General features: G+C 41.0%; 1 protein-coding gene across 2 annotated transcripts; it reads right to left on the bottom strand.

Annotated features, from left to right (window-relative positions):
- Positions 1–44,530: 44,530 nt before the first annotated feature.
- On the bottom strand, positions 44,531–141,335 carry IBTK (inhibitor of Bruton tyrosine kinase). 2 transcript variants are annotated; one of them, XM_034766143.1, is made up of 29 exons: positions 141,154–141,334; positions 132,312–132,986; positions 130,178–130,274; positions 128,670–128,794; positions 128,019–128,129; positions 126,203–126,373; positions 124,385–124,502; positions 121,235–121,415; positions 118,132–118,255; positions 111,666–111,843; positions 109,499–109,673; positions 107,658–108,263; positions 106,165–106,251; positions 101,806–101,888; positions 101,668–101,705; positions 99,850–99,946; positions 99,087–99,188; positions 97,982–98,099; positions 96,333–96,393; positions 94,589–94,716; positions 85,844–85,956; positions 84,994–85,142; positions 83,997–84,160; positions 78,555–78,647; positions 74,478–74,636; positions 69,241–69,393; positions 47,387–47,443; positions 47,137–47,269; positions 44,531–45,904 (listed from the first exon to the last, which is right to left on the bottom strand). In XM_034766143.1, the coding sequence occupies exons 2-29, from the start codon at positions 132,633–132,635 to the stop codon at positions 45,779–45,781; spliced, it is 4,071 nt and encodes a 1,356-aa protein (XP_034622034.1). In that variant the 5' UTR covers positions 132,636–132,986; positions 141,154–141,334; the 3' UTR covers positions 44,531–45,778. The 2 variants fall into 2 exon arrangements, with proteins under 2 accessions (XP_034622034.1, XP_034622035.1); XM_034766144.1 differs by lacking the exon at positions 126,203–126,373 and having other exon boundaries at positions 141,154–141,335.
- Between the last annotated feature and the right edge of the window lie 2,844 nt (positions 141,336–144,179).

Raw genomic sequence — 144,179 nt, 5'->3', positions numbered from 1 at the left:
CAGCCTCCTCCAGAACTGACAATTAGTTTAGTTTTGTTTCTAGTGTTGAGTGTTCGAAAATTGCTGCTTTTCATTGAGATCTACTATGCTTGGTAATAAGTTGTTATATGTATGTTATGTGTTTTTATGTTTTTGCTTTAACTTGTCTTTTGTCCTCTTCCCCCACCCACCGATCTGAAGCCCTCTCCTTTCTATTCCCTGGAAGTCTGGCAAGTGGCAAGTATCTGGCAAGTTAATCCAAAATCTGTGAAATAAGTGTCTGAAGCATTTCCTCCATAGATTTCTCTCCTTCTGTGTAAGATGGGATGTAATAGAGCAAATGACACAGACATTCCACCCCCTCTGTTTGTAAGACTTCACATACAAAAATAAATTTTAACACAGCCAAATGGTCCTGATTCTTATATTTATTTCCTGTAATGTAAAGGATCTCAACACTCCAATTAAAAGAAAAAAGGGAACAATATGGCAAATTATGTACATCACCTAAGGATATTAATAAAGAGTTCTATAAAAATCTTTACAGATTGGACACAAACCCATTCATGAATGCTTTGGATCAATTTTTCAAAAAATATGACATTACTGCAAATTACTACAGCCCAGCTTCGAAACCTTGACATGCCCCTAACTGAGGTGGAGTTAACTGAGGCAATTAAGAATATGAAAGTGGGGAAAGATGCCAGGCCAGATGGCTTCCCTGCTGAATTCTATAGACACTTCTTTGAACTCCGGTCTGACAAGAGGCTTAAAATGTTTAACGAGTCACTCCTAGAGGGCATCCTTCCACTACGCTGAGAGAAGCCCGAATATCAATTCTTCCTAAGCCAGGACGGGATGCCATGCTATGTTCCAATTACAGGCCAATTTCACTTATTAATAGTGATGTCAAAATATTGGCAAAAGTTCTGGCCATGAGACTGGAGAAGGTTTTGGGTTCTATCATACACCCAAATCAAGTTGGGTTTGTCAGAGGCCATCATGGATCTGAAAACCTTGACAACTTATTGACTCCAAATGACAAGGCCTGAGGTGCAGAAAATGTTTTTGATAGAGTGGGCTGTAGGTATATGTTTTATACCCTATAAAAATGTGGGTTTGGACCTCTAATTAGTTCCTGGATCCAACTGCTATATTATCACCGTGACATTCCCTAGGGTACAATCTGGACTGCTGGACAGTTGTGTCCCCTCAATTCTCCAACCTGAGGTGCTTTTACACTGCTTCACTGTGAGAGCTACCACTCCTGGTCTGCTTACCCACAGCCTCAAGCATGTAAATCACTCCTAGGTATACTGCATGAGTGCTATAGCCAGCCACTCATGAATTACATTATAGGGCGACACTAGCAACTTCCCAGTCCCAGGCCTTCCCCCGAAATGTATGTCTTGTACTGCCCGGCCCCTCCTGGACAATACAAGCTTATATAGAATCCATTATTTCATTAATAGAAAATGATATGCACAAATCTTGTTATCCCAAATACTTCAATCCAAACACACAGTTACATAAAACACTAAGACAAGCTTATTAACTACAGAAAGATAAACTTATCCACAGTAGGCACCTTGAGGGCAGACAACCATGTGACGGATTAAACAAGTCTTTCATTAATGGTAGATGTGGTATATCATGAAATTTCATCACAAGCTTTGCTTCGCTTTCTTCTCTGTGAACACTGGGTGGAACAATATTACAGAGAACAGATAACCCTGGTAGAGGAGTAGATTTAAGTGTGCCTAAAATAATACACATGCTGGAATTAAGTTGTACATCAATCATCCTTGTGTGAGGCAAGCAAGCCCATACTGGAGTGCAGTATTCCACAGCTGAGTAACAAAGTGCCAAGGTTGAAGTGTGTAATGTTTGGGCGTTGGCACCCCATGTCGTTCCACCCAGTTTTCCGAGCAGGTTGTTGAACGTTTTGATCTTAGTCGCTATCTTTGTAAGATGGTCATGATATGTGAGAGTTCTATCCAACGTGATGCCTAGATAGACTGGATATGAATCATGCTTTATTCGCTGACCATTGAGAAGTATGTTCAGCTCTCTGCCTGTTTCTGCAGGATGTAAGTGGAAGACACACAACACAGTCTTACTTCCACTTGGTGTCAGGTGCCATCGATGACAATAATTGGCTATAGCCGCCATAAATGCATTAAAAACACTCTCAGGTATGTCAAAGGACTACAAGTAATGAGGCATAAAAGTCAGAATTGGTTACAAAGAAATATCAGGTAAGAACGCAATACCTAACTTAACAAGCGAAACCAAAAGGTCTCTCTGACCACATGTTCTAATAGTCTTACTAGCTAAATCTTTCAACCAGGATCCCTCTCCAGTCCAATGATGCTTCCTTTGTCTTTCAAGTGTTGTTGATGCTGTGAGTAGAGAGGAAGGGAGTGAGAAATTAGGGCATTTGTTCCCCATTCTTTATACTTTTTCCTCTTCTTTGAAAATCATCTCCAGCTGGGATTCAGCAGGTAGAAGGGCTGCGGGGAGAGGACTCTGCAGCTGTTTCTTTGCCCAAACATAAATTTCTCACTTACACCCTCTTTCCTACCAAAGGGTGGCCACTTAATCAGGTGATGGTCCATTTGATTTCGTTGACACCTGGCTGAGGTGTCAGTTTGCCTTTTGTGTCTGAGGAACTGGTTTCTGGCTGTTTTTGCAGACTTGAAGTATGTCTCAGTTATGTCATACAGTAGAATCTTATAATTTTACTGTCCTCTTCCCCCACCCACCAATCTGAAGCCCTCTCCTTTCTATTCCCTGGAAGTTTGGCAAGTGGCAAGCGTCTGGGAAGCTAATCCAAAATCTGTGAAATAAGTGTCTGAAGCATTTCCTCCATAGATTTCCCTCCTTCTGTGTAAGATGGGATGTAATAGAGCAAATGACACAGACATTCCACCCCCTCTGTTTGTAAGACTACGTATACAAAAATAAATTTTAAACACAGCCAAATGGTCCTGATTCTTTATTGTGAACCAGGCATTCATATATTTTGGGTAACTCATTCATGTATTTAACAAATGAGATCATTTCAGCTACAGCTGGGATTAAAACTCAACTCTCTACTATAACAGAGCAATCTCCTATTGACTTTGTCACCCAGCCTTTCAGGAGGACCATGTCAAATTAGGTACTTGTATAACCCCCCCTTAATGCAATGTGGCTGTGTGTCACCCTTTAGCTATACAGAGACTTTCACCTGTAGGTCACCAGTTTGAATCCTGCTGAGTTCACTAAGCATCAAAAGTTATTGCCATCAAAAGGATGTTTGGTGGTTCATATAGGAGACAAGTTTGACAGTTCCAGCTCCCCTATCACAAATTTACCCTCAGGCTTTGCACTAGAATGTAAAGTTTTTAGGTGAGAGATTGTCTCCTACTTTGTTTTTTAACTGCACCTCGCACAATGGGGCCCCGACCTCAGTTGAGACCTGAGGCATTATCTCCTGCTGCAGAGCCAAGACTGCCTTACTTGCTATTGTGACAAAGTTCCTCCTCTATCTTGGTTGGTCCTGCGCTTATTGGCGGATTTTCCTGCCTCAGAGATTCACCATGTGGGTTGGAGAACAGCCCAAAGACCTTTCCCTCTGGAAGAGCCCACAGTCCAGATCAATTGGGAGGTTTGGGGGGAACCCGGGCCCACTCTCTACTCCGGGTTCCAGCCCAGGGCCCTGTGAACTGCAGCTGTCTATAGTGCCTCCTGTAACTGCTGCATGACAGCTACAACTCCCTGGCCTACTTCCCCATGGCCTCCTCCAAACACCTTCCTTATTCTCACCACAGGACCTTCCTCCTGGTGTCTGATAACGCTTGTGCTCCTCAGTCCTCCAGCAACACACCCTCTCAGCTCCTTGCGTCTCTTGCTCCCAGCTCCTCACACTCGCACCACAAACTGAAGTGAGCTCCTTTTAAAACCCAGGTGCCCTGATTAGCCTGCCTTAATTGATTCTAGCAGCTTCTTCTTAATTGGCTCCAGGTGTCCTAATTAGCCTGCCTGCCTTAACTGGTTCTAGCAGATTCCTGATTACTCTAGTGCAGCCCCTGCTCTGGTCACTCAGGGAACAGAAAACCACTCATCCAGTGACCAGTATATTTGCCCTCTACCAGACTCCTGTATCCCACTGGTCTGGGTCTGTCACATATCCCTCCCCGCTGCTCAACGCCAAGGGGTTGGGCAGCTTGGGACGCCAGGCATACGTGACAAGCCATCGGCGTTGCCATGATGGCCCCCTGCTCTGTGTTGCACACGGAACTGGAAAGGTTGGGGGGAGAAGAACCATCTGGTCACCCTTGTGTTCTTCTCTTTGTTCCGCTGCATCCATTGAAGAGGGGCATGGTCGGTCACGAGGACAAATCTGCGCCCGAGCAGGTAGTAGCGCAATGTTTCCATGGCCCATTTTACAGCGAGGCATTCTCTCTCCACCACTGCATATTTTTGTTCCCTTGGAAGGAGTTTCCGACTGAGGTATAGAATTGGGTGTTCCTCTCCCCCGACCATCTGTGATAGAACGGCCCCCAACCCTACTTCCGATGGATCTGTCTGCAGGATAAACTCCTTGGTGAAATCAGGGGCTATCAGTACGGGGTTACTGCAGAGGGCAGTCGGTAGGTCTGTGAATGCTTCCTCTGCTGCGTCAGACCATCTCACCAGATCAGGTCCATGGGCTTTCACTAGGTCTGTCAGGGGGCTTGCCCTTGTGGCAAAGTGAGGGATAAATCGTCGGTAATACCCCACCACACCTTGGAACACCCGGACTTGTTTCTTGTGACTTGGTCGGGGCCAATTTTGGATGGCCTCTAACTTGTTCACTTGGGGTTTTACCAAACCTTTTCCCACAATGTAGCCAAGATATTTGGTCTCTGTAAACCCTACAGCACACTTGGCAGGGTTTGCTGTAAGGCCAGCTCGCCTGAAGGTATCGAGGACTGCCTCCACCTTCTCCAGGTGGGTTTCGCAGTCTGGAGTATGAATGACCACATCGTCCAAGTAGGCAGCAGCATAACTGTTATGCAGGCATAATAACTTGTCCATGAGGCGCTGGAAGGTAGCTGGGGCCCCATGTAGTTCAAAAGGGAGGACAGTATATTGAAAAAGACCCTCTGGTGTAGAGAACGCAGTCTTTTCCTTTGAGTCTTCTGCAAGGGGAATCTGCCAGTACCCCTTTGTCAAGTCTAGGGTAGTCAAGTACCGGACATTACACAGACGGTCCACTAGCTCATCTATGTGAGGTATGGGATAAGCGTTGAACTGGGATACTTCGTTTAGTTGCCAGAAGTCATTGCAAAAATCTTGTGGTGCCATCAGGTTTGGGCACCAGCACAATTGGGCTGGACCACTGACTGTGGGATTCTTCGATGATCCCCAACTCCAGCATTTTTTTTTACTTCTGCTTTTATTTCCACCCTTTTTGCCTCTGGTACCCGATAGGGCCTCATTGTTACTCTGGCCCCAGGGGTCGTGACGATGTGGTGATATGTCTCGGTTGTTCGACCCGGTTTTGTCGAGAACACATCTTGGTTCCGGAAGATCATCTCAGATACCTCATTCTTCTGGTCTGGTGTTAAATTGGGAGACACCCTCACCTGTTTGGAAGGCTTGTTTTCCTGGGTTAGGTCTTTTTGGACCATTGTGCATGCTCCTTGTGCATGCCAGGGTTTTAGAAGGTTAACATGATAAATCTGTTCTTGTTTTGTGTGTCCTGGCTGCCGCACCTGGTAGGTTACTTCCCCCACAGGTTCAACCACTTCATAGGGCCCCTGCCATTGGGCCAGAAGCTTGCTTTCTGTTGTGGGTACCAACACCATAACCCGATTCCCTGGTTGGAATTGTCTCACTTTTGCCTGGCGATTGTAATGGGTTCGCTGGGCCTCCTGTGCCTTCTCCAAATGTTCCCGTACAATAGGGGGCACCCGGGCTATCCGGTCTCACACCTGCATTACATGCTCTATTATATTTCTCCCCTCATTGGGTTCCTCTTCCCAGATCTCTTTGGCGATATCTAGTATGCCACGGGGGTGACGCCTGTATAATAACTCGAAGGGGGAAAACCCAGTTGAGGCCTGAGGTACCTCCCGGATAGCAAACATAAGGTAGGGTAGTAGGGTGTCCCAATCCTTCCCGTCCCGACTTACCACCTTCCTTATCATAGCCTTGAGGGTTCGGTTAAACCTTTCTACCAACTCATCAGTCTGCGGATGGTAGACCGAAGTTCTCAAGGTATGTATATGGAGCAGCATACAGAGGTCCTTCATTAGCTTCGACATAAATGGGGTTCCTTGGTCGGTTAATATCTCCTTCAGTAGCCCCATTCGGGCAAAGATCCCCACCAGCTCTTTGGCTATAGTTTTAGAGGCCGTGTTCCGCAGGGGGACGGCTTCTGGGTAGCGAGTAGCATAGTCCAAAACAACAAGTATATATTGGTGGCCCCGAGCCGTCTTCTCCAGGGGTCCCACTAGGTCCATGGCTATTTGCTCGAAAGGGACCTCTATGATGGGAAGGGGTACTAAAAGTGCCCTCAAGTGGGGACGGGGACTGTGCAGCTGACACTCCGGGCAGGAGGCACAGTACCTCCGCACTTCTTCATGTACTCCGGGCCAGAAGAACCGTCGTAGGACTCATGCCAGGGTCTTCTATACCCCCAAATGCCCCCCAAAAAGATGACTATGAGCAAGACTTAATAGAGCGTTCTGGTGTTTTTGAGGTACTAGGGAATTAGAATAATGAATTCTAGTCAGTTCCCTCAGTTTAATGGACTCTTAAGCAATACAATGTTCATAAACACACGACGTTTTGATTAAAAACCTAGAAAGATAAAATCAGCATAACACACATTAAATGGCTTATAAAATCTTGTTGGCAGATCTCAAAATTGTAAACGGGGAATCAATATTGAATGGATGTGTTTCCAGTGGGGTCCACAAGTGATCAGTTTTTGACTCTACACTTTTTAATATTTTTATTACTGACATGGAAGAAAACATAAAATCATCACTGATAAAGATTGCAGATGACACAAAAATTTGGAGAGTGCTAAATAATTAAGAGGACAGGTCATTGATTCAGAGTTATCGGGATCAGTTGGTTCAGTGAGCACCAGCAAACAATATGTGTTTTAATACGGCTAAATGTAAATGTATGCATGTAGAAACAAAAAATGTAGGCCATACTTACAGAATGGGGGACTCTATCCTGGGAAGCAGCCTGGCTTAAAAAAGATTTGAGGAGTCATGGTGGATAATCAGTTGAACATGAGTTTTCACGGTGTCCAAAAATGCTAATGCAGTCCCTGGATGCATAAACTAGGGAATCTCACATAGCAGAGAAATTATTTTACCTCTGTATTTGGCACTGCTATGACACTGCTGGAATATTGTGTCCAGTTCTGATGACCACAATTCAAGAAGGACGTTGATAAATTGGAGAGGGTTCAGAGAAGAGCCACAAGAATGATTAAAGGATTAGAAAACCTGCCTTAAAGTGATAGACTCAAAGAGCTCAATCTATTTTGCTTAACAAGGAGAAGGTTAAAGGGTGACTTGATCACAGTCTGTAAGAACCTACACTGGGAACAAAATATTTAATAATGGGGTCCTTCAGTCTAGCAGAGAAAGGTATAACATGATCCTATGGCTGGAAGTTGAAATTAGACAAATTCAGACTGGAAAATAGGTGTAATTTTTTAACAGTAGCGTAATTAACCCTTAGAATAACTTGCCATGGGTTGTGGTGAATTCTCCATCATTGGCAATTTTTAAATCAAGATGATGGTTTTCTAAAAGCTATTCTCTAGGAATTATTTTGGGGAAGTTCTATGGCCTGTGCTGTACAGATTGGACTAGGTGATCCCAATGGTCTTGTCTGGCCTTGGAATCTATGAATCAATGAACTAAGCGACACTGTAGATTGAGAAGCATTATCATCCAGATTCTGCACAAAAAGTTTCAGTAATTTACCCAAGATCACACAAAACATCTATGATAGAGGCAGAAACTGAACTGGTGCCTTAACCACAGGGCCATGCTAGACGTCTCAGCTATATGGCAGGATGTATGTTTCGAAAAATGAGGGACATTGGAAAAAGATTCATAAAGCCTATTTCTGGGCACTGTGACCCTAATTCAGAAAAGTACTTAAGCGAGTTTGAGCATTTTAGTAGTTCTACTAATTTCACAGGCTCAACATTAGAAACCTGCATAAGTATATTGCTGTACTGGGGCCTAGATAGCCACACCCAAGAGTGTTATAATTAGAATAGCAGGAATAAATGTATTTTACTGCCTATCACCAATATTGTCTCACTGTTTCCTTGTACTCCCCCCTTCTGTCTGTATCCATCTGTTGTCTCTTGTTTTATACTTGCATTATAAACTCTTTGAGGCAGGTATTGTCTTTTTATTCTGTTTGTGCAGTGCCTAGGTTCTGGTCCATGACTACGGGTCCTAGAAGCTACAGTAATACAAATAATAAATAATCAAATAAGAATTTTCTGATTCAGCTTTTACCTGGGGGCAACCCAGCAGCAAGAGGGAATTGTAGAGAATTTCAGGAAAGAATCACAACAGTGCGGGAGCAGCATTCAAAAAGACTATATTTTAGAAGAGCAGACTAACTTTGTTACTTCAGCTACTCAAGAAAAAAATCCATTCCAATGTAGTGCTGTAAACATCTCTCTGATTATCCAAGTGAACTGTTCTGAAAGGCAAGGAAATTTATTAATCAGACAATAGGTAGCCAATCTTGGGGCCACATGCTGCCACTGATTTTTAAGGAGAACACTCTCTCAGTGGTTTCAATGGGAGCTCTGTGCATAGAACCATGACAGAATACGGTCCATTGGGATTAACACCATGTTACAAGATTGATATTAAACTCTGCGAGACGGAAAGGGAATCACATCTCCAGAGGAAGAAACAAAGCTGAAGAGATGCTGCTCTTGCAACTACAGTACTCGCCTTTTCTGCCATTTGTCATCATACAAAAGCTGATTGAATGCTCTATGTTTCACTTCATTGCATTGGAAAGAATAATTAGGTCTGTCATTAGAAACACAAAAGGATTTTATTTTGCCTTTACCATCTGTTTAATCTATTTGAAGGTATCCATCCCCCTACACAAAGAAGTCATAAACTTTTACACCATAAAAATGCATGATACTTTTTCTGAAAAGAACTTCTAAAGGAAATTCAAAAGAAATCTGTCTGCTTCCTCAAATGGTATGGTTTTACTGGGTTCGGCTTGGCACATGATAATAGACAAATTTACAAATGCAAGAGCATTTTGAGAGATTTAAAGTGACCCAGTTCCCCAACACAACAAAACACTGTTTATCAAGTGTAATGGATAATGAGTAGTTCCCTTTGCCTGTCCAGCTGTGTTATGTGTCCTTGCCCAAGCGGTGGGCTAGAAGTCTCAAGTGATCAGTTTGTTCCAACTCATCATTCTATAAAGTTCCAGGAATCCCCTCTTCAGAAACAGACCAGTTCGACAGAAAATAAAGGATCATTAGGAATTTCCTTTGCCAACACAATTACAAAGTCTCTTTATTCTGTCGCTATCTTAGCCTGCTTTCCTATTGGCTGTGTGGAAGGAGGGTGAGAAAACATGGAGGATTACAGATAAGCTTTAGTTTTCCCTTTGATAAAACAATACTTAACATTCTTTTTTTATCTGAAGCCAAACAAATTGGAGCTGGGATCTACTGAACCGATGTTGGTGGAGCTCATTCATTTACTCCCATTATCTCTTTCAAAAATAAGGCACTGGTGGCATAAATTAATGGCATCATTGACATTCTCAGAAATGAACTGGAAACTAACTCCAATTTCCCCCTTATTAAGTGGACAATATTCAGTTCTGCCCTCTTTAATATTGCTAAGGATTAATCATTTCTCTGTATTTTTCCCTGTTGCATTTCTCTGTATTTTTCCCTGTTGTATTTTTCCCTGTTGCAAGGTATAATTTAGACCTACATAGCTCATTATTATTAATGCTTTATTGGGATGCTAAGACTGTCCTCTGCTCCTTCCCACAAACAAGATGCAGGTAAATATCATCCTGTGTTGAGACCAGCTCAGTAACAGGAAAGATGCCTTCTCTGAATGCTCCATTAGTCTAGCCCTACGTATAGATCAAGCAGATACTTCTAACTAGATGATAATTGTGGTTGTGGCAGGATCTATTCTACTAGATGACTGGGCATCGGCAGTGCTCAGAGAAGGAAGAAATAAGTGAGGGGATCTGCTGTAAAGCTGCAGTGTAGACGTGGGTCGGGGACCCTCAGCACGTGAGTAAGCACTATAGAGCATGTCCAATAAGATCTTGTTAACGATTCACTTCTCTCAAGTTTTATTTCCTTTTAACATACTGGCTTTGTTCACATGACAAAACTGCACTGATTTGACTATCTGTTTCATGTACTTATATGGCCCCCAGGGCCGGCTCCAGGGTTTTTGCCGCCCCAAGCAGCTACTCCCCCCCCCCCCCCCCCGCCAAAACAAAAAACAATCAAACAAACAAAAAAGCTGCGATCGTGATCTGCGGCACTTCGGCAGGAGGTCCTTCGCTCCGAGCGGGAGTGAGGGACCCACTGCCAGCCGAATTGCCACCGAAGAGCCAGATGTGCCGCCCCTCTCTGGTGTGGCCACCCCAAGCACCTGCTTGGTAAGCTGGTGCCTGGAGCCGGCCCTGATGGCCCCTGTTACCATAGTACCTGACCACCTCACAGTCAGGCTAGCAGGAGAAAGAGGAACAACTAATGTTAGCAAATGAATGAAATAAGAACCTTGAACAATACAGATTTGAACAATACGGCTTAATGGCCACTTACTTACAAAAGGCCCAATCCTGAAGTCCTTATCCAGGAAAAATCCTATTTGAATTTAGGATCAGCTGCATATCGTTTTGTCCTAATCTGTGCTCCAGGCACTAATTAAATACCCAAGAGCAATCTAGCTGTATAGTGCTGATATTGATTCTAAAAACATGCACAATTATTATTAGCAAATCGCCGCTGTATACTAGTTCCTTTACAGTTAAGCATGAAGACAGGGTCCCTACTCTGGACAATTTATAGACCTTAATGCATCAGGTTTAAAGCATAAACCACATCCTTCAGTTTATGTTCACTGAAACCATTTTTTCCCATGTGCTATAAATTAATTCTAAATTGTATTCCCAGAAGATTACAGCAGATGCAAACACGCACACAACAGACTACTATGTAAATAATATTTTGTTTTGTTTCAGCATTTTCCAACAGGAAATTAACAATTATTCCACAATCAAACTTAGTTATTAACCTTAGAAAAAACAATCCTCAAGCTGGAGCAGCAACAACCATCTTAATTAAGGTTGCAAAACAGTTACCATTCTAAACTCTTATTTTCAGACACTCAGAACTTTCTAAAACTTCCACCTTCCAGGCGAAAATTGCCCAGGCTTTGGTCTCTGCCTTGGTCTCTTGCCTTTGGTCTCTTGCCTTTTTTCAAGATGGATATGGTCTGAGGGAAGATTTGTACAGGGCTGGCCCAGACTTGGCCCTAGATGTATTTATTAGTAAAGTTTTTCACCAAACTCATCGTATCCCTAAATATTTCAGTAATAAGAATTCTGCTTCTAAACTATTTTATAGTTCTTTTTACAGAGAAAATACAGAACTGTTGGCAGCACAAACTGTCTGTACTTGAATAACACATATAAAGTCCATGCAATAATAACTACAGGGTGTACCAACAGTGATAAACACAATAAGACAGCTGGATCCCATCCAGATGCCCTCAGTTAGGTGTTGATCCTGCAAGAGACTGAATGATCTCAACTCCCACCTGTCTTCAATGGGAATTGAGGGTATTCAGCACCTCAACAGTGCTAAAGCCAGCATCTTCCAGGATCAAACCATTGTATTGCTTATTCAGCCTCCGCTCCATGGATATTTTCCTCTTATTTTAGTCTGTAGTTTTCTAAACAGGCACTGAGCAATAACACATATCATTTCAAGTCTGATCTCAGTGCAACACTCAAACATGTCATAACATGGTATATCATCAATATAATTCAGCCGGAACTACCTAATAGCTGCTAATAGCAACAGCTGGCAGCCAAGAGACACAGATCATTCAAGCAATCCACACATAAACAAAAGCAATTTTTTTCCAGTTAGCTGTTTTCCCCAGAGATGCAATTGGGTTTCACAACACATTTTAGACCCTTTATGAAAAGCATTGTTTTTCCAAATGGGAATTACTCAGAATGCAATAAAACATGTTTTTCTAATAGAATTGAGGCCAAATCCTGCTCACATTATGTGAATTTTCCCATTGAGGTCAATAGGGCTGGTCACGTGAGCAAGAGGAATAGTGTTCAGACCTTTGCTTAAATCATGTGACATGAGTAAATAAATGCCCTGAAAACAAATCTTGTCTTTACTTACCCCTGGATTTACGGATGGCTCAGAAGTCGAATCCTTGGTGACCTTTGTTTTCCACATTGAGAAGTCTGGGTGCAGGTGTTTAAAGACTGTCCCCTCTCAGCTAGCTGTCTTTAGCTGTCAGCCTTTCCCTTCACTACCCAGCTGGCAGTCTCTTTCCCATCTTCACCAATGCTTGCATAGTATCACCTGTATTTGGTACAGTTTTTTAAGCGGCTTGCAAAGAATTTTGGGATTTGTATTTTTTGTTTTTTTTTAAAAAAGGGGTAGCTGTCACCTTTTCCACTTTTCTTTATGATGTATAAAAGTAGCCCTGAAAAGTTTGTTTACTTACTTCTTTGCTTTTAAAGCAGGGTGGGGGTGGGGGGGAATGGTTGCTTGTTTTTTACCTTAGGGCTCATCTACACTGATATAGTTAAAGTGGTACAACCCTCAGCTGTGGATGCAGTTATACTGGTATGCTTATTCCCATAAGTGACCTAAGCACGTTTATACTAGTATATCTGTGTCCGTGCTATGGGGCTGCATTACTTTAATAGTTTCTAAACCCATATAGAGGTACAAACACTGTGTAGACCAGCCTTCAGTAATATCCCAAATGTCAGTTTTGGAACATCTTCTCCTGGGTATCTTAGAGATCTTTTGTGTATTTTCACATCTTACTTGAAAAAGCCAGGCTGTTGAATCTTCAACAAAGCCATCCTCTCTTCAAAGAGTTAATTAGTCCTTGGCATTAAATAGGTGCTGTTAACAAAATCAAATAGCACCCAAAAAGTTTTAAACAATCCTATTGCATACCCTCACCGCTTTCAATTGCTCAGGCCTGCTCTGCACTGCAGAGTTAGGTCGACACAAGACAGCTTACATTGACCTAACTCTGTAAGTTTCTATACTAAAATGTCGCTCCCACCGACGTAATTCACCCGCTATGCCACCTTAATAACTCCACCTCCACAGGAGGCGTAGAGTTTAGGTCGACATAGTTAGGTCAACACAGTGTCAGTGTAGACACTGCGTTACTTACATCGACTTTAATGGCCTCCAGGAGGTGTCCCACAAAGCCGCACCTTGACCCTTCACAAGTTCTTTTCCCTTTATTTATTAAGTTTTATTCAGTTATAAATGTGTCTGTTTGCCCCCCTGAACGTTCCTCAGGCAGCACGCCCCTCTTTTTCAGTGAAATGGATCATTTGTCCCATTTGCTCTTGCCAAAGACCATGTGGCAATAAGAAGGATTTGGCGAGGCTTTGGTCCACACTGCCCTTTATACCCTCAGTTCAGAGCACAAGGAGAACAACTGTGTATGTGTGGACCAACACACACAGTTCACTAAAAATCTCCAGACTCAGGTGCATGGTGCGCATGCGTACCCATGTGTGGAATACATACAGGGGCCATCACTTGAAGAATGTTTTGATTCCTAGCCTATGCACTATTTGACTGGCATCTTTTAAAAACATATCTTGTGTAACGGACTCAGACCAGAAGGCTATAAGAGAGTAGTGGAAGGCAGGTAGATCAGCCTCAGAATGAGCAGGTCCCTGTTCCCTGGGTAGCCAAACAAAGGCTACTCCAGGCCAATCAAGACACCTGATGCCAATTTAACCAGTTACAGTCGTTAGACTAATGCCGGCACCTGACCTCAATTAACTGGCAAAGGCCGTTAGGCTAATGGAGACAGCTGGAACCAATTAAGGTCCCACTCATACTGCTTAAAAGCTCTCCTTTCCAGTCCTCTCGGGAGGAGCCCAGGTGAAAGGAGCTGTGGAGAGGAAGCATTGCTGAATCCTGAGATAAGGGTGAAGCTGGGAAAAGGGGACCACGGGGAAGTGGCCCAGAGAATCAAAGCAGCATCAGTGGTGTAGGGAAAGCCGCCAACAGCTACTACCATTAGGGTCCCTGGGCCGGAACCCAGAGTAGAGGGTGGGCCTGGTTTCCCCCCCTTTCCCCCATGCTTTACAGAGATCCCCTTGAGAGGGGAAGCAGACTTTGGTCCAGGCAGGAGGCCAAACTATGCCTACTGAGCTCTAAGGAGCAACAAAGACTGTGGGTATTCCACCTTCCATACTGGCCTGTGATGAAAGTAGCTCAATAAGCTGTGACCTTTGCCGCTGTACTGAGAAAGGAAGGTCATAACGAGGGCCTTAGCGAGCTTCTGAGGCCACTGAATCCGCCTGGAAGTGCGGGACCCACCTATATAGGCTCGGAGCTTTGTCACACTTGCTGCCCACACATTGATGCAGCACCAGTAACAAGAATTTCTACCTTCTTCTAAGTATGGTAAACTCCTCTGATATGATAAACTTTTGAGCACCCAGAAAACCCTGGTTTTCTGAAATATACATCTTTATAAAGTTTATATGTGTATGAACCATAGATCACTTATGATTTACTGTCTACTGAGCTCTTGTTATCCCATTTTTCCATTTACTATTGTCTACAATTTAACTATTAACATAGGCCCCAATCCAGCAAAATCTATGGCAAAAAGTCACTATGTAGGCACAGCTGTAGACCCATGTTCAGTGAGCTACATTATTGGAGCCCAAGTGAATGATCAGTGAGCAAATTGGCTCTGAATGTGATTGCACACAACATGGCTAATAGTCAGTTAATAATCATGACAGCTAACAGTGTTCTACTCCGCCAGGAGCCAAGGTATGATTGTCTTCCTGTTTATTTGCAAAGTAGACACGACACTCCCTCCCCCACAACTCTGCCTGCATAAGCAAGCTTGGCTGGTCCTCCTTCCTCTCTACTCTCTGTGAATTAAACAGACTGGTTACTTACCCTACAGTAACTGAAAAGGGATGGGTAAGGAAGTGGGCAAGGGGTGGGAAGGGACTGGAACGTGTCATCTAATCCCTCACTAGCCTCTATAATTTCTCTGCACAAAACCTGACATGGAGATAAGATGACTCTTGGACCACATAACACTAGGCCTGACACAGGTGTTTAAAGTAACCCAAGAGCCATGTGTAGTGTAGAGAAATTATAGAAGCAGATAACACAATGATGATTATCCTAAAATGCTCTTATTTGGATGGGCATTTAACTGAGATAATATTTATATATTCGTGTTCTGATCCATGATGCTAAAGCAAGGTTGGGATCACAAATTAGAAAGTTTTGAGCTCACATAATACAGGTGCATAATAAAATCCACATATCATTAAGCCCTCTTTATGGCTTTTCTCTTTAAGGAGCCCAAACCCTCTGCTAGCTCCATATAGAGTGTTTGATAGTTTGGTATTGTGTGCTGTAACTGCAATGAGATTAATATAACCTCAAATAGAAAATTGTACCGGGGACACAGAGTATTGCTTGTTAGTTTGCCTGAACATCAGCCTGTAAATCTACATTGTGTCAAAAATAGTATTGATAAAACATTCAAAATAAACTTCAGTGATTAAGACCAACTAAAACGCCGCATATGAATGTTACCTTCATAAGTGGATATGACTCATTGTTTTGATGTTTTCAGAAGTGTAGAGCTGCATTAAAGCCCACACAGATGACTGGTAGCATAACATCTTGCTAGTGTAACTAGCAGAGCTGGATTAGCAACTCAAGCACTGAAAATCAGAGGTAAGTCTGAGTCAAAACCTTGGTTCTGATCACTCCAGTCCCTGGGGAGATTGGATCCAGATCTGAACTTCAGTAGCTCTGTTCTGTGGGATGTATCCTGAGATCTATACTCTGTTAAATTCCCGTTGGCTTCAGTTGGATTTGGTCCGCTGAACTTTGCTGCTCCTTCCCAAGTCTAGTAAGCTGATGCACTCATCCTGTAGGACATGACTGTCACACTAAATACAAACCCAGCCCTTCTTAAAAACCTTCCCTTTTTATTCAGTGTATCTGAGGCAATGTTCATGTCGGCTTTGGAGAAGAAGCTGTTTGCCATCATTTCTCAGCTGCAGAAGAACTGACGCAAAGATAAACAAAAAATGTTATTGAGCCAAATAAAAACTAAAATGGGAAAGCTCATCACCCAGAAATTCTGACTCTCCCTCTGCATGATTGTATAGTAAGCCAAGCAGTTCCAACTTCTAACCAATCAACCAGACAGAAAATGGGTGAGACAAAAGGTGGTTCCACAATGCAACGTAAACCTAAGCTGCCAGCATATTCTGCATCCAGACTTGCAAGTCCTGTTGGACAGATTTCCACCAATCACATATTTTGTAAAATAAAACCTTTTTACAACCATTTGAGGTGGCTTGCAGAAGACAAAGCACATTTTCCCACAACTACTACCACTAAATCCCTACCCATGCAATAAAAATTGCTAGAATCCCAGGCATTCCAATCGCCTGCTCCAGCCTTACTAAAGATGCTTTTGTTTTGCCAAATAAGCTCGAGAGTTGTAAATGTGCTTGCACAGAGACCGGGGCTAGGGGGAGGCAGTAAAGATGAGCAGCAGAGAGAAATAAGAAGAGACATTTGAAACCAATAGTGTGTTCACTGAAAAGCAAATGTTTTTCAAAGTTGCACGCTGTTTTTTATGTCTCCAGATAAGTATTTAAAGCATTTTATGAAAGACAAAACAGGGAGGGAAGGCAGTTTGGTCTGAAAGCTGAGATAAGAAATGAGGATTAGGATAAAGACATAGAACAGGAAAGAGATGGGAAGAAGAGAGGTAAAGGAGACAGGAGAATAGGGCAGAGCAGGAGCCCAGCTTGCAAGAGATTATGAAGTGTTTATATTTCTGGGGTTATATTCATGTTCAGGGGAAAATGAAAAGACAGACTCAGGATATTTATTTGTTGTCTGTTTCTCATTCACAACAACCAAATCTACATTAGCTTGTTTTCTGGCTGTCGCTAACTCCAATGGCCCTTCACCAAGGGTAACAGCATTTAGAGCGTTAGTGTATATATGGCACCATGCCGTATTGTGTGTTAATCACTCTGTTGTCTAGATCAGCCATGAGCAAGGTTAGAAAACATCGATATGAAACTGCCAGTGAACATCTACACCATGTCTGCACTAGTACTCCCACCATTGCACTGATGTTAACAAAGGTAGGAAATAGTAGGGAGAAATGGCCAGCGTAAAACACAGTGAGCCAAATCCCGAAGCCCTTATTCAGGGCCAGACTGAGGCTGAATGACCCTCTATTTCAGTTGTTGCCAAACTGTGGACCACTGATGCTCCACAGAGTTCTTGCTCATAGACTGAAGGTAGCCAGCTGATCACAGAATGCTGGCTCTCTCCTTCTTTCCAGCTGCTAAATTGTGTGAAAAGAAACGACCAACACATTTAGGATAGGACTTTCCACGCCAGTAACTGATGCAGTTGCTACAGGAATATTGTGTGATCATGAATGGTAGAGATAGCCTGCACCACTGTGAATCAGAGGGCCAGAGGTCACGAAGGATCCTTAATTAAGGTTCTGATTCACCTTATGAAGCTGTTTGAGAATTTCTGCTTTATTTTATCCCTCCAAGTCAGCACGCAGGCCAACTGAGAAGGAATTGTGGGGAAAGTTGCACTCCCACTGCCTATACTGCATCCTTTCCTTAGAGAAATCGAGGGCTTCAGTTTCCAGGGCTGCAGCACACTTCTCACAAAAGAAGAAAAGAGCAGCACCAAGGGCGCCAAAGCAAGTCTCCTTGAGTCCTTTTCAATGGGAAGGGTGGTGGCTTTGATTAAACTAAAGGTGGGGAAGGTGACTAAAGTGAAAAAAATGGCAGAGTATCGTAAGTGCTTCTCAGGAAGATGGCTGATGTCCTACCCCTCAGAAAGAGAGAGCATTTTGTATGATTGGTTCTATCTCTAAATCTAATCTGATTTATTTTTCAGGTACTATTTAGCCAACGTTGTAATTCGAGTCAAAACTTGTATTCTCCCATGTTATTTCACAAAAAGAACAGGAGTACTTGTGGCACCTTAGAGACTAACAAATTTATTAGAGCATAAGCTTTCGTGGAATACAGCCCACTTCATATCATGCATCCAAAGAAGTGGGCTGTATTCCACGAAAGCTTATGCTCTAATAAATTTGTTAGTCTCTAAGGTGCCACAAGTACTCCTGTTCTTTTTGCGGATACAGACTAACACGGCTGCTACTCTGAAACATGTTATTTCAGTATTTTCTCTTAACCTCTCTCTTTTTTGCTCTTGAAATTCACCTGTATCAGCTTCATGCAATATTGCTAAATGTCCTTTTCTTATTGTGCAGGAATTATTCCCTCCCCCTTCTAGCTTTCCTCTTTGAAATTAAGTACTAACTGGTCAAATCATTTTGGATTAAAACATATATTGTACAGTGTAACAGCCGATCCCATGCCACTAACTGCAAGTGCTGCTGGTTGGTTCTGTACTGAAATAGCGTCTTAGCATTGTTCTCACTTTTCTCATCACATGGAAATGTAATCCTTTACTTAGGATCCATTCGTAATGTCTGGAATGACATCCAAAAGAAGATCACACTACTACAGGTCTGTTTGTACTAACCGTAAATGCTAACAGTTAAAGTTAGAAAAAGCTTCGGGTAACCATCACCACAAGCACTATGGTTAAACTAAAAATATCACAATACAATTGGATGGGTGTTGATCACTGTGGTTTAGACAAGGTTTTTTCCTTTCTTGCTGGGTTTTATGCAAAGGTCACTACAAAGTCAGCTATTATTATGCCAAGTGAAGTCTAAACTCTACAAGACCTCATGCTTTCGTACAAAAAATAAGATCTAATTACCTTCGTTCTAATTACCTGGGGAAAGTTTATTCAATCCCAAGTCAAATAATTTACTAATGGTTTTTATTATTAACTATTATGACAACATATTATAAGGTTATTTATTAATTAATATTCTTAAAACATTAGGGCACTACAGGCCATATTTCGTGCCATAGTCTTAATATGTCTCCGGAATATTATTCAGCACAAGCCCAAGTGTCTTAGTTAAGAAGGTATCTGTTAACTGAGCAATAACAGATGAAATGTGGACGAATTGGCTGGCAGTTTCCGAGCATCTGGAGGAGTTCAGGGATAGCGAGCTCATGTAGCTATTATAATCCACGTGAAACAGAGAAAGCATATATAAAGTAATTGTTTCATCCTGTGTTTCTTCTTCCTGCGTGTGTTGCATCTGGGTGACACTGCTGTGTATTTTCATTAATAAGGACCAACTTTTTGTTAGAATCTAAAATTTTGAAACTTGAATGCCTGAAAATGAGCACCTACAATCCATATTTATGCTGCAGATGTGCCAACCACCTGCTTCTGCTAAACTTGAGGCACCAAAGTTTCAGAATCTTGGTCATTGCTTTTAAGAACTCAATGTTTTTAAAATGTATATATTTTACATATACATGTGCACGCACACAGAGTATAGAATCTGTGTCTTAGTGTCACTCAAACAATTCAAGGCTCTTGATGCTTTAAAGAGCATTTAGAGTAGAGATGCATATGAAAAACCACTTGTTGATAAAATAAAAAAATCAAAATCATTTCTGGTCATGCTTTAAACAAAGGTAACTTTAGAGCAGTGAAAATTGATAGTCTTTTCAAATCTTACTAGTCAACCATGATGCACTAGATTTATGTTTTGGTGTCTATTAGTTCTTTAATTATTTTCACTTCAAGAATTGATGTGTGGAGATTTGATAGCTCTCTTGGGTTTTATAAATCACTCTAAAAGAATTTCTCCTCACAAATTTGTCAGTGTTCTTAATAAGTCGCAAGCCTGGGTGCTTAACTACATGATTCATGAATATTAACTGTTATTAAGAACTTACCACAACAAATATTAAAAGTTCAGTGCAGTAATCACAGCCTTTTATGCAGAAGCTTTGTTCATAACTGCCTTTGAAAAGGTCCCTGCTTCAGGTTAATGTCAGTGTTGGCAGTGGGTGTTTCATTGGAGGCTGCTGATAATAACTTCTGACTAACCTCTGAGTAGAGGGTATCTGTTTGAGGCACACAATGGTTAAGGTTACAAGAATTGTCAAATCCACCATCTTTTACTGAAACACATTTAAGTCCAGGGAGAAGTTGTTAGAATTTTTAAAAGAACTTAAGTGATCTAGGACCACAAATATCATCTGGGTGCAAGCAAACAATATGTATTTTGATATGGCCAAATATAAGGTCACATATCTAGGAACAAAGAATGTAGATAATATGTACAGGATGGGAAGCAGGATGATCAACTGAACATGAGCTCCCAGTGACATGCTATGGCCAAAAGGGCTAATGCAATATTTGGATACATAAACAGGAGAGTATAGAATAGCAATAGGGAGGTTATATTACCTTTGTATTTGGTAGTGTTGCAACTGCTGCTGAAATACTGTCTCCAGTTCTGGTCTCCACAATTCAAGAAGGAGAGGGATCAGAGAAGATCCATGGGAATGATTAAAGGATTATAAAACATGCTTTATAGTGATAGATTGAGCTCTTTGAGTCTATTTAGCTTATTAATGAGAAGAATAAAGGGCAATTAGATCACAGCCCAAAAGAATTTACATGGGGAACAGTAATGTCATATTGGAGGCCTCTTCAATCTAGCAGACAAAGGTGTAACTACATCCAATGGCTGGAAGTTGAAGCTAAACAAATTCAGACTAGAAATAAGGCGCAAATTTTTAACGCGGATAATTAGCCATTGGAACAATTTACCAAGGCTTGTGGTGGACTCTCCATCACTGGAAATTTTTTTTTAAAAGATGGGATTTTTTCTAAAGGATATGCTCTAGTGAAAGCACAGCTATTGTAGGACCTCAAATTAAATGATCATCCTGGCCTTAAAATCTAAGAATCTATTCAAAAGTTTGAGTGGGAGGGTGATCAGGTGAGGAAAAAGTCATGCGGCCTCCCTGGTTCAGAAACTTCAAGATGCTTATCTGAAGCAATGCTGAACTGCTTTGGGTTAGGAGTAATCCACTATTCACTGCTCTGTTATTCTTCTTCAAGAATGTTTTTGATGGAGCATTTTGCTGAGTTGGGGGAGGGAAGGAAGGAAGGGAAAAGGGGGAAGGAAAAGTCTGAAGTTGTACCCTGCACTGAAAGTACCATTAATGTTTTCACAATAAGGAGCTCTACTGAATTCTTGCTTACCACAAGTGATGAGGGGGGAAATAAATGTCTGAGATGCTTGCTGTCCATCTTAATTGTAATTATGTCTCAGCAGCAGAAAGAGGGGCACAACCAGGGACGGGAAAGGCAGATCACAGAGTAAGAGTTGACCCCAGCCTTTATACAAAGCATGAAGAGAGCTCAAACAGGAGTTTTTCTGAAATGGAAACAAGTTTGGTTGATGCTTGTTTACTCTTTGTGTTCTGGGACCACTATGCTTCTTGCTTCCTTCGGGGGCCAAGAGTGCTGAAATACCACAAAAAATGCTGCATTTCTCAACCAATCAGAGAGCAGAAGAATCACAGTAATCTTGTGAGGAAGTCTCTTCTACAGCACAGTCTCACAGGCCCAAAAGGAAAAGACAGTTCAAATAAGAACTGAAGAATTTAGTGGAGTCTCCGCTGCTCCGGTCATTTCTAACGCCCACTACTGTTCCTCCACTATAGCAAGAGACTATTCTGAGATGGGAGGAAATCCGGGCTACCATTGCTTCAGTGTTGTTGCTTCTTTTCTCCGTGTGCTACTTCCAGGTGGCCCCTTAAAAACTTAGATTCCCTCTGCACTAGTTTTGTTATCTCCTGCAGGGGGAATCAGTGAGGTAGTGGGAAATAACAGGAGATGCAAATGCCAGGGACCAGGGCTCAGATTCTATGCTGATACTCTACTTTTGGAAGGAGATGAAACATTGTTTTATGTTCCATATCCGATAGTTCTAGTTCATTTATCTATCTTTGCTCTTACTGAGCACTCCTTGGTTTCTCTTAATTAAATAGCTATAAAGTTACATTAAGATATTTCCTAAACAGACAAACACCCCTGAAAAATTAAAAGCACCGGCACAAACTGCTGGAAACTTATTTGTGATATAGAACAAAAGTACTTTAGGAAAGGGAGCTACCAGTGGGGTTTTTTTTTTGGGCAGCTTTGCACACACCAATGTGCAGGGCAACATAATTAGCAAAGATCGCAGTGATTTAAAATTGTTTCCAGAGGACTGTCTAAATGCAGTTTTACACTAAGGAATTTGAAACAGTAGATATATACTGAGCTTGAAGTGTTTGCTCCGGTTTCTAAATTAGTCTCTAAAGAATTAGAGATGGGTTAAGCAAGAGATGTTTTTATCTAGGTCTAATAAAACTAGGGCCCGGGATTCTGGTTTCAGGCGGAGCCATTGCTATGATTCAGATCTGGATTCAATGGCCCTGAAATGAGACATGAAATCAGAAACAAAGAATGTAGCTAAATAATAAAAAAAAAAAAATCCCCATAAAGAGAAAACAATAATCCTGGTGGCATAGCAGATTTCTGTCCCTGAGCAGATGGCTATGAAAGGGAATGTGTTTAGCAAATGGACATTCTTTAGCTCATTGTCGGAAAAATATGACATTGCAATAGGACTGGATAAAAAGGAAAATAAATAAGGGAAGCCCCATTATTGAGTGTAGTGTGCAAAAGTTGCTACACGCTCCTACAACAGCTGGATATGTTACCAGCAATGTTCCCTCTAATTGTTTACATCCAGGTGCAGAATGAATTTTGTTATGTGCACCAATATGGAGGTGATGTGTGGCGGGGTGAGGCCAAGTGGTTCAGCATGTGGTAGGGGGCTCAGGCTGGGGCAGAGGGTTGGAGTGTGAGGCAGTGAGGGCTCCAGTTGGGGGGGTGGGCTCCAGGGTGGGGCTGGGGATGAGGGATTTGGGGTGCTGGAGGGGGCTTAGGGCTAGGTGTGGGGGGAGAAGACTCTGGCTGGGGGTATAGGCTCTGGGGTGGGGCCAGGGATGAGGGATTTGGGGTGCAGGCTGCTCCGAGGCTGCAACAGGGAGAGAGGACTCCCCCGAGCTCTCTCTTTCACCGCTGCAGTCTGGGGCTGGGGGACGCTCTGCCGCAGCAGCTCCAGGGCTGGGGCTGGGAGAGAGGTGCCTCTCCCCAGCCACGGCAGCTCCAGGGCTGGGGCCGGGCTAGGGCTGAGGGAGAGGCGCCTCTCCGCGCCTGCATGGCCCTTGATAGCCTGCTGCATGGCCACACAGTTTAGAGGGAACTTGTTACCAGCAGACTCAGAAGACCCATGTAAAATCCTGGAAGCACTACAAACACATTTCCAACCCACAAAATATGTTCTATACAAAAGTTACCTTTTGAGCAAGTGTAATCAAGAAAATGCTGCTAATGTACAAAATGTCTGACCCATGACTATCAAATCTTAAAAGATTAACTAATGTATGATAGATTAGTAATAAAGAAAAAAGATGGAGGAATTCAAATCAGAATGCTCAGAGAAACCATACTCTACCAAGACCTATAGAGGCGCAAATCTGGTGAGCAAGCTCACATCCAAATGCAGAGCGTAAGTGGGGCAGAGATACTTCATTAAATAGCACAGGCAAAGTATGAAAATACAAGGAAAAAACCACACCAATATCTATACAAAAGCAAAGGCATGAACACAAAGCAGAGGAAAATGCAAAAGGAAGACCTGTGGAGTGGAAAACATTCTGCATACAGGGCCTCATGCAATGATTATGGCAAGAAAAGTTATTATGCTGAACTTTCTAGACAAGAAAAGGAAGAAAAAAATAGCACCATACTGAGGAAGCAAGCAATAACTCAGTGGATGAGGTTCTGCACAGATATGACAATGCACAACAAAACAACAAATAAATTGTTTGCAAAGCTCAGATTAGCACCAGATGCAAAGAGAAGGCCATAGCACACAAGCACAAAGGAGAAATTGAATGCCTAATAGAGAGTGTGATGGGGCAGAGCGGCCCCGAACTAGTACCGCAGGTGTTAACCCTTCCTTCCTAGCAGAGGAAGCCACACCCCGGAAGCTCTGCTGGGCATGCTCCAACTGGAGAACAGGTATAAAAGGCTGCAGATTAGCTCAGTTGGGGCTGACCACTGGAGGAGAAGGACGCCCGCTGCTAGGTCCTGAAGAGGGAGAGCCTGCGCGCCAGGATCCAGGAGTCAGCCAAACCAAGGCACTACCGGAGACCCCAACGGAGGACGTCACAGGGGAGGGACAGATCAGAGGACCTCCGGCCGCAGATGAACTGGTATTCACGGTAGGAAGTGACCAAGGGGAACTTTAGAGACAAACAGCGTTAGAGCTGTATTGCCGCTCGGCGTGTTGCGGGTGGATCCCTGCCGAGCGTGTGGCAAGAAGAGCTTGCCACTACCAGGGCCCTGGGTCAGGGCTCGGTGGAGAGGGCGGGCCTGAGTCCCCCTACCCCCTCATGCCCGAACCGTGAGGGATCCTAGACACTCTGGCTGCCAGGCCGCGCTACCCTGCTTGTAAGAGGGGTTGTATAGACTCCGGCCGCTAGGCCGTGCTAACCCGCTCGTTGGGGGGGGTCGTATGGACTCAGGCCGCTAGGCTGCGCTATCCCGCCCAACAGAGGCGATAGTGGGGAAGAAGGCCGAGATGCCGTAACCGACCGCCTGCAGAGAGGCGGACGCAAGGACTGGAGAGTGGTGAGGTGCCGACACCCCATCCCACCCCTGCCACAAAGGGGTGCTGCGGTGCTAGGCCCGCCTCAGAGAGGAAGTATCAGTGAACATGCTGGGCTCCAAAGATTCCTTCAGCATTATGCAAGAGAAGAAAGTAAAATTGCAACCCAACAAGCCAAATTAAAATTATATGATGGCTGGATTATACCACCACTAGGACACTGTAAAATGATAAGCAAAATACCCCTCAAAAGTATACAGTTTGAAATTTCAGGTAGTGCAAACAACAGTGAAGCCACTGCTTTCTGCTTAACAAGTGAATGGATGAGAACCTACTGATATTAAACCTGGGGAAAAAAGATTCATACAAGAGATGCACAAGCAAAACAAAAAGACATCTCAAGAACAGACAATGTATTATGGCATCCCTACACCAAAGCTTCTAAAAGGTTACCAAGATGTTTTTGAAGGGCTGGGATGTCTCCCAGGCATGTTACAACTGGAAATAGATAAAAGGATGCAGCCAAACCAGCGTACCCATTGCATTAAAAGAAAAAATAATGGGAACAATAAAGCATATGGTCAAATAAAGCATCATTGCTAAAGCCACAGAAGCCCATGAGTGGGATAAGTACAGGGTGGATATTGAGAAGCCAGGCAAGCTGCATATTTGTATAGATCCAAGTAATTTAAACAACACACTAACAGTAGCTCACTACCAAGTGCCCACGATGGAAGAAAAATTACCTGACTTGGCAAAAGCAAAAATATTCGGAGTCAGTACTTGATGCCAAAGATGGATATTGACAAGTGCTACTGGCTAAGGAAAGCAGCCACCTCACCACATTTTGGACATCAGCACGTAGATACAGATGGGTGAGGATGCTGTCGAGGATCAAACCCGCAAAAGAGTATCAACGCTGTCAGCACGAGGTACTAATGGATTCCTGAGGAGCAGCATCACACCTGATAATATTCTGGTATACAGATAAGGAGACAGCATGGTAAAAAGCTGCGATACATCACAACCACAACCTCATCTGTTTTCCAGAAAGACCTAGAGAGAAAATCTAAAGTTAAATAAAAACAAGATGAAATTGTGATTGACTGCAGTCCCTTACATGGGACAGTTGCTAACCTCTCAAAGGCTGTGCCCTGAACGGGAAAAAGTAAAAGCAACGCAGCAGATGTCCACACCTAAAGATATTATATTAGTTAAGATACTATTGGGATCTGTCAAAATTTCTTCCAAGCCTTTCAGCTGCATGCGAACCCTGAGGTGACTACTGGACAAAGATGCAGCATGGACAGAATATCCACATGAACTTTCATGTGCACTATATCACTCACATTGATGTTCAGCTGTCACTGGTACCATGATTGTCTTGCTCAGTGGCACAACTGTGTACCACTCAAGTATGACAAGGATGGTTCGGTCTGACACTGGTATCTTACCAGCAGATTCCAAAATAGAGTGGAAGTTCATTTTGGTGGAGAATGGGAAGGTCACACGTTGGGAAGAATGTAACAACAGAACCTTAATGACGGAACAGGAAGATAGAATGGCCCATCATGATGGGGATATCATTGAACAGGCTCTCAGTGTAAGCTACTGACGTAGCAAAGAAAATGCTGAGACTAAGCACGGGGGCCTCTAAACGAGGTTTTTAAGGCCCAGCTTGACAAAGCCCTGGCTGGGATGATTTAGTTGGAGTTGGTCCTGCTTTAGCAGGGGGTTGGACTAGATGACCTCCTGAGTCTCTTCCAACCCTGATATTCTATGATTCTGTGACAGGGTTACCTCAACACAATACACCCATCACATGGAACAAGGAGCAGGTGACCAACTATTCCTTTCTGAATTACTACAATGAGAATGAAGATAGGGATTGAGGCACTATACCTACAAAAGGGACAGCTGATTGGGAGTATGACATGAAAGCTATCATCAATGGAAAAGAGATGTGCCTAAATTGAAAAAAAAAATGTCTTGTACTAGTGTTTGCATGTGAAACATTTTACCAGTATGTTCAAAGATGAGCAACCATTGGAGTAGAAAGTGAGCATAAACTACTAGAGAGCATTTTTAAAAAACCCTTGCTTGCAGCTCCAAAACACTTCCAATGCATGCTACTGACTGCAATGCTACAACTTAAATGTTTGCTACATGAAACGGACTGAGATGTGCACAGCTGACTTCTTATCCAGAGCAACCTTGGAGCATGAAAATCTGGCAATTGAACACAAATGAATTCCTTAACCTAAGAGAAGGCAACAACCAAGCCAGTACTGGGCAGTTTCAAGGCAGGGGCTAGAAAGAATCCAAAAACAAACTATACAAGACAAAGATTTACAAGTGCCCCGGTTGGTCTGTCAGAATGTCCAGATGCCAGGAGAGAGGCCCCATCTGCCACTCAAGAATACTGGAATTATTGATGTGAGCTGAATGTACAAGATTGCCTTTATATCTGATGTAATCAAATAATAATACCCAGATCACTGAGAAGAGAAACTCTCTCAAGAATACGTCAGAACCACTGTGAAACCAGAATGACAGAGATGCCGAAACCTAGCAAAAATTACCAAAGATATCAGAGACCTGGTGAGCAGTTGTGATACATGTGGAGAAATGCAGGCCAAGCAGCAAAAAGAGACCGTGAAAATACACAGCATTACCAATACACCTCGGAGTAAAGTAGGAATGGACTTTTTACTGCAAACCACACAAACTACCTCACTTACTGCAGATTACTATTCAGCCTTGTGGGAACTAAACTAACTGTCAGATGCTAGCTCAGAACCATTATGGACAAAGCAGTATAGTATTTCAGCAGACGTATCATCCCACACTGTGATTTCAGACAATGGACCTAAGTTCACTTGCAAGTTGCAATAAGTTGTGCAATTTATCTGGAAATGGGAATTCAGTTATATCACCTGATCACCCTATCACAGCCAGTCAAATGGGAAAGCCAAATTGGCAGTTAAAATTGCTAAGATCCTATTAAATAAAGCTACCAAAAGTAAATACAATATATGTCAAGCCATTCTTGAATGGAGAAACACTCCCACAAAAGGCCTGGTAAGATGCTTGATGTTAAGATGCATATGAACCTTGGTGCCTGTAGCTCCAGCATTTCTATAGTCGGCGGTGGTTGAAACAGCAACAGACAAAAGGAAGGAGACACACATCACTTAATATGATTAATAAAGCTGTGGATTCATTTGTAATCTCTGCTTTGTGTTTCAAATACTTTCAGAAGACCAGACTCACCAGGGCAAGTGGCAGTCCCTATAGCAGTCCCTATAGCTTTCCGTTGGCCAGCATGGCTAAAAGGAATTTGACATCCAAAGAATGAAACTAATTCCTGGCTGGCAGCATCAGCACTAGACTCTGAAAAGGGTTTTAATAAATATGCTAGAAATATTTAGACTGGTGTGAAAACCAACAGCTAATTCCTTAGTCCTTTGGGGATCAAAGTATTATTTGCAAACTCAAAATAAGCATTAATTAAAAAACACTTCACAGTATATTTGTGAAGTGATTTTATTAAATACCTCTCAGCATCAGACCCTCCTTCTCCCAGTCTAGAAAGTAATTACCTGCCAACATTTAGAAGATAATCAGCTTTGCTTACATGATAAGCCTGTCAGTGATAGAAGCGTATGCTGCGTTATTTGTCTGCTATGCCATGCACCACCCCCGTGCTCGCTGCTTTGAATGATAGTTAATGTCTGTGGCAGAAAACACAGCAAACACTTCTTGCATCTTCCCAAAATGTCATAAGCGTCAACTATGAAATATAGTGACACTGAAAAAGCTTTGATCCTATTTGGTTTTATTTTCCTAATTGAAGGGAGCTAAAGAGACAGCAGCTGGTGTGAAGGGGAATACTCCTATTGGGGTACATCTATAATGGAATAAAGGACCCAGCATAGCCATGGCTGGCCCGAGTTGGGCTGTAGGGCTAAAAATTGCAGTGTAAACATTCCGGCTCAGGCTGGAGTTGGAACTCTGGGACCCTCCCCCCTCATGGGGTCACAGAGCCTGGGCTCCAGCCTGAGCCCAAATGGCTACACCACAATGTTACAGCCCCACAGGCCCAAGTCAGCTGCAGGTGTTTAACGGAGGTGTTGACATACCCTTGAAGTCCAAAAAGAGTTTTCCATTTGGCTTCTTTAGGAACTAGCCCTGCATTAGCAAAGGTAGCCTAGAATGAAAACTTTAGTGTGTAATTCCTATGGTCAGAAGCAACTGGGGGAGGATTAAGGTGGAGGAGGCAAGCTCTGCTCCCTCTACTGGTGAAAAAGGACATGCGGGAAAGGTACCATCACAGAGCACTTCATTTGCATAGACTACCTACCCACAACTTGTCCAGTGACACCTAGGGTTGCCAATTTTGGTTGGACATTCCTGGAGGTTTCATCACATGACATAATCTTTAATGAAAAATTAATCTTTAATTCCTGGAGACTCCAGGGCAATCCTGGAGGGTTGGAAACCTTAGTGACACCTGAAGAGTCCCCATAACTACAAATGAAGGGAGGAAGTGTGGATGGGTGAAGTGGTGCGGCCAAGGGATTGTAGGACATTCTCACAGCTGGGTGGGTGGGAAGGGAGTTAGACAACTGTCAAAGTTACTAAAAGGGGGAGGAAGGTATTTTACTCTCTCTTTGCATAGATAGTCTCTTTTGCTCCCCCACCCCAAGTTTATGACTGTTCCTTTCCCCCTAATATTCTTTATTTTGTACAGTTTTGGAATGATTGCAAGTGGGAATTTCTGCCTATTAAGGGCACTTAGGGCAGGTGTCTTTCGTTTCCCCAGGTTTCTAAGTGAGGGCTTGAGTCCATTGAATTATTTGGCATGAATGACCCTAGATCTTGTGAACCTGGGCCCTGTTGCTGCCACCACCTCTGGACAAAAGGGTCACAGGTGAAAGCCTTATAACTTCCACACATGGATCTCAAGCAGAAAACAGGAGCAGGATGTTTGAATTTCTGCTTACAGGAGAGAAGCACTCTCTCATCAGCCAGTATTGCCTGGGATAATGGAAAGAGAGGCCTACATCAGTGCTCAGTGCACCTAAGGAGATAGGTGGTGGACTAGATGGCTTTTCAATAGCATTCTACCTTCCTGTAGAAGAAGTGAGATAGAGGTATGTGTTAGGATTGCCAAATTTCTGATTGCAGAAAACTAAACACTCTTGCCCCGCCCACTACCCTACCCCAAGTCACCACCCCCTGCTCGCTCCATCCTCTCTCCCTTCGTCACTCGCTCTCCCCCACCTGCTCATTTTCACGAGGTTGGGGCAGGGGATTGGGAGGGGGTGAGGGTTCCAATTCGGGGTGCAGGCTCTGGTGTGGGGCAGGGGATGAGGGGTTCCTGGCCAATGGGAGCTGCTGAGCTGGTGCTGCAGGCAGGGAAAGTGCATGGAGCCTACAGGCCACAGGGACATACCACCAGCTTCCAGGAGCTGAGTGGAGCCAGGGCAGTGAGGGAGCCTGCCGTAGGCCCACTGCACCACTGACTGGACTTTTAACAGCCTGGTCAACACCGCCAGGGTCTCTTTTCGACCAGGCATTCCGGTCGAAAACTGGATGCCTGGCAACTTTAGTAGGTGTATGTCACAAACTAAGCCTTTTGGTCTCACCAGTGCATTTCCTGATCAGCTTCTTTCACTGAATCATAGGATTGGAAGGGACCTCGAGAGGTCATCTAGTCCAGTCCTCTGCACTCATGGCAGGACTAAGTATTATTTGACCATCCCTGACAGGTGTTTGTCCAACTTGCTCTTAAAAATCTCCAATGATGGAGACTCCACAACCTCCCTTTCTTCTGTCCCAGTAAGAATTTAGTTGCACTTTGGTAACCAATCTATTGTTTTTAAGATATAAACATCCTGGTTTTTAGAAACAGGAAAAATATTCAGAGCTTGACTAAACTAATTTGAAACATCCAGTAGACCAGACCTTTTGTCAAGACAGCAGTGCTGCAGCTGGAAAAGCACAGTTGAGAGCTGGTACATAACAATGCCACTAGTCTTCGGGCACTATGTTTGCTACTTTGATTTTGCAAAGGCTTTTCAGAATGTGTAAATCTCACCTAGTACATCTACCACAAGACACTTTTTCAGTCAAATTTTCTTAAAGAACAGTGAACGTAAATTTTGGAATATTTTCATAACTAAGTCGCTTACATAGTGAATGAAAGAAAGCCTGACTCAAGTATGAAATCCAACTTCAGAGCTATGTGAATTCAGACCTTATTTGCTTCAGTTTATAGAAGCGTTCACTTGAAAATCTCTCGGTCCTGAAGACTATTAAAAGAACACAAAGCTTACTGACCAATGGCAGTGCTGGAGGACTCTCCTGCAGCATTAAGCTACAGCCTCTGCATATAAGTACTAGGAAAGACTGGTCTTTAGGGCTGTGTCTACATCAGAGATCCCTTACCCCACCACTAGTGGCAGAAATGGAGAGGCTTAGTGTAGACAGTGTTCCTGCAGCCACCAGCATTTTTAACATGTCTTCTAGAACTGTTCAGAGCAGGTCTAAATTACACAGCATTAAACATGCTACTAGGTTCCAACATTTTATCTACACTAACCCTCTTCTTATTGTTACCACCAGTGGAGCTGCAATGGTGGGAAATTCTTGCAAAAAGCCAAGTGGTGGTGGTAGTGCAGGGAGGAGGGAAAATGTAAAGCTTAGAGGTTAGTTATTTCACTCTGGGGACAGTAGCAGGTTGGCAGCCGTAGAATTTACTGCTAAGCATGAATTTTAGATGCCAAGAACAAAATACAGCTGGTAGTTGACTAATGTAGCACCTCTTTTAGAAGTCCAGAAAAACAGCTCTGAGTTCAAAATGTCATCCAGACTGTTACTCTCTAGGACTACCATTTCTCCCAAACTGTCTGCATGCATCTTTGACCCTCTCCAATGGGGCACTGTGCAGGCCGATGTGTCAAATGACTAGACAGGGGCCGCATCATTTGTTTTAGAGGTGATCTGACTACAACTTTTTTTTTAAACACACAAATTGTGCTTGTGTCCTCTTTTGGTTATCATAGTCGAAGTATGCCTGAAATAGTTGTTTATTAATGCTTGGTTTTTTATCTTGGAAAATATCAGGCATCTCAAGTTAGGCCTTCCTTTCTTTTACTGGCGGTCACAGTGCTATTGTTTGCTGTCACCACTTAATTAAAGGAGCAAGGATGCTGAATCTTTAAACAAAAGCTTCCTTTCTTCCAACTGTTTATTAGCCATTGGTAGTAACAACGCCTACACCCCCCCCCCCCCACCAAAGCCCTAAACAAAACAAAACCAAGCATTAATCAGTGATTAAAAACCCCTTCCCCTCTCAGTTACTCTGCTTTTAATCTCTTCTTTCTTGTAGTCCTATTTTCACTGGTAGTTCTATCAGAAGAGGCGGCTTGAATTTCTAATGCAGAAAAGCAGCAGAAAAGGAAAAGGATTAAATCACAAAAGCAAAAAGGGGCACAAACTCAATTTTCCTTTCTTTGCAGTTCACCTTTAAGGGTCTCACTCAAAATCACCCCACCATCACATTTTCCCAAGCAGGTAGTATATATTACTTAAGGACGCCTTGTCTTGCAATTAACAGGACTGCATTTAGGTAAAGTTCTCCAGGAGATGGCTGATGTAAGAGATAATATTGCAATTTAATATATATGTCAATTTTTTGAGGATTCGTAGATTCCAAGGCCAGAAGGGACTACTGTGATCATCTAGTCTGACCTCCTGTATAAAATACAGGTCATAGAATTTCCCCAGCATAATTCCTAGATCATATATTTTAGAAAAACATCCAATCTTGATTTAAAAATGGTCAGTGACAGAGAATCCATCTTAATTATTCCAATGGTTAATTACTCACATTGTCAAAAATTTATACCTTATTTCTAGTCTGAATTTATCTAGCTACAACTTCCAGCCATTAGATTGTTACACTTTTTTTTCTGCTAGATTTGAAGTGCCTATAATTTAATATTTGTTCCCCAAATAGGTATAGACTGTAATCAAGTCACTCCTTAACTTTCTTTTTGTGAAGCTTTGTTAAGACCATGTAAACTGACTCAGGGTTGCACATAGAGCTCCAAGCACTTTTAGAACAACCCTAAAAACTTTTGGGACTACCACTTGCTGGTGCATAGAGAATACAGGGTAAGATCAAGACAAGATTAATTGCTTTATGCTTCTTCCCAAGAATATGAGGAAAGCTTGGCATCTAAAGCTTGGCAACTGATTGAATAGCATTCTGGTAGCAAATTTAGGGCTTGTCTACACTGGCAGGTTTCTGCGCAGTAAAGCAACTTTTTGCTCTCAAACTGCAGACGTGTACACACCACCAAGCAACTTAGTATGCAGAAACTCCTCAGTTGCAGCACTGCAAAAAAACCACCTCAACGAGAGTTGTAAGGCTATTTGCGCAGAGGCTCCAGCGCTCTAGTGCCGGTGTAGACACTTGATTGCCTCCGGCGCTGTCCCAAAATGCCTCACGTGATCTCTCTGCTCATTGTTTTGAACGTGTGTGTGTGTGTGTGTGAGATTGTGCAGAGAGCCCAGGGAGGGAGGCAGAGGCTGATGTTGGAGTTTCCCCCTCCCCCACCTCAGAACTGGTTGCTTCCTGCAGCTGTCTAAACTTACAAGACAGCCTGCACACACAGTCTGTCCCCCAAAACACACACTCTTTCTCCCTTTCCTCCAAACACACACACTCCCCAACCCCACTTCAGTTGTAAAGCAGCTGGCAATGTAGTAGGATGCCCATGGAACAATGGGATGGGAAACCTGCATCATGTGATGCTGTGCCTGCCCCATGAGGCATTGCAAACCCTTCCCAAAGCACCCTGCGGGCAGTTGCACAGTAGGATGGCTACCACATGCACGGCTCTCTTTGCCGTTGCAAGTGCTGCTAATGGGGATGTGCTCCAGTGTCACAAAGAGCACAGTGTGGACACACAACAGCGGTTTAAATCCAGCGTTTTATTAAAAGTGGTATAACTTGTGATGCAGAAACTTGGCAGTGTAGACATATTCTATTACTGTAACAAGTAAATTAGGGTAATTGAAATTAAAAAATAAATTCTTATCAGCCCAAAGATTAGGTTTTAGGGCAGCTTATCTTTCAAACAGCTGCAGTGCTACATGTGGTTAGAGCAGAAGGTAAGACTTTGGCCTCTCTTTCTGGATCTGCCACAAATTTACTGTCTGATCTTGGGTAAGTCAGCTACCATCTCTGAGCCTCTATTTCCCCATCTGTGAAGCTAGGCTAATTGTGCATTACTACTGTGCCTCACACTACTTTATTAATGTTTGCACAAGATGATGAAAGGCATTTTTTGTTGAAAAGCGTTATTGAAAATATATGTATGAAAAAACCTTCGTTTTATTTCCTTTATTTTCCAGCAAACAGAAATGTACCATGTAAACAGAGGAAGCTAAAGAGAAACAAATATAAATATTTTGCAAACAGTACTGCACTTTTTTTAAACTATATGAACACACACACACACAGTAGTTAGTAAAGTTACATATAAAACTGAGGGTTACCAATGTTGTGATCAGCACCCTTTGTTGTTTTTATAGTCTTATAGCTCAATTTCACCTCCTCTGCACGTGCACAAGTGGGCGAGCATGTCTGGAAAACATCTTAAAATACAGACAACAGGAAAAGGAGAAGGATTTATTTATTCTTTTTCCTTGGAATAAAGGTTTATACAAAATACAGTGTAGGATCAAAGCTGTGTGTGCGAAACAAACTCTTGTCTAATTTAATTTTTTTTTAAAGTGCCATTTTCTCCATTTATTGTTTCAACCACTCTCATTGGGTGAGGCAAGCATAGCTCTCTTAGGAAGAGTTGGGTTGCGATCAAGGACATTTAGCAGATGGAGCACGGTGCTTTCCAGATCAAAGCTACTGGTATGCAATTAGACAAAAAATAGCCCTAAAAATGAGTCATAATGCAAGATAGTACAGCTGATGATTCGTCACGACTGCAGGAAAAGAGAGGAGCAAATAGCTTGGGTTCCCACTAGAATGTAGGTGATCCCAACACAAATCAAAGTGCTCTAACACTGGTAGATAGTGACCTGTGAATCAGATGTAGCTGCGATGAGGCAGGAAAACTATGTTTAAGGCTAAAGGCATATGACACTAGATTAGGGGTTTTCTCAACACTGAGTTTCTTATGGAAAATGCAGTAGTTTTCTTTCAGCCCTATCACTGACCGAAGGATGCACTGGACACATTCCTCTAGAAGTAAGATGGAAAAGAGATTTTAACTAAAGGAAGGCAGGCCCATTTGTATCATACAACTTACACTTAACTGAGTCTATGGATTAGGTCTTCAGCTGTTATAAAACAGGTGTAGCTCCACTGAAGTCAATTGATTTACACCAGTTGGAGTCAGCCTCAAATGTTTTACCTTTATGGTTCAATAATCCCCCTCCCTCCTCTTTGATACTCTCAAAGAAATGAGAAAAAGATGGGAGCAAATCATAGGACTGAACACCAGAAATAAACTTTTAGGTTCATTTCCCTTACTTTCTCATTTCTTTGAGAACTTTTCAAGGCAGAGAGAAACTATTGTTTCCTGCTGAGTAAGAGGAGAGGCGGTTGCTAATTGGTTTACTCCCAGACATGTATTCTCCATTTCAGAGCAGTTGCAATAGAGTCAGTCAGTTCTTAAATAAACTGAGTATTCCAACAGATTACGTTCAACATGTGTAAGGTATCTTACGCAAACAAAATAAAGAGTGTGTGCTTGGAAATATCCATATTCCATGTTACTGGAAAAGGAGTTTTTTACGTTGTACAGTAACAGGAATTCTTCAAGATGTTTCCCCCTAAGGGTGCTCTACTTGAGGAACACAAGCTCCATGCACCTTTGACTGGAGATTTTTTGGCAGCAGTGCTCATTTAGTCCTCACATGCGCCCTAGCCATCCTTATGGCCCATACTGAGGATATATAGAGCTACAAGAGATGGACTGCCCTCCGTTCCTGCCAGGGCCGGCTCCAGGCACCACCTAAGGAAGCAGGTGCTTGGGGCGGCCAATACAAAGGGGCGACACTCCGTCCGGTATCGGGGCGGCACGTTTGGGTCTTCATTGGCGGGTCCCTCATTCTCTTCCTCTTTGAGCTGCCGCTGAAGAGGAGGAGAGGGAGTGAAGGACTCGCCACCAAACTGCTGCCAAAGAATTGGTGCGATTGAGCTGCTGCTGAAGTAACGCCACTCTTCCCCCCTCGCCCCCGCACTTGGGGCGGCAGAAAAGCTGGAGCCGGCCCTGGTTCCTGCTCCACCACAAAACCCCAAAGAGACAATGCGCTGAAACAGAGGGGAAGGAGGGTGGGTACTGGAGCATGGTTGAGGACAGACATCTCGGAGAATTCCAGTTATGGTACAATGTAAAGAACTTCTCCTTCCTTCTTTGAGTTGTGTCTCTACGGCTGCTCCACCTGAGTTGACTCCCAAGCAGCATCCGGCTGCAGGATTTGGGAGAACTTGCTCCCCCAGGCCAATTTATATAGTACATACTGCCCCTGTAGTCTATTATTATATGGATGGCTTGATCTTGTATCCCAGGGTGGAGGTGCTGGCAGGCGATTTTACTGCTCTGATTTCGAGAATGTCTGATGTGTAAGGTCCCACCTGTCCTGGATAGTATAGTCCTGCACATGAGCTCCCCCATCCAAGGATGGACATGTCAGAAACAATTCCAACAGTGGGAGGAAGTAGTTGACAAATCCCTGAACACACCTTGTCAAGATTCTTCCTCCAGTCAAAGGAGACTAGTGTGTGACAGGGAAGAGAGAGCAACTTGTTTAGTCAGTCTCTGGTGAGGGATAAACTGTCTTGAATAAGGCTTGGAAGCAACACAGGTGTAGGTGAACATGTAGCATGATCCAAGTGCATGCTGCCATGAGTCTGAGGAATTGCATGCACAATCTGGCAGTGACCTGAGCTCTCAGTTGAATTTGTGCACTTCAGTGTCACAGAGTGAGGAATCTGTCCTCTAATAGATAAGCTCTGGATGTGGTGCCATCCAAAGAGGCCTTTATGAACTCTATTCTTTCTACAGATAAGAGGAAGAATTTTCACAGTATTGACCATGGTTAAATAAAACCATGAGCATGTTTACAGCAATTCTGACTTCAGTATAGGAGTGTCCCTGGAGAAGCCAATCATCAAAGTAAGCAACTACCATCATAACTTTTGTGAACACCTTGGGGGTGGTAGACAATCTAAAGGGAAAGACTCAATATGGGTAAGGATCCTGACCTACAACAAACTGTAGGAACCTGTTGTGAGAAGACTGTATCATGACATGAAAGTATGTGTCCTGAAGGTCCAGGGTCATGAAGTAGTCCTCTGGACACAGGGATGGAATGATAGTTGTGTCACCATCTTAAATTTCTAAGCCTTGACAAAGGTATTCATCATCCTTAAATCTATAATCAGTCTTCATCTGCCTTTCTTTTTGGGAACCAAGAAGTACTTGGAATAAAACTGTCTCCCCTGCAGTGAGTAGGTACTGGTACCATGGCTTCTACCTAAAGGGATAAAAACCTTGTTTCAGAAGAGGTTAATGAGATGAGTCCCTGAAAAGGGACAGGGAAGGGATGTGTGAAAGAGGTATGGAGTGGAAGAGGATGGAGTACCTCAAAATTATAACCTCCAAAACTCATCTGTCAGAGGTAATCTGCTCCCACGAGTTGTGTAAATGGAAGAGCAATCCCCAAAATGTGGGAGAATAGAAGGAGCAGGATGGTGTAACAGGAGATCTGGATCATAAGAGTGTTCCTGGCCCTCATCCATGGCATCAAAACAACCGTTTAGTAGATTACAACTTCTGCATCAAAGTAGCAGTAACAGTTAAGAACCTTCCATTCTGCATTCTGTGTTTTTTCTTACATAGCTCTGCTGTCCTGCAGGAGGTGGGATGGTCACGATCTCTGTGCTGTCTGAGATCCACCACATCTCTTTTCATTCTTTGGAAATATGTATGTGTGTGAATAAAAAGTCACTCTGGAGTCATAAGAACATCAGAACAACCATACTGGGTCAGAACAAAGGTCCATCTAGCCCAGTATTCTCTCTTCTGACAGTGGCCAATGCCAGGTGCCCCAGAGGGAATGAACAGGTAATCATCAAGTGATCCATTCCTTGTTGCTCATTCCCAGCTTCTGGCAAACAGAGACTAGAGACACCATCCCTTCCCATCTTGGCTAATAGCCATTGATGGACCTATCCTCTATAAATTTCAAAGAATTTGTCTTTCAAAGAACGAAGGGAGTCATCCATAGAGTCACTAAACAATTTCAAACCATCAAAGATAAGGTCCTCTACTGTGCTTTGGACTTTCTGTGAAAATTCCAAGGACTGGAGCAAGGAGGATTTACACATAACTATGGCAGTGGAGATGAAGCTAGCTGCCATACCAACTGTGTTAAGAGAAGCCTGCAAGATGGCTCTCATCAAAATCTGCCCCTCCACAAAACTATCCTGAAATTGCTCCCTGTGGTAAATGCTCAATGAAAGAGCTAAACTTTGTGTAATTGACATGGTTATAATTTGCCAGAATTGCCCGATAATTAGCAATCTTGAATTACAGGGTTGCAGACAAAATACTTTTACAACCAAAAAAGTCTAAGTGCTTCTGGTCCTTACTATGGGGGGTTACCGTTGAATGGTGTTACCTATTATGCTAATTCACTGCCTCCACAATCAATCACAGAATGAGGAGGAGGAGGAGAAAATAAAAATTCTAATGCCCTAGCCAGGGCATAATATTTTTAATCTGCCCTTTTAGCTGTCAGGTAAGAGAGTAGCAGGAGTCTGCCCAATCATTTTGGCAGGTTTTAATAGCACCTTAGAAAATGTACACCAAGCAATTTATGCTGGGTATCTTGGACTTCTTCTAATGGAATTTGTAGAGTGACTGCCACTCTTTTCATCAAGTCCTGAAATATGGGAATGGAGGGGGCTGCCAGGACTGGTCATACCAGAGAGGGCACTTGGCAAATCATGGTGGTAAAAGCCTGGAAGTATCCTTTGATTATGCAGGTTCTTGGTAATCAAAGGTGGTCAGCCAGCAGAGCCCTGTACTGAAATCAGAGTCTGAAGATATATTCCAATAGAGGAACAGACAAAGGAAGAGGAATTGTCCATCTGTCAGTGCATATTGATACACCAGGGAGGTAGTACTAGCGAAAAGTGAGATCCAGTGGTAAGTCAGGCTGCAGTACTGGGAGTCTTGAGCTCAACGAAGGAGACTCTAGTTCCTCAGAAACAAATAGATCTCTGGAGCATATGAACTCCTGTGATGTCAGGTGAATTTGTGCAGATATTTGATGAGTCCCGGATATTAAAGCTTGTAGTACCGAAGAGCATTTGGGATTTTCTGACTCTTGCTGTATGTACACTTTCAGTTCTGAGGAGGTAACAGCAGATGAAGGCAGTATCAACTTCTTCAGTGCTGAGTGTTTAGAGTCAGAAGCACTTGATGAAATTCTGTGACCTGTGTTATGCAGGAAGTAAAACTGGATGATCATAACGATCTCTACTGGCCTTAAAATCTAATACTACTTTGCTGAAACTATTGGTAACATTTTTTTAAAAATGGAATCCACTGTAGTCATTGGAGTCAGAAATAACATCATTTGATATTTGTTGAAATATCAGCGGCAACATCCAAATGCAATGTGAAGACATTGCACCACATTTACCTTGTGGCTGCCCCCAAGACATTCAAGAACTATGGAATAGCTTAAGTGGTCAAGCATAGTTTTAATCAAGTCCCAGTTCAGTATTATTGGATTGCTTAACATACAAGACTCATTGCCATATAGGGAAATTTTAATACATCTATAAACTAAGGTTTTTAATTGGAAAAAGATGCTATATCAAACAGTGGTTGTGGTAACAAACTTATCTAGGTAAGTGAAATTCCTTCCATCAATTTTCCTACAGCAATTCAATGAACAACATAAAAAATATTTAGGAAAAAGTAAACTATTCATTAAGCACTGGGGAAAAAAAAAAAAAGACAGACAGTGCCCCACTTTTGTCTCTTGAGAGCTATTTCTCAACCTCACCACTACCTCCACTTTACAGTCTAAGGAACTACTAACAACTATGCTTATGTTATTCAATATTCATTGTTACTGAGGCCTCCACCTCCAGAAAAGGAAAAGACTGACAATAGATTTTCTCAATCTGTTAGCACATCTCAGGAGACAAAATAAGATTTATTGGTGAAATCCAGGCCATACTGAAATCAGTTGGAGTTTTACCATTGACTTTATCCCTTGCGTTTTGAACTTGCCATAAGGCTTAGTCATCACATGGTTTTTGTAATGGTGCTATTTTGGTTAGGGGTGTGATTCTTCACTGAAATAGTTATACTGGTACAAACCCTAATGTGGATGCAGTTATACCAGTGTATATGTTTATCCCCATATATCTTATTGCCCTTCCCCTATGGGAATGAACTATACCAGTATAAGCACTTTATCCCAGTATAAGTGCATCTACAGTGAAGGGGTTATACTGCTTTAACTACAGATGTATAGTTAAAGTAGTACAACAGGGGTTAGTGCCATCAAGAGGTTCCTACAACAAGTTAAATGAGCATATGAGGTCAGTAGCCTCCCTCCTGTAAAATTAAAGCAACGGTATGTATAAGATCTTCTCCTGCATGTTCCACATGGAGTCTGCTTATGAACAACCAAGGTTACTTGTAGACTAAAGCAATTACAGGTATACTAACTGACTGAAATCACTCGTTTGGTCTCCTCTCTCTTTAACTAATCTATCCTGTGTTGCAAAGTAACAGATTAGCCATATTCCTGAAAGGCCTTAGAGCAGGTGACTTACAGTACAATGCTGTATGGTATCAAGTGCCGGAAACTTCAATAGCCTGGAGTTACTGCAACAGTATAAAAAGGGACAAATTAAAATTGTTTAAACATAATATGGTCTCCATGAGAAGTGAAAGTATTGCTTTCAAATCAGCCCCTCTCCCCCTCCCTTTTTTGGAAGGGGGGGGGAAGTGACTTTGAAGTTTGAGATAATGAAGGAGAAGACAAAACAATAAAATACTTCAGCTAATCCTTCTCAAAACACTCATCCCACCCAGCAACTAAATATTGGTGTATATTGGATAAAAAGCCTTTTGTTAACTTCCCAGTTCTTATGCCAACAAGCCATAATGTGAGGCGTTTTGAAATTACGCACCAAAATGCCATATGTTCATTGCACTGTAAACAGTGAGGCGACTTTTGTAGATACCAATTTACATTAAGGCCTGGAAATTTAACCCTTGAACTTGACAAATTTTTGATAAATACCCATTATGTTTTGGTAAAATAGTTAAAAAAGATAATTACAAAGTTCCTGGCTGTACTAAGTCAGGTTATGATGAAAAGTTACTAGAACTGATCATAAGAATTAGATTTTGCATTTCATTTCTTCATAAAGTTAGGATTTTTATGCTTATCTTTACAGGAAACACACCACAAATTCAAACAAGACATAATTGGTTTTGAACAGGTGCAGTGGCTTCCTTAACAGTTCAGAGTGTAGGCATTTTTTGCAGAGTGTTGTGGCACTGCAAATGGCAGAACTGCTGCAGCTTTGCTTGGAACAGTTCAATCTAAATCAGCAGTTCTCAAACTGTGGGTCGGGATCCCAAAGTGGGTTGTGACTCCGTTTTAATGGGGGTCACTAGGGCTGGAGTCTGGGGCTGAGGCTTAAGCCCAAGGGCTTCAAGCCCTGGGTGCAGGGCTCAGGTTACAGCCTCCTTCCCCCCCCCAGCCTGGGGCTGAAGTCTTTGGGCTTTACCCCCTCTCCCAAACCCAGGGCAGTGGGGCTCGGACTTCGATCCCCACTCCTGGAGTCCTGTAGTAATTTTTGTTGTCAGAAGAGGGTCGCAGTGCAGTGAAGTTTGAGAACCCCTGATCTAAATCTATTCCTTCCTGCTATAGCTAGATAAAAATTGGAATTAAGTGCTAGTATACTGTAAAGACAATACATATAGAGGATTTGTATTTACATAACAAGGTTTTGGGAATTAATTTTTAAGTTATTAAAATTAGCTACATGGGAATCTGACACAGAGTGCTAAAATTAAAACTCTTGCCTTGAAATTTTTGATCGTTTTGAATAGATGCCATGAATTCAAAGAATGCTCTAGTTGGGGGTTTTGTTGTTTAATTGTGTTTTTAAATAATTTTCAGAACGGAGCATGGTCATAACTAGGAATCAATAAGTCTGAGTTCTACACCCAACTCGATTTTTGATCTTCTGCATGTCACAACTTCTCTTGCAATATGAGGCATCTGAAAGTTAGGAAATGCCAGAGTTACAGTTGCTTGTGCAACCATCATTTAGCCCCGTTGTGCCTGTGCATTATGATCTTTAATTACACGATCACAAGCTATTTTTTCCAGAAGACTCTGGCCTCATTAAATTCAGAGGTTGGATGCACAAAGGGGCCAAATTCAGGTTACACAGGCAATTGTAATTCTGACATTTTCTAACTTTCAAGTGCTTAACTTTGCAACCTAAATAATGTCCTTTTCATGAAGGTTTTTGTATGTAATATGTTAATTATATTCTCAAATTGTGTTCTCCCATCTTAGAGTAACTCCAATTTTAATAGCAACTGGTAATTACTATCAGTTTTGGTAACTATCAGTTAGCAAGTTCATAACATCCAGATAAACTACCTCATGGGGAAACTAATTGTTTCCTAATTATTTCTGGAAGAATGAAAATATGTATATATATTTAGTTAACATAATATGGCTTGGGATTTGTCATTCTAAATAAGTTTTATACAAGTATGCTACCAATTTATTTGTCATTAATATAACTATTTCTTAGTACTTCTTTGGGCAGTAATATATTATTCATTACAACCAAAGAAAGTATTGTTAAAGAGAAGGTGCTAATTTTTAAGATTATTTAGGTAAAATTCCCTCAAGAGAAAACTAGTGCATGCATTTCCTAGGAGATGCTTTTTAAAAAGCATTGAATTGATAATCTCAAATTTATTTCACTGGGTTGATACTGATGTATTGTTTAGTTCAAGAAATTAAAACATTCATATATAAAATTGTTTGATAAAATAGGACTGGCCTTTTAAAATACCTTTCTTAAATATTTAAATACAAACTTTTGGTGACATGAACCTCAATCAGGAAAACAGAATAAAGTCCTATATTAGCACATGAGAATTAATATATTGCAGACTAATGGCATTATACTTGTATCAGGACAATTTGGCATTTTAGCTTTTGTCACTTGTCTATCCTATCAGTCACAACTCTTTAATCACATATCTATAAATAAAGGATTTCACATGTTTTTGAAGAATTTCTGTCTTCAGTTTATGCTTTTAAAATTTCATTTAAAATTTCATAGAGAGTGTAAGTACAGTAAATTGCCTCCAGAATGTATCAAATATGAATGACTTGATCTTACCCACTATACTTTGAAATGCTGACATTAATGACATTTCAAAATGTTTCAAGCCATCTGCTAACTTTTAATTTTATTTATTGTACTTTTAAATCTAAGACACACATATTGTCCAAGTAGACACTCATTCAAAGCTTTTTACCTCAGATTTTGGCTGTAAAATTTGAACTACGTTAATGCAATTGTTCCAAAGATGTGTTTTCAATTTCACGAAAGCGTATACACCTACCACGAGTGCAAAATTAAGTATTATCACTAACACATTGCATAAGAACTTTGAGTGTAAAAGAAATCAGAAGTTCCCCAGAGATTTGATATCATCCATCTCTCAAGATATACAAATTAGACTTTCACACTGTCTGGAATGGCTCATGACTTTGAGTGCCAAACTCAGGGCAGACTGTCAAAAGCAAGGCAGACACCCCAAACAAACAGGTGGTATGTTCTATAATTAGACTGATTTCCAGCTATGCATGTGTAAGTGTTCAGTGAGGCCTGGGCCTTGTCATGAGCTGGCACCTAGTCTGCCAGCATCAAATAGATCTCAAAGTCAGTCAGGGTTGGAATAATTTTAACTGTTTGTTAAAAAGGAATTATGAAACATTTTTTTCCAAAATGCAGCAAAACAGTGAATATTAAAAAAAAAAAAACCCTATCATTTTACATTTGAGAATGGAATAAGATAATGGCTAGAAAAAGCCTAACAGCTGTTGAATCAATTTCTTACTGTACATAGTAATTGTTTTTTTAAAAAAATTATACAGTTGTTTTACAAAACTTTAAACAGCAAGAGGAATTGAAGCAATAGAAAATCTTCAACTATTCAGCATTAGTATTTAAATACATTGATATCTTCCACAGCAATCCCCTTCCCCCTTATAGGCGTTTACTTGAAATTTTATCTTGTATTAAGCACACTGTTCATGCTCCATATGAAATGAAAATACTTTTAGAAATACTCTAATTGCCACAAAAGTCAATTTTTATACAATGGCATACAAAAATTAAGTACACACATTTGTCTGAATCAAGATTTTAATGTTTATTGCATTTGTTTACATGTGGTTTTTTTTTTTTTTATGTAGCTCACCTGAAGCCATTAGATGCAGCTACATTTTTTCCAAGACTCAAATAATTTATCACACAGTGATTGCTTTGTACATCCATCTGGGTATACCTTCTCTAAGTTTGATCCTCTCCAGTTTGCCCAGGATCTGTAAACGCTGAGATTACTGAAACTGTAAGTCCACATTTAACTACCCAAACACAAACCAACAAGACAGCATATTGTACATAAGGCTATTAAACAATTTTTTATAAATCTGTTCAGAGAAACCAGGCACAAAGAACTTTTTGAACACACAATACTGAAAAGCCAGCCATGAAATCTTTGCAAGTTGGGTATTCTCAAAATCCACAGTTAAGCATTCATCCTTGTAGCTCTAATATTTAACATACAGGTTTTGCATTTCCTCAGCACTTTAAATATATTGTACTTTAACACGGTGGTTTAAAGTTGTACCAATTTACCAGAATACACGATGGATAATCCAACTAGTGATATCACATCCCACTGAACTGTGTTTGTTTTAAGCCATAACAGAGCTTGGGCTGCTCAAAAGGCCAACCTAACAACAGTGTAAAAACACACACAACTGAACTGGAAGCAGGTAGTAGCAGAGCACATTAAGTCCAGCACAGAGGCTCACCATAAAGAGTAACAGTCAAAAGTATTAGTCACAAGAGCTGAGAGAACCAGTACTCATACATACATATCGGAGGTTAGGAAAAACTGCATTGCCAAATTGTATTTTTAGATGAAATTTAAGATAAGATACATTTGGGATATTTCTAATCTGTCATGTCAATCCTGACTAAATGCTCACATTTAAAAGATGCATAATTTTAAATGATCAGTTTTACAATAATCACAAAATTAGCGTCTACTTTTTTCCACCACCTGTGAATTTAACAAAAACTGTATTGTACTAATATGGACTAAACCTTAATATAAGCAAATGTATTTTCAATCTACAATTTTATATAGAATGTTATTAACACAGAGTATGGTAAAAAGTTTGTTGTCAAAACATACATACATTTTATGGTGTGAATAATGCACACTAACGAATTATAGTCTGCATTCTCTCTCTAATATAATCAGATGCATGCAGATTATGTGCAGCATTTTAACACTGATACTAAATTTACAAGACTGATCCCCCCACTCCAATGCTACCTGTAATAAAAATCAAAAACTCTGAAGTAGACATATCTTCATGAAATTCATGATGGATTAACTTCAGTGCTTGTTCCACAAAGGTGTTGCAATAGGTCCCTGTGGAGCCCTTTCAATGACAACAAATTCATCAGGGTTGTCAAAAGCTTCGTAGTGGATTAGCAAATCCTGAATAGCACGTTCCTCAATCTGAAGGATGAAAAGGGGGGGGGGGGAGGAAGACGGGAAAGGGGAAGTCAGCATTTTATAATCAGGTCTAGAAGAAATCATCTCATGGGGGATGGAAACTGTTCACCGTATAACAATGTTACTTTTTAAAACAAATTACCGTTATCAATAAGGTTTAATAGCCCTGAATAATTATACATCCTGCATGTCAGAAATCAGTGAATATTCTTCATTTCTTTCAAATACAGATATGTTTTTACATGATAGGTCTTTTAAAAAACCTGCTAGCTGGGCAGGCCTTAAATAGGACATATAGCCCCAGGACCTGCCTAACAGATTCTAAAATGCTCATGGACTGGCTGGATGTCATCCGCTAGCAGAATGGGAGAAGGCAAAACACTCCAAACAATGAGGGCAAGCAAAGAAAATTGGGGAACATGGAACCTAGCCCCAGAAGCTAAGGGCCCCAAATATTGCCAGGCTAGCCCAGGAGTGGGCAAACAATGGCCCGCGGGCCAGATCCGTCCCACCAGCCATTTTAATCCAGCCCTCAAGCTCCCGCTGGGAAGCAGGGTCTGGGGCTTGCCTTGCTCTGGCACTCCAGCCAGGGAGCATGGTCAGGGGCCACTCTACGCAGCTCCCAGAAGCAGCGGCATGTCCTCCCTCCAGCTCCGACACGTAGGAGCAGCCAAGGGGCTCCGCTCCGCACGCTGCTCCCACCCTAAGCGCCGCCCACGGAGCTCCCATTGGCTGGGAACCGCACCTGCGGATGGGGCAGCACGCAGCAGAGCCACCTGGCCACGCCGCTGCGTAGGAGCCGGAGGAGGGACATGCCGCTGCTTCCGGGAGCTGCTTGAGGTAAGCGCTGCCCGGAGCCTGAACCCTGAGCCACTTCCCCACACCCCAACACCCTGCCCCAGCCCTCATCCCCCTCCTCCCTTCGGTCCCAGCCCAGAGCACCGTCCTATACTGCAACCCCCTCATCTCCAGCCCCATCCCAGAGCCCACAGCCCCAGCCGGAGCTCGCACCCCAATCCTAATTTCATGAGCATTCATGGCCCGCCATACAATTTCCATACCCGGATGTGGTCCTCAGGCCAAAAAGTTTGCCCACCCCTGGGCTAGCCATACCCTCCCCCAAATGAGCCTGAAGTTATGCTTTAACAGCTGGTAGACACTACGCAGCATATGAATAACTGATTCTAAAATGTCATCTCTAAAAAAGGTAGTGAAAAAAATACAGCGTCTTTTACCTGGATCAAAGCCAAAGGTTTCTCTCTGCTCCTGATAAGAGCAGCTTCTTGCTGGAGCTCTTCCTCTACAATAGCTGCAAATGTGATAGGTGCTATCGCAGTAGAGCTAGTTAAGGATGTCACTAACCACGGACTGCAAGGTAATACATTACAGAGTGAAGTATACCACTGACATTCTGAAACAAAAGCAGTATAAAGAACTAACAGAAAACATGCTCCAAAATCTTTCAATGTCAGAAATCAAACTTACTTCTGACTCTCCAGTTGTAGTAAATCAGAAACATGATCATCTTCTTTGATTGTGCATCTGGGAGGAAAAAAAACATGAAACTTGCTGATTCAATATCTCTTGGAATGTAACAGGATTATTGGCAACCCTCAGACTTATTCTACTGCACTAAACATGTGCACTACTGTGGGGAGAGGAACAACTTGGAGAGGGGAATCTCAAGCCATTGGAAAAAAAAAAATCAGTGAAATAAGCGTCCTTCGCAAATTGCAGTGCGACAGCCCACAGTGAGCACAGTTACTAAAATGTATTCCTATATTGTTCCTATTCAAATAAACTACTTCAATAAGAAGCACATGGGTGCCCCAGCAGAAAATGAATTCAGACAAAAGTTCTCTTTGCACATTCACTGTATTGTAATATAGTCGCAAATCCAATATTAAATCCAAGACTTCTAGGCAGAAGATTTTTGAGTGTGATATAGTGGTAGAGTACAGGCTCCCAAGTTAGCTTCTTGATTACTAGAACTGTAATGGACTTACAGCACAGGCAACCTTAATTATGGCATTTCCTAATTTCTGAGTGCCTGACTTTGCAACCTAAATAATATGTTCATGTAATGTTTTGTATTTAAAGATTTGAGCACTGTAACTACAATATAAGCACTGTATATAACCCTGTTCACAATAAATCTGGGAATGATATTATCTCCAATCCTAAAATTGTTGTCTTGAAAGAGGTGGCTGTAGCATTAAGTCAACTGCAATAGCACTAGTGTATTATTTCTCTCTGAGTATAGTATTGATTATTCAATGCCAGAGATGGTGAACCTTCAGCACACATACATCTTCCCTCACAAATATATGATCTGGATTCTGAGGAATATACATAAAAAGGGTGTAAAAATAGGATTCATGGAATGAAACTAAACAGGAAAAAAAACATGCTTAATATCAAGAAAAAATAAATTCTGACAGTAAGATGTGTTACCCTGTATAATCTGTCAAGAGAACTCACCATGTGGCACATTTAAGTCTACACCAGACAGAAACGCACTAATATGTGCTGACCAGAATAATTCTCAACTAACAGGGGAATGGAAGAGTCCTAAAATGGGAAATCTAAGCCCTCTCTAAATTATATGAACCTCTGACAACATGCAGTTTAAAAGCATGGGAGAAGTATTATAGCAAGATTTTTTTTTTAAATAAAGTTCAACATTTATTTTTCAGTTATTCTACAGCACCCCTATGTGCTTTAATGTGTTGCTATAGTCAACTCTCAATTGTTTTCAGTTCTACATAACATACTGTAATTAAATAGCCACAAATTGTCAGAGGAAATTCATAGAAAAATTCCTAATAGGAGAACTCCAGTGACTGGTGAGTTCTAAGTTCTCTGTCTGAGATTTCTTCCACAGAACACAATTTCATGGTCAACACGCAGCATAACTCCTATTTCTGGGAGGAGAAGGGAATTTTTTTTTGAGAAGTATAAATAAGCAGATAAATAAATATCATCAAAGGCTACATCCAAATTAACTATGCCCTGCTTTTTGACATAAGATATTGTTTCAAAATTGCTCACTAAGATCTGAATCATTTCCCCCAAAGAAAAGAAATACATTATAAGATAAACAAATTGCCTAGTGATCCAAAAAACTGTAGATCTTTCCCACTCAGACACCAGAATTTATTGATCATGAAATCTCAACTGCAACATTCATCTGAACTTAGGTGAATCACTGAGTAAGGTGAAGAAGCAACAAAAATGGGCCAACTTAAACCACAGTTAGGCTCATGAGCTGAAGGAGTGCACATTTTATAGTCAGTTAAAACCCTACAGTCTCACAATGGACGCCAAGTTAAAGCTTGTGGTGACACCATTGGGGATGATTCCTTCAACTCAACATTCATAAAAACCTTGCTATTTCTGATTCAGTGGCTCAGCTGTAGCATTCTACATTCCTGTGTGTCAGACTTGTTTGCTCTCACTTTGGGTCTCTCTCACTCTGATCAGTCAGGAGCTGGAAGTAGGAATAGAAGATACATGCTCTAGCTGTCGGATGGAAAAGGAGAGCCTTGTGTTGCTCAACAATGCCTTCATTCTACTAAAGTAGAACACTGATGGTCTCCACAGGAAATCTTGTCCAATCTTCTGAACTGAAACAATGGTGTCTTCGATTCAGGTACTTGAGAACTGTAAAATCATTAGCGTTTTTGAGAGCCACACAAGATCATGTGGTAACTTCCTTTAAGTAAAAATTCCTGACTGACAATGCAGAAGTAGGCTTTTTGTCAGCATCATCTTTGCCAAGCTAGGGAGATGTTCAAGTATTTCCAATTCTCAGAGGCTCATTTTTTAAAATTATCTTCTATACACCTACGTAAACAGAAATCCCCTAGCCCTCTCAGAAGACAAAACCTTCTGTCAAACATGTAGCAGGTTTACACTTTGAATGAAAGTCAGATGCATGCACCCTCCTACCCCTGCCCAAAGTATTCACAGCACCACTATAAAGTAGTAAAGCAAAATCAACTTGGTCATAGCAAGTATGACTCAGTCTAGATAACACAGTTCTTTCCGAGCAAGACTATTTTATCACAATTAGCAGTTGTAATGTCACAGTACACTCTAGTGATTAAAAGATAAGAAGAGGATAATTACACAGGTATTTAATGCACAACGATCATCTATTCCACTGCTACGGTGATCCTTATAAGTAATTAATGAGGTGGTCAGAGATTTCACATTTTAAGCATTTTGGATCTAGGTTGTTTTAAGGATAAGAAATCTGAAATTAAATAAGTGCATACAATAGATTAACTGTACATATAATGGTTTAACATGTTAATACTGCATCTTAAGTAGAATCAAATAACAAGGGGTTAGAAGCAGTGGTTCTCAACCTGTGGCCCAATCTACACCCAGCTGCGGCCCATGTGACATCCTCAGGGCTATACAGGTAGAATTGGATGCAGCCCACAATGGTAAATAGGTTGAGAACCAACAGGTTAGAGGATAGTGAAAAAGGGGTGTATGGAAGTGTCAAATCTACATGTTTTAGAAGGATTTTTGTGTGGGAAGGTTTCTAGATAAGTTCCAGGCCAACTGTTGTCTGAAATGTGTTTTAGGATTTTTAGAAGATGCTGATTTATAGTCCTCAAGATGGATCGTCTCAGTGCATTCAAAGAAGGGGACCAGTTGTAGTAGCAGCAATGCAAACTTCCTTACGCTGTCCCATCAGTGTGACTGACCTTGAAAGACAAGAGGATAGCTCATTCTTCAAATCCATTCAATACCTCCTTTTAAAAAAAAGGGATCTCTGCTGAATCAGGTAACAGAAGTGCTAGGTGTGGTTCTGGTGATGTGACTACCTGTCCCTTAAAACTGGATAAGACTATGATCAACTCATTTAATAAGGACAACTCAAAAGGCATCAGACCAGACCATAATGACTTCTGTTCAAAACTAACCTAGACAGGATATAGGACTAGGAACTGTAACTGAAAGGATACCTTCCTCTGAATCAAATAGTTCCCATTCATGGATCATTTTACCGTTGTTAGTATTTAATATATGGTTTAAAATAGCAACTTTCAACAATATTAAATTTTGAGAGATTCAGTTACAAATTCATTTTTGAAGGGTCTACAAATACAAAAATTAATTTGTATTATAACCGAGTCTGCAGACGCCAACCAGGATCAAAGCCCCATTGTACTAGGAACTGTAAAGATACATTAAGAGACAAATCCTATCCCAAAGAGCTTGCAATCTGCCCAGGCCAAGGGTGTGAAAGGAAGCAAAGAAAGAGTGTGACTTGACTAAGGACACAAAGCGGCTCTGTGGCAGAGCCAAGACTAGAACCGAGATCTTTTAACTTCCAGCTCAGTGTCCTACAGACTGAACCACACTCTTTCTCATAGAAAACCCTTCATTTTACAAAATACGTATTGAAACTTGCTTATCAGGTTTAAACGTAAATGTAATCTTACTTTTTATAGAGTGTTTAGTTTAAAAAGAATACTTAATGAAAAACTAGCTACAGGTCTGTCGCATCTTATGCGCATTTAACATGCACGATTTCAACTTTACGCGGTCGGCAAAAACAAAAACAAAAAAAAAGAACAAATTTTAATACTGTGCCTATAGTGTGCACGATTTTGCCCACCATTCAACTCAATGTAATTTTGACTATACGCGGTTTTCGCTTTACGCACTAACCGTGGAACGGAACCCCGGCGTAAGATGAGACTCGCCTGTATGTTTAGTTCAGATTGGTAAAACCCCTTCCTTGCAAAATAAATTGACTAACTTTTGATTGCACCCTTCCTCCTTGTGACTAAAAACATCTGAACAGTTAAAATAGGGAAAGTTCAACCAATGCATCAATATTTGAACTAAACACTCTTGGCAGCTTAAATTAAAAGAAAATTCCATAAAAGTCTTATTTAGAGACAATTCTGATGGCACATTTAAACACTTAAGTCAGTAAATGACAATATTGAAGTTATAGGTGCAAACTCAACTCTACTCCTTTGTCCATGATCATTCACAACAGATACTTTTCTACAAGCTTAGATTCATGTGCAGCATATTTCAATGCTATATACTATGACGCAAGCCAGAGAGAATAAGAAGTCATTTGTATACAAGCAGCACAGTGAATCAGGCTTGGCTCCAATGGGGCCAAACTTTCAAAATGCACCTCAGACAGTTGTAGTAAAAAAAAAGATATTTTATTATTTAAATAATAGTATGTGATCATATACTCTTGTTCCTCTTTTTAAAGTTTGCCCTTCTCCTGAAAAAGGGGAACAAAGAGCATATGATACAAAGGGGACCCAGCGAATTATAGACCAAAGCCTTACTTTGATACCTGATTGATACTGGAACAAATTATTAAACAATTTGTAAGCACCTAGAGGATAACCGGGTTATAAGGAATACCCAACATGGATTAGTCAAGAACAAAGTACACAACACCAAACTAATTTCCTTCTGTGACAGGGTTCCTGGCCTACCGGATTGCAGGGGGGAGGGGAGCTGTGGAACAATATATCTTGATTTTTTTCCACGACAGTCTCATACACAAACTAGGGAAATGTGGTCTAGATGAAATTTACAACAAGGTGGGTGCAAAACTGGTTTAAACACTGAACTCAAAGGGTAGTTATCAATGTTTCACTGTCAAAATGCAGGGGAGGGGGAGCATATCTAGTGGGGTCACACAGGGGTCTGTTCTGAGTCCAGCTCTAGTCAATATTTTCATTAATGACTTGGAATATGGAGTGGAGAGTACACTTATAAAATTTGTGGATGACACCAAGATGGGAGGGTTTGCAAGTACTTTGTAGGAGAGAATTAGAATTCAAAATGACCTTGACAAATTGGAGAACTGGTCTGAAATTACTCCTGAGGGAATTCTGTGGCATTGTGTGTGTGCAGAATTTGTACCCCCCTCCTCCCCCCCAGATTTCTTGCTTCCCCACAGAAAAATGACTTTCTGATGGGGAAGCAAAGGGAAGCCACAAGAGCAGTCATGTGCCCCTTCCCAGCAGTGTGGGTGCGTCATTTCAGGCCCCTGGAGCAGCCAGCGGAGAGGTAAATCACTGGGGACAGCCCGCCAGTGGCTCCTACCATGCACCAGGCTCAGCTGCTAATCTCAGCTGGGCTGGCAATGGGAGAGGACAGGAATTCCTCTTCCCTTGCAAGGAACGCCAAGGCTGGATCAGACCCACCCCCCATAAATCTTCCCCGGCTGCACCTGGCATGGAGGGGCAGGGCCCTGGGCTGTTTCTGGGGTAGGTCTGGCCCTTGCACTGTGTCAGGTGTAGCCCCACTGCTGAGTCCGTGTCTCTGGGGGTGGGGGTCTGCAGGGTGATCTCCTACCTCCATGCAGCGACTGGCCTGTGCTCCCCACTGTCCTGCTGGAGCCTCCACATTTATTTATTGAAAGATAAAATATGCAGAACTTCGCAGGATTTTAAAATAGCGTCTGCAGAATCTTATTTATTTATTTATTTATTTATTTTTGGTGCAGAAATTTTCCTTTTTGGATGCAGAATTCCCTCAGGAATATGAAATCAACACAATACAATGCAACAAAGACAAATGCAAAGCACTATACTTAGGAAGGAAATATCAAATGCACAACCATAAAATAGGGATTAACTGGCTAGGCAGTGGTACTGCTTAAAAGGATTTGGATGGTATAGTGGACTTATATTGCATATAAGTCAACAATGTGATGCAGTTGAGAAAAAGGCTAATATCATTGTGGGGTTTATTAACAAGCATGTCATATGTAAGACATGGGAGATAACTGTCCCATTCTACTCAGCACTGGTGAGGCCTCACCTTGAGTACTGTGTCCAGTTCCAGATGCCTAGTCTAAGGAAGATATGGATAAACTGGAGAGTCCAGAGAGCAAAAAAAAAAAAAATTACAAAAGATGTCAAAAACCTGACCTACGAGGAAAGGTTTTTTTAAAAACAAAAACAAAAACAAAAACTGGGCTTGCTTAATCTTGAGAAAAGAAGACTGGGGCAGGGGAACCTAACAACAGTCTTCAAATATGTAAATGGTTGTTATAAAGAGGACGGTGATCAATTGTCCTCCATATCCACTGCAAGTAGGACAAGAAGTAAAGTGGCCTAATCTGCAGCAAAGGAGATTTAAGTTAGATATTAGGAAAAACTTTCCATAAGTGTAGTTAAGCATAGAACAAGTTACCAAGGGAGGTTGTTGAATCCCAATCACTGGAGGTTTTTAAGAACGGGTTAGACCAGGGGTAGGCAACCTACGGCATGCAAGCTGATTTTCAGTGGCACTTACACTGCCCGGGTCCTGGCCACCAGTCTGGGGGGCTCTGCATTTTAATTTAATTTTAAATGAAGCTTCTTAAATATTTTAAAAACCTTATTTACTTTACATACAACAATAGTTTAGTTATATATTATAGACTTATAGAAAGACCTTCTAAAAACATTAAAATGTATTACTGGCACGCGAAACCTTAAATTAGAGTGAATAAATGAAGACTCGGAACACCACTTCTGAAAGGTTACTGACCCCTGGGTTAGACAAACACCTGTCAGGGATTGTCTAGGCATACTTGGACCTGCCCCAGCGCAGGGGGAATGGAATAGATGACCTCTCAAGGTCCCTTCCAACCCGGCATTTCTATGATTCTACATATATAGACATGAACAGGGGCTGTGTTAAGCAAGCCCCTGCCTTGTCCAGTGTGCATTTCGTACCGTTGAAAACAGGGTCATACAGGTTTTGTGGAGCACCTAACACTTTTAGCACACAAGAATAATAGTGCTCTGGTTAAAATATATCATGGACCAGATTTTTAAAGTTACAGGTACATAGATTTGAATTAATCTAATTTATGTGCCCAAACACTACTTGTCTACATCCACATACAGGCCTAAGTCATGCAAATCCCTTTCCGATTATATATTACGGATACACAAATATGCTTCTATGTGAAGGGTTAAAATCCATGTGCATTTTATATAACAACCTGGTATATGGATTGTGTTAGCTCTTTTACAGGCCCGAAGTCCAGAGTTTGGTCAAGAGACCAGAGGCCTACCAAAGAGTGATTAGCTAAAAGAAGCAGAATAAACAAAGATAATCTTGCTTGATAAGATAGGCCTGGTCAGCAAAATTGTCAGATGTTGGAGCAATAACTGAATATTGTGTCTTATGCAAAGTTGCAAATAGAACAAAGCAGCCCTGTTTCTGTTGTGTTAATTTCTTTTGTAGGGAGATGTTCTTCCCACACTCCAACCTTGAGTTCATGAAGGGTTGGAACATGTCAGTATAAGATATGGCCTCCTCCCATCTCCCTTTCCCAGGGACCAATGCCTGCCTTAAAACACAAAGGAGACAATATTTATTGTCATATACTTTCACTGTTTCTTTGCTTTATCCCCTAGGAATGTACCTGTTGGACAATCAAAAGGAGTTGCTTCATTCGTATAGACCCCAAATCAGAATTCAATATCTATATTTTATGCTAATACATTTTATCAAAGTATTAATTAAATGTTAACTTGAAACCATGGGCGGAGACATTATGTAACCTGTTAACCATTGGCTAATGTGCTATCTTGTCTTGCTCCAAAACTATCCCGGGGTGTGGAACTGCCTACCCTGTCACTTTCCCCCGCCCATGGGAAATCTATACATTCTATTGTAATCAATTGATTGACAGTGTCTCTGAGCCTAATAAGCAAGGTGACACTCCACCAGCGCTGTGCGTAATAAACTCCTATGCTTGAACTCTACACGGTGTGGATTTATGTTCCTTCACTATGTCTTACTGAAAATGTTGACCCTCTATGTAGTGCAAATACTACAAAGATACTGATTGATATAAGCTACAGAAGTCTTAATATACAAGTGGTGCTTCAAAGCAGTTATATTGACACTGTATATAAAGTTCCAGATTCATTAAATACTGTTTCTGTTTAGAAAGAACAGAATCAACTCAGATCACTTGAATGTCACAGTTAACAAGATGTGCAGTTATGCAGTCATTAAAAAAAAAAAGCCCACTTAAATATGTATTATTTCTAAGCTTTGCAATATCTCACCTTTGCAGTGTTTCACTGATTGCTTTTATTTTTGTTTTTAAAGCTAATCTCTTAAATTTGATCATTTTCCTAACCACAAATTGGTAGGATCCACTTCTGAATGATGAAAGTTAAAATTTAGTTTAAAAAAAGAAAGAAAGTTATGTCAAATAGATATCAATAGTTTAAAAGCAATTAAAGATGGCAAAACAGCTATAACATTTAAAAAAAATTAAGGTCACTAAAGTAGGTCTTATTTTGATAAAACATTTTATATTTAAGTCACACTACTTTCATAGCACTATAATTCTAAAAACATCTTTATGTTAAGAAAAAACAGAAACAGACTATGAAAAAAAGTCACAGTGCCATGAAAATTACATCTGGCACAATCAGCTTTAATCGTTACTACTTATGCTCCTTGTATGGATGATGTAGGAATTTAATCCTGAATTATATTATGCATTACTAACTTTAGGCCCAGACAAAGAACTTTGCCACTGCTGTCAATAGAGATTTATTGGGCCATTTAATTTGGCATACAGATTCTTTAACTTGTCATTCACCAGTTCACACTAGGGATTTGAGCTAGATGACTGTATACAGATACTGTACTTCAGAGGCAGTGAACAAGAGAGAGTTTGGTCATCTCAGTCCAGTTGCTAACTCACAAACCTCATAATTAAGGCTATGATTTAGTCACAGGTATTTGTAGTAAAAAAAAAAAAAAGTCATGGACAGGTCACAGGCCATGAACAAAAATTAATGATGGGTGACGTGTCCATGACTTGTACTATAAATACCCCTAACTAAATCTTAGCTGGGGGGCCGCTGCTTTGGGGGAAGAGGGAGGGGGCATGGAAAGAGGCACCAGCTGCCGGGGGCCGCTGAGCAGCAGCTGCTATGGCTGGCCCCAGGGCCAGCCACACAGGCTGCTGCTCAGATGGTCCCCAGGGCCAGCTGCCCAGGGCCACTCCAGCAGCAGCCAGTACGGCTGGCCCCGGGGCCGCTCCAGGAACAACCGGTATGGCTATCCCTGGGGCCGCCTGAGCAGATGGTCCTAGGGCCAGCTGCTTGGGCGGCCCGGGGATCAAGCACACTGGCTGCTGCAGAAGTCACAGAGATCATGGAAAGTCACGGAATCTGTGACTTCCGCCACCTCCATGACAGACACAGAGCCCTAATCATAATCACAAAAACCACCACCATACTTCCAATGAGTCACCAAGAAAACTGGTTCCAACCCATAAGTGAAATCAAGCAAGAAAATCCACAAGACAGTTTCAAAATGGGGATAGTGATTAATAAAAACTGGAGCTATCAAAACCAGCACCTCCCACCTTTCTCCATATATATTGTAATTCATCTCTGGTTTGAATACAAGTATTAGCAGATGGTCTTGCCCACATGATAGTAAATATTTGAACTGCTTTAATTTTAATAAAAATACTACATGTGCTGTTCATATGCTTGCATGGCAGGTAAGAAAATCTGATGCATATAAATAAAAAGAATGTTTGGTTTCTATTCATAACTAATAACTGCTAGCAGCTTTTTCTAAAAAAATGGATGCAGTGATTTTAAAAAATGAAGATCAATGTTAATGTACTATTCTAGTATCAGAGGGGTAGCCGTGTTAGTCTGGATCTGTAAAAAGCAACAGAGTCCTTTGGCACCTTTAAGACTAACAGAAGTACTGGAGCACAAGCTTTCGTGGGTGAATGCCCATGCATGCGTCTGACGAAGTGGGTATTCACCCACAAAAGCTTATGCTCCAATACATCTGTCAGTCTTAAAAGTGCCACAGGACTCTCTGTTGCTTTGTACTATTCTAGGATGACTACCTAATCACTAGGAAAGCAAAAATCTTATGCTATACATTTAAAATTAGAAATTGACAAGTTTTTCTGATAATTTTCTATCAGCAGCTTCTCTCTGAATTCATTACTCATGGGCTAAAGGACAGTTACCTGTTCCATAACTGGCGTTCTTCGAGATGGGTTGCTCAGATGTATTCCACTATAGGTGTACATGCTCGCCACGTGCACCGGTGCCGGAAGTTTTTCCCTTAGCAGTATCCGTAGCGGGGGAGCACCACTGTGACCCCTGGAGTGACACCAGTATATCGCGCCATAAAGGGGGCTGCGTGCTCCCCCCACCCTCAGTTCCTTCTTCACAGGCAACTCCGACAGAGGGGAAGGAGGGTGAGACGTGGAATACACCTGAGCAACACATTTTGAAGAACGCCAGTTATGGAACAGGTAACTCTTCTTTCGTCTTCGAGTGATTGCTCATGTGTATTCCACGGTAGGTGACTCCAAGCTATCCCTGATGGAGGCGGGTAGGAGTCTAAGTGTAAAGTTTAAGGGTTGCCCGGGCGGAGCACCGCCCTACCAAACCCGGCGTCATCCCGTGTTTGGGAGATGATCGCATAGTGCGATGAAAAAGTATGGACAGAGGACCACGTAGCAGACCTACAGATGTCCTGAATAGGGACATGAGCCACATAGGCCGCAGACGAGGCCTGGGCTCTCGTCGAATGAGACTTCACTATAGGAGGCAGGGGAACTCCTGCCAGGTCATAACAGTTGCGAGTGCATGAAGTGATCCACCGGGAGATCTGCTAGGTGAAGACCGGTCGCCCCTTCATGTGCTCGGCCGAAGCAATGAAAAGCTGGGGGGACCTTCTAAATGGCCTGGTTCTGTCCGGGTAAAAGGCCAGCGCTCTGCACACGTCTAACATGTGCAGGCGGCATTCCTCATTGGAGGAATGGGGCTTAGGACAGAGGATCAGGAGGAAAATATCCTGATCCATATGGAATGCCGAGACCACCTTCGGCAAAAAGGCAGGGTGAGGGCAGAGCTGAACCTTGTCTTTATGAAAGACCATATAGGGCGGTTCAGAGATCAGGGCCCTGAGCTCGGAGACCCGGCGGGCTAAGGTGATAACCACGAAGTATGCCACCTTCCACGACAGGTGGGACCACAAACACGTGGCTAACAGCTCAAAAGGAGGCCCTGTGAGGCGGAAGAGTACCAGGTTTAGATCCCAGAGCGGGACCAGGGGTCTGGCGTAAGGGAATGCCCGATCTAACCCTTTCAGAAACTGGGCTGTCATGTGATGGGAGAACACTGACAGGCCCTGCACTGGGGGATGGAAGGCTGAAATGGCAGCCAGGTGCACCCTGATGGAGGAGGGCGCCAGGCCTTGGGTCCGAAGGGACAGGAGGTAATCAAGGACAAGCTGGATAGGTGTGGAAGAGGGAGAGAAACCTCTATCCCTCGCCCACACAGAGAACCTATACCACTTAGCCAGGGACGTTCGCCGCGTGGAGGGTTTTCTACTTTCCAGCAGGACCCTTCTCGCATCCTCAGAACACCTCCCCTCCTCCTCATTCAACCACGAAGCAGCCACGCTGTCAGATGGAGCGCAGCTAGGTTGGGATGGAGGAGGTCCGGCCGTAGCGGCAGCCCGCAAGGAGGGGCCGCTAACAGTTGCGGCAGGGACCCATACCAATGCTGATGGGCCCAATCCGGGGCTATGAGGATCATCCTTGCACCGTCTGACTTCACCTTTTGTAGGACCCTGTCTATTAAGGGGAAGGGCGGGAAGGTGTACAAGAAGGGCCCCCACCATGGGAGCAGGAACGCATCCGATATGGCCCCTTCGACCTCTCCCGCTCTGGAGCAGAATCGAGGACACTGTCGATTCTGAGCAGTGGTGAACAGGTCTTCCTGGGGAGCACCCCACTGTAGGAAGATCCACCTGGTCACCTCCTTGTGCAGGGACCACTCGTGTTGCTGGGAGAATACCTTGCTCAGGCGAGTCCGCAAGCGTGTTGCTCTTGCCGGGCAGGTAAAAGGCCCAAAGGAGTATACTGTGGGCTATACAAAACTCCCACTGGAGCTGGGCTTCCTGGCATAAGGCCCGGGAGCGCGTGCCCCCCTGTTTGTTGATGACTCATAGACTCATAGACTTTAAGGTCAGAAGGGACCATTATGATCATCTGGTCTGACCCCCTGCATGCTGCAGGCCACAAAACCGTCCCTACCCCTTCCCTTGACTCTGCTGTTGAAGTCCCCAAATCCTGTGTTTTAGTGACTTCAATCGGCAGAGAACCCTCCTGCTAACGATCCCTGCCCCATGCTGCGGAGGAAGGCGAAAAACCTCCAGGGCCTCAGCCAATCCACCCTGGAGGAAAATTCCTACCCGACCCCAAATCTGGCGATCAGTAAGACCCCGAGCATGTAGGCAAGAGTCTCCAGCCTGACCCCTGTTAGCCATTATACTATTTACCTGCCATTGCTTGGTATTCCTTGGCTACTATGTTTTACCATTAAAACATTCCCTCCATAAACTTATCTAACTTAATCTTAAAACCAGACAGGTCCCTCACCCCCACCGTTTCCCTCGGAAGGCTGTTCCAATATTTCACCCCTCTGACGGTCAGAAACCTTCGTCTAATTTCAAGCCTGTAGTACATAGCGGTCATGTTGTCCGTGAGGACTCTGACTACCTTCCCTTGTATGTGCTGGCGAAAAGCCAAGCACGCCAGGCGTACAGCTCTGAGCTCCCTGACATTTATGTGCAGGGTTAGCTCCTGTGGTGACCACATATCCTGGGTCCTGAAATCCCCCATGTGGGCTCCCAGCCCAGGTCTGAGGCGTCCGACACTAGATCTAGTGAGGGATGGGGCTCTTGGAAAGGGATACCCCGGAGCATGTTGCTCAGGAGGGACCACCATTGGAGGTCTGCCACCACCCTGGGCGGCACTGTGACAACCTTGTCCAGGCCATCCCTGGCCTGGGAGTAGCGGGAGGCCAGTCAAAGCTGGAGGGGCCTCATCCAAAGCCTGGCATGGCGCACCACATAGGTGCATGCTGCCACGTAGCCTAGTATTTGAAGGCACACGCGAGCTGTGGTTATCGGAAAAGCCGTGATGGAGGCGATGAGAGCCTTGAGCGTCTCGAACCTGTCCCGTGGGAGGGAGGCCGTGGCTACTCGGGAATCTAGCAGCGCCCCCATGAATTCTATGCGCTGAACTGGAAGTAACATGGATTTCTCCTCGTTTACCAGTAGGCCTAGAGCCACGCAGGTATCTAGCAGGAACTTCATCTGCTGCTGCACCAGAGCGTGAGACTGACCTTTGAGCAGCCAGTCGTCGAGGTAGGGGAAGATCTGCAGCCCTTGCCTCCTAAGGTGGGCCGCCACCACCACCATACACTTTGTAAATACCCTGGGGGCAGTAGAAAGGCCAAAGGGGATGACCATAAATTGGAAGTGGTCCTGACGCACCAGGAAACGGAGGTAGTGCCTGTGACCCTCAAAAATGTGGATGTGAAAGTACGCATCCTGGAGGTCCAGTGCAGTAAACCAATCCCTTTGGTCTAGGGATGGAATAATAGAGGCCAGGGACACCATGTGGAATTTGCAACGCAACAGAAACTGGTTGAGGTTCCGCAGGTCGAGGATGGGCCAAAGCCCGCCCTTCGCCTTGGGGATGAGAAAGTACCTGGAGTAAAAACCTTTGCCCTGGTATTCCCGAGGTACCTGTTCCACCGCTCCCAGAGAGGGGAGGCACTCTACTTCCCGGTAGAGAAGTAGGGCATGCTCCGGGGACCTGTCCAGCCGCCCGGACGGGGGACAAGTGGGAGGGGCTGAAACAAACTGCAGCTTATACCCTTGGGAGATGGTACTGAGGACCGATTGGTCTGACGTGATATGGGAGCACCGCAGTCGGAAGTCCGATAAATGGTTTAGAAAAGGTAACTTTATTAACTGGGTGGGGGGTACACTAGCAATAGGCCCGGTGACCCCCCTCAACAAGTCAAAAACGCCGTTTTCCCTGCCGTTTGGCCTTCGAGGCCCCAGGCCATGGGGCCGAGCGGGATTGGCATTGGGACCGACGTCTTTGATCCCTCTGCCGCTTAGGCGAGGGTTCATATCTGCCCCTAGCTTGCGGAGCAGAGGGTTGAGGCCTGGGTTTGTCCTTAGCAGGCGGGACGTAGAGGCCTAGCATCTGCAGGGTGGTACGGGAGTCCTTCATCCCGTGCAGACGGGTGTCTGTCTGGTCCGCGAAAAGGGCCTTGACATCAAACGGCAGGTCCTGCATTATGGACTGGGATTCTGATGACAGCCCCGAAAGCGAGAGCCACACCGCCTGTCTCATGGAGACAGCGGTAGCCATCGAACAAGCGGCTGTGTCTGCAGCGTCCGATGCCGCCTGGAGAGCCGCTTTGGCGGCGGTCGCACCCTCCTCAACCAACGCCCTGAACTCCTTGTCAGGAATGAGGGGCTCAAATTTGGGGAGGGATCCCCACAGGTTAAACTTGTAGCGGCTCAGAAGCGCCTGATGGTTGGCCACTCTGAGCTGGAAACTCATTGACGAATAAACATTTTACCAAAGGCATGAAGTCTACGAGCATCCTTGTCCTTTGGCGTAGGCTGGCCATTCCGTTCACGGTGGTGGACCGATTCAACCACTAGGGAGTTTGGAGCTGGGTGGGTATAAAAGTACTCCCTCAAGGGGATGAAGTACTTCCTCTCGGCCTTCTTAGAAATAGGTCCAAGAGAGGCTGGGGTCTGCCAAAGGCCAGTGGTAATATTGGCAACTCCCTGATGGAAAGGGAGCGCCACACGCCCCGGTACCGAGGAGGTGAGGACATTGAAGAGGGTGTCGGAGGGCTCCTCCTTCTCCTCGGCCCGGAGCTCGAGGTTGGCTGCCACCCTCCGAAGCAGCTCTTGGTGGGCTTTAAAGTCCTCCTGGGAAGAAGGAGGCGGTACCACAACCGAATCGCCCTGCGCCGAAGAGGTGGACGGTGCGGCACCTTCAGCAGCTAACGGCACCGAGGGCTCCACATCCGGGTTCGGTGCCGGAGGTTCGGCACGCACAAGTTGATCTCGGTACCGTGAAGGTGATGCGGGTCGGCACTGAGAAGCTCCTGCCACGGAGCGAGGGCCTGGCTGCACAGGTGCCTGAGGCCACGGTACCCACTGGCACCACTGACCCTGCCAGGAAATGGCCTGGAGCAGAGGCACATTGGGCGCCGGCAGGGCAGGCTGGTCCTGCGGTGCAGCCCTGGGGGAGAGACGGCTGCGCACTGACGCCGAGGTCCGGGAGGAGCGCACGGTGTCGTAAGAACGGCTGGAGCGGTCCCGATCGTAATGGCTCCTGCCCCGAGACTTCGACCTAGAGGAGGTTGAGACATATGTCCAAGGAGCTGTCTCTGTATTCATTGTGGCACCTGTGGCCACGGTGCCTCGGTGCCGGGGACTTTCGGGACTCGCCGTGAGCATGGTGTCTGATGGCGGGCGCCCGAGTAGGACTCGCTGGAAGGCGCTGTCTCTTGCTGCCTCCTCGACGGCGCTCAAGGCCGGAGGGGTGGGATCCGCTCCTGGAAGAGTCCGGACATGGAGTCGACGCACGTCACAGGGCTCTAATAGGCACCTTAACCCAGGAAGGTGCCTTGGCCTCCGACACCTCCGGGGAGTGGTGATGGGCGCCCAAAGGCGGCTTCCCACGGGACCGGGGGCCCGACTGCGGCGGCGCTCCCGGCACCGGAAGTGTCAGTATATCACACGCGGCCTGAGCTGCCTCCAGCATCGAAAGCATGTGTACCTCAGGTGAGGCTCACGCGGACGGGACTACACTACTCCGCTCAGTGCAAGTTGGAGGTCTCTGTCCCGGTGGGGATCGCAGGCTGCCCAACTCTGGTCTGGCCTCACCTCTGGTCTTCTCCTGGCGCCGCTGAGACTTCCCTGGCTTCTTAGCTGGGGAGCGGTGCCAGGACGTCGACGGTGCTTTGATGCACACCGAGGACACGGTGCCGGGAGGCGCTTCACCATAAGCCGATGACGCAGAGCCCAGCGTGGTGTCAGCTCGACGCACCAGTGCCAGGGCCAATGCCGACTCCATTAAAAGAGCCCGGAGTCGGATCTCACGCTCCTTCTTCGTCCGTGGCTTGAAGGAGCGGCAGATCTTGCACTTCTCACTAACATGAGACTCGCCCAGACAGCGAAGACACTGATTGTGGGGATCGCTTCTGGGCATAGAGTTGCGACAGGAGTCGCACGACTTGAAGCCTGGGCCACGGGGCATGCCCCGAGTCAGGCACTCACGAAAGAAAGTTCAATAACGGAGAGAGATCAGTGAACCAGATACCACTAAGCTAGATACGCTGCAGCTACACTAAGCTGGAGCAAGTTCCGACTACCTTCACTGGCGGCAAGAAGGAACTGAGGGTGGGGGGAGCACGCAGCCCCCTTTATGGCGCGATATACCGGCGCCACTCCAGGGGTCACAGCAGTGCTCCCCCACTACGGATACTGCTAAGGGAAAAACTTCCGGCACCAGTGCACGTGGCAAGCATGCACACCTATAGTGGAATACACCTGAGCAATCACTCGAAGAAGAACTATGGAATGCACAACTTGTGGAATTCAGAGTTGGCCCAGAGTTGCTGCTGGAGGCTCCAGGACTAAGCTCTGTCTTTCAGCTCAGGCCACCAGAAGAGTTCTTCCACAATTGTAGAAATGCTCTTGCAACCAATTAGTACCATTAAGGTAACCTGACATAATTATAACACTAAATTAACTTTAAGATAATATACTTTAAGATAATATACGTCTAGAACTTCTTTTGGTGAAAATTTTCAAATTTATATTCTGGTCATTTATATGATTACCCTGGTGGGTTGAATTCAGAGAGAAGCTGCTAAGAGAAAGAAAATTATCCGATAAGAACTGTCACATTCTGTTGCACAGCTTCTCTCCTAATTCATTATTCATAGGAAGTATGGAGCAGTGAATTCCAGAAGTAGGGAAGGAAAGGAAAGGATAAGCAGAGTTTAATTATTATAGTAGAATAATAGGCAAGAACGGGAGTTCCCCCCATATAAAGCAAGAGCTTTATAAACTATGGAGTTATGTGTGAGAAGTAATCCAGCAGTACCCTCTACCAAAGGATGCTTTTTTAGAGGAAAGGAAATTTATTTGAAGATCTTCCTCGGATGAGGCTCAAACACTTTTCCCTCAATGCCTCTAGAGACTTCTGTGAATAGTTTCCCAGATGCCTAGTATGCCAACTGGTAGGATTTTTACATCTTGCCTGCAGCAATCTTGAGCATTTTGGACAGAATGGGATGAACAGGGTACAACAAGCATACATCTCAAGCATATGGAGTATGTATCTTTATAGCTCTAAGAATGCTTATTTTTATATCACAACCTTCCAAGGATTGGAACAAAACCACGGGATAATTATTTTCCAGCAATTGTGGAAAGAGGAACTTACTTTGGACAGAAATGTTCTGGAGCTATAAGAATAACCTTTTCCCTGTGACAAAGGCAGTGTGGTTCTTGTATGGATATGAGAACTAAATTCTAAAACTTGCCTTTCCAAGGTAATGGCGGCTGGAAAGGTCTGCCACAGGCTTGTCTAATTTGTCACTGTAATTAAATTTGGCACCTGACACTTAAGTGGATGATCCAAAGTGCCTATTTTCAAATTGCCACTATGGCTGGTACCCATCTTTCTAAGGTGCTTTCTTGTAGGACAGCAACCGAGCTTCCCAGGGAAACTTTAGTGTAGCTAGGATCACTAGAACTTTGTGATTATTATTATTATAATTGTATTACAATGCTATGTAGAGGTCAGGATCCCATTGTGTTGGGCTTTCTGTTTCCCCTCACACTGGAAATGTAAATTTGATCAGATCAATGAATCCCGTGTGTTGTGTGGATACAAACTATATCAGAGTTTAACAGAAAATCCATGCTGAATTACACTTCACTTCTGATGCCCAAGTTGTTAACTGTTCCCGGTTTGAATGAAAGAGTCTCTGCTTCAAGAGGTCTGTTTACAATGTGGCATTATTGGCTACCTAGCAAGTTCAAAGTGCCTTCTGGGCCAGCGGAGGACAAGGACACAACAACTCTCCTTTTTCTTCTTTCCTGTATTCTTTATGTGAACTGTCTTGAAAGGTAGCAAATTCTTCTCTAATCAGGACATTATTTCCATTACCACAGAGAAGCTTTGACCTCTAGTTACTCCCTGGTTGGAAGAGATGTCAACACTCATTTCTCAATCACAGGCCAACCCTAATGGGAAGTAAGGGGAGGCTTTCTCTGCAATTACTGTAATTGCCTAAGGTTTCTTGCACCTTCTACTGAAACAGCTGGTTCTGGTCATTGTCAGACACGATACTGGACTTGAAAGGTCCAATCCTCTATGACCATGTTTGTGGAATTTGCTTCTTTTTATTTTTAATACATTTATTTTAAATAAAATAAAATAAAATAAAATACAGACACACACCGTGATAGAGGTGTCAATATTAACTAAAAACTATATATGAGATGAGATTTTTGGAAATTTATCTTCCAAGTATGTTTGCTTCCATAGTGAATATTCAAGGGTGGAGAGCAGTGATACTCAGACCTCAGTGGTTCAGGAGCTAAATTAGTGATCAACATTACTCAAAAGAGCCACAGTAATGTGAATTCATTGTTTCATTTACTATAGTACTATAGATTCATATTTAAACAGTATGACAGGTTAATTACATAGTGCAAGTTAATAACATAACTGGTTAATAACATAGTAAAAGCATCCTGATTGGTTAATAATTCAAGCACACAGTTTTTTAATATCATGTGCTGCAAAGAGCCACAGCAGACACATTAAAGAGCCACTTGCAGCTCGCGAGCCTCAGTCTGAGTATCACTGGTCTAGAGTGAAAGTTGGGTGTGACCTGTGCCTTGCTGTGATTACCACCAGCCCATTAAGACTCTAGATACAGAGGGTAGATCAAAAGGAAGACTCTTGTACAAGCACTGTGGCTCATACACAAATACTTTTTTTGTCTTCATCATTATGAGGATTTTGTTGATTTGGAGGAAAATTTATCTAAGTTTCCTTGCACACTTCTACTCCAGATTTTTCCCTCTGCCAGGGTAATGGCCCCTTCTTGGATACACTTGGTGTTGGTAGTAACTAATTGACTTCTATGCTGGTCTTGATAGTGAGAGTTGATGCCTCTCTGCAATGTCAGTTACTAATTTCCCTAATGTGTCCTCCAATAGCTACTCACAAGTTTGCAAGTGCAAGATATCAATTTTGAATGAGTGATAGCTATTCCTGGGTATAACACGGCTTCCGTGTAGCCACCAAGTTATCATCACAAATCACATCAAGGGTTTGACCAGAACAAAACCCAAGACATCTCAGTCCAATCAAAAACTATACCTCTGGACAATGAGCCACTTGTTTGCCACAAAGGAGGCTTTCCTTACTAAATACATGAAAAACCTGCCGTCTTGAAAGGGGATAGCTAAGGCTTTTAAATTGCAGTGCACTGTCTAAGGCAGATTTTGGAAGGCAGTCCCCTTCTGAAGGTGTTACTTGTCTTTCCCTGGTGGAGCTACTGCTACACCAACATTAGGCTCCCAAAATGTAAGAAAAGTCTTTATTTTTATACAAACACTTTAGTTGAACATTTGGTTTAATCAGATGTCCTCATTTGGATCTTATGATACACTCACAGGAAGCATTAATGGGAAAATATACGTAAGAATACTTGAAAGGGAAGATATTTTATTAATATTAATCAGTTCCTTGCAAGCTACTGATTTTTTTTTTCTTTCTAAAGCATGTGGTACTTCTTCCCCGGCTGTCTAGGTAATACACTATTCATTCTGGCACAGCAACCACACAACAGAGGAGCGGTACTGGTACACAGAACCAACTGTGGAAATAGCTTGCTAGATGTGCCTGGGAATCTGCAAACCTGCCTGCTGGCTCCCTGGCAGCATTGAAGTAAGTATCATAGGAGCAGCCTAGTACCACTCTGGGATTTAATCAGTAAATCAGGATCATTATGAAGGGAAGGGAAGGGAAGGGAAGGGATTTCTTATTTGCCCCCGCTATAATCCCATGAAGGTGCAGCTTCCTGGGGATTGGATCACGTGCCTCTGTTCTGTCACAGATTGCCTGAGGTGCTCCTAAGTCTTTAATGTGGAGTCAGCCTGGTAAGTGGGGGAGAGCCTTTCAGAGTCTGAGGCCATTTCCCTGGCAAAGCAGGGGTTTAGGGCTGATGATCAGAAGGCACAATTCCCACTTTGCTATTCCTGAAATCTGAATCCCTTTCCCTGGCAGAGCAAGGGTCTTTAAGCTTAAAGCCAGACTGATACCATTTCCATTAGACTACAGCCCGAGGCAGGGCTGCAAAGGAAGAACAGCCTTCTCTGCAGGCCCAGACATGCTGCTGAGTGGGAGAGGGTGGTGAGCATGGTACAGAGCACTGTGAGAAAGACTACGTATGAGAAAAGCACCAGCAAACACTACCACAGGGTGAGAAAGCAAAAGAAGGGTTTAACTACGATTTTCATCCCAATTGCTAATTAACAATATTAATTACTACTATGAGAAGGAAACATTTCCTTTTGCCTTTTAGGGGGTTGCAGGACTTACCCCTGAGTATCATGAGAATTTCTCGACTCCCAGTGGGAAGAAGGGAAGCTGTGTTGGAGCCCTGCTCTCCCCTGGGACCTGAGGGCCCTTTTGTTTCTGTGGACGGGGGGGGAGGGGAAGGGAGGGGAGAAGGAGGGGCGGAGAACTGTCGATCCTTTCAGGAGGTTTTCTCCCTCCAGTCCAGGTCTGTTTTACCCCTTGAGCTGGCTTGATAGCTTCTTCCTCATCCTTAGACTCTCTCACTGAAAGCTCATTAGCGCTGGATTGGTCTTTTCTGCATTAGAGTCGCTGTTTCCCAGGGCAGAATGGGGACCTAACATGCCGGTCTGACTCTGAGCCCCATACCCTGGCAGTGCGAGGGTTAGGTGACTGGCAACAGGCGAGGCATAATTCACCCTCTGCAGAGCTTGTAAGTGCTGCTTCACAAAGGTTTCATAAGCCGGGTGTCTGCAGCACAGCTCATGTGGTGCACAGAAGTCTGTCAGGAAGGAGCTACAGCGGCAGATCCATGTGGTGAAACCAACATGCTGCTATTTACCAGGGGATGGGAGGAGGAGGAGGAGAATAAAGTTGCAACTGCATGAAAATGAATAAAAACAAAGGTTTTAAAAAGAAAATGGTCAGGAGAAACTGAACCGCCAATTTGTTCCACAGCAGGAGGCAGAAAATCTGATGGCCTGAGCTGAAGGGTGGAGCCTAGTCCTGGAGCCTTCAGCATCACCACTGAACTGCCTCCAAATTCCACAGGTGGGGGCATTAGCCCATGAGCAATGACTGGGGAGAGAAGCTGTGCAACAGAAATATCACTTACCTTACGGCCTTTTGAGCTTGTGGATCCTCAATTCCTTTAAAACAAACTTTTTTGACAATGATGCCTGGAGAATGACCTGCACTGACAGATTTTTCTTCTTCCAGTACAAGATCACGGAATGACTTTGGCAACGCTGAATGTAATGAAGATGCCCTTTAAAAACAACAACAACAAAAGCCTCAACATTTTAGACTTACATTTTTCAAGACTATATTTGTGAGTCATGTTAAATATGAGCTAGAGATCTACATGATTTTATGTCACCAAATATCATAATTTTGCATAGCAACGTATCTGTCAGGTCTTTTGTTGTGAATATGGCTCAAGGTATTCACTTGTGGTATATCTACACATGAATATTTAGTAATTTTTAATTGCTAAAATCTAGGGTTAAATACAACTAACAAACATTTGTGTTCTGTCTATAACAGAAATAATTAACATGTGTTCACTAACATGATTGTTAACAGTTGTTAAAACAAGACTAAAATGTCAAGTGTAGCTATATGCCTGTAGTGTCAATTTTACTAGACCACAGATGGCAGGATCCTATAAAGATAGAAGGCTTCATTTTGCAAAACCCCAATAGCACATATGGGCAAACCCTAGTCCACAAGTTTCAGTAGAATCCTTACCCTATTACATTACATTATACGTGCTATGCTGGGTACTCTCCCTAAAATAAATATTTTGTTGAGGAAAAAGGAATAGATGTGTAGTATGGGAAAGTAACTGAGATGAGGAAAAGTAATTCCTACCATGAATCCTACCACCCATTTTCCCTCTGCTCACCCCAATGTGTCCACTGCCCCTTCATTACGGATCTCCAAAACTAATGCAGGATAAAGAATCAACCTTCTAGATAAGTTAGGGCAGAGATAGTCTGTTATTTGTTGAGGTCCAAATTTCTTGGTCCAAGATACAGTCAAGGTCCAGACTCCAGAGAAAATAAAAAATGATAATAATAAGTAAATACAAAGATTTCAGGGTCTGTTCAAAAGTGTCTGGCAGTTCAGATTTGGCCTGTGGTCTATCTACTGACTATCCTTGAGTTAGGGGAAGGGAGAAGAATGACTAATATGCTACTCAAAAGCTATTTCTATTTACAGGAGAAAAGAGAGTTATCACAACTTTACTATACGATTCCCTCCTGTCAGGATCTCAGGCATCAATCTTGCATGCATTTAAACACATGCTTAACTCTACTATCATGAGTAGTCCCATTCATTTTAAATGGGACTACTCATGGTAGTCGTGTTAAGCATGTGCATGAATAAAAAAAAAAAGAGCCCTAGTTTTTTACTTTTTAAAGATTATTTCTTTAATGCAGAATACTATCTTCACCAAGGCAATGCTGGGTGAAATATAAACCTATAGCATAACCAAAGCAAGAAAAATTAAACATCTAGAAAACCAAATAGCAAGCACTGTTCAGGGAAATCTCAAACACGTCAGGAACTGAACAGTTTAATAGAATCATAGAATATCAGGGTTGGAAGGGACCTCAGGAGGTCATCTAGACCAACCCCCTGCTCAAAACAGGCCCAATTCCCAACCAAATCATCCCAGCCAGGGCTTTGTCAAGCCGGGCCTTAAAAACCTCCAAGGAAGGAGATTCCACCACCTCCCTAGGTAACGCATTCCAGTGCTTCACCACCCTCCTAGTGAAACAGTGTTTCCTAATATCCAACCTAGACCTCCCCCATTGCAACTTGAGACCATTGCTCCTTGTTCTGTCATCTGCCGCCACTGAGAACAGCCGAGCTCCATCCTCTTTGGAATCCCCCTTCAGGTAGTTGAAAGCAGCAATCAAATCCCCTCTCATTCTTCTCTTCTGCAGACTAAACAATTCTAGTTCCCTCAGCCTCTCCTCATAAGTCATGTGCTCCAGACCCCTAATCATTTTTGTTGCCCTCCGCTGGACTCTTTCCAATTTTTCCACATCCTTCTTGTAGTGTGGGGCCCAAAACTGGACACAGTACTCCTGATGAGGCCTCACCAAGGCCTTCATCAACCTGATGTACGCTTAACCTCGGGATTCAGCCAAAAATCAGCCAAATTCAAATTTTACTCTGCAAGTGCTTTACGCTATTACTCACATATTCTCTGATGCACTCTTCTTCCTTTGTGTGATTCAAGCAGTGCAAAGGGAGCAAAGCAAGTCCCCAGCTTGGAATTCCCCTGACATAGTGTGTGAAGAGTCAGTGTGCACCTATTCCACTCCCACTGCAGTCTTGGCATATGAGACTTAGGGAGATATGACCAGAACATGCTGGCTAACCCCAGACAGTCCCTTGTGGTCCATTCTTAGCTGGCAGAGGTTATAGAAGCCTCTTCTGGGACCAGTGCAAAACCCGCTAGAGAATTAGAGAACCTAACTAACTAGCTCCGTCACCTCCTTGCCACAGTTACATCCAATGGCAACTGGGCACCTGCATTACTATTTTTTGTCATTTTAGGTAAAAACAAAATGAAGCTTATGAAAGAGTTATGACCAACAAAAAACGAATGGCTTAAATGCAATATCTTTACTAAACTCATCTTGTTTTGTGCACTGTCCTTTCCACCTAATTTGTAACACACCAATTTAATTTGACCAGATTGTCTTTAAAAGAAAAGATGGTTTAATTGCATGGAAGAAACTTAAAAAATCTTATTCCTAGAATTTTGCTGGACACAAACAAGTGTGAAGTTTCTTTATAGAAGAGCTATTGACATTTTGTTGTTTCAGAAGGCACTTTTGACAGATGGTGCACCAGTATGGACTTCAAAGTACTAAAATACATTATGATGCACAAAGCATATTTTTGCAACTAAAATATTGAGTTTTAATTGTTGTAAGCCTCATTCGAGATGGACTCTAGGTATCTGAACCATATACCTCCCCCCCCATCCCTCTCTCCATCCACCTCTCTCTCTCTCATATATTATATATATATACATACATACATACATACATACACACACACACACGTATCTGAACTATATGATACATAAAACTGAAATAAGGCTAACATTTTGTTTAATTTCTTGTGGGACATGGGAGTCTTTCAAAATAAAAGTGTTCCTTACAAAGTTTATTATTCTCTACCAGTCTTCAAAGCACTTGATTTTAGCTTCAATCCCCCAAACTGTGAAATTGGAGGTTTCTTTTGGCATAAAAGGAAAGAATGGTATAAGTTATACTGTGTCTTTTAATCAACCAAAGAAAGCGCCAGAAGGTCCCACACCCTTCTGGCAAATGTTCTTGCCAGTAAAACTACTGAATTTCCAAGACAAGTATCTCCTTTCACTGGAACACAAAAGCTCTATAGCTCTCAATGTACTGCACGCATGGAAAGCTGAGTTTGCCACCAGATGTACTCTACATTTTGGAGCAAAAGATCCATAATTCCACATGGGTAAGTGATGCACCCAACCTTACTGTTCTATACTTTTATAGAAAAATAGACAATGTGGATGATAATGGTTAATACATTAATAAAAAAAAAAAAAAAAAAAAATAACCACTAGCAAAGCAACCAGTAGTAATCTACAGTTTGCGTGTTGAAGTTTAAACTTTACTTAACCAAGTTAATTCCCCTTTCCAGCAGCTAGGTGATTATTTGAAACATTTATAGATTTCTCACTGATTCTCTGCTTTAACTCTTGGTTTATCGACATTTGCCATCTGAGCAGGCACAGACAGAGGAATATTGTAGATGAACATTTATAGGCATATGTGGCCACAGGAAAATTAAACCAGAAAGTTATCCTTCAGTAGAAGATGCTTTGGCCTTTTCACTTAAGATGCCTGGGCCTGCATATCACACTATACAAAATATTTCAAAAGACAGATTTATTAAAAATTTGCCCAATAATCTCTGGGTGCTTGTACATTTAATATAAAAGACACCAATTAACCAAAATAATTGACTAAAAGTCAGCTCCCGCTAACCAGTAAATTTAACTTCAGCCACTAAAACCAACTTCTGGGGAAAACTGGATGAATAGATGCCTTGAACATCCAACAAAGCTTAATTCATTCTTTGTTGGACCACGAGGAAAGTAAGTTTTGAAAAAACTCAGTTTGACATAATGTACATGATGTACCAGATTAAATCTCACTAACGTAGGTACTGTATTCACTGCAACATGCTTAAATAGCCAGTTTAAGGATTTTTATGTCTAATTTGGTAATCCCATGTATCTATCAAACCATTGTATAAAGTTCAATAAACTCCAAATCCTGCAGTTTGGAAACACTGCCTCTTCCATTATGGAAGCATCAGTCACAACTCCAGGGTTGAAACTGAGTTCTGCTTTGCACTTGAAGAACTCAAACTTTGTTATGTATGAAAAATAAACTGCATCTGCCCCAAAATTACAGCACTTACTCTGAACCCAGAATTATTTGATAAAATGCAAATAAACAGTAAATTTCTGTGATAAGACAGATTTTCAAATTAATGTTAAGAAATATAATGTGTCAAGTCTTTTCTTTGTCCAGAATGATTATTAATAATGGAACACCACGAATTCTTCAGACTTTCCATACAGTTGACATTAGTTGAAAAAAGGTTGCAATTATAGTAACTAATGACTGTGATATTAAATTGCTATAGTGCTCCTTGAAAAAGAGACAACTAAGGGGGGATATGATAAAGGTCTATAAAATCATAACTGGTGTAGAGAAAGTAAATAAGAAAGTGTTATTTACTCTCTCTCATAACGCAAGAACTAGGGGATCACCAAATGAAATTAATGAGCAACAGTCAATCTGTGGAGCTCCTTGCCAGAGGATGTTGTGAAGGCCAAGATAATAACAGGGCTCAAAAAAGAACTAGATAAGTTCATGGATGGATCACTTGATGATTCATTCTGTTCATTCCCTCTGGGGCACCAGGCATTGGCCACTGTCAGAAGACAGGATACTGGGTTAGATGGACCTTTGGTCTGATCCTGTATGGCTGTTCTTATGTCTATCATGTCTTTGATACTGTTGACCATACTCACAATATGCACGACAGGGCCCAGCTTGGTTGTGGCCTTTAGGGTATATGAATGTTGAGCCACAATCACCACCACTAACCACAACTCCTGTTTAAAATTTTCAAGAACACTAAATGTACAAAAGTAGAAACAACACGGTTTTCTTGTAACTAAATAGAAGTTATGTCATCTTAAAAAAAAAATTACTGCTCAAAGGGAACCATCAACACAAAGACAAATAAACTGAGTTAATTAAGATAACATACCATGCGCTCCCTGGTTTTGTAACTTTCGTAGGTGTGGATGGCATGGCTGTAACTGAAGTAGTATCCAGGCTGTTCGTAACTGAGCCATTATCTTTAGCCGCCATGGCAATCATTTTTCTTTGCTTCTGAGAAAGCTTGATTCCATGAGAAGCAGGTTTACTATGAATTAAAATGACAATTGGAAAAGAGAAAACTGACAATTTAAAATACTAACCTCAAAAGACAGGTTATTTACTAGCAACCGTTATTTGAGTGTAGCCTCTACATATTCACACTTGGAGCACTGGTGCCTCTAGTGTCAAGTTGCAGAATCTTCTGAAGAGCAGTGCCCTTTGAGGATACTCTCCCTTCCCTCCGTGCCCCTTGCAAGGATCCCTAGAGCATAAAAAGTAAGGATTGGCCCAGACATTCTTCAGTTCCTTCCCTAGTTCAGGAAATTCTTTCCCAAGACTCCAAAGAAAAGGGGAAGGGAGGCAGGAAGTGTCAATATGCAGTTGCAATCTAAGAGTAACAGCTGCTGGTAGTAATCTCTCTCCCTCCTTCGAGCAGCCTCTGTATAGTCCCACTTGCGGAAGACTCAAAAGCAGTACAATTATAAGGAAGGTGGGCTGAGAGCCTAGTGAACACTGTCTGCAGAACTAACAAAATGAACATCTGGTCTGAATAACAGGTCAAGAGTGTTAGTGATTGAAATTTCCTCTCCTGAATTAAGTCTGACAGAGAGAGAGAGAGAGAGAGATTGCTTAAACCACATATAGCATGTAGCATCTTTGCAAAAAGATGATGAAAACCATCAGCATCCATCTGATGCTTTACCACTCTCATTTAGTTAAGTACACCTTGATTTCTCAGGTGACCAAATACCTAGCAAGTCATAAAAGGCATGAGAAAGATTGTGGGACTACAGACTACAGACAGCCTAGTGGCCTGAAAGATTAAATCAGGGATGATATTTTTTTAAACTGGAAATTGTGGTGAAGATATGCACAGGACCACATTTTCCATATGGAACTGAGCTTATGCAAATTTAGCCTTCTGGACTGCATCTCACCAACAACCTGGCCATATTTAAAGCTATGAGGAATGTCCTTTTCCATAGCACATGGCATAGATGACACGCACATGTGAATCAGAGCAAAGATCCTAAGAGTTTTGTGAAGGAAAGATTTCAACCTCATGGCAAAGGAGAGTCATGCACCAGAGGCAATAACCCAAGGACAGCTCAAATAAATCCATCCACTGCAGTATTTCTGAAAAGGGAAGTCAAATTTACTTTGTCTCAGATATCACAACTAAGCAAATGTTCCAAGTAGCATTACTGGTACATGGAGTAAGCCTTCCATAAACTAGAGGATTGTACCATTCCCCCATGCATGTAACAGTAGTTTCTGACATCACAACCAATTCAGTCTGGCAGAACTCAAAACAGTTCTTCAAATGTTCAAAGTGTAATATATCAAAAGCAAGAGAAGAGCATCTCAGATTCACTCTCTTCAGCTACTGAGATGGGGAAACTTCGATATTTATTGCAGCAGGTTTTTGTCTGCTTTGTTTTTCAACAGGATCTACTAGACTTCAGAATAAACCTCCCCATAAAGCATCTCAGTAATCCAGAAGTCAGGCTGTCAACCTGAGAAGATTCAGACTCAGATGGATACTTTTACCCCAATTCTAAGATAAAGATAAAGGAGAATGGAAAACAGGATTTGTAGTACTAAAAAACATCTGATCTAAAATGTCCGAAGATGAAACAGCCAAGACCAATACTGACAACTTTTTGGATCCATTGTGACTGACCTCCAGACAGACTTCCTGAATCAATGCAATCAGAGGGAAGGCAGACGAATTCCAGATTCCAGTAAGAAAGGGGAGTACCCCAGCTGGGATATATCCTCAGTTGAGAATCTGAAACTTACAAAGTTAAGTATTTTTCCATTGGCCATTGTGACTACCTGAGTGCAGGTCAGGTAAGTTTACAAAAAAATATGAGAACACTTTTGAGGTACCTAGTACAGATGACCAAGTCCAAGGAAGGATGAAAGCCCATTGAGGTCCTTTTAGCACTATAGCAGAATAGGTCTGAGGCTAAAGGGCCAAAGATGCAGCACCAGGAAGCCCAATATGACTGGAATGGAGACTTTCATTGCAGAGGTGTCAGGAGTTGCGTCCACTCCCCAAACACACACAAGCTGCTCTGGAAACTGAGAGGCTCCTGTCAATGTGCAGTTGATCATACATAAATAGGAGAAGCATGCAGATCCAATGATCCATCATTGGCAGGTGACAGCGAAACAGACTGCCAAATATCTAGCATCGTTGACACCAAACTACATTAACTCAGATGGATCAGGGAATTCTATTTTCACTGGAGCTGGGTAGAGAGCTACTTCAACTAATGGTTCACCAAAGTCATTGGTGAAACTAAGGACATTGGTGCTATTGGTATCAGGCAAAACTTCAAAACAAGTAGTTCACGATTATTCAAAGGTGCTGGATTATCAGCACTGGACTTTTGACATGGATGGATCCGAGGACCTAGCACTGCCAATGCTGGCACCAGAGTACTTCTAGCATGTGGTTTAGAGTGAACTGCAAAATCTTCAGCACCAAATTAGCTTGAACCAGACTAATTCAGGGACTTCTGTTGCTCATTGAGTATGCTAGAATATCACTGAGCTTAGTCAGCCAGGGACTTGGACACTGCTTCAAGGCAGATAAAGAGCCACTTGGGTGAACAGTTCTCTTAAGTCAATGCTGGACTTAATGCCAAACTTAGTCAACTGGCCCTATGGAGCCTCCCCTCATCAGCAGAGATGTCAGAGGCAGCTCTCTCACTTTGCGTGCGTCCAGATACCAGTGTCAATCAAGCACTTTTTCTTTTTTTAAAAACGAGGACACCTGACTGATAATTTAACAAAAAATAGTCCTGAAAGGGCAGAGGCAAATTTTATATATATATCTCCATCCAGTGAGGACACTGCAATCCTAAACTCTCAACACTTCAGCTGTTAAGAAGAAACTGAAGAGTAACTGGGCCCTTCTCCCCTTTTGTACTTTCAGAGTCCACCACGATGGGAAAGTGGGATGCATCCCAAGGGCCACTGCTCTTCAGAATATTCTACATCTTGACACCAGACCTGCCAATAGAATAGCACAAAGTGGAATATGCAGAGGACACTTGAAACACTAGAAGTCTATATGTTGGGTGTTTTTTGTTTTTTTAGGGTGGAAGGGAAGTCAGTTGCTTGCTTGGGCATACAAGGAATGAGAGCTTCTTCCAGACATTACACTGTCACATTGCTCCTCATAGCGAGATGGTGGATGGCTGCCGAGGATGTTCCCCTTTCTCTGACCAAGGCAGAATCATTGAGCACTGCCACATGTGAGCAATGATGCTTCAAAAAACACTAATTCAATTTTTGTTTGTGTATGTGCGGTTTTGTGGAGTGTTTCTGGTCTGAAGTTTTGCTTTACCATGAGTTTTGTTTCCAAAAGGCACTTCTTATTTCATTCTATCTTGTGTTTGCTCCCTAAAATCCACAGATGGGTGTCATTCAGGCTAGTATGTGCACAAAAAGACTCCTGCAAAATGTACAGTCTGCACTGAAATCATCTCCCCCATCCACACCAGTGGTACTCTTTGGAAAAATACCATGCACCTGGGGAGGCTGAAGGAGGTGGTGTGAAACAAATGGTACCTGGAGAGCAACCAGATGGAAATTTAGATTATTTTTGAGTGGAGATGGACAGAGAGCAGAAAGGTTGGCCAGCTAGGCCACTAATCCCACATATGATCTGTTATTTTACTAATCTTTCCATTTACATCTCCAGAGTCCAACAGGAGGTTCTGCACTAACTAGATGAATCAGGCCATTGCAGACAGAGATGTAAATTTTAAATGCATGCACAGAAATGCCATAACAAAATGAATAAACAAAGCTGTGCAAACACAAAAAAGGACAAGAAGATTTTTTTCTTCTTCTTTTAAATCTTAAACCATCTGAACCACTAAGTAAATCCATAATGGCCTATTCTTCAACATCTCTCCTTTTTTATAGATATTGGTTTTTTACCAACCCCGCATTTGTCTTTGGCATAGTTCCACACTTCTGCATATTTTCTTCAAGTTCCATGATGGTTCTTAGATCCACAGCAGGAGGGCTGGCAGGGCTGAATGAAAAATAAAAAGTTACCTTTCAAGGCATTAATTTTTACTTACATTCCACAGTTTCCAAACTTCACTGAAATCTTCTAAGTCATACTTAAATTATACATCCGGGTACCATCAGATGTCTATTTCCTCAATTATGGCAAACCTCAAATAGAACGTTTCTGACAAAAAAAAACTTTATATATGTGTATATACAGAATACACAAAAATACTTCCAAGATTCATTACAATGTGAAACAAGAGGCAAAGTGTGATTACTTTTTAAAAGCCATTGTAAATAAGATATTTAAAACTAGGATACTTGTTTAGTAGTCGGCTAGTAACTTAAATATTATGGAGACACTGGTCACAACTCCACAGTTAAGGCAGAATTCCACTTGGTACTTAAAGAAACAATTAAACCTTATTGTTTTGTATGGAAAATATTTGTTATTCCTCCCCCTTCCCAAATTACAGCACTTACTCTGACTGAGTACAGTGTGAATGTTCTGAGAATTTAGAAGTAAATCCTTAAATTTATGAGATAAAATTAATTTAAAACAAGGTCATTTAAGAAATTTAGTATCTATCATTTTTCTCCAAATGATCTTAGCAGAACAATGCAGACACTTCAAACCTTCCTTATAGTTAAAACAGAAACGTTGTTATATGCTACATTTGAAGAAATTAGCTATGGTATGATAGTTTAAATTAATTGCTACAACAACTTCCTGCCTTATCAGTATCTGTATTTTAGATAATAAGAGCCACTGAAATGGGGCACTATGTTTTGGGCAGCGTCAAGCAAACCAGTAATGCTCAGACAAATTCTTCAGAAAGCCACAGGAATCTGGAAATTAGACAGTCTGGGAATCAACCACCAAGTGAATTTGAACACAATTACAGATAAACAATTTCCTTTTGAATTGTATACCAATATGTATAACTTATTTATATTAGAAGTACACCTCTACCCCGATATAATACAACCCGATATAACATGAATTCGGATATAATGCGGTAAAGCAGTGCTCGGGGGGGGAGGTGGGGGGGGGCTGCGCACTCCAGTGGATCAAAGCAAGTTCGATATAACGCAGTTTCACCTATAACGGAGTAAGATTTTTTGGCTCCCGAGGACACCATTATATCGAGGTAGAGGTGTATTACATTATTCTCTTAGAAGAGACATAGACAATCTCAGCCATTGGGGTGATCTAGATTCTAAGTGACCTTAAAAAGGTCTGCAAAATATGGAAAAAGAATATAATTCCGTCGGACCCTGATAGGCTTTCCCCTCCCTCAGATGTATCACTTCTCCACTGAAATTAAAATAAATGCTACCATCTTGAAAGTTACCATTAATCAGTTTAATAAAAAGTATGCATAACTACAGAGATGAATCATCAGGCACGCACACACTCAAAGACTGAATGTGTGTTCACTAGCAGGCTCTGAAGTACCTGCAAGGTATTTATTTTTTTTCTGTCACCTTCAATTTTAGGAAAATCTGTACCTTTGACGAAGGGCACAGTTACTGTATAGCATGTATTCACAGATTCTAAGACCAGAAGGGACCATTGTGATCATCTTCTAGTCTGCCCTGCATAACACAGGCCACAGTCATTCCCTGAATTAATTCCCATTTGGGCTAACCTTTTATCTTTTAGATAAAATATTCAATCCTGATTTAGAAGTTGCTAGTGATTGAGAGTCCACAACAGCTCTTGGTAAATTGTTCAAATAGCTAATTACTATCACTGTTAAAAACATATGCCTTATTTCCAGTCTGAATTTGTCTAGCTTCAACTTCCAGCCATTGGATCTTGTTACACATTTGTCTGCTAAACTGAAGAGCCCATCATAAAATATTTCTTCCTTGTGTACTTACAGACTGATCAAGTTATCCTTTAAATTTATCTTTGTTAAGCTTAGCAGACTGAGCTCCTTGTATCTATCACTATAATTAATCATTCCCATGGCTCTTCTCTGAACCCTCTTCAATTTATCAACATCCTTCTTGAATTGTGGGTCCCGGAACTGGATACGGTATTCCTATAGCAGTCCCAACAGTGCCAAATACAGATGTAAAATAACCTCCCTACTTCTACATAAAACATTCCCTGTTTATGCATTCAAGAAATGCATTAGGCCCTGGGATCTCATATTCACTTGAGTCTAGAGCCCTCTGGTGACAGGAATAAGACAAAAGAGGTCTCTGCCTCAACAAAGGCTGAGGTTCTCCTTGCTTCCGCCTCTGAACCGGAATGTAGAGACCCAGAAACTGAATTATCACCCTGGAGTCTTTTAAATAGTGAAGCATCTCATCGGTTTCTGAATTCAAAAGGTCATAGCCCTCAAAAGATAGGTCCACAACTGGACCTCTTGTGGAATGCTGAAAAGCTGCAGCCATGATAATATATGAAAATATACCTATCTCATAGAACTGGAAGGGACCCTGAAAGGTCATTAAGTCCAGCCCCCTGCCTTCACTAGCAGGACCAAGTACTGATTTTGCCCCAGATCCCTGGGTGACCCCCTCAAGGACTGAACTCACAACCCTGGGTTTAGCAGGCCAATACTCAAACTACTGAGCTATCCCTCCTCCCTAATGATACTCTGTACATAGTAACCACCACTGGCTGTAGATGTTGCAGCAGTATCAGAAGCATTCAAAGAGGCTTGTAGCACTGTCTTCACCGCCAACTGTCCTTTTACTGCAGCTTCAACTCATCTCTGGAGTCCTGAGGCCGTTTGTCACTTAATTTCAGTATTTTATCCCACCGGAAGAAGTCATATTTAGACAACAAAGCCAAATTAATTGGCTATATAGATCTGAAGACTAAATGAGGAATATACTTCCCTCCCAGAAAGACCAGTCTTCTTGGGCTCTTCATCCCTGGAAGTAGACTTGACAGGATCAGACTGCTTAGATTTTTCCATGAACTACCACTAAGAATCCAAGGACAGACTGGTTGGGGAAAAAAAACAAACAAACAAAAAAAAACCTTTGAACCCCTTTGGAAGAACCTGATACCTCCAGTCTGTCGTCTTAAAAGAGGCTCAGATGGAGGCTGGGATGTGCCAAAAGTCATTGGCTGACTCATTTATAGTTAAGCAACCTTGAAAGACTGGATGCACTATATCAAATAACTTGTGGGACTTTCCTTGGATAATTTCTCAATTAATCTCCAAAGTACCAGCCATTCTTTTAAGAAGATTCTGAAAAACCTTGAAGTCATCAATTGTAGAAGGCACATGTAGTGTCTTGAGAACAAGGAGAAATAGCCAAGACCCTCCTCCTCATTGTGAAGATACTTACTCAGTCGTGAGGGAGGTGACTTGTTCCTAGATCTGGGTCTTGAGTAAGGAACAGAAAAAATGAGGCTGATGATTCCAAGTAGGGCAGCAAGGCCAGAATTGCATCCGATAAAGAAAAGGCATATGATGCCATGTTGTGGGGGATCCAAGGAGCTTGTAACCTGGCAGATATGTCACTCTAAGGAAAAGATCTAGGAAAACAAAACAATGTCCTAGGGAAAACATTTCTGTTGTCACCAGAGGAGGAAAATGCAGATGAACAGAATTCCTCTAAAGGACAAACAGGAGGAGGAGCAGAAACAGGCTGAAGAGATCCAGGCACCATTGATAGAAATTGGTGCAACAGAGGACAAAAGGATATTTGCATTATCAGTATCTGGTGTTCTGGTACTGGAAGCAACTTGGACACCACAGAGAATGGGGAAACATCTAAGAATGGAGATTCTGGCTCTGGAGAAACCACTAAGATTTATGTGCAGATGTTGTAAAGGCAGCCGGAGTTAAAGAGCCCTGCACTAAGGAGGGAGGTATTGACAAAGATGGTACTATGCAAACCAGTACTATGCATCAGCAGATGGAAGATTTTTACTACAACATAGTACTGAAGATTTTAAGTCAGACAATACCAAATGTCATTGGTATTGAGATAGGAGCTTCAGTTATTAAGACCTGACTGTGCAGAGGACCGCAAGTCAAGTCACTGAAGATTTACAGTGCTTGTCAGGCTTACCAGGAGCAGACTTGGACAAGTCAGAAGAATGGCCTCTTCTTGGCCAGTACTAGGGACAGTGACTTTTGCCGAGCACCAGCTGAAGTTCTCTACTCCTTCTTACCCTGGGCAGCAGAAGTCACTGACAGACCCGAAGGAGGGCTGCAGTGAAGGACCAGAATGCTTCACTGAAGACAAGACCTGGTGCCAGAAGAACCTAAGATAGCATCTCTTGTAGCCAGGGCACTAATTTGAAATTGAATTCAGAACAGCAGCAGACTGCTTTCGAGGCAGGACTTCAGTCAGAATCACTCCTCATGGAGTTCTCCATAAAAAATAATTTCAGTCAAGCATCACAAGATGCTTTTTGCACAAGAAAAATATCTACAAATTGAACATTTATGACCTTCCCTTAGACAAGAGAGGCATTTAGTATGTTCATCATTTAAAGGCATAGCTGCCTCACAGGCAGGGTAGATTTTAAAACCTGGAGACCTAACTTAAGCCAACAGACCACCACATTGGTGCCAATGTGAGACTTCAGAACAAAAAAGTCCCATCTTTGGGAATGTAACTACTAAACCCATTCTAAGAAAGCTACAGGAAGCAGTCAGATACCACACACCATCTCACTGCCATGAGTGGTAAGGAAACGAGTGGTGTATGGAGCTGCTTTTCCCCTTATGCCCTCCTTGGAAGTGGGAGGAGGGGGGCACAGGCAGAGACCCAACAGACGCTGTTAAACAAAAGAATCCAAGCTCATGCACATGGGGGACACACACCTACAGTGAGATCATTGTAGATAAAATACTAGAAGAACTACATTAGGAATCAATTTTGATTACTGTAGGAGGCTGAAGCTAACAAATTTGACCTTAAAATGCCTATAAATGCAATAATGTTCAAAACTGTTTGTCAAACATCCCCCTCAAAAAAAGGGTACACTACAGTGACAACCCCAATTGCTGCAGTAACACTATTGTAAAATGAACAGTTACTGCCCAATACTGTAGTACTGTTTTTTAATTGAAGGATAGAGGAGTAAAGGATCCAATTAATAGAAAGAGCTACTTTAAAATTTAAAAGCCCTTGAGACAGTGTCCCTTTTTAGATGTATCTAATGGTTCTTCAAGAGAAAGCAAGCATATCAATTTGCAAAAGGAAAGCCAGCATCCTTAGCCAACATTTCAAGTGTTGCTGGTATCATATGATCACTTTAAATGCAGTTAACTTTTCACTTTGAAAAGAAGCAAGAATATTAAACTACTATTGTTCACTATCTTTTACCAAATGGAAAGCACGTTACTTGCAAGCTAATTACTTACAATACATTTTACTGTACCTGAAAGAGGTAGCAACCCAACTTGGAGAGCTTGCAGAGTTGTTTTTAATACTGGGAATGGACTGTGGAACAGACTGTTTCGGTGTTGATGATCCCTCATATAATTTCATCTCTTTATTAGAATGTGGGGCATTTATACTCTGAACATACATTTTGTCTTTCTTCTGAAACATAAAAAGAATTCAACTGAAACAGGGTTTTTTCCCCATTTAGAAAAGGGTGATGTTAGAAGTGACATAAAAGTCGTAAATATTAAAGTATACATGAAGAGGATCTACAGGAAATATCAGAAGCAGCAGATGTATTTTAATTAATCCCAGCTCAATCTGCATTATTTATATTGTTTTTAATTGACAACATCCATCAAAAAACATGACCTCACAACTATGTTCAAATACATTACTAGATTAACTAGTGTAATACTACTCCTAGAGATTTGTTACAAGTCTAAAATAACAATTTTGATACCTGAGACTAACATGCACACAGATTTGAATTAGTCTCAATTCTTGTCAACTTCATTTCTCTTTATAAATCATCTCTTTAATTACCGTCTTAAAATTATCCTCGCCTGTAATCTTTTTACCAAATACATCAGGCTAAGAAAATTAGCTTTATTTTGCTAAATCAGAGGTTCCTTTATACTTGGAGATAAAAATGAGGTAGGGATTTTAAACAATATAAATATAAGACATCAGAGAGTTGAAATTTTCAAAAAACAAAAGGGGTATAATGAAACATGGTGTTTAAAAACTCCTGATACCATACACAAACAAACAAAATATCAGCACTACCTATTAAAACCACAGAGGATTTTTGTTTATTTTAACAAACAAACAAACACACACGCACTTTAAAACTATTTCAGGATGAGAATGTGACTAAATTGTCTTTCTAAAGGCACACACACAAAAATCAAGGTTTGCATTTTTTTTTAAAATACACACAAAAAGGTTTAAAAAAAAAAAAAAAAGTAGATTTCTAGGAACCAAAATACCTCAGTCTTATCTGCTTGAAATCCTGTTGTGAAGTCAGGGGATTGCAAGTCTCTGGGACTACTCACTCCTGCATAACTACCTTCGGAATCAGATGTCAGCAATTCTGGAAGTGACTCCACAGAGTTAACCTTATCCAATTTTACTAAACCTAAAATGTATTGGATAAGAATATAACATAGAACTATATCATGAAAAGCAGGATTATTATACAATGGTTATATAAGAAAACATACAGAGCTGGAAGGCTGCATCATATTTTGAACATTATACAATTATAAAACTAAAAATATAAAACTATAAATAAAAAACTTAAAAGGGTAGCTCATTATATAATCCTATACAGTTGCAGGTAACCATCAATTTTCAAGCATCATTGTGCAGAATAAAATAGCCTCCCCCTCTCTTCCTTTCTCTAATCTGATTCACATAAACTATTTTCTTGAAGGAATGTATGCATTTACTTTTTCTATTTCTCACCAATTGGACAATGAAAAACAGGCTAATCAGTTTCCAGTCATTTTCTTTCAGGGTCTCAAATAGTGATTCAATGTTTGGGCTGCCAACGTTACAGGGGGATATTTAAGTTACACAAAAAAAAAAAAAAAAAAAAAAAAACACGCTGTGGAAAAATGTCCTTTAGTCTTAGTATATAAAAGGCAAAGCAGTATCACTTAATTCTATAATTCATTAAACAAACCATTAAAATCCATACTGGATATTTACAAAAAAAGTTGTGTGTTAAGTAAGAAATTCTTCTAAAGATGAATAGATAGCAGAAGTATAGTATTTCATATTAAAGTTGATGCTAGACTTTGTGATGCCTGAAAGAAAAGTTCATTTGCCACTAACCTGTAGAGGGTGGACTCTGAATAATATCTGAAAGATTATATCCTCCAGAGCTGTCCGATCGTCTTCGTGGCTTCTTTCTAGCCTTCGTTTTTGCCTTTTTGAGAAGAGCTTCCCTATGCAAAAAATTTTTATATCTGATGTATCTTTAGAAATAACAAAGTAAATATTTTTAATCACTCAGATAATATGAAAGCTTATTTATAGACTGGGTTGTTAGCTGCAGTTAAGATTATATAGTGCATCCAGTGTGTGTGCATGAGCATGACAAGTCAAACTAAACTACTGGTGAAGTAGATGTATCAAGATTAATATTTAGTGTTTCTTCTCATACAGTCTTGACACTTACACGTTCATTAAACCAGATATGGACTTTTGAACTAGCATGTGATTTTAGCTCTCCTTACATGTAAGATGTGAGTAAATGGAGATGGTGAAAGAATAATTGTAAGAAAAGGCACTTGACTGGAGTCAAAAAGATGCCCATGGGTGGGTCACAGCAATGGAGATTTAAACTCAGATACATAGTTGACTGATTTAAATCAAAGCAATATAAATCACCAAGTAGAAAGCTTCAATTTAAATAGGTGATATTAGTCAACTTTTCCATTTGTTCTTCAGTTATTTTCTAAAGAAAGATGCTTTTTCATTGGTTGATAACACCTTTAAAACACGTTTATTTACAACTAAATAGAGTCTTTACACTAGATTTGGTACATCCTTTTGCTACCTAGGATGGTATAATGTAACAATATACATTTATTTAAGTAATTATATAGCTTAATATTTTCAGATTCTTATTAACTGTACATTTTAATAGGTTAGAAAATGGTGAATGATGTCGCTTATTAACTAGATAATTAAGTTTTTGCTCATGATTTGTGTCAAGCGGCATTCTAATGGTAACTGGAATTTACACAAACAAGTTATTTTTATTAAACAAAACCACCATAAATATTTCGGATACATAAACTTCTCTCATCAAACATGTTTCACGTTTATAACTAAATAATTTGCTAAACAGAGATTAACTGTAGTCAGTTAGTTAAACTGATTATTTCAGGTCAGCCTAGAGAAAATTTCAAATATATTTAAGTGAAAGTGCATGGAGCATAGGTTTCTACTCTCTATGTCTCATTTCCAAGAGACTGTCTCCTACATTACTTAGGCTGACCCCTACTGTATCATAATTATAAAGCTTGACCTCACAAGTTAGACATTTTCCCCCCGATTCTCTCTTTATACAGAAAAGCAGCCTTTAAACTCAAAGTTTTTGATGGAGACTCATGGATTTAGCTTTTTTTTTTTTTAATTTAAAATGTTTTGAGAGACTATCATAAATTTGGAACTTAACATTTTGTATTTAACTCACATTTCATTTTAAACAGATTTTTTTAAAAGAAACATAATTTAAACGGTTAAAAAAATCTGATTTTAAAAAATCAATTTTTTTTTTTTAAAGAAATCACTGATTTTTATCTACCCTGCTCAACTTTCTAGATCTAAAACTGTGTGTCTTGACTGCCTAAGCTAAAACACCTAAGTCTGTGAGCTTGAAGCCATTAGTAGAGTTAAACCTCTATATGTGGCCCAATCACTACTGAGAGACAGAGAGCCACACTGAGTAAGCATATACAACCTACCCTACTCAGGGTAGCATTGAACAAGATCTGTGTGATCTACTGAAATGGTACTACAATGAGCTCACTGAACCAAATGGTAACCTTTGGTGTCTTAAGACTACTCTTAACTCTGTTAAACAGTAGCATGACTGGTAGGGTGTTGCTCTACAGTACAAACATGGACTCCAAAATAACAACATTATTACACTGGTAGTTTAGCTTATGAACAGTCATGTAGACAGGATGCTTATCCTTAGTCAAACAACTGGAAAAAGTGGGGAAAAAAATCCAAACTGCTTTTATTTACTATGCCAAAATTAAAGCTTTAAGAGAGTTACATGACCCATAACTGACTACAATATTCCTATTTCATAGAACTTCTTGCCCTTTTAAAGTACATTATTACAATTGTTATGTGTAAAAGGTCCAAGAATGAAATAAAGTGAAGGACACAATGAAACAGTTGTACTGGACTCCTGATAAGGCTTAGGTACTTTGAGAGACTTTAAGACAGAAAGTCAAGCCTCCCAAAAAGAGCCAAAACTTTTTGCAGTATTGCAATAATTATCAAATGTAATATACCTTCATTGTTACACTGGATTATATAGTTTTAATCTTAGCCAATCATTCTTCCTATATTGCCTATTTTATCCAGGCTCCTACACAACAGTGGCATGTAAAACAGATTTTTAAAGTTAACTTTATATATTCATAATTTTAGTCTTCTTCATTGCTCCTGAAACATCCACTAGGTGGTATGAATAAGGGTTTAATTAAACCATTTCTGGAGCCTCAAGTGGAAGATAATCAGGAACATGACTATTGATTAACTGCGTAATATGAATTTTAAAAGAAATAACTACCCAATTCTGATGCGTCAAAAGGTTTGTTACGTTCCTCTTCTGTGCTAAATGTGGTACGTGGCAGCATTATTTGCATAAGTGGTGCTTACTTCTTCTATATGTATTTTCCAAAGAGAAAAACTTTAGAATATTCTAAACAGGTGTTTAATAAATTATTTGAACACAGGTTTGCCAAGGTTCTAGATCATCAGCTTTTAAAAAAAATATATATATACACACATAATGCAGGCAGTAAAAAAAAAAAAAATTGTTTCCTACAGCTTGGTTCATGGGATCCTATGAAGTACTGCAGGATTCAGTGGGTCTTCCAAATGTCTGATACTTTGTGGAGAACTTTATGCAAGTCCTCATCAAGTATTAGTTGACACCATTGTGTATGCTATTACCACCAGTGCTTCTGTGGAATACTACAAGCAGCACGAGGGAATCTAGAAAAAAATATCTAACAGTGGAGGAAGATATGCAAGTGATGTTATGCAAACATACTCTTCGGTCAAAGATCATATGCAGAGAAGAGTACAACGACACAGGAGGGACAAAGGAGAAAAAATGGTTTTGTGATTAAAAAAATAGTACTAGGAGCCAAGAAAAGTTCTATTCTATTCTATAGTTTCCTTTGCATACAAGGAACTATAGCTGACCAAGACAAATTTTCCCACAGAAATGCATCAAAAATTTTTGATTTGAAAAATTTTAATTAGCTCCACAAATCACTTAATCATGACTGAGTTTCCAGATACTGAAAATGGGGAACATGCATATTTATCTCAAAGTTGTGGCATCTAAATTCATTTCTGTTTGTAAGTGGTTTGAAACCCTCTGACAGAAGGTGCCATAGAAATGCTTAGTATTATTATTGAACAATTCTTGAATTTTCAGTTCTTACACTTATCATAAAATGTCACTACTACTCTTCTCCACAGGTATACTCTGCTGGAAAATACATAAATGGTGTTATGCAGGAGGAGGTAGTGTTGCCTAATGGATAGTGCACCAGACTTTCAGGAGACATTAATTCTGTTCCAAGCTCTATTAATAACCTACTAGGTGACCTTGAGCAACTCATTTCACCTCTGTTCCTCAGTTTCCCCATATTTTGTAAAATACAGTAATGATGCCAACTTCCTTTGTAAAGCACTTCAAAATCAACTGCTGAAAAGTGGATTTTTTTTTTATTATTCACATATTCTGTTCAGTCAGCCTCAAGTCACTTCTTCCCATGATTCCTGTTTGCTGCTTGCAAAAATACTGGAGTTAACTGAAGCACCTGAAAGCTACATAATCATAGACTATTAGGGTTGGAAGAGACCTCAGGTCATCTAGTCCAATTCCCTGCTCAAAGCGGGGCCAACACCAACTAAATCAACCCAGCCAGGGCTTTGTCAAGACAGGCCTTAAAAACCTCTAAGGATGGAGAGTCCACCACCTCCCTAGGTAACCCATTCCAGTGCTTCATCAGCCTCCCAGTGAAATAGTGTTTCCTAATATCCAACCTGGACCTCCCCCACTGCAACTTGAGACATTGCTTCTTGTTCATCATCTGCCACCACAGAGAACAGCCGAGCTCCATCCTCTGCCACCACTGAGAACAGCCGAGCTCCATCCTCTTTGGAAATCCCCTTCAAGTAGCTGAAGGCTGCTATCAAATCCCCCCACACTCTTCTCTTCTGCAAACTAAATAACCCCACTTCCCCCAGCTGCTCCTCGTAAGTCATGTGCCCCAGCTCCCTAATCATTTTCGTTGCCCTCAGCTGAACTCTCTCCAATTTGTCCACATCCCTTCTGTAGTGGAGGGACCAAAACTCCAGGTGTGGCCTCACCAGTGCCAAAGACAGTGGAATAATTACTTCTCTCGATCTGCTGGTAATGCTCCTACTACTACAGCCCAATATGCCGTTGGCCTTCTTGGCAACAAGGGCACACTGCTGACTCATATCCAGCTTCTCGTCCACTGTAATCCCCAGATCCTTTTCTGTAGAACTGCTGCTTAGCCAGTCGATCCCCAGCCTGTAGCAATGCATGGGATTCTTCCTTCCTAAGTGCAGGACTCTGCACTTGTCCTTGTTGAACCTCATCAGATTTCTTTTGGCCCAATCCTCCAATTTGTCTAGGTCACTCTGGACCCTATCTCTACCCTCCAGACCCTATCCTTACCCTCCAGCATATCTACCTTTCCCCCCATCTTAGTGTCATCTGCAAACTTGCTGAGGGTACAATTAATCCCATCATCCAGATTATTAATAAAGATGTCGAACAAAACCGTCTCCAGGACCGACCCCTAGGGCACTCTGCTTGATACCAGCTGACAACTAAACATCGAGCCGTTGATCACTACCTGTTGAGCTCAACAATCTAGCCAGCTTTCTATCCATCTTTAGTCCATTCATCCAACCCATACTTTTTTAACTTGCTGGCAAGAATACTATGGGAGACCATATCAAAAGCTTTGCTAAAGTCAAGATATATCACATCCACTGCTTTCCTCATATCCACAGAGACAGTTTTCTCATCATAGAAGGCAATCAGGTTGATCAGGCATGACTGGTCCTTGGTGAATCCATGTTGACTATTCCTGATCATCTTCCTCTCCTCCAAGTGCTTCAAAATGGATTCCTTGAGGACCTGCTCCATGATTTTGTTGGGTTCTGAAGTGAGGCTGACCAGTCTGTAGTTCCCCAGGCTCTCTTTCTTCCCTTTTTTAAATATGAGCACTACATTTGCCTTTTTCCAATCGTTCGGGACCTCCCCCAATCACCATGAATTTTCAAAGATAATGGCTAATGGCTCTGCAATCACATCAGCCAACTCCCTCAGCACCCCCGGATGCATTAGATCTGGACCCATGGACTTGTGCATATCCAGCAGAGCATCAGGCTCTTAATCTGAGGGTCCAGGGTTCGAGCCCCTGTCCAGGCACTCAGCTTCCGTGGCTGGGATGATTTAGTTGGGATTGCTCCTGCTTTGAGCAGGGGGTTGGACTAGATGACCTCCTGAGGTCCTTTCCAACCCTGATATTCTAGGATACTGTGCTGCCCAGTACAGCAGTCTGGGAGCTGACCTTGTCTGCGAAGACCAAGGCAAAAAAAGCATTGAGTACTTCAGCTTTTTCCACATCATCTGTTACTAGGTTGCCTCCCCCATTCAGGCCTGGTCTACACGGGGGGGGGAAAGGGGGGGGAATTCGATCTAAGATATGCAACTTCAGCTACACTATTCTCGACGCATCTTAGATTGACTTAGAATTACTTACTTTGCATCCTCATGGCGCGGGATCGAGGGCCACGGCTCCCCTGTCGACTTTGCTTCCGCCTCTCGCCAAGCTGGAGTTCAGCAGTCGACGGGAGAGCGATCGGGGATCGATCTATCGCATCTACACTATACGCGATAAATCGATCCACGATGGATCAATTGCTACCCGCCGATCCGGTGGGTAGTGTAGACATACCCTCAGTAAGGATCCCACACTTTCCCTGACCTTATTCTTGTTGCTAACATACCTGTAGAAACCCTTTTCGTTACCATTCACATCCCTTGCTAGTTACAACTCCAATTGTGCAGTGGCCTTCCTGATTACACCGCTGTGTGCTCGAGCAATATTTTTATACTCCTCCCTAGTCATCTGTCCAAGTTTCCACTTCTTATAAGCTTCCTTTTTGTGTTTAAGCTCACCGAAGATTTCTCTGTTAAGCCAAGCTGGTCACCTGCCATATTTGCTATTCTTTCTGCACATCAGGATGGTCTGTTCCTGCGCCCTCAATAAGGCTTCTTTAAAATATAGCCAGCTCTCCTGTATTCCTTGCCCCCTCATATTAGCCTCCCAGGGGATCCTGCCCATCAGATCCCTAAGGGAGTCTAAGTCTGCTTTTCTGAAGTCCAGGATTGATATTTTGCTACTCTCCTTTCTTCCGTTTGTCAGGATCCTGAACTCAACCATCTCATGGTCAATGCTGCCTAGCTTGCCACCCACTTCTACTTCCCCTACCAATTCTTCCCTGTTTGCAAGCAGCAAGTCAAGAGGAGCATGGCCCCTAGTCCGTTCCTCCAGCACTTGTACCAGGCAGTCATCCCCAACACTCTCCAAAAACTTCCCGGATTGTCTGTGCATTGCTGTATTGCTCTCCCAGCAGATGTCAGGGTGATTGAAGTCCCCCATTAGAACCAGGGCCTGTGATCTGGAAACTTCAGTTAGTTGTCTGAAGAAAGCCTTGTCTACCTCATCCTTCTGATCCGGCACCGAACAGACATGCCCACCACAATATCACCCTTGTTACTCACGCATCTAAACTTAACCCAAAGACTCTCAACAGGCTTTTCTCCAGTTTCAAACTAGAGCCCTGAGCAATCATACCGCTCTCTTACATAAAATGCAACTCCTCCACTTTTTCTCCCATACCTGTCCTTCCTGAACAGTTTATACCCATCTATGACAGCGCTCCAGTCTGTGAACTGCCCCACCAAGTTTCTGTTATGCCAATCACATCATAGTTCCTTGATTGTGCCAGGACTTCCAATTCTTCCTGCTTCTTTCCCAGGCTTCTTGCGTTCATGTACATGCACCTCAGATAACTAGTTGATTGCCCTACTTTCTCAGTATGCATCAGGAGGCTTCCCGTCTTGTACCCTCCTCCTTGCATTTCCTCCCGGTATCCCACTCCGTCACCATCCCCCGGTGAACCTAGTTTAAAGCCCTCCTCATTAGGTTAGCAAGCCTGCCTGCGAAGATGCTCTTCGCTCTCTTCGTTAGGTGGATGTCATCTCTTCCTAGCAATCCTCCTTCCCAGAACAACATCCCATGGTCAAAAAATCCAAAGCCCTCTCTCCGACACCACCTGTGTAACCAGGCATTCACCTCCACAATACATAAGCTACAATAAGACAACAAGAGCCCAACTCCTCTGTAGTGGCTGCACAGAACTCAATACATCTAGGTGCACTCTGTGCATACTCCTGACTTTACCTACTATAATTCTACTAATAGTGCCACCAGTCAGAATGAGTGGGAGGAGAAAAGGAACTAGCAGGAGTCTACCAAATTTCACTGCACAGAGAGCTCTGAAAAACCTAAGGTCAGTCTGGTCAGACATCAGAAAGAAAAAGCTTATTTACATTTTAGGTGGAAAAAAGCCACAATTTTTTTTAAAGCTTGTAGTATGAGGCTCATTTGCAGACAAAATTTCTCTTACATTGAGCTTTAATACAGTACAGCAGATGTAGACTTCTCCAGCCCTCAACTATCATTAATTTTGGTTTCTTAAACATTGTTTCTAAATGCAGATTTTCCACAGAATATTAAATAGATGTCCTCTCCTCTCTCCCTCTCTCTTTGGTGATCTTATTTGTTCCCATGGCTTCTGCTACCACTTGAACACGGATTACTGCCATACGCATCCTCTTCTACCCATGATCTCTCATGCTCTATCTAGTCACAGATCTGTGCCTGCCTCTGACACCTCTACTTGGACTCAGCAAGTCTAAAACTGGGTTTATCATGTCTCCTTCAAAGCCTTCTGCTCTTGAATCCTTTTTGTTAATTGCACCACCATACATCTTGCTACACAATCTCATAACATGGAACCATTTTCAAATCTTCTCCATTCTCAAGACCCAGATTCACCGGATCTTACCACTTCTTCCTCTAGTCTCTAAAATTTGTTAATTCCCCTCTTACTCCCTATTTCTCATGCTTTGCTTACTTTAACACTCTCCTCTCCAGCCACCTATACTCTCATCTTTCTATTCCAACTACAGTCCACTCAAAACACTGCCACCCCACTCCCAATTAAAGGAGTTCTCCTTTTGACATCATCTCCTCTTCCTCCCCGAATCACTTCATTGGATTATCCCCACTCCATCTAAAGTTTATGCTTATCTTTAGTTTCAAGGAGCTCCATAATTCAGCTGCTGCCTACATAACTACCCTCATCTCCACTCAGCCTTAAACATCATTCTGAACTGCTCCTTTTGCCACCCTTGCTCACCCCATTTTAACTGAGAAAGATGGAAGGAGAGTACTTCATTACTGAAAAGACTTTGAAAATCAATTCTGGAACCTGCATTTCTTCCACATTTCTTCTATTTTTGTATCTTAACTCTATCCATTTGTTTGGTGCCACCAATGCTCTTGACTTTTAGCTGTGAAAAGAGCTAATCAGTATCCTACAAAAAAGATACTGCTATGTGTAGTTCACTTGTTGGAGTGATGAATGCCAAGAACTACAGAGGCCAACTTTTCAGCAATCAAAGGAAGTAAATATAAGACTTACTGAGATGTTACTTCAGTATTCATTTCTTCTTTCAAAAAGACAAAGTTTTCTCTGTCATCAGGCTCTAAAGAGCTGATGTCAGGTCCTTCTTGATATGGAGTAATCACTCTCCTGACCATAGCTGGAATCTGCAATATCAAAAGTTAATGTTACACTGCTCCTCTTAAGCTGTGTACTAGAAAGCATACTATTTCTTGAAGAAGTACCAGATCAGTGGTTCTCAAACTTCTTTTTTTCGTGGGACCGCTTGAAAATTGCTGAGGGTCTCGGCGGACCTCTTAATGATCTTTCCAAATGTTGTTTGTACCGTTAGCTACATAACTATTGTAATGAGCTTTGGATAAAAGCACTATATAAAAAAAAACCCACTTAATAATTAACTTTGTTTGTTCTAGAAATAAAAAGCACAGAACTCATATTTTAATATCAGTAGTCTTACCTTTCTAATGTGATGGATTTGCCCTCTCTCCCCTACCGCAGCAGCCCTCAAGCTGGGGCTGGGAAGAAGGTGGGGTCTCTCCCTCTCCCCCCAACCATGGCAGCCCCCGAGCTGGGGCTGGGAAGGAGGGGGGGTCTCTCCCCCGCCACAGTAGCCACAGAGGGCCATCTCTCCCCAGAAGCCGCAGCCCTGGAACTAGGGAAAGTTGCCTCTTTCTCTGGCCACCACAGCCCTGCATGTCTCAAATTCCCCCCACTCCCTCTTCTCACCCCACTGCCCCCTCCGACCTACCCCCTATGCCCCCCAAAGCCACTAGCTCACCTTACATGTGCATCTTCCCCAGAGTCCAGGCAACTAATTAGTGGAGCCACGCCTGTGCGGCTCCACTAATTAGGTGGGTAGCCCTCCATTCTCTCGTGTGCAGCCCCCCAGGTGCACACCTTAGAGGGAACTATCCACGGACCACTGGTGGTCCACAGACCACAGTTTGAGAACCTCTGTTCCAGATTATAATCACTCAAATACAAAATTTTAGAATCCAGGTAATATCATCATTATGCATTACAGCCTACAAACCCAAGGAAATTTATAATTAAAAAAAAAAAAAAAAAAACCCACATCCACACAAACACTCCCACATCCACACGCCACACATTCTCGAATTCTTTTAAAGAAAACATAGAGGTTCAGAACTCACTTAATTTAAACTGACTAGGATACTTCATAGAAGAATGGCACAGATTTATGCACACATCACAATTTCTTACCATTAAAGTATGAAAGAGGAAAAATTGTTTATACTGTATGCTGACTCTCCCTTGCTTACTGGCAAAGTTTCACTCATTTCTTTTATTTCACTTAATATTAATTCTTCCTACAATGCCCTACTAATATTAGAACAGGAAAGCAGAATTAGATGCTCTTGGAAGCTACCAATTCTGTTAAAAATTAAAGTGTTACCTCTTCCCCAAGCACCACAAATTCTTCCTCTGCATAGAATTACCTGACACTTGTTTGTTCACTAAAGCCAATTTAGAACATATGTTTTGTGGTGCCATTAATACCATTAAATGCATATGACTGATAGTATTAATGGAACTCAGATTTATGCATGTTGCAGTGGCAATAAATGTGTAACTATCAGAAAATTTCAGAAGTAAAGAAGAATTAGGAAAATACAGTTTAAATTTATTTCTGGATTAATGTCCCACCACCCACATGATGAGCATTTGGTACATATTTATCAGCTTAACTCAATGTTCATTTTAAAAGTAGTCACTTTTCACTGAAGTAGGTATAGCTTACCATTTTTCTGTAAGACACAGAAAGTTCCTTCAAAACGTCATCACTTAATACGTCCAGAGTCCTAAAATAAGATACATAGGCATAGCCTCGGTCTCATTTACCATACTTTAAGTCATTTGATTCAAACTGCAAGATATTTGTTCAATAAGATTCAAATAATCACAGTTCAGGGTACACATATGTAGAGGTGATAGCATTAGATATTATGGTCATGGGCACTAACATCCTACTTTAGCTATATCATCAAATGTTAAAGTACTTTCTTATCTACCTTTTGCCTACTTGTTTGGCTCCTTTGCGATATATTCTAACAATCCAAGGCATCGAGTAGCTTCTAACAAGCAAGTTCTTTTTTGTTTTTTGTTTTTTTAAATCAATTTGCTACACAGAGTTTGTTTGGGATACGGTGCAGATTAACCCTTTAAATAAAATTATTGTTGCAGGTAATAAAAATTGAGGTCTTTGCTTTAATCTCATTTACTTGCTTGTAACATATTATAAACCTACTATGTGTGAATAAAGCAATTATTTTAAAGAGAAATTGTTTACACTAAAACTGCAACAACTATCATGTATGTAAAAAATACCAACATGATGTTCATGACTAGAGCTGAGTATACTGGGTTCTTGGTTCGACCAGCAACTTGAAAAGAATCACGGAAAATAGTCTGTTCCAATAATGTTTGGCACGTGTCAGCAAGTTGGAAAAGTTTGTTTCGGTCCAGCTTCAAGAAACCACGCGTTCCCCCCATCCTCTTTTCCCCTCCCCCCTTTAATACGCAGCCCAAAGTTCAGGGCACTCACCTGTGGGCAGGTTTGAATCCCTACTCTGAAACAGGGACTTGAACTCACATCTCTCCCTGCCAGGTGCTAGGCTATTCCAGGGTAGATTACTCTCAATCTCTGCTCTTGAAGCTGTTCCACATTGTATAAATACTCAAATATTAACTGGGCCAAATACAGGGACAGAGTGAGAACGATTCAATAGCCTGGTGATTAAGGCACTCCCCTGCGAGGCAGGAGGTATGGATTCAAATCTTCTCTGCTTGATTCAGAGGAGGAATTCAAGTCCCTATTCCAGAGTAGGGATTCAAAGCTGCGTTTCCCACATCCCCGGCAAGTGCCCTGGCTCCTCGGCTAAAGTTATAGAGGGCGATGGAAGGACAAACAGTTTTCTGAAGCTGATCCTGAAAAAAAAAAACCTTTTTACATCCAAAAATCTCAGGCAAAAACATTGATAAATTTGGGGATGTTCAGCGAATAAACTATTTGTCTCAAAAATTTCGCCTAGCCCTACTTATAAGCATTTTGAAATGTCTTCCAGAACTACCTTACAGGTCTCTAATCTTAGACCTGATTCAAAGCCCACATCAGTGGAAAGACTCCTACTGACTTATCTCAGTGGGCTTTGGAACAGGCTCTTTCTGCTTCAGGATTACAGAAGTAACACTTTATTATGTGTCAGAGTAGAGGTGAAACAGGTACATAACTTCCAAGATAGGCACAGTAGTTTCAGCACAAATGAATAGCATTGCAGCTGAGGATTTTTGGTTATATTCTCAACTATGACTCGTAACATTTCCTGATAATTCTTCCAACAGTTCTACTTTTGCAGTATTGCATACTGTAACCCCTACACCCACTCTTACCTCGCTTCAAGCAAGGCTGCCATATTTAGTCCTATAAACTGCAAGCAGGATAGTTTTAACTGTTCAGCACTGTATGTTGCTGAAAACTCCAGCAGCTCAGCAGCGTTCTTTAAAGTAACTGGAAAGAAGAAACATCACAGACTTAACTAGACAACATACTGCAATTTTGTTTTGTAATCACTTATTACTTCAAGATATACAGTATGAATGGGGGAAAATCAGGTTATGAAAAAGAATAAAAATAAACCCTTTTCCTGGTTCATTAGACAGAAGCACTAATGCTTAAGTGGCCCCGACTCCACCCAAGGCAACACTATTAAATTCTTATGTAGCATGAATATGACTGATGCTTTACAGAAATCAAAAAGCTAGTCCCAGCTATGAAAGGCCTACAATCTAAACACAGATCATCTTTGGAAATAGAGCAAACAGACAAAGGGAGCGAGAAACATAGGTTAAAACAACAGTAACATGAATAAATTTATATTGTGAACAAAGCTTAAGCTCTAATATTTTCCTATAGCTAAGAAAGATGTAGTGAGAGAAGGCAGGAATGGAAGTCACCAAGGAAAGCCAAGCAAAACAAGTAGATTCTGAGAAGAGAGATGAAGGAGAGTGAGGATGGTTGGTGTGCTAAAAGAGGGAGGCATTTCCACCCAAAAAGACATTGTCAAGAGAAGTATGAAAGCACAAAAAGAGCAACAAAAGAGTTAGGGAAGGACATGAGATGAGAAACATGAAACAAATTGTGTAGGGCCTTAAAAAAGCGAGGACAAGGAGTTTGAATTTGATGAGGTAAGAGACCCAGAAGTAAAGATACTTGAAGTGAAGTGACATGACTGAAGTTGCACGCCAAGAAGATTATTTTAGCTCTAGAATGTTGGGCAGTCTGAAGCGGGTGTGGCTACAGATGTCCAGGCAAGAGAGAACAATGACATGAACTGGAGATTCAATCCTTCCTTTCCATAGCCACAGCCAGAGTTAAGAAGCGTCATACTGCAACTCTCAAAAAAAGCTCAGCCCTTACCTTCTAAACAACTAGGTTTATTTTAACAAAACGAAAAAAATGCAGCCACTTCATTAAGAAACATAGTAAAACACTCACTTTTTTCGGTAATGGCTACTTCACACATTTCTTTCAATCGCGATACAAGGAGTTGGTCTGCTACCACCAGAACATTACAAATAAATTCCACATTTTGAGAGTCTGGAAAATAAAGAAAAGTTGCATGAGAAAGATGACTGGTTAAGTAGAAAAATGCTTCAGAAAAGTTCCAACAAAGGCCAGTTTGCTCCACTGTTATTTGTAGGCATCATGGCAGAGGTAGTTTGTGAAGTGGGATTTAAAATAGGACAAGGTGGCAATGGCTTTGCAAATCTTGTAGAGAAGGAGTTTTTCTTATGTATAAAAGGGCAACATAGAAGAAATACTGAGGGGCTTGTGGGAAAAGCAGCAGATCATGGTGTCTTCAGCAAAACAAAGGCGGAGGGGAAGACAACACATGGTAAAACCACAACTAACTCCAAAGTATAAAATGATATCATATTGTTAGGGGTTTACCAAATAATACATATGATTAAAAAGGCAATACAGTATCTTTTTAGTAAAAAATGTCATCTAATTGTGGTACTTACTGTACCACTTCCCCATATCACACAAATGTCTCTAATTTGAAAGAGTTCACACTGTAGTGCATAATATCCAAACTTTCTGCTTCCTTCAGGTGTCTTTTCTTTGTTTATTAAAACAAAAATAGCAGAATTATTTGAAAGAGATCAAGCTGAAATGTATTGCTTTTAAAAAATTCGCTGTCAATTGTTCATGCCCCCAGCTCTACAATTTCCAGAAACAAATATATTGTCAGCACCTTTTATTGCAGGAGCTTCATCTGTATAGATGTAATCCAGGATAACCTGTAGTATGTCAGAATGGATTGGCATTTCCAGAGCTGCACAACAGGATGCCTAAAGGAAAAAGGGATAAGAAGAGTACAATTTCAAAAACTGCCCATTTAAAATCAAAGGTGATTACAAGAAATTACAAGGAAAACTCCAGTTCCTCCAAAACAAGTAGATCTCTGGAGAATCTGAACTCCTGCAGTACTGGGTAGGTTTGAAGGATGGGACCCTATTCAGTTGTCAATACCGACGCTATATGCTGCTTTGGCAAGTCTGTTCCGATCAAAGTAGTCGGTGCTCATGAGGATGACTTGGGGGACGCGGAGACCATATTGGAGACATGGCATCTTCCGGGTACCAAGGCCATCTTAGTGGTCAACTTAGATGTATACCATACAGGAGTTGTGAGTATAGTTCTCTTAATGGTGGAATGCTCTCATGATGCAGTGTCCTGCCTGTGCGGCACCGAAGGTCTCAATACAAAGCATGCTTGCTGTCCTTTTTCTCTGCTGAGCCCGGAGCCCCAGGCACAGGATTGGTACTAAGAATGTCTGGAGCCTCAGCCATACCCAGGGTGGGACACAAGGTCTCCACAGCAGTCTCCACAGGGACTGAGGTCTTTTTGAGATGGACTCTTTCTGGAGAAAATGACTCAATTTTCTATAGGTTTTCTTCATGAATTTACCTTGGGTAAGCACAGGTGAATGTGCTGAAATTGACAGGGCACTGTGTTCACTCGGTTACCGATGTTTCGGTTGGAGGGCAGGAAGGATGAGAGAGGTGTCTCCTGGCCTGGACCTGAGGCCAGTTGCAAGGAATACTCCATCATTAAGAGCCTCAGTTTTAGCTCCCGATTTTTTCTTGCTCTTTCCTTAAAAAAGTAGAGCAAATGGAGCACTTCTGCAGGATATGAGACTCTCCCAAGTAGTGGATAAAATGGGAATGCCAGTCACTGACCAGGAAGGACTCCCAGCAAGAGACGCACTGCTTGAAGTGAGCCTGGTATCTGGGGCAATGGCATCTAGCAGGGTAAGGCACCCCTTGCCCAAAGAGGAAAAGGAGAGAGAGAAAATTCCCCCTAAATCCCAAAATACAGAAGTAAATAAAATAACTAAAGAAAAACAATAAAATAAAGAAGGGAAGCTAGGCTAAGAGATTTTGAAAGTAAGGCACACTAACCCTCCGTCTCAGGCCAAGGGAGGTGAGAAGGAACTGAGGGTGGTTCGCTCGCATAGTCACATGTAACCTCAGAGCAGGGCATGAGGAAGTGCAGCCCAAACAGGCACTACTATCAAAAATCTCTGATTAAAGGCACATGGGGTGTGAGCGCACCTGAAGTGGAGCACTCATACAGACACTATTTGAAGACTAATATTATCTACATGTCATTTATTAAGACCTACTGCAGGAAGGAAGTTTAATACACCTCCAAGGATATTAGCAGCTCATAAACTCACTGAGGGGGTTTTATAATACTACAGATTAGTTGCAATAGAAATTTCTAAGATAGCAACATACTTACTAACTCAAAGTATAATTTACATAAAATTACCATGGCTTATAATATTTATGCTTAATTTTTTTTATTTAATACAGTTTCTGAATGGTTCAAAATTAGTGTTTCTGCTAAAATTTCCCATTTTCTTACAATTTTTACAGGAACTGTATTTTAATTTACATTCCAGGTAATGGCAAAAATCTCATTTGAGAGAGAGAAGAAAATCTTCATTTACTTACATTAATGAAAAACAACTAATGTGGCACACATTTTCAACTGGCAACCTTACCTCAATCCAAGAACTGCTTAACATCCTATGAAAGTAGTCTATAAAGAAAAGAAAAGAAAAAAAAAAAGCTCATTTTGAGACATCATGAGAGAAACAAGTTACTGTGAACAAAAGAATCTACAGATATTACATACATACCAAGTCTTGCACAGAGTACACATTTGTGACAAGGGAATTCCTTTCCATCTATAGATTTCATGGTCACATCACAGAGGTATGAACTACAAGACATTTAGAACAGTTATAATCCTGAAATTATTAGCAAATATAAACTCTATAAACAGTTCATTTCTCTTTTGTGCTTGAAACCAGCTTTGACAGGATTAGGCTTCTTGTCCTCTCAAAGATGGGAGGGAAAGTACAAATATTTACTAGAAACACAATACACTTACCTTTATGATGGTAAACATAAGAAACAAGACTTCTCAGCAGTCTTAAAAGGATTAAAAAAAAAAAAAAAAAAAAAAAAAGAGCCAAGCTAGTCAAAGGCAAGTTAACTAGTGAAGAGGATTTCCTCCAAAACCAATTCTATATTCCAAATATTGCTTCTCAAGATAGTGGTCTGAAGGCAGCAGCAGCCAAGCGTCCTGCAGAGGTGGGTATGATTTCCTCTGTGCTGCCAGGAGCGGCCCAGCAAGGGGCTCCTAGCTGCCAGTCCTCACCAGGCTGGGGAGGGACAGGACTTCCTCTTTCCCTACATGGCCCTTCTCAAGAGGGGTCCAGACCCATCTCCAGGGATCTCTCCCTGCTGCAGGAAGTTTTGGGCTGGGAAGGAGCTCTGGAACTTCCTACAAGGACCTAGCTGCTTGTCCCGGTCAGGCTGGGGAGGGACAGGATTTCCTCTTCCTCTGCACAGCTGCTCTTCAGTACCTCTCCCAGATGCAGAAAGCTCTGCACCCTCCCTCCACACGCACTCACTTCCTTCCCCCATCACTCTGCAACTGCAGGTGGAGGAGTCACTTTACAGGGTGAGTGCCTCCCCTCCCCCACTTCCAGATGCAATTATTAGCTTGTTTCAATAAAATAAAGGTCACGTGAACTTCACAGAATTTATTGATGGACACTTTACAGCAGCAAATAACACTCAGAGTTCAACTCCCTGCTTAATAGATATGGGCATCTGATATGGTTTTGTAGGGTAGTGATCTCCATTGGTAGTCTCATACTTGAGAACCACAGCCTTAAGTTAACAAAAGCAAGTAAAAAAAAAAGTTCTGGTTCCTAATGTCATTAATTGAATGTCAACATGGAGCATCCAGCAACTGCGTCTTTCCTCATTCCGTCTCTACGCTGAAAACACCTGTTCGTGTTTAGACACAGCTCTCTCTACATCCACTGAGTTCGTTGGAATTGTCAGACAGTGCCGAGCTAGCATTGCGAAGTGGGGGATTCAGCTTTCCCCTGAGTTTCAAAACTGTAGCAAAGGCAAACTGCAGTCCGCTTCTTTTGTAGTATTTTTGTAAGCAGGAATCTCCAGCCTACAATACTTGTCAAAGCCAGAAATTGCATTAGGCGAAATAAATCCACCATCAACAGGTGCATTTGTGCAAGGTCAAACATACACCCAACTTTTAAGAACCCTGCTGAATGTTGTTGAAACTTCTGAGCAGTTTTTGCTACATTGCTTGACTCTTCCCCATAGCAGTAGTATTGTCTGAGCTTCTTTGCCATGCAAGAAAACACCTGCTGAGCACTGGCATTTAACTCTGCATTGTCAGAATGATTTTCATTTGATTGTGCTTCAGCTCAGAACAGTACATCCATTACTTTGTTGTACACTTGGAGGACTGTGACAGGTCAAGATTCCAACCAAGTGATTAAATCCATCAGTCCTGTGGCATTCTTGGCAATGAACTGAACTTCCTCATTCAGCTGAGTATTGTTTAGAAGGGTTGAAAGTTCTGTTAAAACCTGCATTTTCAGTGTCAGTCTGAGCTCTTCTGAGATGAACTCAGAGTAGTATATCAGGTGAGCTGCATGGTATTGTACAGCCTCAAATCAGGAATTTCAACAAGTAAGTACCAGCTCTGGAGGAAGTTCAATTTTTTGTTCGCCAATTTCAGTCATTGGCGCAATGTGCTGCCTGTATCACAGTTTGCGGCCAGGGCAGCATTTAAAGATATTTTAATGTAGCTGACCAGTTTATCAACTTTACCTAACTCACATCTCCACAGCTCTCTGACAAGACAAATTACATGTCCTTACATGTAATATGGACAGCATTTGGCATTAGACTTTGGTGAATAGATTTGAAAGATTTCATCATGTAAGTTGCATTTTCGCTTATGAAACAGATACTTTGACAAAGGTCACACCATATTTTGAAATGGTTTTAATTATCGCTTGAGAAACTCTAGCGTAGTTAACAGCATTCAAGTAAATGCAGTTGGCAAGCACTGTTAGCTTTTCTGTCTGTACATCTTTGACCTTGTCAGAAATAAAATCAAACAGAACATGCAGTACATAGTTGTCTTGCTCAACTGTGGACTCATCCGAAATAACTGCAAAAGACTCACATGAGTTAATTTGATACTTCACCTCCTCAAAATGTACAGCAAAAACCTTTGGAAGGTAGTCCTGTCGTAACTTATTCGCAGTTGGTAAGCAAATGGCATTTTAGGGGATCAAGTTTTTCCAACAGGATATTAGCATTTGCAAATGCATTCACAAGTTCCATTCTAGCAAAATGATGAGTCTCAGAGCTCTGTCATCTTCTTAAAAAGAGATGAAATTGTTTTTTTAACTTTTCGTTTACCAGCAATGCACGATCCGAAGCCCTCTTTCTGCCCTGATGGGTTTCCAAGTCTAAGTGGCGCTGAACCATTGCCTGACATGTGTGATCTAACAAAACATTGCAGCCTGTACAAAATAGTTTGTCACCATCAGCATGTAGAATTTGGCTTCCAAATTCTTTCACATGATCCGCTGCAGTAATGATTTTAGAGGTTTTTGATTTACTTTGGACACTCATTTTAAACTTGTAATTTCACCTGTCTTCCAGTAGGATGCCAATTGAGATCACTATTCTACAAAACCACCCCACTGTTCATATCTACCAATCAGTGAGTTGAGCCCTGAGTGTGATTCACTGCTGTAAAGTGTCAATCAAAAAAATTCTCTCAAGTTCTTCATCTTTCTTTTTATTTTTATTGAAACATGCTAATAATTGCATCTGGAAGGGAGGGCAGTTCTCTGTTCAACGACCCCTCCACCCGCAGCTGCAAAACGACAGAGACAGGAAGCAAGTGGGGTTGGTTAAAGGGGGGCAGAGCTACCTGCACCCAAGAGAGATACCCAAAAGCAGGCCTGCAGGGAAAGAGGAAGTCCTGTCCCGCCCCAGCTGGCTGGGACCAGCAGCCCCTTGCTGGGGCACCCACAACACAGGGGAGATTGGACCCGCCTCCTCCGGCTGCAGGAATCGCTGGAGCTCCTACCCAGTCCCCAAGCTTTCTGCAGCAGGGGAAGGTACCCAGAGGTGGGTCTGATGTCCTCCCCAAGAACAGCCGTGCAGGGAAAGGACAAGTCCTGGCCCTCTCAGCCCAGCCAGGATTCTCAGCTAGGCGCCCCTGGTTGGGGCATTCCCAGCAGGATGGGGGAGAGCAAACTCACCTCACCAAGTCTCCTCCAGCTGCAGGAACCTCCAAGGCTGCTGTCCAGCCCCAGAGATTCCTGCAGCAGGGGGAGGCACTCAGAGGCAGGTCTTATCCTCTCCTCCCCACCCAAGAGAAGCCATGCAGAGGAAGGACAAGTCCAGGACTTGCAGCTAGGAGACCCCAGGCTGGGGCTGAGGCACTCCCAGCAGCATGGGAGAGATCAGATTTCATGGGGAAGGGTTTATTTCATGACACGTTTTTCACTACCGTTAAATTTGTTGGGCCCTAAATATAGCCTATTCCTACATAAGTTAAAGAATTAAGCTTCCGTACTATTGTAACATCAAAACAGGACCAAATAATTCAGATATAAATAGCAGTAGGGTAAAAATTCAGGTAATTTCCCCTCATGGGAAAATATTTCAGAGATTCTTCTCATTAAGCAACCTTGTAAATTTCTAATTGCAGAAGTCAAAATCTACATGGCTTTAGTAGGAATAACAATGTGTAGTCCTGCAACAGACAGAGCGTGTCAGACTGGAAAAGTCACAAGTTTTTTTCTGACATTACTATTCTATAATATAAATGAAGCCATGGAAAATGTGACTGCACAACAGATAAACACAATCATTGGGATCTGGTTCAGAGTACTAATCCAGTATCTCAGATTACAAAAGCGTGTACAGGTAAATACAAAGCATCTCTCTCCAACGACCATTAACTGTGAAATACACACACATGCGCCTCACAAGTAATAACAGGTTGCAGAAAATTTCAGTTTACAAAATTTTGGCTTCATCTACTTAGTGTCTACTTATTTCAAAATGAAGTGATAGGTACTAAAAAATAAAGACAGATACACACAGAGACTTGACATAGCTAGATTTAAAAAAAAAAAACTTACCATTTTTTTGGGTTTAACTTTGGTTTGTTTCCATTTTTCCTGTTGATAACATTAATTTTTCCATTTTCTAGTTTAACTCCATCCAATCTGTAAGGCATAAATATTATATGTTACGTCAGCTATCATATGTTACTGATAATCGCTATATTGATAAGGAAAAATAGGTTTGAAATTTAGTACCACTTAGTATAACATTGTGACCATAAATGAAAGGACAACAAATGCACTTCACAGAAACCTAGGAAGTCTATTAAGAAACTGATTGATCCTTCAGCATAGATATGAAAGATACATGAAAAGGGATTGCGAGACATCTCTCTACTACTTAACTACTCCTATTTATTTATCCTGGTCCAAGTGACAGCTGGGCTATACCGGAGTAGGCTTAACCATCTACATGGTGTTTGCTCCTTCTGGGCCATACTTTGAGGAGGTATTGATTACCTTGAATGGCAAGAGATGTATAGTGTTAGAGATATGCTATGAGGGTTAATTTGTGAATTGGGTGAACACAAATGGCAGCTTTATTAGAAGGCTGAGGGACATTTTTGTTTTTAAAATGTCTGGGCTCTGCCCTGGCTGTTCTTTTATGTGCACCCAGCTGTGGTAACTGCTTCCTTTTTATGACCATCACAGAATGGCTGAGAAAGTTAAACAAAGAAGTTAAAAATACAGAGTGGGGGAAATTAGTTTACAAGGGTTTACTGTCCTCAATCCTTTTGATGATGATGGTACAGAGAGACACAAGACAGAAAAATAGTATCATGCAGAAATTTGTACAATAGCAGAGATGTTCAATCTCAACTCCACTGGTTTCATCTTGTAATATTATCAGAAATACAAGGCATCCGTTAACAGGGTTCCAGTTCTTTGCTTCATATTGTTTAATGCAAAGTCTGCAGCATCACCCATGCAAAGATCAGCATCAACCACAGATGAGAGCCATGATTTTATATGCATCACACAAAGGACGAAACATATGGCTCAGTCTGAGACAAGGAGTTATCTGGAAAGCTACATTATTTGCATCTAAACTCAAACACAGGAAGTCCCCATCTCAAAACAGAGTAGAATGTATATATCTTGTACAAGTTTCCCAGAATAGGATTAAGATGAGACTAGTGCTGATGTACAGCACTTCCTGCACCAGAGAAGGCCTAGTGGCTCAGTTGGTAACACACTGCTTTAGTTGAAGAGCAATCTCACAATTCTTTTTTCATAGAACCCTCAGTTGCATTACTTAAGAGTTGCTCACACTTTCTCTTAGAGAAGTGTCAGAATAAGCTGACCTCATAAACTCCTTTTAAGACGTGCTGTGGGTCTGTGAAATGTGGGGAAGTGGCAAATAGAAACAAACTGGGAGTCCTGTCAGCCCAAACCACATTGGTAGTTAAAACCCTTCCATTTTCTAGACAAGCTTATATATGGTCAAAAAGGGAGAAAAAGCAAGCACAACTAAAGTGGATACTGACAAAGAAAAAATTGCAACACACCTTACACTTAAATTGCTGAGACCAAATTTCTTTGCAGCACCTTGCAACATTTTTATGGGGTTGACTTCTTCACCAATAACTTTGCCTTTTTTAGAAGGCTTGGGTTTGTTCTTCTCTCTTTGATTTACTACATGCACTTGATTACTCCTGTAAACCTCAAATGCAGACTTTCCATTAACATCTCCACTGAAACTCATTTTATTAAGGTTAGAAATTAGGGTATCTTGATAGTCTTCTGTTTTTTCCTTATACAACATTCTTGGTTTGTAACCATGAGTCAAAAGATCACAAGTGTCCATGTATATGAACTGCAGAAGGTATGTAAACAAATCTTGATGAACCTTCTCTATCATAAAGAGATCACATCCTACAGCATCTTCATCTTTACGACAGACATCTGGAGAGTCTAGTCGATTGTCATCTGAAATGAACAGCTTTCTGAAGAAGTCAGAACGCATGGCCAAGATGTACTTGTGCGCAGGGATCATCCTAGTGCCGATCTGAAAAGTCACATCATGGATGTTGTCCATTTCATCTGTTTCCCCTAACAATTTGCCAAAATCCTCAATGAAACTTGATGATGACACACTTGGAATTTCATATAGGCTATAAAGACAAATAGTTATTTTTTATTTGGTTGAATTTTAAATTCTATCATGACAGGTTTTTTTAAAATGAAGAACCTACATTTTTGGCTATTATACATTACTATTCAAAGTTTCATACTGTATTCTTTAATACAAAGAAAATTCCTAAACTGATGAAAAGTGCTATATAAAGGCTAGATATTATTACGCAATATCATATATACATACATCTCCTGTGACATTTTTCTAAAGCACCAAATATCACATTTTTCTCTTTATAAATATAAAGCCAGACATTTTTGTATGAAGTTATCAGCAGTGTTAGTACTTTGCATGCTACCCATGTCATTTTTTCCTGCAAGGAAGTGCTTAAAGTAACTCAGAAATGTAAGAATCTTTGACATGCTGCATACTGAAGTCCAAAACAAAAATTCATGTTAAACAATATGCTAGATATTCTAAAATCTAACATGAGAGTGCAAGGAGCAGTGCATCTTTCAATGTTTCATTTACTCCAACTTTATTTCAAAGATTTAAGTTTTTGTTTAATTTAAAAAATAGATTACTTCTGCCTTTCAGTTTCTTGTATTACAGGGCATCTCTGAGAAGTATGGAACCTATATGTTAAGAAGGATTTCCATGACACTTTATGCAATGGAGAGTTAAAGTACATTAGAAGGTAGGTTTTAAAGGGGACTTGATTATAAGTGTTTGGCTTGAACATTTTGCCTTTGGATAAACTAGGGCTGGCCTACACCCAAAACTTACGTAGGTCTACCTACATCGTTCGGGGCGGGGGGGGGGTGGAGGGAGGGGGAAAAAAAAAAATCACACCTCTAAAACATAGTTAATCTGATCTAAGCACTGTGTACACTGTGGCTAGACCAATGGAAGAATTATTTTGTCAACCTAGTTACTGCCATCTCAGAGAGATGGATTCACTACAGCAACAAAAGAACCCTCTGTCACTGTAGTATGTGTCTATACTGCAAAGTTTCTAGTGTAGACATTCCCTGATTAATGGCTTTTTGCCTAAACAACTTCTACGTAGCTGTCTACAAATAAAGTGCTAAGCCAGGATGACCATATTTACTATGATCTCTTCAGTAGCCAAAGATGGTTCTCTGTAAAACAGAAATTTTGATTGAAACTGAAGACACAAGTCTGTCAATGGAACAGAAAAATGCTTTACACCCACACCCTCCACAGTACTTTCAGCAATTGAAGTTACAGCCATAGATATCTGAAATATACCTTGTTTTAGGATCTGACTGTAAAACAGCAAAGTTACATCCATTAGGATCTGTGGTAACACTAACGCCTCTGTGGACAAAAGCAAGCTTCTCAAGTCGAATTCTTTCATATACACTGTTTGTATCATAGTGACAAGACACATCATATGAGGAATTCTGAAGACTTGATACACCCTCTGTTAAAAAAGAGATGTTGGAAAAACACGGAAAGGTCAAACTAATTAAGATTTAACTGATAAAACAAAGGACAAAATTAATTACTGGTGTGAGTCCATTGAGTTGGGGTCAACAGAGTTACAACTGAGATCAGACTGAAGACTTTGGCCCAAACAGCATTGACTTCAATCAGGAATGGCACGGCTAAAGAGATAAGCCTACCTAGATTCTGATCCCTGGACTTGGGAGATCTCCCACCCAATGAGTACTCATCCAACCCAAACCTCCTCATTTTGTGAGATCTGGCGATATCACATGCAAGATGGCATGGCTATGGATTAAATGAAGCATACTCTGCTTTTTCTATTGTACTTCAGTTACAACACTAGTAAGATATAGTACACAAAATGTCCCTTTTGTATTTTCATGGTATATCTTCACTTTGGAAAACTTCAAAACAAAAATTATTTTATTCATTATAAATTGATGGCAGGTGAATTCTGAATAATGAATATTGGAAAATATTATTAAGATATTTCTTTCCATTTCTGCTTAAAAAGATATTAAAATTATGTGCTTCTTAAATTGTAGTCTTAGGTAGAATGCAGAGAACACTATTAATAAGCAATAAACAAAATGAAAATCTTTCTACCTTTATAAGGTCACCAGTCCAGCACAAGGACAGGGAGAGTGAACCCAAGACTACAAAGGCCTTTGGTTCAACATCTATCAAGAATAAAGATATTTTAGTGCATTATTGTAAGACCAGCCCAGCAGCAAGACCAGTGCACCATACGCTGCTATGTGGAAGGTCCAAATTAAACAGATTCCCTTGTTCTGACACTTTACAGGGCTAGGAGAACAGAGATGAGGAGGAAGAATTACCATTCACATGTGACTTTCTTGAAAAGTAGAGAAACAAAAAAGGAAAACTGATGGGCTAACTCAGAGTTTTGAGGAGGGAAGGGAAGACCTTGCAATGAAGGAATGCAAGATTGGAGGTTTAAAACTGAAATTATAAATTGGAAATTAAGGTCCTGGAAATGTGATGTAGCCATTCATCCGTAGGCCATAAAAATCCAAACCCACCCAGCTTGGCGGGGACAAAGCAGTTACCATCTGTGGACTTTCAGTTGGTCCATGTGAACAGAGCTGATTTTTTCAATCAATTCCTATGGAACAGGTGTTTCCAATTACAAAAAACAACTTCCTAATACCGAGACCCTTAGTCAGCAGATTCAGCTAAGAATACAAGGACTGAATTGTTTTGGAAACTGAACTGCCTGCTGATCTATATTAGCAGTCTCTATGAAACAAGATTAAGTTACCCTAGCAGGGCAATGTGAGGAAGCACATACTCTTTTCACTTGAATCAATTCTTTACTGACAGGAGGACCTAGTTTCCCAATGCTGTACATCCAGTACATTTCAGGATCACTAACATTCACATAAATGTTGGACACCTATGATCCTGTTCACCACGAGTTATTCAGGATACAGCTTGTGCACCAGAAGGTCACTGACAACTGAGAGAGACAAGTTAAACTGAACATGGCGGAGAAAACAAAAAACAATAGCAAAAAACTAAACTAGCTGAACAGTGCCAAGTCTCTCCTATTTCTTGTATCTATCTGTCAGTCATGAAGGAAGTAGAGATAGTCAATCTGCCTGATCTATTAGTAGTATGTGATGGGCTAAGGGAAAATTCCCTCTCCCATTACAAAACCTGAAAAAAATTACAAATGCACCTCTACCTCAATATAACACTGTCCTCGGGAGCCAAAAAATCTTACCGCGTTATAGGTGAAACCGCGTTATATCGCACTTACTTCGATCCACCGGAGTGTGCAGCCCCACCCCACCGGAGCGCTGCTTTACCGCGTTATATCCAAATTCATGTTATATCGGATTGCGTTATATCGGGGTATAGGTATATTGGGTGAGAGGAGAGGAGAGAGAGGGAATGTAAAGATATTTATTGAATTAGAAATAGGTTGTAAAATTTAACTAACCTTTCTTTTCAGAAGTTTTTTTCTCTCCTTCTACCCACTTTCCTGTAAAGGCGTCACCATCCTGTGTGACAAACATTATTTCATTCCTATTTAAAGCAACATCAGACATGAAGACTTGGCGGCCATAGACCCATCGACACTGCTTCATAGGACTGTTGGATGACTTCCAGCAAAACACCTAAAATATGAAGGGGGGGAGGAGTGTTTAGAGAATTTAGAAACCTACAGAAAAAAGCAACTCACAGTGATGTGCACTACAGCATTATTAAACCAGAAGCACATGTCATCTCAAAATTATTGAGGAACAGAGGGGAGATTATGAATTTTTAACAATGTAAGATTATTTGGAATGAATGATTTATTTCACTGTGAGCAGTAAAGGAAGATGCTTGGATATCAAAAGTTACCTGTCCATTAAGGCTTCTTTTTAAAACACTTCTCTACTAGATAACTTACCTTGTTTTGATGTTCTTACCTACAATTTTTAGTTTCAAGTACCATTCTAAAAAGGTAGGAGTCTACTGTCGCTATCTGCATTTTTAGAATAAAGCAGCAGAAAACTGAAGTAATGACTATGAAGTAGCTAAATTATGAAGCAATTAGGATTCCAGCTGTACTTTCCCTCTTTCTTCTTGCACTTCAATAGAACCCAAATGAAATATCTTGTTCAAGGAGAACCAGAAATATACCAGTCTTTAATGAGGGCAATTCCTATCAAATGACAAGTTGATTCCACCTCTCAGTTATTTAGATACATTTGTCTTCTAGTTCCTTTACTTCTAACACAAGACAACATTCAAAGATATCTATTATAAGAACAAAGATAGTCTAAAAAACACAATATACCTGCTTTTAACTATCAGACTAGCAACACCAAAAAAAACCTCAATGTTGTTTTAAACTTTAAGAAGATAAAAACATAAGAATGGTATGACCCAGTACAGTCAACGGCCTACTAGGCCAATATTCTGTCTTCTGACAGTAGCCAGTGCCAGAGGGAATGAACAGAACAGGGCAATTATTGAGCAATCCATCCAGTCATCTAATCCCAGCTTCTGGCAGTCAGAGGCTTACAGACACCCAGAGCATGGGATAATGTCTTGGCTAATAGCACTGATGGACCTATCCTCCATGAACTTATCTAATTCTTTTTTGAACTCTGTTATAGTTTTCACCTTCACAATATCCCCTAGCAATGAGTTCCACAGGTTGATGGTGCATTGTGTGAAGAAGTACTTACTTATGTTTTTGTTAAACTTTCTGCCCATTAATTTGACTGGGTGACCTCAAGTTCCTGTGTTATGCGAAGGGATAAATAACACTTCTTTATCACCTTCTCCACACCTTTCATGATTTTATAGATCTCTATCATATCTACTCTTGGTCGCCTCTTTTCAAAACTGACCAGTCCCCATTTTTAAATCTCTCCTTATATGGAAGCTGTTCCATATATCCAATCATTTTTGTTGCCCTTCTCTGCACGTTTTCCAACTCTAATATATCTTTTTTGACATAGGGCAAGTAGAATAGCAAGCTGTATTAAAGGTATGGGTGTCCCATGGATTTATACAGTGGTATTATGCTATTTTCTGTCTTATCTATCCCCTTCCTAATTGTTCCTAACATTCTGCTAGCTTTCTTGATTGCCACTGCACATGGAGCGGATGTTTTCAGAGAACTATCCACAATGACTCCAAAATCTCTTTCTTAAGTGGGAACAGCTACCCAACATTTTGTATGTAAAGTTAGGATTATGTTTTCCAATATACATTACTTTGCATTTATCAACATGAAATTCATCTGCTATTTTGTTGCCCAATCACCCACGTTTGTGAGATCCCTTTGTAACTGTACACAGTCAGCTTTGGACTTAATCTATTTTGAGCAATTTTGTATCATCTGCAAATTTTGCCACTTCACTGTTCACCCCTTTTTCGAGATAATTTATGAATATGTTGAACAGCACAGGTATCAGTACAGAACCTTGGGGGAACCCCACTATTTCTCTCTCTCCTTTGTGAAAAAATGACCCTTTTAACCAGTTACTGATCCATGAGAGGACCTTCCCTCTTATTCTGTGACTGCTTACTTTGCTTAAGATCCTTTGGCATGTGACCTTGTCAAAAGCTTTTTGATAGTTCAAGTACACTATATCAACTGGATCATTCTTGTCCACATGCTTGTAGACTGCCTCAAAGAATTCTAATAGATTGGTGAGGCATGATTTCCGTTTACAAAAGCCATGTTGACTCTTCCTGATCATATTGTGTTCATCTATGTGTCTGATAATTCTGTTCTTTACTACAGTTGTAACCAATGTGCCTGGTACTGAAGTTAGGGTACTGGCCTGTAATTACCAGGATTGCCTCTGGAACCTTTTATAAAAGTCAGCATTCACATCCAGTCACTGGTACAGACGCTGATTTAAGTGACAGGTTTCATACTGCAGTTAATAGTTTTGCTATTTCATATTTGAGTTACTTCAGAACTCTTGGGTGAATACCATCTGGTCCTTATTATTGTTACATTTATCAATTTGTTCCCAAATCTCCTCTGTTGACGCCTCAATCTGAGACAGTTCCTCAGATCTGTCAACTCAAAAAAATGGCTCAGCTGTAGGAATCTCCCTCACATTCAGTGCAGTGAAGATCAACGCAAAGAATTCATTTCACTCTCCACAACCTTCTCTTCCTTGAGTGCTCCTTCAGCACTTCGATCGTTCAGTTTTATACAGGCCAAGATTACAAAGCAGAATCAGAGATCTGGTTATGATCAAAGATTACCCCGGAACATATTTAAGGTAGGACAGATTACAGAACTGCAGGTGGGGGAAAGGGGCAGGTGTGACACTCTGTACCCCTATGGTTCACCTCGTTTACAAGACTATGGTAAATTCTGTACAAAGTATGGCTTGTGAGGCATCATTCAAAAACTCAATTTGCTGATCATTATTCTCCTGGTAAAATATGTGTCACCATCGTATGTAAAGTTATAAGAGTCCTCTGTATGGTATTACTAAGACATGTCACAAGTCTGGGGAGCAGTCATAAATCCCAGAGACAAAAGACTCACCAAAATCTCAGCCAGGTGTCAAAAAAATCAAATGAACCATCTCATGGTTAAGTGGACAATCTTTAATAGGAAAGAGGGTGTGTGGGTGGAAAAAAAAAAAAAAAATCTACATCTCGACAAAAAAGCTGCTTGGGTTTCCCGTCTACACAGACTTTTTGCCACCTGAACCTCAGGTGGAAATGTTTCTCAAAGAAGAGAAAGAACTATGAGAAGGGAGATTAGATGCCCTAAATCCTTTCCTTTTCTCACTAGCTATGGCATCGACAACACCTGAAGAAAAATGAAGTGACATTAGATTAGGGGAGGGATCCTGACTGCAAGAAATTCAATCAGTAAACTTGCTGAAACGTGTTGAAAGAAACCTATGCTTTGAATTCACTTAGCTTGTTAGAAGTAATATGCAACTAATGCCTAACTTATTTTCTTGTAACCAATAATGACTTTTATGCCTCATTACTAGTAATCACTTAAAATCTATCTTTCTATAGTTAATACATTTGTTTTATTGTTTTATCTGAAGCAGTATGATTGGATTGAAGTGTTTGGGAAACTCCATTTGAGATAACAGGATTTGTGCATATCATTTTCTGTTAATAAAATGACAGACTTTATATGAGCTTGTATTGTCCAGCAGAGCTGGGCAGTACACGACGTACATTTCTGGGGAAAGTCTGGGACCGGGAATTTGCTGGTGTTCCTTTACAGTGTAATTCAAAAGTGACTGGTAATAGCACTGATATACTATAACTGGGAATAAATTACATGCTGGAGGCTGTGTGCAACCAGACCAGAAGTGGTAGCTCTCACAGCAAAGCAGTGTAAAATGCACCCAAGCCTTGGAGAACTGAGGGGATACAGCTGTTCATCGGTCCAGATTGTACCCCGGGTAATGTCACCGAGGGGGGGAGAGCTCAGTGGTTTGAGCATTGGACTGCTAAACCCAGGGTTGTGAGTTCAATCCTTGAGGGGGCCACGTAGGGATCTGAGGCAAAAATCTGTCTGGGGATTGGTCCTGCTTTGAGCAGGGGATTGGACTAGATGACCTCATGAAGTCCCTTCCAACCCTGATATTCTATGATTCTATGGGAAGAAGCTGTGCAGCAAATTTTTTTTTTCCTTAAGTACTGCATGAGGAGAGGGGAGATAAGGCCAGACGACCAACTATCGATTCAGTGCTGGAAAGCATGAGAGGGTCCCCCTCCCTTCCAAGCAGTCATTTGCAATATTTGTGCCTAAGACAACCTTGATACTCACAAAACTACCAGTTTCCATTTTACTTGTGTAGTAAGTGAAGGCCCTAATGAAGGCCCAGTATGAGGCCTGAACCAAACTAAAGTAATGGTCAAGACTTTGCTAATATAAAGCAAAGTTAAGTTGTGAGCAAGAGGCAGGCCCTGCTCACAGAAGCTGGCAAGAAAAGGGCTGATGTTGCATAAATATATATTCATCTTGCATAATTAAATTATAAACATGGTACCAAGATACACTATGCTGGAACATTCCACAGATAACATGGAACAGGCCGACCCATCCCAATGACAGGGGCAAAAGAGTAAAATGATGGATAGAGTTGTTTTGATCGAACCAACAGGTAACAAGGTGCGAGGCGGCACCTTACTACGTAGCGGGGTTGTACCTTGCTACATGAAGGGATTGCACCTCAATACGTCAGGAGTGATGTGTAACTTGTTTGTACCTGTGTATAAAAATGTATCCATGGGGTGGTGTCTTGGTCCAGCCGAGCGGGCAGTGGAAAGTCCCGCCACTGACTGAGCTGAGTCCATTGCCGAGCGGCACTTTCTAGCAGTATGCCCGGTAGACTAAGTAATCTACGGGGAACTGAAATTGTGTCAGGGTTGCAATAAACCTGTCCGAGGTACCTTGTACCTTACTAGACTCTGTGGTCATTGGGGGTTCTCGTCAGGTTTGCTGTGTCAGCTATCTGCGCAGAGCTGGGGCAGCACACAGAGGGAACACACGCATGCAGCCGAGTGATATCAACAGGAGAAAGCAGAAGCACCACACCGGTAGCATCTGACAACAACTTGCACACTATCTGGCGTAAACTGGCATAACACCACTGAAGTAAACAGAGCTATGCGGTTTGTATTGGTCCAGCATCTCTAGGAATTAGAAGATATTGCAGCCACACAGGTAATCCCACAGGCCAAGTAACTTTACGAGTCACATGGCTTACAGCATGCATCTGCACACACATGAATGTCTTGACAAAATAAACTCCATTTGACAAAATATTACCATCTAATTTGAAAGACTAGATGCACCTATCAAAAATCTGCTTTATCCTATAAAAAGAGCTCAGTCACGTTGCAAAAATGAAGAGCAAAAATGCAGAGAGGAACACCAGTTCAGTTCTGTCCCCTTTATTTTCATGTGCTAACACAATTTTAGATTTCTCTTCCATGCAGCATTTTCATTAAACAAAAACTTTACAAACACCACTAGATGGTGCCACAAGTTTAGAACTTACAATGAACTAATTCCAGGATGCTTTGAGTTTTGAGGGTTTCTAGGAAGAGTTGCTATAATATGGAAAGCTTTAGTAAATTCTTCTGCATTTTCACACTAACGAGAACATACAATTGTCCGCAATTAAACATATATACTAGTCCATTCATTGGCTATGGCATGTAAATTTTTAAGTGTGGTCAGACATACTTTACATTGTATCTCTAAGGTAATGGTTTTAAGGTGGGCTGTAGTCACACTTGGAAACAGAAGAGACACAAACAGCGATTCTAGCCTGTTGTACACTATTGTACTGGTTCGTGCGAGAGTATCAACCGTATCTTGGAGGAACACTGGCAGCTGCGCACAAGAGGGATGGACATTTTCAGATAATATTGGCCTCTCTTAACATGGCAATTTAGACCAACATCTGACAAATATTAAGTGTAACATCACGCACTTGAGGCAAACAATGAACACAGAACAAAAAAATTAAGGACTTAAAAACCAGTGGCCCACAGTTAAGTAACTATTAATTCCCTCAATATCATACCCAGGCCATCAGGTTCTTTTTCCAGTGACTCGCTCACATTGCTGTCAGACTGAAAGTGATGTGGAACAAGCAGCCAGTTCTGTGATGAAATAGAAGGGATGGCAGGAATGGAGAAGACAGATTGCAAAGAAAGTACAAGCCAGGGCAGAGGAGTTCTTAGATAACTGTTCTTTGGGTTATCTTTGATGAATTTTTCAGAAGATGACATCCACTCAGAATTCAGATGCCATCCTTCTCCCATACCAAAAAGAGAATTCTACGCAGAAAAGTTAAAATACACTGGGGAGCCCCAGTAGTTCTGTTCTCAATTTACCTAGCCCTTCGATATACCTCTTGTTTCAAAAGAAATAATACATTAGGCAGACAACTTACTCGTCCAGCTTCATCCAGGGCAAGAATGCAAGTCTTTTGACCCCCATTTTCTTTGAGATGCTGAGGATCCATCTTGTATTCCAAATATCCCCCATTAACAAGAACCTTTTTTAGGTTCAGCTGTCTGAATGAACACAAAAGGAACGATAACATTAATATTTCTCCTACAAATCCATTAACATGTATATACAAGTGTCACAAAAATTGAGATTTTACATTTAGAGAATCACTTTAAAAAGCAGCTAAGGTAACATACACAGTTTATTGTTATTGTGATTAATTTTCCCTTGTGATACATTTACCAGTCCTCAAAAACAGAATATTCTCATGGCTTGAGACAGACAGTAGTTGTCTCATGTCCATCCATTCTTCAAAATAGGTTAACTTCATCTCCACAGGGAGAATACCCTCCCTATTGTAAAGAACTGATTGACAAGTCAAAAAATATGAAAATAAACCTCAAGCTCAAGACCCCAGGATAGAATTACACGGTCTTGTACAGCTAGGCACATTAGACTTTTTTTAAGTTTCTTCTGTTGAAAAAAAAAAAAAAAAAAAAAAAAAATCATCACCACACAGCACAGTATGAGAACAACAAAATTAGTTACCAATTCATCTTTCCTTTTTGTTCTGATCCATATGACCAACCTCACCCAGATAGAAAGAAGTAAAAAAGACTCCCCTTAGCCTTTCCCAGTAGGCAGATTGGCACCCAAAGATTCTACATGATGACTAAACTGGGCCGGCAGCAGCAGTTTGGATGTGTGAGAGGAGGCTCAGGGTTAGGGCAGGGGTTGCAGTGGGGAGGTGAGAAGGGGGTGGGGGGGGGCATGGAGCGGGTCTCGGAGGGAGGGGAGGCCTCCCCAGCTCCAACTGGCATGTCCCTGCAGCTCCTAGGTGGAGGGGCCTGCACCCACACACCAGAGCACCCCGGCCCAAGTTTTGGGGTATATAGTAAAAGTCCTGGACAGGTCACAGGCCTTGAATTTTTATTTACTACCTGTGACCTGTCCATGGCTTTTACTAAAAATACCTGTGACTAAAAGATAGCCTTACTTATAGTTTTGACAGACTCCTGAAAACATTAGAATGCAACATACTGAACTTTATACACTGAACGATCCATCTTCCTCTAGCTTCAATAGTTTATACCCATCACCCATTAATTAAAACTTAATTATTTAAAAATCTATACTTCATCTTTACAGAATTCATCAAGTTTCTGGGTGGATAAAATTGATTAAAAAAAACAAAAATCAGATTCTTTTAAATTTAAATACTTTTCTTTTAAAAAATAAACCTGTTAAAATAAAAATTTAAAATTATGACAATTATTAAAATCATTTCAGTAAATAAAAATATGCATTAATAAGCCCTCCTCAAGTTTTAAACGAGTCAAAGGGTGTTGCTTTACTTATATACAAAAATCAGGGGAAAAAAATCTTTAACTTTTGAGCTTAACTTTATGTATGTGTCACAATATCATGTGCTGCATTATGTATCTACGTTATTTTCAGTTTTTACCACATAATGAATGCTAGTATGTATTTCTTCAAATGTCTTTCATTTTGTTGGGCAGAAAAGCTTTTTCCTTAATTACTTTTGGTTTCAGTTCAGCTAGCAGGTCTAGAGATCCTATTTTCTTCATTTTGAATATAGTTAAAGTTGAGAAACCAATTGAGAGTTTAAAAAGCAGGAAAGCTTGTTTTGTTCTTCCATTCTATTAATAAAAGCCACGTGGTGGAGGATCAGATTCACTAATTCTAAGAACTTGAACAATACCATCCAGATTTTCAAAGGTTTTGAGGCACCTTAAGATACAGGATTTTCAAATACATCTAAACCAGTTAGGCTCCTAACTCTTTATTTCTGGTCACCATGGGTCAAGTTTTGAAGGTTCGGAGGTGCCTAACCTGCTTAGAGACCATTGGGATTTTCAGCAGCACCTAACTCCCATTGATTTAGGTGCATTTTAAGACACCAAAGAACCTTCACAAATCTGGCCCATGGTGACCAGAAAAAAAAAATCTATCAATTCAGTAACTACAGTTAATATCCCCCTTTGTTTATTAAATCAGTTTTAAATGTATCAGATTTTTATAAACTTACTTTCCTATCTACCTGGCACATTAAAGGTCAAATAAAACTCTTAAAATATTGTTTTTGTGCATATTATTTGAATTCCAATGTCCATCTACATTTAGATTGGCACAAATCCAAGTTAAAAAAGATCTAGTAAAGAAATGTGTCTAACATAAAAAAGTGTAAAATTAACAATCTGAATAAATATACGTTAAGCTATATAATTGCTTAAATAAATACGTATAGATATAGTGAAAACCTCCTGGTTAGCACAGATACCCGATCTATAATGTAAAGGCTACATTTGGTTGCAAATCTACATTTTTAATAGTTATACCAACCAATGAGAATTAACCTCTCTTTAGGAAAATAACTAAAAATCAGTGATTTAAGTCACTTTGATTTAAAGTAAATAAACCCTGACAAATTTTGAGACTAATTTCTTCTCCCTATCCTAAATTAGAAGGGATTTTAAAAGGGTTTACATATAAGTATGGAAGTTTCTCCACCATCATCAAATTGAGAAATAAGACTGAGGATTCAGAATGACAGCTGCTGGAAGGAAAAAATAAGAGTAAACCTTTTGGCTAGAACAAAAGGAAGCTTCTCTTAATGTTTTCCCCCTCTTCTGATTTTCCTGCATCTGCAACCTTCACAGATTTGTTTCGTTTAAATATTCAGTAATTGAAAGTATCCAATTATACATACTCTAATTTCTTGAAGCCTTTTTAACAGTTGTATTTTAACTCAGCTATTAGCATATGGCTATTTTACACACCTCAAAATACAAAATAAATCTGTTTATTAAAGAAACAAGACCAACCTTCAATGCCTCCACTAAATAAACAATTATATCAAGCCAAGCTCAAGAAGTCAAGGAAGAAACTTTAAAGGTGACCAGGTATATATCACTTCTTGAAAACGAGCATCCCTCCTCCAAATCTCTTCCGAAATAGTTTGAAAAAAGAAAAAACAGAGTGAAAAGAGTATTGTACTTCCCCTTAAAGGAAAAAATACATACTTGGAAGCCATCTTCTTGCACTGATAGTCTGCGAGCAAGTAAATATCCCCTCTTTCAGTAACACATACTGTAGCACCATCACTTGCAGCAACTAAGGATACGGTGATGTCCTTATGATGCAAAGCAGAGACTTGGCGAGGAGCAGTTACACACTTCTCTCCATTAGGATCCAGCAAATATCCTACAACAAAATACAAACCCCCTATATATGTTATTTGAGATTCATAATTATTTGTCATTTGATTTTGAGACCACTTCCCCATTCTCTCCTATAAATATTCCTGAAAAGCCAATTAAAATTTAATTTTTCTATGTTACCAACTCATCTTCACTATTATTAGGCAGAAACTAATCAAAAAGTACTTGTCATTTAGAGTCACAGTATCACAAAAATGAAGCTTTGAAAAAAAGATAATGGATTTCTGATCTACACAATCATAGACCATAGAAAGATAATTAAATATGTTTAGCCATTATAATCACACAACAACAGCTGCATTTATCTTGCTTACAACACTAAACTGAAAGTTCATTAGCAGGACAGATTATACTGTATAAACTCAATTTTATCTGATTATGGCAAGACCGTGATATTAGTTGACACATCACATCAACACAACCTCCATGTATCCATAACTTGTTATTGGCAGTGCCAAACCAGCTCCTGCTGCATGAACTGTCTCTGTTCAGAAATTGAACAAGCCTCTCTGTAAAGGCTCTTGTACCTAGTTGCAGGGAGGGTTTGTTTTTCCTAAATGGGTGGTGGGAGTGAATGGGAAGGATTCAGACACTCAATCCCACTCCTGTTTCCTACTTTTTAAGAAGAAAACTATTTTTAGACGTTACTAAAAGTCAGCTATTAATTACAGATGATATCTCTAAGCATATTATTGATGCCAGTCACCTTGATGAAGATACTCAGAGATTATAAATACATTTATTTTATTTTGTTTGCCTTTTTCCAGAATATATCCAGAACTCTACGTGCTTATTTTCAAACAATATTTTATAGCAAGCAAAAAAAAAAAAAAAAAAAAGTCTTCCACATTATTGCTAATTTGACTGTCCTTATATATTAGTAATAGCCATCACAATATTCCTTGTGCTACCATATTCACTAATCCTTCATCCCACCTCTTCCCCAAATACTCAAGAAAAGAAATGGATTTTGTGAGCAAGTCCAGCAGGTAGACAAATCCAGGCTTTGGCAACCATACTGTGTGGAGAAAATTTTAGAGCCACAAAGCCCCTTCTGGAGAACCCTTAAGAGGCTCCAAATTCAATTGATCAAGACTTTGGTAGTATTGTATATAGAGAGACACAGATACAGTCCCTTAAGTAAACATTGTTAATAACTATTAAAATAGATTTAAATTTATTTAAAATGCTAAAAATTGTCTAAATGATAAAAACCTGTGCAAGTCAGACATTAATATAAATACTGGCAAAGTTAAATATACCCCCAAAATAAATAAATGTTTCGGTCTTATTGTTTTTACAGTACTGGCGGGGGTTAGAAGACAGAGTTATTGAAAGAGTGACAATTTACACAAAGCTTCACTTCAACAACACTGTTGTAATTTAACCACCATACCTTCTCCCCCTTCCCTTTACTGACAATGTGGCTTATGACATCAGGCTCTGCTGTAGCAGGAGGAGTGACAGAAAGGATTGAGCCACATTGGTCTAGCACAGTGGCTCTCAAACTTTTTTTACTGGTGACCTCTTTCACATAGCAAGCCCCCCATTAAAATATATTAAAAAGTGTTTTTAATTTATAACGCCATTATAAATGCTGGAGGCAAAGTGGGGTTTGGAGTGGAGGTTGACAGCTCACGATCCCCCATGTAATAACCTTGCAACCCCCTGTTTGAGAATTCCTGGTCTAGCAAAAACAAGAATCCTACTCTATATCCCACTTATTGGAGCAACAGAAATTGTATTAGGGTATAATAAGAGGGCCATGAAATAGCATGGAAACACTATGAACTTAAATTTAAAGAACAGAACATGAGATATTTTCAAAATATTTCCTATTAATGACAATTTACTTATCAATAAAGGTTGTTTTTTATTCCCCAACAGTAATATACAAATTTTAACCACTGTTGCCTTGCTCCTACACAAGCGAGAATAAAAGCAGTTTCCAGAGAAGTGCCTAAGCTTCATGGTGTCAGCATACTACTGCATGTAAACACAAAGCACCCGGATTAGCTAACAAAACTTTTCAATCTGCACAGATGTAAACCTGGAGAAAGAGAAACTCAGTCTAAACACCAATATCTGTCTGAGGTTCTAAAGTGTTAAAATGTCAAAAATATTTCATTTCACACAGACCCTAACTATAAATGAAGTTCACTGCTATATGGTATGTTTAATAAGCTATCATCTTAACTCATCAAATCAAGACTTATTCTGGAAGCAAGAATAAAAGACAATTCTAGTAATGGCTTAGCTAAAACAGTAAACAAAAAACGCCACAATGCATATTCAGATATGTATCTTGCTTTTAAAAAGTTAGTAAGGATAAAAAATTGAGGTAATTCCCAATAGTATATTTACAGATCAGGGAAAGCTGGATATAGAACATAAAGAAGTGCCAACAGTGTGCCCAGTGCTGTGCACAACACAAGCACTCCTCTTGGGAAATTACAAATTTAAACAATGTAGTTTGCAGTGTTGTTATAGCTGTGCTGGTCTCAGGATATTAGAGAGACCAGGTAAATGAAGTAAAATCTTTTATTAGACCAACTTCTGTTGCTGAAAGAAGCAAGAGCAGCTCTTTGTAACTCAGAAGCTTGTGTCTTTCACCAACAGAAGTTGGTCCAATAAAAGATATTACCATGCCCACCTTGTCTCTCTAAATTTAAACAATGATATTCTGTATCCTGAAAGTCATCAGTGATAGGCCACACAAGATTCACAGAAGAGAAAGTTGGCCAAATAAATTTGAACAGTAAAGCTACATTTGACTGGCCCCACGCTTATCCTCAAGCATAAAAATAATCATTGACAGCAGTAAAAAGTGTGTGTTCTGGAGCAAGGGGATGATAAATGTTGGGTTATACTTATTAAGCTTCTTTTCTCAAACAGATGACAGCTTTTACTTTGAGTAACATTTTTAAAGGACAATTTTTATTTGATTCTTACCTAGCTGGCCACCGTTCAGTCCCATGGTATATACAGCTTCTCTAGTCCATAGCACTGTATGGAATCTGCCTGCAGCCACTCCAATAACCATTCTACCTTTCAGATTTTTTGCCTGAACCTACATATAAAAACAAAGATTTTCATATAAGTGTCAAATCCCAAGCAAATAAATTTGATGTGCATAAATCAGCTTCTTATCAACTGAAGTCCATACTAATTAAACTCTTAATGATTGTATTAGTTTCAGTGAAGATTTGGTATTAATAAAAGCAGGGTTCATTTCAAAAGTTAGTTAACTGAGACACTGTTCCACCAATGACAAAGATGAACAAGAAAAACCCAGTAAGTGTTAGCCTATTTCTCCCCCAGCCCACCACCACTTTGCTAGACCTAGAGCCATGCCACCTTGGGCTATCAACAGATTTCAGAAATAAGCAGGGTTAAGTTCAGTACTTAGGTAAAACAGCCAAAGAAAAATACAAGTTCTGTAAAAAAGTGGCTATTGGAATGCTTCACTCTGTTTATGTACCAGTGTCCTAGCACGCTGTAAGAGAGCATTTTGATGCTAGATTTCATCCATCAGATGGAAAGTGAAATTAAGATAATGACCACTTGTTGTCATTGAAGATGTAATCCCATTCCCTGGAGAAACTCTGACTGCCCCCCAACATCCTTCAACCAGTTCAATTAGACCTGTTACTCTTCACTTCCTCTCCCTAGCTGTTGTGTAATGCTGTGCTGCTGAATGCTGCTAGTTGTATTTCACTCCAGATGACACTTCCTTTCAGTAACAGGTAAAGCAATTCTTCCATGCATAGTTGCTTTGAGATAGTAAATAACTTATTCTGAGGTATCACCTTGGGCAAGTTCTCCTCCTTGAAACCTGTGCTTCTTGTCTACAACTATCAGGAACTGTCATTGCAGAAAATTTTCTTTTTCTCTTCCCACTCTACTATCCCTATTACTATTTTTCCCAAAGCACTATCAACCTCTGACATTAAAAGGGAATGGGTGCATTGAGGAGTGAGGGGAAGCCAATGACCCAATGGGCATGCCTAACCTTACAAAGACACAATCCAGTGGCCTAAAACAATCCATGAAACAGGATATCACTTAGTAAATACTTATTTTTATTTTTACTCCATTTAAAATAGAAACATTTAACTAAAATAAGTACTTTAGAGTAATATACTTTGCAAGAAAAGTGCTAAATGTGCCCAGTCATCAAGTACAGGATTTAGTACTTCCATAACAGGACTCAGCAACCTTCGGCACGCAGCCCATCAGGGTAATCCGCTGGTGGGCCGCAAGACATTTTATTTACATTGACCATCCGGAGGCACTGCCTCCCGCAGCTCCCAGTGGCCACTGTTCACCGTTCCCAGCCAATGGGAGCTGTGGGAATCGGCTGCCGGCACATCCCTGTGGCCCACGCCACTTACCGCAGCTCCCATTGGCCGGGAACGGCGAACCATGGCCGCTTGGATCTACGGGGGTTGTGCCTCCAGACGGTCAACGTAAACAAAATGTCTGCGGCCCGCCAGCGGATTGCCCTGATGGGCCGCGTGCCGAAGTTTGCCGACCCTGTTCTATAAGCTTAGAACTCAAGCAGAGCACAGACAGGCAAACCATCTGATTACATAACACAATTATTTAACATTGAGATTATGTGCTAATGAATTGGAGAAGATGGTTTTATTTGACCCCATGTTCCACTGAATTATCCCTACAAAGTTTACATATAGACATCAATATGATCTTAACATTTCACTCTCAGTGAGGAAAAGGTCCAAGTACTAGCTAAGCAGTTATTATTACCTGTCTGGGAACACTGCAGTTAGTAGGAGGAGGAAGAATACCCAATTGATGGTAAGTATTTAGGCCAAAGGTGTAAACATATCCATCTTCTGTTAAAACAACGGTATGATCCTTAGCTGCTGCTACCTGGGAACACTGATGGCCAATTAGACCTTCCACAAGTCTTGGAACCTAGTACAAATTGACCAAGTGTTGAAGACATTAAAACACTCATTTCTGTACCGAGAGATAATTTTTTAAAAAAACCATGCACACACCTCATCACCAAATCACACCAAAAAACCCACACCAAAAATAGAAATGCAAAAGAAAACTCATTTAAAAAGGTATAGAATTGTGTAATTATTGTTTGATATATTACACATTGTATATCACATGGAAAGAAGATTAATATGACAAAATACTTTTAGCATGTACCTTTAGAACAGATCACCTGCAATCTACTCAGGAATTAAATCTAACGCTTCAAAACATCTGAGCAGTTTTCAATAGTCACAATTAGTGGCGCGTGTGTGTTTCTTTTTTGAAGTTACCCTGATAGAAAAAGGCTTCCTTCTTTCTCCTAAATACGTATTTTTCCTCCAAAATTACAGTGGTGCCATAAGAGTTGAGGTCCATTATCTCTCAATCCCACAGAAAAGAGGAGAATCACAGGTTTCCAAAAGCCACTTGCTTCTAGCCCTGATTAGAAATGCTGTTTCGGCCAATGTTCAAATGGGGGTGGGGGCGGAAAACACACACACACACACACACACACACACAAACGGTTTTTTGTTTAAGATCAATTACATATATAAGGTTTCTCGATAATAGTATCAATCTCCAAAATATCAAAGCCTTCAGGGCTTTCCATCAGATGTCTGTAAATTGATTCATAGTACTAACAGAGTAAGGAGTAATGGTCTCAAGCTGCAGTAGGGGAGGTCCAGGTTGGATATTAGGAAAAACTTTTTCACTAGGAGGGTGGTGAAGCACTGGAATGGGTTACCTAGGGAGGTGGTGGAATCTCCTTCCTTAGAGGTTTTTAAGGTCAGGCTTGACAAAGCCCTGGCTGGGATGATTTAGTTGGGAATTGGTCCTGCTTTGAGCAGGGGGTTGGACTAGAGGACCTCCTGAGGTCCCTTCCAATCCTGATATTCTATGATACTAAAGAAGCTTGGCGTTATAAATGGAGAGATTAAAAAAACTCAACTATTTCTTTTTTAAATGTGTGACATTTACAGAATATAGGTGAAGTGGTCAAATGATGGCATTGGTACTTGGTTGAGACCTAAATCAGTCATTTATGGCTTGCCATTCATAATTCATCTGGTTATTCCAAATTCTAGGCAATAATGTCTTTACAAAACACAACTTTATAATATATACATACGTACACACATATACATACACTTGCAATTTCTCTCATAAATTGTTCCACTCTCAGGTTTCTCAGAAAATTTTAAAATGATGTCATTTCATGTAAAATAAGTACATACTGCTGGTGGTCAGTACAAAGCCCTGAAGTTTTCATGAAGACTGACACACACAGCACCAAACTGAATTCTAAAGTTTTTATTCATTGATTTGCATAATGCAACTATGTACTACTCAAATGAAAAAATATGTACTGATCAGTTTCAATAAAAATCCATTTTAAATATAAAGTCTTCCTCTGTAAATAATTTCTGAACAAAGACTGTCATTGTTAAAAATAACCTACAACTGAACAAAATATTAGAACTTTGATGGTGCACTTGGGAAGATGTTTCAGATTTGCAGTCTCAGACTTCATTAAACAAGATTTTTTTGTGCTAGACTATATTTAAAAAGATACCAGGTATGTTTGTTCGTCACCATGACCCAAGCGTCCTCCTTGACCATGTCCACAAGTGTAAATCTGTCCTTTCTGGGAAAGGAACACCGAATGAAATTTACAAAGCACCACCTGCAAAAGATATATACAGTTACAGTTTGAGGGGCAGCATTTTATCATTTTTGTAAATTACTTTGCAAATATGCTGCCTTCACTGAGGAAATACAGTCGATCCACACAGAAGACACAACACAATGTATATCAAACTAGTACACTGTCCATCTTCAATTCATTGTCTATATGGCACCGGAAACTACAAAAGCACCATGCTCCTGCATGGAATTATTTAATATTATAATCTGTTGTTGAAAACAGATTCCATTTACAAAGCTAGGAATTTATTCTGGATTTCAAATCAGAAGTCAATCCAACATTTTACATCATCGCCATGGTATCTATGCATCCAAAAAGAGTTGGGAGCCATTGATCTGTGTACTGAAGAGAAAATAATCCAGGAGCACTTAATCCCAGGAGCAGTTTCAATGACTAAAATAGTACTGTTATATGAGAAAGGGCAGCAAGATCAGCTCCAATATTTAGATTATTTCTCTGTGGAAAAAGAATCCGACTCATGATGGTATATGGGTTATTCATCTGTTTTTTTCAGAATACCTGTTTTATATAGACTCCATTTCTAGGAAATAGATCCACCAATTCAGGATGATGTTTGCTCTGTTGACCACCATGACCCAAGGTAAAATTTATGTTGTTTCCCCAAGTGTAGACATCTGTGGGATCTAAAATTCAAAGGACAAATTCCATCTGCAATATCTACTACATCTGTGTGAGAGTTGCATTAATTTAACTCCATCTCCGATATAAATGTGAACTAGAACAGTATACATGTTAATCCACTTAAAAATAAAATTTGAAGAAACTAGGTAAATTCTATTTTAAAGGTACATTTTAAAAAAAAGATTTTGAGAATTTAGAATGATTAACCATTAAATATTTTATCATATTGCATGTCCTGTACATTATGTCTCTTGTTCATATATTTCTCACAATATTTGTCCAACTTCACAGAGCACACATTCATCAGTAAGAACTATTTACATGTCAAGTCTGCAATACAAGACTGCACAAACTACCTTAATTGGTATGCAAGTTTTGTCTTCCACATATATATATATATATAAAAAAAATTATGCTTGAACTCTAACTGCTAAATAGATTTTCTTCAAATCTTCTCAGTTAATTTATATTCTAGACCAACAACAAGAACTTTCAACTCAAAAGACACTTTTTTTCTAAATGTATATAGTTTAGAGCTGTGGAAATAAGAGTACCCTCTCAGCTGTAATTACCGTGATACTAGAATGTGAACTTTAACTTATTTCCCTCTGACAAACAGATAAGAAAGTCAAATCAGTTCTGATCCAACACTAAGTTTATATTTTATCTAAAGATACAAAGCATGATTGTAAAGTAATCACTAATATTTTAAAATCAACTAAATATGAAAACATAATGATGAAATAGTGTTTAATAAATAGAACATAAGGTAATGTCAGCCCAGAATTTAGGTTGCATACATTTCTTCTACCAAAAAAACCTAAGTTATATTTGTGCAATGAAATATTACAGCAATCAAAAATTTAATTGACTAGCAAAGGAAACTGACAAAACTATTTTCATTGCCCAAAAGCTGACTGAAATGGGGAAAAAAGCCCAAGTGGAGCGTCAATAGGAAAAAGCAGGTTAGATTTTTAAAATTCAATTAGAATAATTCAAAGGGATATTAGTAACACAGACCTGGAAGTATATTCAAAGAAGATTTTAAACTTAACAGTGTCTTAAGAAAGTTCTGGTGTACTCAAATTAGCAGATCACATTACTTAGCTATAACAATACCTTGCCAGTGACTAGAATTAGTTTACTTTTTTAAAAATTATAAAGAAGTTGCAATAAACTGTTTTGAAGGTTAAAAAAAACAGATACAAAATTATAAAACTGGCTGCTAGGGAATTCATTTAATCTATTAACGCTGGTGAAAACCATGACGGATGTAATTCAGTCATAATTAGAAACAGATAGTACTGTCTACACATGCACACAAATTTATATGTTAATAGCAGTATACATCCTATAGGAATATCTGTATTCATTTGATGCCCTACCCGTTTTCTTGAATACTACATAGGCTGGTCTGTCCTTCATCACAAGGTCCAAGGCAGATAAGCCTTCTTTATCTTGTATGTATAAACTAACCCCACGCTGAAAGAGGAAAAAACACCTAGTATGAATATTACTTATCACTCCTCATTTCACAGCTAGTAAAGAAATGAATATGATAAATATTCTTAGGTGACCTCAGTGTAATTTTACATTTGAGAAGCTAATAAATCCTTTACATTCCAGGACAGTCTAAAGATGGATTTAATCTCAATAAATAATAATCAGGGACAAGTGAAATGGACTTATGATACCAAAATAAGTCTACAAAAAGGATCAACTGGACAAGCTTCAACAATAACTACTGTTCTGCATACAGTGAAAAACACGGAACTGGCACTGACTCCCTCAGTTGAAAATAGGCAAACAGGTCTCCCTATTGTGCTTTTAAATCTACTGATGAAAAAGTACTATGCAAGAGCTAGGCATTATTATTACTGTTGGGCACCTTCACCAATGGTAGCAAGTGTTTGTGATGGAAGTGGAGCTGCTCTTTAATAATTTACAAATACTCTATTTTTACTTGTTAATTGGAATATTTTCTCTATGAACGTTGGTTTACTAATAGGAAGGTGTGTGAGGAAAAAACAAACAGGAAAGAAAACAATGGCTGAAGATACACCACCCCACTAACAAACACACACACTGTTGGTTATTATTTTTTTATTTAAAGGATAGCTGATCAAGTCATTTTCACTAATAAGATGAGGGCTGTGTAACTTTTTGAGGGGGTGGGGGTGTGATTGGTGTGCATATTCAAACACATAGCAATCTGGACTCTGAACTAAAAGAATTCTTCAGAGGTCAGTCTGCACTTCAAACTGTCTTTTGGGGTCTTTTGTTCATTCCTGCAAAGGCTGCAGTCTCTAACACTGGAAGACTAACAGATTTCATCTTTGGATGAATTATTCAAATATTTGCTGGACTGATCTAACATGATTAGCTCCCCAAAAGAGTTCATTTTAGCCCTGGAAGCAGTTCTGAAGATGTCAAAGGAAGAAGTATATATATTTTAGTGCAGCTATTGCTATACAGTTTCTGGGGCAAAGAGAAGCAAGTCACCACACACACAAAACAACAACAAAAAACAGCAGCTTGATGGGACACCACCTATACTGAAAAAGTTTTAAAGTTCTCCAGTAATGAATCTCAGACACTCTAAAAAGTTAGCGAGAGGTCATTAGACAGTGTTGAGAAACATACTACTTGGAAATGTTCCAAGGAAAGAATGCTCAAGATGAAAGTAAAGTGGCACGTGAAACAGGCATTTTAAAAACACCAAAACTTCTAAAATTAAAAATGTTGGAGCCACAACTATTTTTGTTAGTCTGCCAGCTGAGAACAGATAAGGCTAGCAATGATCAGCCAGTGTAATACCTTAAGTAAGTAGGGCAGAGATCCCTGGTGTCTATCTGGTCAGTGACTGGCTAAAGAGATAAGTGGGACAGAGCTAAAGCCCAACCTTACAATCAGCTTCTAGTTAATTTCACTTTCATGTACTACTAATAAAATGTTAACAAATCAGGTATCTGTAGCTCAAAAATGTGTAAGTACTGTTTCCATTTAACTACTTTTAGAGTGTCATGGAAACATTTCCGTTAGATATTTGGTAAACGCTTATTTTTACAGAAATTCAAAATTTGGTGCCAAATCTAAACCCAGACTGTTTTGTTAAGATCTCTACCCTGCAAGAGTTTCCAAGTAAATGGAAACACATGCAGCCCATTGACTTCAACAGGATTCCTCACAGGCTCAGGGGTCAGCTCCTGTGGAGTCACTTACAAGAACAACACTTGAGATCCCATCTATATTCCAAGATGCACAGGTTTAACTTCAAATTGGCTTAATTGTTATTAAAAACAAGGAATCAAGTTAAACTAAAATCAATGCAGTTCAGGTTTAAATTGAATTAAGCAGTGTCCACAAAGAGTTTTGTACTAGTTTAGCTCAATCAGTTTAAAAGTCACACCTTGAGTGAAATTTTGAAAGAGGAAAAGGCATTTTGATACAAGTTCATGCATCACACATCTCAAACATATTAAAAAAATTAGTGTGCAATACATAAAGTCAGATACCGACCTTCAGCAATGACCAAACACAGTCAATGTGTCCATAAAAGATGCCTCTGTGCAAAGCTGTCCATCCAGACTCCTTGTCTTTTGCCAATAAATCCACTCCTTTGGTGTCTGCCAGCCAATCTAGCACGCCTTTCTTACCACAGGATGAAGCAAGATGGAGGACATTCCTGCCAAAGGTATCCTTTAGGGTTGCTGAATTGTAGCAGTAAGAAGAGAGAAAGGCCTTGATCTGGCCTTCACTTCCTCTGGTAACTACAGAAATAATATCTAAAGCATGCTGCAGGGAGTGACACTTCAGAGTGCAGTCAGGCAGGATAGAATTCATTCTCACCTTTCTGAAACTGCTCCCTCATTAAGAGGAGGAGCCAGTATGAATGCTAAGGCACTCCCTTTTTATGACACAATACAGTGCTACAGGAAATTCATGACTCCTAGTACTTAAATTCAGTTTTATACAGCAGCTATGAGAATCTTCATGCAGTTATGCTTGGCACTTAATCAAAAAATATAAATATTTATAAATATAAATTTATATTTTAAAGTCATATTTCTCCATTTTATACAACAAAAATCTTGTTACTGTCCATAGAAAATTCCAAGAATCAAAGGAGTGGGGAGGAGGGCTCCCCCTCCACACTGTCTAATTCTTCTAAATCTCCATAATTGCAAGGGAGACCTGCAAGAAAAGGGATAAAAGAAGAAAGAGACACATAAGGATTATGCAACATTCAATAGACTTTTATACCAAGACCGTACTTGTTTGTGGGTTTGGGGTTTTGTTTTTTTTTTTTAATAGATATGAGAAACATTGAATGTTGGTAGGCCCAATTTTTTGTTATCTATTGCATTGATGTCTCCATATATCATAAAAGCCCAACTTGATTCCTGTAAAAATATGAAACTTCTCAATCACTTCCCCACAGTTACTCCAGTTGGCTGAATCACTCAACAGCCCCCTTGATTATCCAAACGATTTAAATAATTTATGGATTAAAAGAACAGTAAAAACTTTAAAGGTAAACTGGGCCATAATCTACATCCACATACAAAATACATGTCATTCTTTAAACGTGTTTGGGGAAGGGGAGAAGATTGCTGTTTAATTTCTTTTAGCAAAGGACTCAAAAAATTATTCTCACAGAGGAAAAAATAAATGTGAGTAAGGAAAAAAATTCAATTTCAAGATTCAAATGATTAATTTTCAAGCATCTGACCAGTCAGACTAAGAAGGTTCCTTAATTATGGGAAATATCCATGGCTGCCAGACACTATAGCATTGCGTTTTGTTTGTTTTTGAAATGAGTACAAACAACAAGCATTCAAAACCAAAAACCATCCCAAACATTCAGATAAGTACATAATCAATTAGAATAGTCAGTGACCTACATACACCACTCAGGAAAATTAAAACTGCTGTTCAATCTGAATTTGAACTCCTATTCAAGCTAAACAAAAAAACAAAATAAACCCCACAACACACAAACTTTAAAACATCAACCTTCTCCAGCACAAACGTCACATTCTTAGCCAGCACATCCCGCGGCCCGCGCCGCTTCCCGCAGCCCCTACTGGCCTGGAGCGGCGAACCGCGGCCAGCGGGAGCCACAGTCAGCCAAACCTGCGGACACGGCAGGTAAACAAACCGGCCCGGACCGCCAGGGGCTTTTCCTGAACAAGCAGCGGCCCAACCTTGAGAAGCACTGAGCTATAGCATTCATCACAGCTCTGCATATCCCAGAACATTAATGAACTTAGCTGCCCATCACTTTGTGAAGTAGGGAAGTAATATCACCACTTTACAGACAGGAAAACAGGTTAAATCTTTTGCCCAATGTCAACACAGTAGGATTCTGGAAGAACCAGGAACAGAACACAGATATCCCAATTCCCAATCCTTGTCCTTATCCCTCTCCATCATCTTACTGGCAAAAATACTCACAGAAAGCAATTGTTATAGAACATTTGCAAAAAATGAATTCTGAGCTCAAATGTGACTTGCAGCAGAAACATGATTCTAAATAAACAGTATTAATCCAAACGATCTCATGTGAAATGTGCCCAAAATTAAATAATCCCTCAAATATTAAATATAACAAATTTATTGGGAATAAACTAATCTACAGACCAAACCTGTGCAGAGCGTATTTGCTAAATAATTTCGAATAGCAAGTAATATTAAGAAAAATAAACTGCTTGTGGAAAATTCAAGAACAGAGTACATTTTTAATAAGTTATTCACTATGAATTATTCACTCTGCTCTATTTAACAGTAACATTCAGAAATATTTCATAAATCAAAAGAAATTGCAGCAATCCAATTTACATTTGTTCACCATGTTCTATATGACACACTATCTGGACAGTCTACCAAGAGACCCGGTGCTAGACCCGAGGTGCAGACAAATTCAGTTCTGCATTGGATATTCATAGGATTCCAAGCCCAGAAGGAATCATTGTGATCATCTAGTCTGAACACCTGTATAACACAGGCTATTTGAACTACAGCACATCTTTGAGGAAAAAACACACAATCTTGATTTTAAAATTGCCAGTAATGGAGAATCCACCACAGCCCTGGGTAAACTGCTCCAATGGTTAGTTATCTTCACTGTTAAAATATGTAGACTTTATTTCCAGTCTGAGTTTGTCTAGCTTCAGCTTCTAGCCACTAGATCATGTTATACCTCTATCTGCTAGACTGAAGTGCCCCTTATCAAATATTTGTTCCTCATATAGGTACTTATAGGGTGTGATCAAGTCACCCCTTACCCTTCTCTTTGATGTGGGAGTGTTCTACAGTCATCCTTTTTAGAATGATATGCATAAGAGAACTGATCCAGTATTAGATATTGATAAGGAAGTCTTCATTCAATGGGCACCAGCCTACCTCCTTATTCCAAGGAAGTGGAAGAGGTGTTTGAGAACCAGGACAGCTGCCAAAAATGATATACTAGAAATATGAAACTACACTCTGCAAAGATACTGAGATAAGTGCTCTTTTATAATACTTACTTTTCTTTATAAAGCATTTTGAGATCTACAGATGAAATGCATTACAGAAAAGCTAAGTATTATAATTAATCTAATGTCATACTTTAATATTGGACCTTGGTTCAAAAATGATAAAGGGAAAAAATATACATATAAAAAGCTTTAGCTTTGACATGTCTATGAAAACCCTGCATTTTCCCTCTCCTTCACTATGCTCCAAAGAATTCTTCAAAGTTTATAATTAGTGCTATGACTGTACACAGCATTGCATTCCATATGATGGCATCAATACAAAATTGACAAACTATAATGTCATTGCCAGCTTTTATATTACAGCCCACACATGGAAAGTTCTATGGCCAAGCACATCTCAAATAGCACCGAGGGTAAGGAAAACAGGAAAAGATGCAGAATTTTTATTTTTAAAAAAGGGAGGGGGGGAGAAGGGGACAGAAAAATCAACAGAGACAGACACAGACTTACTGTGGACAAGCAGACCAGATATTAAAAAAGGAAAGCAAAACTACATGGCTAGGAAGCCACGTACAATATTGCATAACAAGAAACCAAGCGACAAGCAGTGAGTTACATTAAACAGGCTAACACGGCTGCTACTCTGAAACCATTAAACTAATTCTATTCTGATTACATTTGCTGCAAAAGTACAGAGTTTTGAGACTACAGAATTATTTTCATGTAAGTTAGTTCAGCCCTCCTTTATTACAGCATTACAAACAGGATTGCATGCACTATTAGTGCATTAATACACCTCTTGGGTGTTTTATGAGGCACAAGATCGTATGTCTCTCCAAGGCAAATATTAATAGATCAATAAAAGCAAACAGTTATATTATTATAGTGCTCAAAAACAGGTTAGGAATTCTATAGAATTTTTTTTTAAACATAACAGGTCCCCAAGCCAAAAGAGTTTCTAAATTAAGGCCTCAATACAGCAACTGATCCTCAAGCCTATGTGAAACGCTATTGACTGCAATGGGGCTCTGCACAGATGCGGGAGTCTACCCACATAGATTCCCAGTCAGAGAATCAGAATCTAAGCAGCAAACATATTGGAAATGGACAGAGGGCAGGGAAATAGCACAAGTGTGTGGTGTTGTTTTGTAATTCTGTTTTTGTATGGTGCATAAGCCGTGGTCTATTTCTCTTTCTGTCCTATGACCTCTGACTATATTTCTCTTTTGATCATTATTTTGTGTTATAACACTAGCCTTTTTTCTTTTTTAAACCTGCAATTTTTGAGCTTGTTATTCTTTCAATAAAAACTAAAACCCCATGCCTTTTAAAAAAAAAAAATATTTTGTTGTTACAAAAGGCCTGGAATGTCAGTGTTAACTCTTTTTGAAGAGCAACGTCCAATTTTAACATACTCTTTCGTTACAGAAAATAGTTTGCAGCAAAGAGAGGAGGAATTAAAAAGAACGAGGAGCAAGAGTATCATGAAGGTGTTTTATAGTTTATATTGCAGGATTGTTTCTAAATTCTTACCCACAGCAAAGACTTTGAGGACTTGTCTTCATTAAAGTGCTACTGCAGTGCAGCTGCACTGCTGTAGCACTTTAATGAAGATGCTCCTACACTTCTAATAGAACTTCTCCCATCAGTGTAGTTAATCCATCTCCCCGGGAAGCGGTAGCTATGTCAGTGGGAGAAATTCTTCTGTCAACATTGCGCTGTCTACGAGGGGCACAGATCCTCTCACTAGACTCCGCGACAGCCCATGTGAAGAAGAGAGATCTTACAACTATTGCCCCTCAAGAGTTGCCTAATGGCAACAAGCATGTGGGAGTATTTCAAAGCCTTGTGAATCAGGCAGCACACAAGCACTGTCATTCACCATCTTATATCAGACACTCTAAAGGGTGCGCATTCTCCCAACCTCAATTCCTTCTCCTGAACTGCAGAGCTCTGTATGTCATCAGAACTTTTTGGGTAGAGGAAAAGATGAATAAAATTGCTGGAGTTCCAGCCAACAATTGACTCAGTTCTTTATCAGAATTGCACACAGAAAGTCTGGTCCATTTTTGATTGTCACTTTTCAAAGTAGATAACAGTGAGACTGCTCCAGTGAGCAAAGTTATGTATGTGTTTGCAAGATCAAGGCCATGGTTATCATTACTCAGAATTTTTTCCTGTTCTCTCTCTTCACTATCTTTACATATTAAAGGCAATTTTTCACCACAAAAAGCTCTAATCAAAGGTCAAATATCATCTAAAGATAATCAATAAATTAAATCTTGTGTAACAATTTAATGTAAATTTAAAGCAGCCTTTAAGCAATTTAACCCCAAAGGTATTCACAAAATTAATCTATAATAATATGCAGCGTGTAAAGAATCTGTGACAAGGAAATGGGGTGGCTGCATGTGCAGGAGAGAGAGGGTTAGGGACTGATGGGATAAGTTAAACAGAATATGATATTAAGAGAGAAAGATTTGAGGGGAGATTAGGAAGAGAAAGACAGAAAGTTAGGGAGAACGTAGAGAACACAATACAGAGTACAAAGGAGAGAGGTAAGTAGGTTAAAACAAATACCGGAAATCACGCAAGAAAAGAAAGGACCATGTGAAGTGAAGCAAAAAGCATAAAACCATGAGAGTGTATTAATCAGAAAAGTGATTGACAATATTACAAATATCACCAAACTTTTGTTCTCTTGAATTGCAGGGAGATAGTTCTGGGAGCACTGTGGCACAATTATTTTTCACCCTAGCTAATAAGTGCTTAAATAACACAGCAACGAGCACTATATGTTTAAAAAAAACAAAAGAGAGAGTGAGAGAGAGATTAGCTAGACAATTTAGTTCTTGGGGTAGCAGTGTCAGGTAAATATTTCAAGTCCTGTTTTATGTTAGGCACAAGTTACAGTAACATTTCTGATCTGCAGGGCATCTAACAAGACACACAGTACACAGTTGAAACATTTAAAACAATATTTCAACGAATGCACTAAAATTCTTGAACAGAAAATGAGGTTTGAAACTCTGTTTGCAGTATTGTTGCAGCTCTGTTAGTCCCAAAATATTACAGAGACAAGGTGGGTGAGGTAATAGCTTTTATTGGACCAACTTCCATTGGTGAAATAGACAAGCTTTCAGAGCGCTCTTCTTCGGGTCTGACATTCAAGATGACTTTCAGAACTAACCTAAGAGTTGTCATGATTAAAGAAAATATGAATAACTTACATATAGATAAACAGTATCTCTTCAAATTCTTCCTGTTCATGCAAAGTGTTGAAAGTCATTTATAATTTAACATTAGAGAAGGAAGAAAAAGTTGAAGCAATTTGGATAGAAAGCATACCTGTTATAATTTGGAAGATGGCAGAAACATTTCAGTATACTAAAGATTAAGATCATTACACTTTGGGCTAGACACTAATGAAACGTATTACATTCACTCACTTTAGCATCTAATTATTCTGTAGTTTAATTTTTATCTCTTATTTTGGCAAACACTGGGCGTGCTGTAGAGGCAGAACATCTAGCCCCAAGGAAAGGAACAGCAGCATGTTGCTTTTCTCCTTGATAGCCTCTGCAATGTTCCAAATCCCTACCAACCTAAGGAACAAGGGATCAAGACCCAGACCTAAATCTCATTCTTCATGAGTCCAGACTCCCACAAATTTGCTTTTTTATTTAAGTGTCTCAGACTTCTAAAATTCTAATTATTATTATTATTATTATTATTATTTAATTTAGCTAGGTTTTAGTTCTCAAAACATTTTCTAGTATTTCACTATAATTGTAAACTCTTTCCAAAGTAATAATTATTCCAGTGAATAATTCAAGCTCAAATAAAATGATTTCAGAATGAACATAATACATATCTTGATACTCTCTGGTCCAAAGAAAAGGTCTTAATGTTTAGCCAATTTTTAATATAAAAAAATGTTTGCATAATCTTTAAAATTGTCTTCCATATTATAGTAGTATGATCGCCATCAAAACTGCTTCATTACACAGAAGCGTCGTCCTGCTGGGTCTCTTTAGGGTGGTATAAGTGGTTGTTCAAACATCAAGTAACATGAACATTACACATGTAGCTATTGAAACTTCCTCAAAAAATGACACCAAATCTGGGAAAATGTTAGAGAGCCCATTTGTAAGTGAACAGAGTTGCAAATGGGCACAAAAATAAATAAATAAATCACAGTGCGTGTCCTGACATTACATTGGAACATTTTTATCATGATATAGAGCTGTTCTAACTCAAAGCTATCACATATAAATAAATCATAACCCAAACACAAACACCAGGATAACATGCTACAATTAGTTTTTGGCACCATGCAACTCATTTGATATAACTTCTCCTTCCTCTGTCTTTACTGCTGCAGAAGGGAGGGAGGAGGAGGGAAGGAAATCCAGCAGCTCTAGCCCACTTGTTCAATGTTCATTAGTCACGCTGTTAATCTCATCATTGTTAATGAATACCATAAAGAGAAAGGTCTGTACTTAACTCATAACAAAATAAAACATCAAAATGGAGCACAATTATTTAATTGACTTTACCAAAGTCTCTTGAAATGACTCAATTTTACACAAATTGAATCCATTTGTCAGAACTAATAAAATACAGATGCTGAAGCCTTTTAAATATAAAAAGGAATGTTGCATGTGGTGCATTTGGAAATGGTCAAAATTATTCAGACTTAATATTGTGTATTCAAACACATACATGCACACATGCACTACAACTTCCCCCTCTCCCCTCATTTACTGGAACCATGCGCTGGATCCTTGATTTAGCTCTATGTGTCAAACAATGTTCACACCTTATAATGTATTCTGGTGAACCAACAATACTTTTTTCAACATTTCATTGAATTTAAAATTATTTGGTGGATTTACCACTTAAAGTGTGCATTTCATAAATAAATTGCCTAGGGAGGTTGTGGAATCTCCATCTCTGGAGATATTGAAGAGTAGGTTAGATAAATGTCTATCAGGGATGGTCTAGACAGTATTTGGTCCTGCCATGCGGGCAGGGGACTGGACTCGATGACCTCTCGAGGTCCCTGCCAGTCCTAGAATCTACGAATCTATTAAATTCAGTACACGCTCTGCCAAATATCTGTTATTAGGAAACTTTTATCTGAAATGCATTCTTTATTATTTAAAAGGTGGGTGATTTGTATCAAGACTGGCAGCTACGCCAATCTCCTCAGTGGAAAGAGGAGTGAGACCAAACTAAAGAAAAGGTGGTAGAGCACCAGGACAACCCAGAAAGGTCACCGGTTCTTTGAACTCTATTAAAAAGTTTCATCACTTTGGTACTTTGCCAAGAATATTTCTGTACACCGGGTTTGAAGCCAACATCACTGGAGGCCACTGCCAAAAGGTCTAAAATAAATAACGCGAGAGCCCACGAAAGGAAGAGGACTTCTGTCTGTCGGGAGAAGGACAGCTGCCCAGATCCCTCCTGTGGTCTCTTTAAGGGGTTTCAAAGCGTCAGTGGCAGGCAGGGGTATGTGTCTGGGACACGGTGCACACACGTCCCCACTCAGGCTCCTGTGGCGAGGGGGGTTGACAGGGGAGAGCTCGCACTGCTCTCCTTCGCAGCTGTGCGGCGGCCCCGCCTGTCCGTCTGTCTGTCCGTTCTCCTCTGTGACTCTATCCCCGAGTCTCGTCCCCTCACACCCGCCTATGACTCTGTCTCCTGGGAGAGTTCGCGTCCCTTTCCCCTCGGGCCCCCCCTCCGCCTCCCGGCCAGCTCCGCCCCCTGGCTGCCTCTCCCGCTCTGTCTGTCTGTCTCTCGCCTTGTTCTGTCCCCCCGCCCCGGGAACCGGTCGCCGCCGCCCGACACATCGGCAGGACTCTGCTCCTCCTCACCAGTCGCTAGATGAAAGGGCTCGGACAGGGTCGGCGGGACGCGAGCTGCGCGGCGCGAAGACTCATTCTCAGTGACTCCCACTCAGGGCCAGGCTGCCAGGTGGCTCAGACCGCCCGAGCGGAGCCACGGCTACAGCCCAGGGCTGGGGGCAGGACAGGGATCGGCTGCTGAGTGCTCACACCGAAACAAGAGCGCAAGGGATTGGCGGCAGCGCTGTGTATCCCGCACGCCTATTGGCTGACGGTAGCCACCGCTCGGGCCAGCGCCTTCGAGCCGGGAGCCAGAAGTGACTGGCACGCGGGGTCAGGGGGCGGGCACCGCGGACGGGGCTGGGTGCGCGTGGCGGTGCAGAGCCCGGAATACTGGGCAGCGCGCTTTGCCCTCCCTTGCTGTGCTCCTATTAGGAATGTGCTACCGGTAGCACTGTCCGGTACTCATAGATTGTTAGAAGCTGCTAGTGTATTCAACTGCTACCTGATGTAGCAAATGCCTACAGGTAGCAGTTTCTTGCACTATAATATATGTGAAATTGCTACGTGCAGAAATTTGTTATCTGTAGCAGTTAGAGATTGTAAGAAACAGCTTGTGTTAAAAGATGCTACTTTATTTGTACATGCTTAAAACTTTTATCTTAATCATTAAGATTTTGAATAGGGTAAAAAGATCCTACTTTATTGGTACATGCTTGAAAACTGTTATATTTATATGCCATGATCTCAATCATTAAGATTTTTGAATAGTTCCTACTTTATTTGTACATGCTTGCTTGAAAACTGTTATTATATTTCTATGCCATTATCTCAATCCTATGCCATTATCTCAATCATTAAGCTTTTGAATAGAAACATATCCAGAACTGATCCCTGGAGAACCCTACTTGTTATGCCCATCTTATTTATCGTTATGTCCTCTAGGTTTCATTTCCATAATTTGTTTATGAGATGGTCATGGGAGACAGTATCAAAAGCCTTACTAAAGGCAAGATATACTACATCTACTGCTTGTAGGCTTGTTAGACTGTTAAAGAACACTATCAGGTTGTGTTTTACATTTGAGCCTGCTTGAAATACCTTTTTTAGCAAAGTTAGACCTGTCGCTGCTGCGAGTAGCATGGTCCTACAGATTGCAGTTTCATACACACAAATGTGTATGAAACTGCTAACTATACTAGGGATGTGCTACCTGTAACACTGCAATGTGATTAAGCTAATTCCTACAGGCAGCAGTTTCTCACACTATCGGTATGTTAGACTGCTATCTGTAGGAATCAGCTACAATGGCAGCAGGTCCTAACCCCCTGCCAATGATGAGTGGCCATTATACTGCAGTCTGCCCCAGTGAACGGGGGCTAGATGATGACTGGCGGTAGCCACTGAAGCAAGGTGGGTTTAGAGGGTTGGGAGTTTCCCTGGGAGGGGAAACCCAGAATAAGGGGTTACTGCGGAGGCAGCACCCCAAGGTAAAGGGCACGGTGTCCGGCAGGGACACGAGTGCCAGCCGCAGGCGAGACACTGGCCAGTAGGAGGTGCTCTGTACACTGGAGAGTTAATTCCCGAGACGACCAGCAGGAGGTGCTGCGCTGGTGAGTCTCAACCTCGCTACAGTGCCATTGGAGCTTTTGTGGAAAGAACCACCAGTAGAGCAATGTATGTGTTATATAAACTATGTTAAAAACTCCCACCTTAACCTATTACTTCCCAATTCATGAGGATAAAAGAACTAACGCACTGGATACCAGTAATATTCTAAACTTTAACATTTCTTTGTGGATCAATTGGACAAGTCTGTACAAACTAATGAAGAAAAATAACCAAATTATCCAACTGACTGAAATCACACAGGCCCAGGTTCAGACACGCAGTTTGGCTATTTTACATCAGGGATCTGAAATATAAAGAGTATCTGCACAAGCAGAACAAATTATAATGCATCATTGGTATGATATTCTTAAAGGATGGGCCTCAATTATTCTTTTCATTATTCTGATAAGTTTAATGTTAATTGTAATGTGTGGTATGTTCTGTTGGATGCTGAAACCACCAGCTCAGATTGTTTCAAAAAAATTATATAGCCTTGAGACAGTTACATAAAGTGTGACCCATTCAATACCTCTGGATTGAAGGGTCACTTGCAGGTCAATGTAGAGCTGAAGAATTAAATTGTTTATTTTCTTTAATTACTGTTATTAATATGACTTTATTTTGTATCACATGAACAAACCAAACTTCACTGTTCTAACATTGTAACTCTAGTTTGCCGCCCAACATTTTAAATTGTTGATGACACTTGTTTTAATAAGATTCCATATTGTAACTAAAACCCCATTTTAAAATGCTTACTCCATTTTGCAAAACCCTGCTGTAACCTCATTAACTTAGTTCAGTGGATGGTTAACAATGCATTATAAGAAGTTTGATCCCATTGGCACAACCACGAGGCCGGCTCCAGGGTTTTGGCTGCCCCAAGTGGCGCAAAAAAAAAAAAAAAAAAAAAAAGCCGCGATCATGATCTGCGGCGGCAATTCAGCGGGAGGTCCTTCGCTCCGAGCGGGAGTGAGGGACTGTCCGCCGAATTGCCACCAAATACCTGGATGTGCCGCCCCTCTCCAGAATGGCCGCCCCAAGCACCTGCTTGGCAAGCTGGTGTCTGGAGCCGGCCCTGACAACCACCCCTGTCTGACCTGTTTGGTATCCAGCATACGCTGCCAAACCAAAGCTTCCCAAAATACAGTGGGTGGACATTGGGATATCTATTCGTGGTTCACCTCACTCTGAATCTATACAAGTGCTTCTGGTGAGTATCCTGACTGCTGAGGCAAGGAGTCCAGGAGGCATGCACAAAAGTGACATAGTAACCGTAGTGACTCTATGGTGACATAACTTGAGTTAACCTACACTTAAACTGTAGATATGGCCTTAGGTATATTAAATGTTTGGGAGTATGAGGGTAGACTAAGATTCATTCAGGTGTTTAGGCTCAAGGCATTGGAACTGGATTACTGTCCCCTACAGGCTCAGGAACAAAG

The sequence above is a fragment of the Trachemys scripta genome, chromosome 3, assembly GCF_013100865.1.
Source record: "Trachemys scripta elegans isolate TJP31775 chromosome 3, CAS_Tse_1.0, whole genome shotgun sequence".
NCBI lineage: Eukaryota > Metazoa > Chordata > Testudines > Emydidae > Trachemys > Trachemys scripta.
The sequence above is the reverse complement of the archived record's forward strand: the minus strand, read 5'-3'. Positions and strand labels throughout refer to the sequence as shown.

Bases quoted from the DNA above. Each gene is read 5' to 3' on its own strand.
- IBTK (XM_034766143.1), bottom strand. From the start codon at position 132,635: ATGAATTCTATCCTGCCTGACTGCACTCTGAAGTGTCACTCCCTGCAG. The intron at 99,189-99,849 runs GTGCTGACAATA...TTTATTTTCCAG, and splicing joins TGAAGCTCCTGCAATAAAAG to ACTCTCAAAATGTGGAATTT. The intron at 78,648-83,996 runs GTACAGTAAAAT...TTTTTCATTCAG, and splicing joins TGGGTTGCTACCTCTTTCAG to CCCTGCCAGCCCTCCTGCTG.